This window comes from Theropithecus gelada, chromosome 1 (assembly GCF_003255815.1).
Source record: "Theropithecus gelada isolate Dixy chromosome 1, Tgel_1.0, whole genome shotgun sequence".
NCBI lineage: Eukaryota > Metazoa > Chordata > Mammalia > Primates > Cercopithecidae > Theropithecus > Theropithecus gelada.
In genome coordinates this window covers 158,652,193-158,792,690 of record NC_037668.1, presented here as the reverse complement: position 1 = coordinate 158,792,690, position 140,498 = coordinate 158,652,193, and the positions used below count along the sequence as shown (strand labels likewise).

The 140,498-nt window shown below is 45.4% G+C and overlaps 6 protein-coding genes and 1 pseudogene across 16 annotated transcripts in view; 4 read left to right on the top strand and 3 right to left on the bottom strand.

Annotated features, from left to right (window-relative positions):
• IL19 (interleukin 19) overlaps positions 1 to 2,735 on the top strand; it is a 14,143-nt gene extending 11,408 nt beyond the window's left edge. The window contains exons 6-7 of one of the 2 annotated variants that reach the window (XM_025355557.1): positions 764 to 838; positions 2,280 to 2,735. In XM_025355557.1, the coding sequence (XP_025211342.1) occupies positions 764 to 838; positions 2,280 to 2,375 (171 nt within the window). In that variant the 3' untranslated portion in view covers positions 2,376 to 2,735. Of the gene's footprint in view, positions 382 to 763; positions 839 to 2,279 lie in introns of those variants that run through there. The other variant, XM_025355547.1, reaches the window with a different exon arrangement.
• A 22,573-nt stretch (positions 2,736 to 25,308) lies between these two features.
• IL20 (interleukin 20) lies at positions 25,309 to 29,213 on the top strand. 3 transcript variants are annotated; one of them, XM_025355345.1, is made up of 6 exons: positions 25,309 to 25,640; positions 25,772 to 25,960; positions 26,285 to 26,350; positions 26,475 to 26,627; positions 27,382 to 27,456; positions 28,485 to 29,210. In XM_025355345.1, the coding sequence occupies exons 2-6, from the start codon at positions 25,802 to 25,804 to the stop codon at positions 28,560 to 28,562; spliced, it is 531 nt and encodes a 176-aa protein (XP_025211130.1). In that variant the 5' UTR covers positions 25,309 to 25,640; positions 25,772 to 25,801; the 3' UTR covers positions 28,563 to 29,210. The 3 variants fall into 3 exon arrangements, with proteins under 3 accessions (XP_025211130.1, XP_025211121.1, XP_025211139.1); XM_025355336.1 differs by lacking the exon at positions 25,309 to 25,640 and having other exon boundaries at positions 25,758 to 25,960; positions 28,485 to 29,213; XM_025355354.1 differs by lacking the exons at positions 25,309 to 25,640; positions 27,382 to 27,456 and having other exon boundaries at positions 25,802 to 25,960; positions 28,485 to 28,562.
• A 27,797-nt stretch (positions 29,214 to 57,010) lies between these two features.
• On the top strand, positions 57,011 to 63,491 carry IL24 (interleukin 24). Of its 4 annotated transcripts, none has more exons than XM_025399363.1 (7): positions 57,011 to 57,188; positions 57,302 to 57,447; positions 58,911 to 59,106; positions 59,900 to 59,962; positions 61,120 to 61,278; positions 61,616 to 61,690; positions 62,605 to 63,491. In XM_025399363.1, exons 2-7 carry the CDS (start codon positions 57,404 to 57,406, stop codon positions 62,686 to 62,688), a joined length of 621 nt encoding a protein of 206 aa, XP_025255148.1. In that variant the 5' UTR covers positions 57,011 to 57,188; positions 57,302 to 57,403; the 3' UTR covers positions 62,689 to 63,491. The 4 variants fall into 4 exon arrangements, with proteins under 4 accessions (XP_025255148.1, XP_025255138.1, XP_025255159.1 ...); XM_025399353.1 differs by having other exon boundaries at positions 58,908 to 59,106; XM_025399374.1 differs by lacking the exon at positions 61,120 to 61,278 and having other exon boundaries at positions 58,908 to 59,106.
• FCMR (Fc fragment of IgM receptor) lies at positions 62,207 to 81,890 on the bottom strand. Of its 3 annotated transcripts, XM_025399321.1 has the most exons (8): positions 81,592 to 81,890; positions 73,377 to 73,712; positions 72,542 to 72,655; positions 71,341 to 71,563; positions 69,792 to 69,922; positions 69,307 to 69,450; positions 69,068 to 69,126; positions 62,911 to 64,758 (listed from the first exon to the last, which is right to left on the bottom strand). In XM_025399321.1, the coding sequence occupies exons 1-8, from the start codon at positions 81,626 to 81,628 to the stop codon at positions 64,630 to 64,632; spliced, it is 1,173 nt and encodes a 390-aa protein (XP_025255106.1). In that variant the 5' UTR covers positions 81,629 to 81,890; the 3' UTR covers positions 62,911 to 64,629. The 3 variants fall into 3 exon arrangements, with proteins under 3 accessions (XP_025255115.1, XP_025255106.1, XP_025255125.1); XM_025399330.1 differs by lacking the exon at positions 69,792 to 69,922 and having other exon boundaries at positions 62,207 to 64,758; XM_025399340.1 differs by lacking the exon at positions 73,377 to 73,712 and having other exon boundaries at positions 81,592 to 81,807.
• Positions 67,235 to 67,836, top strand: LOC112633035 (annotated as a pseudogene).
• Positions 81,891 to 89,460: 7,570 nt separating the features above from the next.
• On the bottom strand, positions 89,461 to 107,372 carry PIGR (polymeric immunoglobulin receptor). 2 transcript variants are annotated; one of them, XM_025400959.1, is made up of 12 exons: positions 107,245 to 107,280; positions 103,739 to 103,903; positions 101,436 to 101,531; positions 100,095 to 100,439; positions 98,055 to 98,711; positions 96,454 to 96,786; positions 95,375 to 95,701; positions 93,911 to 94,091; positions 93,377 to 93,498; positions 92,588 to 92,719; positions 92,414 to 92,472; positions 89,461 to 91,331 (listed from the first exon to the last, which is right to left on the bottom strand). In XM_025400959.1, exons 3-12 carry the CDS (start codon positions 101,476 to 101,478, stop codon positions 91,236 to 91,238), a joined length of 2,295 nt encoding a protein of 764 aa, XP_025256744.1. In that variant the 5' UTR covers positions 101,479 to 101,531; positions 103,739 to 103,903; positions 107,245 to 107,280; the 3' UTR covers positions 89,461 to 91,235. The 2 variants fall into 2 exon arrangements, with proteins under 2 accessions (XP_025256744.1, XP_025256733.1); XM_025400948.1 differs by lacking the exon at positions 103,739 to 103,903 and having other exon boundaries at positions 107,245 to 107,372.
• An 11,824-nt stretch (positions 107,373 to 119,196) lies between these two features.
• Positions 119,197 to 131,925, bottom strand: FCAMR (Fc fragment of IgA and IgM receptor). Of its 2 annotated transcripts, XM_025355813.1 has the most exons (8): positions 131,386 to 131,925; positions 128,920 to 128,992; positions 128,393 to 128,449; positions 127,018 to 127,161; positions 123,534 to 123,872; positions 121,770 to 122,541; positions 121,033 to 121,151; positions 119,197 to 119,902 (listed from the first exon to the last, which is right to left on the bottom strand). In XM_025355813.1, exons 1-8 carry the CDS (start codon positions 131,422 to 131,424, stop codon positions 119,742 to 119,744), a joined length of 1,704 nt encoding a protein of 567 aa, XP_025211598.1. In that variant the 5' UTR covers positions 131,425 to 131,925; the 3' UTR covers positions 119,197 to 119,741. The 2 variants fall into 2 exon arrangements, with proteins under 2 accessions (XP_025211598.1, XP_025211601.1); XM_025355816.1 differs by lacking the exon at positions 121,770 to 122,541 and having other exon boundaries at positions 119,876 to 119,902.
• Between the last annotated feature and the right edge of the window lie 8,573 nt (positions 131,926 to 140,498).

Here is a 140,498-nt window from a genome sequence, read left to right as displayed (position 1 = left end):
TGATGACCAACTTATGTCAACATATTCCTTAGTAAGAGGCATGGCAGGGACACCAGTTCTACTATAAGCATACCCCTGATTTCTTTATTTCTGGCCCTTTGGTGTCTTTACATCAATAAACTTCTGGGTAGGTCCTTGGTATGGCCTATCCCTAAAGGTCACCTAGAAATTCATTGCAATCTATTCAAATCCAACATCAGAAACAAAACCAACACAAAGCAACAAAAACTTAGACCAGGAGAGAATCTGGGCTCTAGCCCCATTCCTGCTAATGATTTCCTGTGAGACTTTGTGTCAAGTGACTTCACCTCTCTGTGCCTCAGATTCTGAAATTGTTAGAAGGGTTGACGGTCCCTGCCCTACTTGCATTAATATGATAATAGACTCAAACGAATTCATCTAACCAGTTATTTAATTAATAATTGGTTAAATATTATCTAATTAGTATTTAACAAATGTTCATTGAGTGCCTACCCTGTGGGAGGCAGCACTCAGAGTGGTGATAAGACAGATATGGTGCCTGCTTTCCTAGTGCTGACAGTCCGATGGGCTCTAAATGCAGAAAAAACAAAAGGCGTGGGCAGATGCAGGTGATTCTACAAACAAGCTCTGTTCTTCCATGGCTGTTCCCACCTGAGTTTACTCATCTGCCTCTCACTGTGGGAGGGAGGAGAAATGTCACTTCTCATGCGGGCAGGTAGGAATAAGAGAGGGCCCGAGTAGAAAATGTCCTCTGATAGGAGCTTCCTCCACTTTATCACAGCAGGAACAGAGGCAGTGTCACTGCAGGCAGGAAGCTACCAATGTCACCAGAGTCATCCACGACAACTATGATCAGGTAAGATCTGGGAAGAGGATGGGGAAGATGGAAGATGAGAGGTAGATCAGGAGGGTGCCAGTCCTTCAGCCTCCTCTCCACTTAAATTCATACATTCACTCTATAAGCAGTCATTGTGGGCAGGCCTCAATTCTCTGTGTCTGTAAAGAGAGTTTTGATCTTATCTCATTTGCTAACCTCCTGGGCTCCCCATCTCCATCATTCCTCCACCATTTTCTCATACCCTCGTATATCAAGCCTGACCTGTATGATTTGGGGAAAGCGCCCACTGCTTAAGATCAGATGACACAGAGGGAGCAAAGATCCCCCATGAAATGTGAGCTATTATGCATAAAACGTGTTACCTGCATGCTGTCACTGCGATCACTACCTGCCCCCCCCACCCATATTGTGTGTAGTGATGAAGACACGGCACTTCTCATGTTAATGTTGGTGTAAAATGTACATCTCACGTGGATGTAGAGGGAGAAGCAGTGCTTTTCCTGAGCATCAGCAGAAGATCTTGTTAAAATGCAGATTCTGGCTCAGCAGGGCTGGGGTGAGCCTGAGTTTCTGCATTTAGATCTTACTGTCAAATGATGCCAATGCTTTGAATAGCAAGGAGTTGGGGAGCCTATTATGGGCTCTGCTTCTTTGTGGAGAGGCTCTGTAAGATAATGTTATAGAAATAGTTAAGGATTACATGGTTCTTACTATAAGCCAGGTATTGTTCTAGGCACACAACAAGTATTACACGTTTGTCCTTCGGAACAATGCTATGAGGCATTATTTGCATTGGATACATTAAGAAACTGAGGCTCGAGCAGGTGCAGTAACTAAACTAAGTTCACACTGCAATTGCATGGCAGAGGGAGGATTCAATCCCACGCTGGCTGGCTCTGCAGGACATGCTAAAAGCATGAACTCAGTCTGCTGGGGAAGGAGGTGGAATAAGGCAGGATACTTGGGTTTCAGTTCCAACTCTGTTACTAACTGGCTGTGTGACATTGGGTAGGACACTTGCTCTTAGGGGCTTTAGTGCTCTAATATGTCAAATGGGGACAACATGCTCTCCCTACCCGCTGTCCAGCACCACAGGGATGAAGACGTTCTGGGATAACAGAAACACTAAAGCAAGCTGATGTGGAGAAGAAAATCAGCAGAACTGGCCAGTAAGGCAGATTTTTTTCCTGTGAAAAACAGAGGAAAAAAAAAAAAACCTGAGGGAAAAGAATGAAGAATTTTAAAGTTTTGTTTATAAGGAGCTAACATGATTTAATTGCTTGTTTGTGGGGAACAAAACTGGTTGCCTGTGAGGAAAATAATACTGAGTCTGCATGTTATGCAAATATATTTCGCTACAAAAAACAAAACCTTGTGGGGACCAGCATGTGAAGAAAGTGACTTGAAAACCATTACACGGTCTAAAAAGGTGGGTTCTTACAATGATCTCTGATTTCAGCTGGAGGTCCGCTCTGCTGCCGTCAAATCCCTAGGAGAGCTCGACATCTTTCTAGCCTGGATTGCTAAGAATCATGAAGTAACGTCCTCGGCCTGATGACAAGGAACCTGTATAGCGATCCAGTGATGAACATCCCCTGTGCAGTTTACTGTGGGAGACGGCCCACCTTGAAGGGGAAGGAGATGGGGAAGGCCCCTTGCAGCTGACAGTCCCACTGGCTGGCCTCAGGCTGTCTGATTCCACTTGAAAATAGTCAAAAAGTCTACTGTCGTATCGATACTGAACTCTATCTGCTGAAAGGGCCTGCAGGACCTCCTGGGAGTAAACGGCTGCCTCCCCTCTAATTTATTGTGAAGTCATATAGTCCATGTCTGTGATGTGAGCCGAGTGTGATATCCTGTAGTACACATTGTACTGACTGGTTTTTCTGAATAAATTCTGTATTTTACGTATGAATGGAAGGATCTTTTCATTCAGGGAGAGTCAGTCAAGACTGAGGACAGGGCGTTTCTGACAGAGGAATGGTTGTCATGGTGACAAAGCTGAACAAGCGCAGCCACAAGTAAGTAGAGAGGCCACTGGGTAGAGGGGCCAAAAAGGGCACCAACATCCAGATGGACACCGCATAGATGATTCAGGGCACAAATGCCTGTCTTTCAGATTTTATATCACATGCTTTAATGGAAAGAACAAGACCTCTAAAGTCCAACAGATCTGGTTCCAATCCTATGTGACTTCGAACAAAGCACTTAACGTTTCTAAGACTCAGTGTCCTCTATTGTAAAGTGAAGATATTAACACCAGTCCTGTAGCGTTGCTGTGAGCATCAAGTGAGGAAAAGGTCTCTCATGACCTCAGCAGGGTGGGAGACAGCACAGTGCAGTATAAAGACTGCCGATTCAGGGGCCACCTTCTGGTTCTAAGGCGTCTCCTGCCATGAATTTCCCAGGGCAGGTCAGTACATTTCTTTGGTCGTTAGTTTTTGGTAGTGTGGATACTGACCCTTCTGTACTACCTGCTCCATATGATTATTTATTTATGGAGACAGGGTCTCACTCTGTCACCCAGGCTGGAGCACAGCGGCATGATCATAGCTCACTAGTCTCAAACTCCTAGATCAATCAATCCTCCCTCCTCGGCCTCCCAAAGTGCTGGCATTACAGACGTGAGCCACCACACCTGCCTCTATATAATCATTTAAAAGACAGAGTCATTATGAGGGCTTTGACAATCCTAATATCTGCACACACACCCCTCCTGGCTATTTCCCTCGACTGTGCCCCTGCTGCTTCCCCGGACTCACTCTGACCCAACCATAGTGTTTGGCTCTGTATTTCTCAAACACACCAGGCATGTTCTCACCATACAGCCTTTGCACTTTGTGTACATGCACAGTCATAAACTGAGGTAGGGTTAAAAAATAAAAGAAACCCTCCACACATTATGCGTTAATGGGATTCATAGGCTATTAGGGAGCAGGGTTGTTTGCTGAGCACCTAACCTTTCCAAAGTGACCTTGGATGGGCACCCACCCTGAGCAGGCTGGGTGATGGCAGGATGATGGTAGTTATAGCATTTTTGATCTTTTATCACTGCCCTGGGATGTGCTTCCCCAGACACCTGCATGGCTTGCACCTCCACATCTTTCAGACCTTCACTCCAAAGGTCTCCTGTTGGAGGATAACCCGCCATTTCCACCTTCAGCACACCTCATACCACTTTTCTGTTTATCTAGCATCCTATTTTGTTTATTAGCTCTTTCTCCATATGAATGTAAGCTTCATGAGTGTAGGGATGGTTTAGTTTGTTCACTGCCTGGCACTTAGTAGGTGTTAAATTCACAATTCACCCAGATTATTTATTCAAGAAATGTGAATAACCACAAACACATATATAGTGCTTGCTATAGGCAAGCTGACAGTCTAAGAAATATACTTCTTGTAATATAATATAAGTGTATATGATATATATATATATTGTTTACTTCTCACAACGATCCTATTTTAGGGTTTTTAGAATGAAATAAAATGAAAAAGGCCACCTCGTTGATTGCTAGCAGTACAGATAATTAAACCCTAAGAAGGAAACTAGGCACAGAGAGGTTAAGTAACTTACCCTAGGCCACACGTTGCATAAGTAGAAGAGCTGAGCTTCCAATCCAGGCAGCCACATTCCAGAATGAACTATAATGTCCACAATAATGTCCTTATGGTGAGTTCATCATGTGCCAGGCACCAAGGTGAGAACTTAACTTATGGCTCCTCCTTTACTCCTCATGATAGTTCTCTAAGGTAAGATTATAATTATAAGGTGAAGAAGTCTGCACTTTGGGAGGCCGAGGTGAGCAGATCACTAGGTCAGGAGTTTGAGACCAGCCTGATCAACACGGTGAAACTCCGTCTCTACTGAAAATAGAAAAACTAGCTGGGCGTGGTGGCAGGCGCCTGTAATCCCAGCTACTAGGGAGGCTGAGGCAGGAGAATCACTTGAACACGGGAGGCAGGTGTTGCAGTGAGCTGAGATTGTTCCACTGCACTCCAGCCTGGGCGACAGAGCCAGAGTCCATCTCAAAAACAAAACAAAACAAAACAAAAACGTCTGGAGATTAGTGAGTTTGACAATATACCAACTCCGGGTGTCCTACTCCAAAGCCTGAGTCCTCCATCATGATGGTTTGTTGTGGCTTGCACATCTTGCTCATGTGGCAAGAAGCCCACAAGAGAAGGTGATTTACTGGCAATAATGACCTGCACCTGCAGGAAATATTGTTATTATCAATGGTGATAGAAGTACTAGTAGAAGAGGAGGAGGAGCAGGAGGAAGATAATTGAAGAAGAGCTCACTCATGCTCTCTGAAATGGCTGGTATCTTGCTCGAAACTCTCCTACATCTCTTGTTTGCTTGCTTTCCTTATCTACCTTTCCTTTCTCTTTTTTCAGACTTGAAGAATATGTCCCAATGCTTTTTGAGTTCACAGTAGTTCTGGCATAGTGGTGTGTGTGTGTTTCTTCACAGAGCTGGTGCTTAAGAAATACATGCTAGGAAACCAAGAGTAATATTATCTCCCAAACCACGCTGAGTCCTCTGTCAGTCCCTAGTAGGTACCCTTGAAAAATGTGGAGCTCACTTCCACTGCTAAGGTGCAAGGGAAGGGAACCCATGTCATGCACCAGGGCCATGACAGGCACTTTACACATAGGACCTCATTCAAGCCTCAGAGGAAGCCAAGGGGGTTGGAGTTCTTATCCTGACATGGTCAGTGAAGGCATCTTAGGCTCAGGGAGGTGGGGGAGCTTGCCCAAGTCCACATAGCTTTGGGATGGCAGATCCAGAAAATGAATCCAGGCCCCATCTTCCTGGCTTTGGTGCCTTCTCCTCTTGCTGCTAGGGGAGTTCATTTCATCCTGGACAAGACTGTATAACCTACGACCCAGGTTACTATGCTGAATGCCAGGAATGCAGATAACTAAACCCAGATGCACCAAAAGGGGCTTGGACTAACTAGCCACAAACTTCTGAAGTTACCCACGAATTTATGGACCAACACAGAGCAAAGGAGCAGAGGCCAACTTCTGAGTATGTCACGCGATGTTCCCGGCCCAGCTGAGGCCTGGGCTCCTCCTGGGGATGCTCTATCCTCCTTCCATCTTCCAGAGCAAATTGTTAACAGCCACACATGTTCATACTACCGAAACTTCATACTGCTGAAAGAGGCACTGAAGAGGTAGGAAAAACAGTCTTGAATCACTGATGTCACCCTGTCCCCAATCCCCCAGCGGTGGCAGTGTGGTGCAGAGAGCAGTTTTGTGTGCTGGGGAGAGGGAGAGCACAGCAATTGTGAGGCATTGAAATCAGTACTGTCCTTGTTATAGAAGAAAGCAAAACTGGAACACATTCACCTGATGCCCACCCGTGGAGGGAGATTTAAACCAGCCCTACCCAGAGGGGAGTCACTGACCCCAACAGTCAGAACTCGAGTTTCTGCAAGACTTACCACTGTGGGCTGAAGTGCTCTGGGGTTCTCAGTAAACTTGAAATTCAGTCTAGGCCACAAGGACTGCAACTCCTAGGCAAGTACTAGTGTTGAACTGGGCCCAGAGCCAGCAGACTAGGGTGTGAGGGCACACAATATACTGAGTCACCAACCAAGGCAGCTAAAGTGGTACCAGCATTACCCCTCCTCTAACCCCACGCTGCACAACTGATGGTTCAAAATAACGAGACTCCTTCCATCCACTTGAGGAGTGGAGACAAAAGAGTAGGGAGGACTTTGACTTATATCTTGGATACCAGCTCAGCCACATCAGGATAGGGCAATGGTCAGTCATGAGGCCCCCTTTCCAGGTCCTAGCTCTCACTTGACATTTCTAGGCACCCCGTGGGTCAGAAGGGAACTGGTTGCCTTGAAGGGAAGAACCCAGTTTTGGCAGGATTCATCACCGGCTAACTGAACAGCCCTTGGGCCTGAATAACCAGCAATGATATCCAGGTAATATGTCAAGGGCCTTGGGTGAGACTGTGAGACTTGCTGGCTTCAGATGAGACTCAGCACATTCCCGACTATGGTAGCTATGGGGTGAGACTTCTTCTGCTTGAGAAAAGTGGAGGGAAACGTAAAGGGGACATTGTTTTTCACCTTAGGCACCAGCTTGGACACAACGGGGTACAGCACCAACTGGGCTCCTGGGGTCCCTGATTCTAGGACTTGGCTCTTGGATGACATTTCTAAACCTGCCCTGGGGCACAATGGAGGCCATGGCCCTGAAGGGTGAGTCCCAGGCCTAGAAGCATTCACTGTAAGTTGACTGAAGAGCCCTTGGGAACATTGGCAGTAGTGTGGCAGTACTCTCTGTGGGCTTGGGGTGGTGGTAGCCATCCGATGAGGCTCTCCTGCCTTTGGAAAGGGGAGGGAAGAGTGGGAAAGTCTACATCTTGTGATTTGAGTGCCAGCTCAGGTGCAGTACAATAGAACACAGAACACAGGATAGACTCCTGAGATTTTTGACTCTAGTCTCTGACTCCCAGATAGCACCTCTGGGGACCTGGGGGAACTTGTCACCCTGATAAGAATGACGGAGGCCTGGCTTGCTTTGTTACCTGCTGATTGTAGAGCCCCAGGGCCTTAAGCAAACATAGGCGGTAGCTAGGGAATGGTTACAGAAAGGGTGAGACCCAGTGCTGTGCTGGCGTCAGATCTGACCCAGCACAGTCCTTGGTGGCCACAGGGGTGCTTGTGTCACTCCACCCGGAACTCCACGTGTCTCAAAACAGAGAGAAGAGACTGTTTGGGAGAAAGTAAGGGAAGAAAACAGGAATCTTTGCCTGGTAATCCAGAGAATTCTTCTGGATCTTGTCCAAGACTGTCAAGGTGGTACCTCTACAAGTCTGCAAGAATCACACTGTTACAGGGCTTGAGGTGCCCCCCAAAGCAGATAGAGCTTAGATCACAATGCTCAAGTCCTTTTGAACATGTAGAAAGCCTTTCTAAGAAGGACAGGTACAAACAAGCCCAGACTGTGAAGATTACAATACCTAACTCTTACAATTAATAGCTAAATGCCTAGACACAGACAAACATCTACAAGTATCAAGATAATCTAGGAAAATATTACCTCACCTAGTGAACTAAACAAGGCACCAGGGACCAACCAATCCTGGAGCAACAGAGATATGTGACCTTTCAGAAAAAGAATTCAAAATAGCTGTGTTGAGAAAACCCAAAGAAATTCAAGATCACACAGAGAAGGAATTCAGAATTCTCTCAGATAAATTTAACAAAGAGATTGAAATAATGAGAAAAATAAAGCAGAAATTCTGGAGCTGAAAAATACACTTGGCACACTGAAGAATACATCAGAGTTTTTTTTTTGAGATGGAGTCTTGCTCTGTCACCCAGGCTGGAGTGCAGTGGCGTGATCTCAGCTCTCTGCGAGCTCTACCTCCCGGGTTCACACCATTCTCCTGCCTCAGCCTCCAGAGTAGCTGTGACTACAGGCGCCCACGACCATGCCCAGCTAATTTTGTTTTTGTAATTTTTGTAGAGATGGGGTTTCACCGTGTTAGCCAGGATGGTCTTGATCTTCTGATCTCGTGATCTGCCTGCCTCGTCCTCCCAAAGTGCTGGGATTACAGGCGTGAGCCACTGCGCCTGGCCACGTCAGAGTTTTTTAATAGCAGAATTGATCAAGCAGAAGTGAGGCTATTTGAAAATATACAGTAAGAGGAGACAAAAGAAAAAGTAATAAAAAACAATGAAGCATGCCTACAGGATCTAGAAAATAGCTTCAAAAGGGCAAATCTAAGAGTTATTGGCCTTAAAGAGGAAGTAGAGGGGTAGGGGTGGAAAGTTTATTGAAAGGAATAATAACAGAGAACTTCTCAAGTCCAGAGAAAGATATTAATATTGAAGTGCAAGAAGTTTATAGAATACCAAGCAAATTTAACTCAAAGAAGACTACCTCAAAGCATTTAATAATCAAACTCCCAAAGGTCAAAGACAAAGAAAGGATCCTAAAAGCAGGAAGAAAAAAGAAGCAAATAACGTACACCATAGCTTCAATACATCTGGCAGCAGATGTTTCAGTGGAAACCTTGTAGGCCAAGAGAGAGTGGCATCATGACCTATTTAAAGTGCTGAAGGAAAAAAACTTTTACTCTAGAATATCATATCCAGTGAAAATAGCCTTCAAACATGAAAAAGAAAGAAAGACTTTCCAAGACGATCAAAAGCTGACCTGTCCTTCAGGTCATCACCACCAGACCTGTCCTGTAAGTAATGTTCAAGGGAGTGCTTTAATCAGAAAGAAAAGGATATTAATGAGCAGTAAGGAATCATTTGAAAGTACAAAACTCACTGATAACAGTAAGTGCATAGAAAAATACAGAATATTATAACACTGTAACTGTGGTGTATAAACTACTTTTATCTTAAAATGAAAAATTATGAAAAATAATAACTTCCACTCGAGGAGTGGAACAAGTTTTCAAGACAGCAAGTGTTAGAGACACAGACAGTGCAATAAGATATAAAGAGTAACAACAAAAAGTTAAAAAGTTTGGGGACAAAGTTAAGGCTTAGAATCTTCATTAGTTTTTTTTTTTTTTCTTGCTTGATTTTTGTTTCCTTGTTTATACAAGCAGTGTTAAGTTGTTATCAAGTTAAATCAATGGATTATAAAATCGTATTTGCAATCCTCATGGTAACCTCAAACCAAAAAACATACAATGGATACACAAACATACACAAAAATAAAAAACAAGAAACTAAATTATATCACCAGAGAAAATCACTTTCACTAAAAGGAAGACAGGAAGGAAAGAAAGAAGAAAGGGAAGATCACAAACCAGCCAGAAAACAAATCACAAAATGGCAGAAGTAAGTCCTTACTTATCAATAATAACATTGAATGTAAATGGACTAAATGATCCCATCAAAATACATAGAGTGGCTGAATGGATTTTTTAAAAAAGACCCAATGATCTACTGCCTACAAGAAACGTACTTCGTTTATTAAGACACACAGAGTGAAAATAAAGGGATGGAAAAACATATTCCACACAAATGGAAACCTACACTTAAATCAGACAAAATAGATTTCAAGACAAAAACTATAAGAAGAGACAAAGAAGGTCACTACATAATGAAAATGGGTCAATTCAGCAACAGGATATAACAATTTTAAATACGTATGCACTTGATACTGGAGCACCCAGATATACAAAGCAAATATTAGAACAAAAGAGAGATAGACCCTGATACAATAAAAGCTGGAGACTTCAACATCCCATTTTCAGCATTGAAAAGATCTTCCAGACAGAAAATCCACAAAAAAACTTAATCTGCACTATAGACCAAAAGAATCTAATAGATATTTACAGAATATTTCATCCAACTGCTGCAGAACACACATTCTTTTCCCAGCACATGGCTCATTCTCAAGGATAGACCATATGTTAGGTCACAAAACAAGTCAAAACATTTAAAATAATTGAGATACCAAGCATCTTCTCTGACCACAATGGAATAAAACTAGAAACTAATAGCAAGAGGAATTTCGGAAATTATACAAATACATGGAAATTAAACGATATGCTCCTTAATAACCAGCGGGTAAATGAAGAAGGAAATTGAAAAATTTCTTGAAGCAAATGATCACAGAAACACAAGATGCCAAAACCTATGGGATACAGCAAAAACAGTACTAAGAGGTAAGTTTATAGCTATAAATGCCTACATGAAAAAAGAAGAGAGATGTCAACTAAATAACCGAACAATGCATTTTAAAGAACTTGAGAAGTAAGAGCAAACCGAATCCAAAATTAGTAGAAGAAAAGAAATAATAAAATCAGAGCAGAAATACATGAAATTGAAATGAAGAAAACAATACAAAAGATCAATGAAACAAAAAGTCGGTTTTTTGAAAAGTTAAACAAAATGGACAAACCTTTAGCCAGACTAACTAGGAAAAAAGATTCAAATAAATAAAATTGGAGATGAAAAAGGAGACATTACAACTGATACCACAGAAATTCAAAGGATCATTAGTGGGTTACTATGAGCAATTATATGCCAACAAATTGGAAAATCTAGAAGAAATGAAAAAATGAAAAGATTTCTAGACACATACAAACTATCAAGCTTTTGAAGAAATCTAAAACCTGAACAGACCAATAACGAGTAACATGATTAAAGCTGTAATAAAAAGTCTCCAGTGGAAAAAAAAAAGCCCAGGACCCAATGGCTTCACTGCTGAATTCTACAAGCATTTAAAGAAGAACTAGTACCAACCCTACTCAAACTATTCTGAAAAATAGAGCAGGAGGTAATATTTCCAAACTCATTCTATGAGGCCAGTATTATCCTTGGCTCATTCTCAAGGATAGACCATAATGTTAGGTCACAAAACCAGTCAAAACATTAAAGAAAAAAAAAGAAAATATCAAGCATCTTCTCTGACCACAATGGAATAAAACTAGAAACTAATAGCAAGAGGAATTTTGGAAATTATACAGACACATGGAAATTAAACAATACACTCCTGAAGCACAGAAATTCAAAGGATCATTTAGTGGCTACTAAAGACAAAACCAGACAAAGACCCCTCAAAAAAGGAAAACTACAGGCCAATACCTCTGATAACTATTGATGCAAAAATCCTCAACAAAATACTGACAAACCGAATTTCACAATACATTAAGATCATTCATCATGACCAAGTGGGGTTTATCCCTGGCAGGCAAGGATGTTTCAACATATGCAAATGAATCCATGTGATACATCATATCAACAGAATGAAGGATAAAAACCATATGATTATTTCAATTGATGCTGAAAAAGCATTTGGTAAAATTTAACATCCCTTCATAAAAATCCCCAAAAAACTGGGTACAGAAGGAAAACACTTCAGCATAATAAAAGCCATATAGGACATACTCACAGCGAGTATCATACTGAATGAGGAAAAACTAAAAGCGTTTCCCCTAAGATCTGGAACACCACGAGGATGTCCACTTTCACCACTGTTATTAAATGTAGTACTTGAAGTCCTAGCTAGAGCAATCAGGCAAGAGAAAGAAATAAAGGGTATCCAAATTGGAAAATAAAAAGTCAAATTATTCTTGTTTACAGATGATATAATCTTATACTTGTAAAAACCTAAAGACTCAACCAAAAATTATTAGAACTGATAAACACATTCAGTTAAGTGGCAGGATACAAAATCAGCATACAGAAATCAGTAGCATTTCTCTGTGCCAATAGTGAACAATCTGAAAAAGACATCAAGAAAGTAATCTCATTTACACTAGCCACAAATAAAATTAAATACCTAGGGATTAACAAAAGAGGTGAAAGTTCTCTATAATGACGACGATAAAACACTGCTAAAAGAAATTGATGAGGACACCAAAAAATGGAAAGATATTCCATGTTCATGGATTGGAAGAACCAATATTGTTAAAATGTCCTTACTACCCAAAGCAATCTACAGATCCAATGGAATCCCTATCAAAATATAAACATTCTTCATAGAAACAGAAAAACGATTCTAAAATTTATATGGAACCACAAAAGACCCTGAATAGTCAAAGCTATCCTAAGCAAAAAGAACAAAACTGGAGAAATCATATTATCTGACTTTAAATTATATTTCAGAGCTATAGTAACCAAAACAGCATGATACTGGCATAAAAACAGACATCTAGACCAATGGAACAGAATAGAGACCCCATAAACAAATCCACACACTTACAGTGAACTCATTTTTGCCAAAGGTGCCAAGAACATACACTGGGAAAAAGACAGTCTCTTCAATAAGTGATGCTTGGAAAACTGGATATCCATATGCAGAAGAATGAAATGAGACCCCTATCTCTCACCATATACAAAGTTCAAATAAAAATGGATTAAAGACTTAAATCTAAGACCCCAAACCGTGAAACTACTACAAGGAAACATTAGGGAAACTCTGCAGGACATTGGCCTGGGCAAAAATTTCTTGAGCAATATTTCACAAGCCCAGGTAACCAAAGCAAACATGGACAAATGGGATCACATCAAGTTTTTGTGCACAGCAAAGAATACAATCAACAATATGAAAAGGCAATTAACAGAATGAGAGAAAATATTTTAAAACTACCCATATGACAAGGGATTAATAACCAGAATATATAAGGAACTCAAATAACTCTCTAGGAAAACATCTAATAACCCAATCAAAACATGGGCAAAAAATTTGAATAGACATTTCTCTAAAGAAGGCATACAAATGACAAACAAGCATATGAAAAGGTGCTGAACATCACTGATCATCAGAGAAATGCAAATCAAAACTACAATGAGATATCATGTCACCCCAGTGAAAATGCCTTATATCCAAAAGACAGGCAATAATAAATGCTGGCAACGATGTGGAGAAAAGTGAACCCTCGTACATTGTTGGTGGGAATGTAAATTAGTAACCACTATGGAGAACAGTTTGGAGGTTCCTCACAAAACTAAAAATAGAGCTGCCATACAATTCAGCAATCCCACTGCTGGGTATGTACTCAAAAGAATGGAAACATTATATTGAAGAGATATCTGCACTCCCATGTTTGCTGTAGCTCTGTTCACAATAGCCAAGATTTGGAAAATAACCTAAGTGTCTGTGAACAGATGAATGGATAAAGAAAATGTGGTACATATACACAGTGGAGTACTATTCAGCTGTAAAAAAGAATGAGGTTCAGTCATTTACAACAACCTGAATGCAACTGGAGGTTATTATGTTAAGTGAAATAAGTCAGACACAGAAAGACAAATATCACATGTTGTCACTTATTTGTGTGACTAAAAATCAAAACAATTGAACCCATGGAGATAGAGAGTAGAAGTATGGTTACCGGAGGCTGAGAAGAGTAGTAGGGGATTTGGGGGGAGGGGAGGATGGTTAATTGGTAAAAACAACAAAAAAAAATTGAATGAATGGGACCTGGTGTTTGATGGCACAACAAGGTGACTACAGTTAATAGTAATTTGTCTGTGCATTTTAGAATAACTAGAAGAGTATAACTGGACTGTGTTTGTAACATGGGAGATAAGTGCTCGAGGGGATGGATGCCCCATTTTTTATGATATGGGTGTCACACATTGTATGCCTGTATCACAGCATCTCATGTGCCCCATAAATATATACACCTGCTGTGTACTCACAAAAAATAAACATTTTAATAAAAGATGATTTTCGTATTTAATGATTCCCAACTTTACGATTTTATTTCCCACATAATAATGTTGTTTTAGGAGAGTTTTACTTGTACATTTATTTACTTATTTATTTATTTGTAACTAGCAAGTATGAAGGCAAGAGACTCTGGCCCAGGGCAGCTGTACTTTCCTCGAGGTCTGCATCTCCAGATGGCTCTCTGCTGCATCCTGGCAATGGCTCTTGCAGTTTCCGCATGGCCAGCCAGGCTCCAGGTAGCCTTCCTGGTTCTCCCTGCTACTCAGGTACCCCTTCTGCAGGCTGACCCAGTGCTCTGTTCTTCCTCTGTCACAGTACTCATCAGTGTAGGACTCTTCCCTTGACTCCATACGGATCCCTGCTTTGTTCAGCACTGATTGTCATGCCTAGAATAACCCTTGGCACATAAGATGCACTCAATACCTCCCATGCAGCTATGAGCAATGCCTGACTGTGGGTAGCAGGGCAAAGCAATTATTCCTGGATGTAGGTCTATAGTAGGGGTCAGCATATCACATTTGGCCAAGGCCTTTGGGAGAGGATAAATTCTTTAAAAGTTGCTATGAGCTCAAGTTGCATGGGGTTTTTTGTTTGTTTTTGTTTCTTAAGTAGCGAGACAAGGCATTCCAGAGATAGAGCGTTCTTTTTGTTTTTTTTTTTTTTTGGAAATGGAGTCTCACTCTCTCTACCAGCCTGGAGTACAGTGGTGTGATCTTGGCTCACTGCAAGCTCCACCTCCCAGGTTCAAGTGATTCTCCTGCCTTAGCCTCCCGAGTAGCTGGGATTACAGGTGTGTGCCACCATACCTGGCTAATTTTTGTATATTTTTAGTAGAGACGGCGTTTCACCATGTTGGCCAGGCTGGTCTTGAACTCCTGACCTCAGGTGATCTCCCTGCCTTGGCCCCTCAGAGTGCTGGGATTACAGGTGTGAGCCACAGCACTCGGCCCGAGAGAGAGCATTCTCTAGAGCAGCAGTCTCCAACCTTTTTGGCACCAGCGACTGGTTTTGTGGAAGACAATTTTTCCACCAGGTCAAGGGTGGGGAGGGCGGATGGTTTTGGGATGAAACTGTTCCACCTCAGATCATCAGGCATTAGTTAGACTCTCATAAGGAGTGCAACCTAGATCCCTCACATGCACAGTTCACTGGGGTTCACATTCCTATCAGAATCTAATGCCATCACTGATGTGACAGGAGGCATAGCTCAGGTGGTAATGCTCGCTGGCCTGCAGCTCACCTCCTGCTATGGCCTCATTCCTAACAGACCACCAACCAGTACTGGTCCATGGCCTGGGAGTTGGGGACCCCTGCTCTAGAGCATTCTACAGATGTCTATATACTTCACATTCTGTTACTGAAAGATATTCAATTAGTTCAGTTTCAGAGCTCTGCCACAGAACCACCTTCAGTGAAGATTCAAGTGCTGTAAATGAGGCTGGATCCAGCACTAGGGAGTGGGAGTGGGTTCAGAATCTAGCTTTCATATCAGGAGATAAGTATGACTCAGCACACTCTGGTCTGGATGCCTCTGCTGATCACTTCCCTAGACATTCTAACAGCACTCTGAGCCTCAATTTCCTTATTTGGAAAATGAAGAGAATAAGCACATATACTTCATGGGGTTGCATGAGAATTAAAGGAACTAGTATTTCATGAAGTACATAGTGCCTGGCACACAGTAAGTGCTACAAACAAACCACAAAAGAGCCTGTGGTCACCTTCTAGTGCATCTTAACTCTACCCCCATCACAGGCTTAACTTCCCAAGAACTGCAGCCCTTCCCCCAGGGCAGAAAGCAATCTTCCTCTTGCTCCTTCCTCTCTACCTCCACTCCTAGTTGTGTTCCTTGGGACCTGGAATGGTTTTCCAGTTCTTGACAAGTCAGAGATATCTCAGTATCCATTTCCTATCTCCATATTCTGAGCTTCTGAGGGCACAGCTACTTTGTAAATGGCTGCACTCAGTATATAAATGTTCATTGAATGAATGAATGCATGCATGAAGCAAAGGCAGAGCCCACTTAAAGGAAGCCTGTGACTTTGTCGTTGGTTTTGGAACCTCTCAGCCTTCCTTTTATCCTCCACTCGCATCCTTTACCTCTGTTCCACGTCCTTTGTTTCTAGCTCCATGGCAAAGGAGTCAATTTTCTGTCTGTCCTTCTTGCCTTTCATTTCTCTTTCACCCCTGATTATTGTCCTATGGTCCTTAACTTCACATCCTGAAGCCTGAAGATTAATGTCTCCACTCAACTCCTCGGCTGGCCAGGGCTCTGCGTGTCTTGCTAACCGGGGCCCTTCTCACCTAGGAGTGGTGCAGTCCCAAGTCTGCAGGCTAGAGGGCATCATCTGCTCCAACAAGGTCAGCAGCAGCAGAAGCAGCACCTTCTCACTTGGGCCAGAGGTTCTCAGCTTTTTCAGACCAGCCACCCTATGAGTGAGGAGAAAGAACTCAAGACTTCACCTCTTCTTCCTCACCTCCTCAATGGCTCCAAAATGTCCCTCACACCTGGCTCAAGAAGAGCAAGGTGTAAGTCTAGATAAGATACCCCTTAGGCAGAGTGCAGGCAGGGTCCTTCCAGTACCACTAGGTGGCTAGAAATGGTGTCTAATGTGAAAGTTGTTGGATAGTAGAGAGCTCAGTCTCTGCAGGAAACCAGTGAACGAAAAAGTACTTTGAAGGCCAGAGTTTGAGACCAGCCTGGGCAACATAGCGAGACACCATGGCTACAAAAATAAAAAATTAGCCAGGCATGGTGGTGAATGCCTGTAGTCTTAATTACTAAGGAGGTTAAGATGTGAGGGTTGCTTAAACCCAGGAGTTTGAGGTTACATTGAGCTATGACTACACCACTGCACTCCAGCCTGGATGACAAAGCAAGACCCTGTCTCTGTATGTCTCTCCCTCTAAAAAAAAAAAACAAGGGGTGCTTTGAATTTGAAATTAGGGACACATATCAGTAAGCAAGTCAGTTGACCTATTGTGATGTATGATGTTGGCCTAGATTCTGAGTGGGTTACCAAAGGAAAACAGTCACTGATTCTTAGAACGTCTCAGAGTGTAGTTTCTCAAGTTCATGCTCACAGTTCATTGCAATTCCACCATTTTTTTCAACTTTCTTCAATACCTGCTCCTGAACCCCACCCAACATCCACGAGTCGCCATCCCTCAGGTACGGGAGGTAGAAGGGCTCTCTGGCCTCAGGAATTTTGTGCCATCTTTTCTTGCTGGAAGGAGTAAGGGTTCTTCTGACCCTGCCACATTCTCCATCCTCAAAGCTCACAAACCCATTAGTCTGTCAAGGCCTTGCTCAAACCAAACTTTCTCTAAGAAATCTCAGATACCCTCCTTGTCCCTCAGAAGGAATCTCAGTGCCTTTCTCCTCTCCTCACCCAAATGCCTATTATGAACATAGACTCTGAATTTTTTAGGAATGTCCTGATAACAAATTCCTTCCCATCATCCCCTTAATATCATCTCATTTTTTTCAGACTGTGTGTCACAACTGGGGAGTTGTGGTCACCATGCCCACAGGTATTACAGCAAGGCCTCTTAACATTTTGTGTGCCACGGATTCCTTTGGCATGCCAGTGAAGCTTATGAACTCAGAATAATATTTCTAAATGCATAAAATAAAAGAAGTAGGGTTATAAAGGAAACTAGTAGTAGTAAAATATAGCTATCAAAATATGGAAATGACAAATAGGTAATATATATGTGCTTCTTTACTAATGCATTAATGCATGATCTAGCAGTAGGCCTACGAACTGCTGACATTTCTAAGTAGTAATGACTATAAGTGATATTTTGAGAACCTGAAACCACTGTAATGTGATACAAAAATATTTGTGATTTCCATCAGTGACAAAGTCATTGGTACTGTTAATACTATTGTGGTTTGTATTTGTTGCCTATGCTTATAATTGAAGAAAATGCTGAATTTCAATTAGGGGTTAGCAAAAAGAAAAGATGTAGTGTCTTCCCATCTACCTTCTCCCAAGTTAAGAACTCCTGCCTTAGAGGGTCTGTTGCCTTCATGACGCTATGAGGTCCCATGGAAGGGGATCCCAAGAGACCATGTCTTTTCCACTTTGGTAGCCCTTCGGTCAATCCAGCTTAGTGCTCACACATGGGAGACTCTCTGTGCTTGTTTGTGAAATTGAAAGGAAAAGAACTGGCCTGGCATGGTGGCTCACGTCTGTAATCCCAGGACTTTGGGAGACTGAGGCGGGTGGATTCCTTGAGCCTAGGAGTTTGAGACCAGCTTGGGCAACAGGGTCAAACCTTGTCTCTACTAAAGACACAAAAATTAGCCAGGCATAGTGGCATGCACCTGCAATCCCAGCTACTTGGGAGGCTGAGGCATGAGAATTACTTAAACCCAGGAGGCGGAGGTTGCAGTGAACAGAGATCACACCACTGTACTCCAGCCTGGGTGACAGAGTGAGACTCATTCTCAAAAAAATAAATTAATAAAATAAAAGGAAAGTAACTGGTACATCCTTACTCTCTCAGGTGAAGAAACTGTTAAATCAAGTCCTTCTCTGGATTTTTGTTCCCAACTCCAATCCCAACTCTGGATTTTTGTTCTATTCCAGAGGAGGAAATAAATGCCCAGTGTCTCTTGCTCTGCAGGCAGGGGGCGGGAGGAATTAACCAACTTTGGGGATCCGGCTCTGCCAGAGGAAGTCTCAGGAGAAAGCCTGGAAACAAGTTGAGCTGGTTAAACAGAGCATGATGAAAAAACGCAGGAAAGGGAAATGACGTCACTCATGCTGGCAGCTTTGAGGACAAGGAACCGAAAATGTACGCTTTTGATAGTCAGCTACCCCGCCCATCCCACCCTGCTGTCTCCCAGGAAGGTAGCTGGAATTGCAGGCGGGGCAAAACTCCCAGCACTACCAGCCTGGGAGTGGCAAGGGCCTTCACCTGCCCACCTTGTGAACTGAGGTTTTTTTCCCTCCAGCAGAACTGAAGGCCCATGTACTTCCCTGCAAAGTGATGCAACTGGGCAGGAAGCTCAGATGTCAGCAACTGTGACGTCCTAGACAGGGAAAACCCTGCACTGCAAACTCAGGTCTTGCTTTGGAAAAAAAAGGAGCGGCTGGATTTCCTCCTTGCTGTCTAGAAAATTGTTTCCTGCCCAAAAATGGCTTGGTTAGGAAGCTAAGTTTGTTTCCTAGGAAGGGATTCTCCTTCTCTTCCTTCTGCCCGGCTTACCTTTACAATGCCACTGGCACTGATTATAGCCTGACTCCCAGCTTTGGAACCTCACTTTCTCAAGTTGGCTTGAAGTGCCCATGAAATGTACCCCTGGCTTCTCTAACACAGCTGCATCCCCCATCTGTTCCATTTGAGCACTAGCAAGGTGCCAAGCACTTGCTGCCCTTGAAGACCCCATGGTTCATGCACAGCTATTCCCACATCTCTCCCCCACTGTAAGAGTCTTTAGTGGCCCTATGGCCTTAAGGGGGAAAAGTCAAGAATTACAGAATTAAGAAAGCCAAGTAGAAAGGGGTTTAATAAATCATTTAATTTATTTTCCCATAATTTACAGATAAGGAAAGGAAGTGATTTTACCAAGATCACACAATGAGGTGAAGGTAAAGCTAGAGCTAGAACTTGAACTTAAGTTTCTAGACTCCCAGATCAAATTCATATTCCTTGGTATGGTATTCTTTGTCGTTAATATTACAGCCATATTTCCAACTTTATTCTCCATGGCTTCTCCCCATGAAACTGAGCTCCAGCCTAACCAATCTATTTGCCAGTCCTCAAATACCTTGTGGGTCTTTCTGTCCTCTCATTTCTATTCTGAATGTCCTTTGTTCAACGTCAACCTCCTCTCTACCCCTCCCCAGCATCTCTGCTCATTTAAATTCTGTCCACCCCTCAAGGCTCATCTCAAGCTCTCTTATGTGATAGTGCCCTCCTCTGTGCCCCTTGGCACTTAACTTTCTGTGCGCTCAGCAGTATTGATCTTGGTTCTGCAAGCATACCACTTATCCTCCAAGGCTGTAGGCAGGCAGTGGCCAGAGACCTGCCTGGGGCATCTCTGCAATCCTCACAGCATTCAGCACAGTGTCTTGCACATAGTAGGCATTTAATAAATATTTATTGAAAAGATGGCTTTTAAGATCTATCAGACACAAGGATGATAAAAATGATCTTTTGTGTTTATAGGTTTATATAAATATGCATATATATATATATATATATATATATATATATATATAAAAACTCCTGCCAACTGGATGAGCCAGACAGATGATGTAGGTGTTATCTCCATTTTATTAATGAAACTCTGAATTCCTGAAAGGTGTAAAAACTAGACTTGGGTCACCCAAGTTCACCCTGAAAATTGGTGAGAAAGTGAGTATTAGGACTGGGTCTTCTGGCTCTCGGTCCCATGTGATCTTCAGTGCTAATACCCACTACCCTGTTTCCACTGAAGCCTCATTTCTTCTACCAGAATTATGAGATGGGAAAAGCTTCCTTCTCAGTCTCATTTTAAGAAAAGCTATTTACTATAGGAGTTTCTCATGCATTAAGAGTGTCATGTAGTGGAATGAACACTTGCTGAATACAACTTTGGGGTCTGCCTTTTACCAGCTGAATGACCTTGGGCAAGTTACTTCACCTCTTTGAACTATAGTTTCCCCATTTATACAATGAAGGAATTAGACTTGTTGTTCTTAAAACTCACTTCTTGCTCTAACAGTCCAGGAGGAACAGTCTATCATTAGATAAGGGAATTCTAGCCATTGAGGTAGAATTCCTTAATTGAAAAAATCTGTGGACCTTCCAGGACTTACTGGAGAAGATGTGTGTCAGGGGAGCCCCAGGGTCCCCTCATAAGTTAAATCATAGAGCTCATGCTTTAGAACAAAGCAGAAAGAAGGAAGAGTGAGAAATCAATATATTCATTCCATAGTCATCAAATGTTCACTGAGCACCTACCAGGAGCGTTTGGGTGCTGGGACCAAGAAGATGAACAAGGAGCTCTCTATTTGTGAGAGATAGAGACACGCAACTAAAAAATTGTAATTGACTGTGATAAATACAAAAGCAATATACAAGGTAAAGTTAAGGTGAAACGGTGTGAGGAATCAGTTTCGCCTTGGGAAATGGGGGTGAAGAGAGAGATTAGGGTGAGGCAGGGGAAGTTTTGCAGAGGAGATGAGGTAAGTTGGTATCTGTACAGAATGTGATATGGAATGTGTGCAGTGAATTTTAAAAGAATGAAGTATTTTGAACTGGGTGTGGGATCACACCTGTAATCCCAACAATTTGGGAGGCTGAGGAGGGTAGATTGTTTGAGCCCAAGAGTTTGAGACCAGCCTGAGCAACATGGTGAAACCCCCATCACTACAAAATATAAAAAAAACTTAGCCAAGTATGGTGGCACACACCGTAGTCCCAGCTACTCCGGAGGATGAGACGGGGGACCACTTGAGCCCAGGAAATTGCAGTGAGCTGTGATTGTGCCACTGCGCTCCAGTCTGGGAGACAGAGAGGAACCCTGTCTTAAAAACAACTCAAGGCCGGGCGCGGTGGCTCAAGCCTGTAATCCCAGCACTTTGGGAGGCCGAGACGGGCGGATCACGAGGTCAGGAGATCGAGACCATCCTGGCTAACACGTGAAACCCCCTCTCTACTAAAAAACACAAAAACTAGCTGGGCGAGGTGGCGGGCGCCTGTAGTCCCAGCTACGCAGGGGGCTGAGGCAAGAGAATGGCGTAAACCTGGGAGGCGGAGCTTGTAGTGAGCTGAGATCCCACCACTGCACTCCAGCCCAGGCGACAGAGCAAGACTCCGTCTCAAAAAAAAAAAAAAAAAAAACTCAAAAAAAAAAAAGTATTTTGAGATAGGAAAAGGGGAGACTTGATGATTAAAATAGAATTGGGAAGCCAAGACGGGCAGATCACAAGGTCAGGAGATCGAGACCATCCTGGTTAACATGGTGAAACCCCGTCTCTACTAAAAATATAAAAAAAATTAGCTGGGCGTGGTTGTGGGTGCCTGTAGTCCCAGCTACTCAGGAGGCTGAGGCAGGAGAATGGCATGAACACGGGAGGTGGAGCTTGCAGTCAGCCGAGATCGCGCCACGGCACTCTGGCCTGGGTGACAGAGCGAGACTCTGTCTCAAAAAAAAAAAAAAAAAAGAATTGGGATTTTGTGTGAATACTAAGTTTAATTAATCATTACAGGTAATTTAAAACAATGCAATTGGGTTCTTCTCAGGTAATGAAAAGGAATTGACTGACATGACTGGCTTATACAAACCTAGATTTACTGAAAATCTTGATTTCAACTATTCTCATCAGACCACATCTCCCAATTTTACTTTAATCACACTTAAGAATGATCATAAGAAATGGTTGACTTGGCACCAATGATGGAAAAAATAGGCATGAGCTTAAGTAGCTTAAGAGATATTTAGATTAGCTATTTGTACATATTTTCAACATTTATCAAGCATTACAATAAAAAGCCATGGTCTTTATTTTCAGGAAACTTTAAGAAGATATCAAAAGATGCTGAAAAGAACATTCTGATCCAAAAGGTAGAAACACAAAGAGTCACTGAATGTCAGAACAGGAAAAGACATTACATACTGTTTAGTCTGTTTCTCTCATTTTACAGATTTGTAAACTGAGATCCAGAAAGACACAATCATTTGTCAAAGTCATCCTTTAAACTGTGGAATCTTTGGACTCAAATAGAAGACTTCAGAGTTTTAGATATTTAATTTTTAAAAAGTTGATAAAGAACATATGATGGTCTCTACCACTTTTATGATTTCCAAAGTGTTGTCTGTAATTCATCCCAGGTTCTTTGAATTTAATTTTGTCCGGGAGCATGGTCCTACATGATGGACTAGTCCCAACCTAAAAAAATTTTCCATTGTCACTTGGGAGAAAAGACCAAGTTCCATGAAACAGAGGACAACATTAGATGCTTTCACTGCCAAAGAAAAAATGTGCTATTGAAAGTCAGAGAAGGGAGGGATTGGTGTATCCCAGAGTTGTTCAGGAATAAAGATTTGGGTCTCCTCTTTAATGATGACTAGAGGGAAGGGTGGCCATGTTGGAGAGCAATGGTGGGGATAGCAAGGGCTGAGGAAAAACAGCAGGAATGAGCCCAAAGTGTCTGGAGTTGCGGAGAAACTTTGTTAAGGGGAACTGGGTTTAGAGGAGAGGGCAAGAGAATCCCCCGAATTCTTTTTGGTTCAGTAACTCAGATCTTCTCTATCCTATCATTTTACCAAGCAGAAAGGTGGAGCCAGAAGGAGGCACATACTTTATCCACAGTACAACCAGTAATCCCCTCAGGCAGTGCTTCTTCCAGGAGGAAGGTGTTAGGGTAATCTGTCCTGCAATTAAGCTGCTGCAGCGCTTAAGGAAGAGTAATGCCACCAGAGAAATTCCAAGGGAGTTCCAGCCCTCACCTGCCTGAGCTCACTTCCTTCATGTGACATATATATATATAGATACAAACAATTGGAAGCCTTTTAACTTGAAACAGGGTTCTAGGAGACCAGAAGCAGCAGCCCTTCCTGAGCTCAGGTAAGAGACCTTACCCTCTACTGACACTGCTCACATTGTTCTGGGGATCACCTACTTCTCCCAATCATTTACCCAGGTTTGTTCAAGGTTACATCTAAAGGACCATTTTCCATGAGGACAAAATCTCTTTGAGGACAAATAATCATCATGTTTATCTTTGTACTTCAGTACCTAGCACAACATTCAAGACAGTGGGTGCTCATTAAATGCTCATCAAATTGTTAGTTCAAGACAACTAATATCGATCTCTACTTAAAATGAATTGATCACTTACTCTGTACTAAGTGTATAAATCATAGATTATTTTATTTAAATGTCAAAACAATTTCTGGGTTAAGTTTAATTATCACCATTTTGGGGTTAAGAAAATGAAACTCAGAGGTGAGCTGACTTGTCCAAGATCACATCGAGGTAGGGTGGCCAACTCATTCAGTTTACCTGTGGCTTTTCCAGTTTTAAAACTGAAATTTCTGTATCTCAGGAACCACTCCCCACCCCCCAACCTCAGTCCTGGGTAAACTGGAATGGCCCACATCAATGGGAACTAGTAAAGCAAGGATTTATTTGGACCCAGCTCTCTTGTCTCCAAACACAGAGTTCTCTCTGATTCTTTTGGGTTTGGTTTGCTTTTTTCCTTTTCCTACATTTGACAGTATCTCGAGTGGTCACAAATGTAAAAAATGTCTAGCACATTGCCTGGCACATAGGAAAAATTCAGTAAGTGATAATGATTATCAGTTCTGTGCCAAGCTATGGAGCCAGTCATATATATATGGATGTGTACATACATATATATATAATGTGTATGTATATATATATGTCTTTATACATTTTATGTATGTTATTTCTTTCAAAAATATTAAAGTAGTTGAGAAAATTGAAAAATTAAAAAGTAGGTTTATTACAACTCATGACTTTAAGTTTAAATATTTTATTTATGCCCCAAACAAAATTTATTATAATTTTACTGTCCTGGTTTTAAGGGAAAGAAACTCATCAATAATATTTTCATTATATACTTTTGAGAAACAAAGTTAACCATTAAGAATGAAACATGAAAACATGTGAATAGCGGTACATATTTTTCCTTTTGCTTCAATATTGCTCAGCATGGCACAGTCGAATTTTGTCTTTATTTAAAATTTTGATATTTTGTTCCTCATAAACTTTTAAATTCATTTTGATATTGCATTAAAATATTTTTACCTTGATTACTGAGGTTTTTTAGTGCTGCCTTAAATTTTGCACCCAAAATGAGTGCCTCAATTGTTTTACCCTAACCCCAGCCCATTATCATTTTATCTTAAAATTCAGCAAACACCCTAACCTGCTCTCTTACTGAGGAGCCTCACACAAGAATAGAGTTCGGTCATTGCCTTTCTTCTCTGACTTTTGGGACCATTTGCTTGGTCTAGGACCTGAGCTGCAGGGCCAGGAAAGGATGTACTCTCGAATCCACCCAGAAGTGCCTGACTACAGTCCTCCTGCAGAGGACGCTGTAGAGTCCCAGACACTTGAGGGTCAGGTGGAATCGGGCTGATTGCCCATCCACGTCTTGCCTTTCCCTGGCAGTAGGCTTGTTATGAAATCATTGACTTTCTATTTGCCTCTGGGGCTTAAGCGAATCTGTTATTCTCAAATAACCTATCTGATATCAGACAAATGCCAAAGAGAGCTCAGTTTATTTGCCCTGTGGGTGGCCATAAAATCCAGACAATTTCCCCCCAGGTGTTTTCCATGGCGCAGCCACAGCTTCAGTGAGATTCCGTTTCTCCCCAGTTCCCCTGTAGGTCTGAGGGGACCAGAAGGGTGAGCTACGTTGGCATTCCGGAAGGGGAGGCTATATGCGTCAATCCCCTAAAACAAGTTTTGACATTTTCCCTGAAATGTCATCCTCTGTCTAGTCACTGCAAGTGCTTGTTGTTCCAGGCCTTACCTGCTGGGCACTAACGGCGGAGCCAGGATGGGGACAGAATAAAGGAGCCACGACCTGTGGCACCAACTTGCACTCAGACTCTGAACTCAGATCTGAAAGCTTCTCTTCACGGGAGGCTCGGCAGTTTTTCTTAGTAAGTTACGTGGATGGGCCACACTGCCTGAGGCCAGATAAGGCTGTTCTGTTCCCCGGCCCCCCACCCCCGACCCCGTGGACACTTGGAGGAGGGGAAATCAGTAAGTCATGCTCTCTTTGAATTCCTAGCTCCTGTGGTCTCCAGAATTCAAGCATAAGATGAAAGCCTCTAGTCTTGCCTTCAGCCTTCTCTCTGCTGCGTTTTATCTCCTATGGACTCCTTCCACTGGACTGAAGACACTCAATTTGGGAAGCTGTGTGATCGCCACAGACCTTCAGGAAATACAAAATGGATTTTCTGAGATACGGGGCAGTGTGGTACGTAAGTGGGTATCTACCTCTCCTGGAAGCCTCTTCTTTCCTTGTCCGTTTCTCTTTCCTGGCAGTCCTGACAGTGTAATCATGAAAAGAGGCAGGCTGGGGACTCCTTACCCGGCGGGGGGGGGGGGGGGGGGGGGGGGGGGGGGGTGGCGGGGGTGGGGTGTATTCCCAAGAAATAACTGTAGTTCAAGTATGTAAAATGTTTTGGGAAAGGACACCTCCCACTTGTTCTTGGCAGGCAGTGGATGAGAAGTCTTGATATTGAAGACCCTGGCAGCAGTCACTGACTCATCCTTGTTCACTTTGTCTTCTTCTGTTTAGCAAGCCAAAGATGGAAACATTGACATCAGAATCTTAAGGAGGACTGAGTCTTTGCAAGACACAAAGGTATGCGCTTGGCCCAGACCAACTCTGGGAGGAGGTGTGGAGTGGGAGCATCTCCATCACCCTGGTCTTGTCTCTGCTCTCCCCTTTCCCCTCACCAGCACACCTGTGTTTTTTTTTTTTGCAGCCTGCGGATCGGTGCTGCCTTCTACGCCATTTGCTACGACTCTATCTGGACAGAGTATTTAAAAACTACCAGACCCCTGACCATTATACTCTCCGGAAAATCAGCAGCCTCGCCAATTCCTTTCTTACCATCAAGAAGGACCTCCGGCTCTGTGTGAGTGTGGATCTTGGGTAACAGGATGCCTCTCAGCACACAGCTTCAATGGCTTAGCAACTAAACTCTCTTTCCTGCCTCCATTTAATGGATGGAGAAACTGAGTTCAAAAGTTCTAATAATCTGTGGTGAGACATGTGACTAGGTTATAATAACTCAGTTTTATTGACTTTTGGGTATAAGCTCTGGGCAAAAAGTACTCTTTGCAAAGTCTAAAGAACTATAAGGTGCTACTTGATATTAATGATAACTCTATTATCTTTGAAATTATACTTTTCCTGTAGGTGAGGTTTTCTACAGTATATTAGTGCATCCTCTGTCTAGGCAGTCAATTAATAGACCATTGAACTTGACCTCAGAATATAGTCTGAATAGGACCTAGGAATTCAAATGTTTTTTTTTTTTTTTCCTTCATGGGGACTCAAAGAGCTCTGGGATAGAGCTCCTAGAGTACAGCTGGGGGTTGTGGGGAGGCCAGATGGGGTACGGGAATGGCAAATGCCTTCAGCACTGCCTGCCTGTTTCTAAAAAAGAAGCAATGAGTTCCATGTTTGAGCCTAAAAGGTAGCTTCCTCTCCTAGCTGATGATGAACTTAATGATTCCAAATGTGAGGTCTGAAAGAGCTTTTCTATAGGAATAAGCATCCTCAGGGTTGTGGGTGAGAGAGTATAATTTCTACCTGCTTCATGTCAATGGCAAGGGCAAAAAATCAGAATCTGTAATATAATCTATTATTCTTTGGGTCCTTTCCAGCATGCCCACATGACATGCCATTGTGGGGAGGAAGCAATGAAGAAATACGGCCAGATTCTGAGTCACTTTGAAGAGGTATATGCAATTTTGGCATTGATTGGGATGGGTGTGTTTTAAGAACTGAGATCATAGGTGGGTGGGATGGATATTGCAGACACCTCTTAGACATCCTGTAGCCTTCAGGTTCATAGCCCTCTGAAATCATGATGACCAGCCCTTGCTTTAACCCAGGGGACACCCATCCAGGCTCTAGAAGAGTATCCTCTCTGGGTGATGCTCTGGAAATGGAAAGGGAATGGCCATGATTCCAGAAGTCACTACAGTGACATTTGGATCTTTTAGCTGCACAAACCAGAGGCAATAGTTTTTCGATGTTCACACACTTGTACGTACCTTTGAAACCTCACAATTTCACACACACCCATGCCATTCAATTTCTCACCTTCACACCTTCTCATGTCTGCCAGGAAGGCCTGGAATTCACTCCTCACTGACTAAATCCTACTCATCCTTAAAGACTCAGCCTGGGCATCACTTTCAGGAAGGTGTTGGCTCCTTCTCTCAGAGTTAGAGGCCTCCCACATCATCTCGTGGGAATTTCATCCCTTTATTCACCACACTACATTTTAGTTGCCTGTTTTTGCCAGTCTCACTCAACTGTGGATAGGGATTGTGCCATTCACCTTTTCATCCCTAACTATCAGCCAGGTGATTGGCATAATCAATATCAGTTCAACTGATGTATGCACAGTAGGTAACCCCTACACACACACACACAAACACAAAGGCACACACACACACACATTTCTTAAAGAAAATAGCTTGATTACTTTGATCTCTGTGATACAAGAGTCTTAGGTAGCAGTTTTGCTTCTGCTACCCCCTTGCACCTCAGTTTCTGTACATAAGACCAGGGTGATGAACTCAATGATCTCCCTTCCTTGTGTGAGATCTTGAGATTCTATAACTTCTTCAAGGGCTTCATCTTGAAAAGAATGCTCTGCTCACAATTGTCAGCAGACCTATACATAAAAGAGAGAATTAACTATGGAGCAAATGTTGTCTCATGAGTTGCTAACAACATGGGTGTGTATCTCTTTCAGCTGGAGCCTCAGGCAGCAGTTGTGAAGGCTTTGGGGGAACTAGACATTCTTCTGCAATGGATAGAGGAGACAGAATAGGAGGAAAGTGATGATGCTGCTAAGAGTATTTGAGGTCAAGAGCTCCAGTCTTCAATACCTACAGAGGCATGACCCCAAACCACCATCTCTTTACTGTATTAGTCTAGTACTGGTCACAGTGTATCTTATTTATGTATTGTTTCCTTTCATGATTATCTTTATGCATCCCCCATCTTAATTGAGACCATACTTGTATAAGATTTTTGTAATATCTTTCTACTATTGGATATATTTATTAGTTAATATATTTATTTATTTTTTTGCTATTTAATGGATTTATTTTTGTACTTGGGCATGAGACTTTAAAAAAATTCACAGATTATATTTATAACCTGACTAGAGCAGGTGATGTATTTTTATACAGTGAAACAAAACCTTGTAAATTCTAGAAGAGTGGCTAGGAGGGTTATTCATTTGTATTCAGTTAAGGACATATTTACTTATTGCTGATGCTGTGTGAGATATTTGAAATAGAACCAATGACTTCTCAGGATGGGTCGTGGAATAAGTTTTGATGTGGAATTGCACATCTACCTTACAATTACTGACCATCCCCAATAGACTCCCCAGTCCCATAATTGTGTATCTTCCAGCCAGGAATCCTGCATGGCCAGCATGTATTTCTACAAATAAAGTTTTCTTTGCATAACATCTGCTTGGAGTTTGCAAATGTTTCAAGAGCAGAGACCATGTTGAGGATAAGTTTGAATCTCATTTCACCCCAGGTCCTCTTGCTCCTTTGAGGAAGAAGATGTAGGAACCTTCCCTCTCCTGCAGATTTCGTCCTCAGCTCTGTCTCCTAATTCACACTGCTCTGACCCCATGACTGCCCTCCTCTCAAAAGGACTGTGACAGAGTGAGGGGCTTCAGCCATCTCTGCTTTCACCTCATTGGCTTGGAGCACTGACCTCTCTATACCTCTGTTTTCTTTCTCACCCCATACTCTTGCAACATAAATTACAACGGGCATGAGGCTCTATTATAAAGGTTAAAAACACACAGGTGCAAAGTGTAGGTCTAGAGTCTTGCCCAGGGTGTATGAGCCCCCTTTTGGGGCCCTCCCATTTTGGATTCTGTCGAGCCTCAGAGTTTAGGTTGTTACCAGATCAAGTCCTTATCTTTGTGTCCAACTACTATGTCAGTGTTTTCTTTCCAGGCCCACTTCCGGTTGAGTGTCCCTGGACATTGAGAAGCCAGAGTTCTGGCCTGGCCTGGTTCCTTCCTTCTCCCCCACCTCACTCTGAAGTGCACCCCCAGTTTAGGTGCTTAGTTTTCTCAGTCTCAGAAACAACAATCTCTGGCTGATTCCCTGGGTCCTAAAGATAACTCTCTTTACTGCTTTAATTTCTACTCCCTGTTCTTAGTCCAGGCCCTGATATAGATTCAATGACTTTAACTTTTAATAACTCTCATTATACAAGTAACAACTGCCCAACAGAAAAAAATTTTGGAAGAAAACAGAAATATAAAGAAGAAAATTAAGATCACCATAATCTCACCACCCGCAGACAACCACCTTTTAACATTTACACTTATTTTTTCCAGATCTTTTTTGATGGGTTCAAATCATGACTCAGCTCTCATTACCTGAGCAATTTGTGGGGGCAAAACTGAACTTTATTTGGACTTAGTTTCTTCCTTTGGGAAACAGAATGGTAATATCTACTTTACAGGGTGATGGAAGAGATGGTCTTTTATGTTCCTTTGATTTACTCCCTTGCTTTTGTAGGTTTTTACTCCCCACTATTGTTGCCCATTTTCCAACAGTTTTTTACCCTTTTCACTTGTTATCTATCAGATTTTTCAGTTGCATGTTTCCTGATTCTCTCTGACCAATCTGATAAACAACTTGGCTTCAACTCTGAAGAAACAGAATTGAGAGGTCAACTGCATGGAACTCAGCACTAAAATTAGAACAATCACCTCCAAGGGATGCTACTTGGCAAGGAGGAAGCTGCTTTCATCTGCTAAGGATGTGGTATCTCCCAGATGGCCATGTCTGAGTTTGACCACAGAGCTAAAGACACAGCTACTCTATTTGCTTTGTAGGAAACCTGCTTTTGTTTGTTTGTTTGTTTTTGAGACAGGTCTTGCTCTGTTGCTCATGCTGGTCTTGAACTCCTAAGCTCAACAAATCTTCCCACCTCAGCCTCTCGAGTAGCTGGGATTAGAAGTGCATACCACCACACCCAGCCAATTTTTGTATTTTTTGTGGAGACAGTCTGTTGCTTTGGCTGGTCTTGAACTCCTGAACTCAAGCGATCCATCTGCCTCGGCCTCCTCAAAATGCTGAGATTACAGGACTGAAGCCACCATGCCCAGCCTTAGGAAGCATGTTTGACTCTCTGAAAGTCTGGAGGATAGGAAGCCTTGGTCTTTGGGGACTCCATGTCAGTATGTTGCCACTGACTTGTTACCTCTTTGCCTGTCCATTCCTCTTCCCTGCAGAACCCATCTTCTCCTCTGAGTCATTTGTCTCTTTTCTCTTTGACTTACTGTAGCACTACATAAGGGAACTCAGTAATGTTGAATAATGAGGAATTCAACAATGAAGACATCAAACTAGACTGGAGGTTAAGGGAAAACTGCACGAAGATGGGACCATTGAGGACAAACGCTAAAGAATGGTTTATGGTAGTCACTTCTGATTACAATAACCAAAATGATTATTGTCAAGTATTAAGCACTTAGCATGTGCCAGGCATTGTAATGGAAACTTCACATATAGTACATTATTTAATCCTTAAAACAACCCTAGTCTTATTAAAACAACCAATCTTATTACCAGTTTGCAAATGACAGCGTGCTCACAAGTGGTAAGTAATTTGTGCAAGGTTTTACAGCTAATAGAAGTCAGAACCAAGATATGAATGTGGGTGGTCTGATATTACAGCCCTACATACTTTTGGACTTTCTTGTCCTTTTTCCCAGCAATGGCATCTTGTATTCAGAAGCACAGCAGAAAGGAATAATGAGCTTTGGTTTCTTAGAGACATGAGTAAACATTCTGACTCTGACTCTTACTATCTGCAAGGTGGGGATATTACTTGCCAGACTGAATGGATATGAGGACTAAATGAGATTGCAATAGCTAATTTGTACCAGTACTTATAATGTAAGTATTCTAAGTGTGTTACAAATATCCACCCATCTAATTTGCACAAGAGCATGATGAGATATTTCCATTATTATTCCCATTTTACAGATGAGGAAATTGAAGATCAGAGGTAAAATATCATGTTCAGGTTCACTAACTACCAATGGTGGAGATAAAATACGAATGCAGGTGGGAAGAATGGAGAGCTATGCTTTTAATCCCTTGACTTTGCTGGATGGGTAGAATGCCCAGTACATAGAAAGTCCCTGACCAGTAGCAGCTCTGGCCATTATCAGAGGAAAATGACGAGGCTTCCTACCAAGCTATAGCACTAACAATTAACTTCCTGGTGCAACTTACCTCTGTGACATCTGTGCTGAATTTTGTTTCTCTATGGGTTCAAATCTTGTTTCTTCAACAAGCAGAGCATAAGTTCCTTTGGAGATGACAAGATAAACATGTTAAATCTCAGGTTGACCTGTCAGCTCTGATTAATATTAGCGGTTAGACCTTAGATAGGCCACTCCCCTTCTCTGGAAGGAGTATATATTCTGCTGAGAGACTGAATATACAAGCAGACAGTGGCCAGGCCGTATCAAAAAATAGAACTCTGACGCACAATCTGCAACAATCAGCCCAGGAAACCAATCCATTATCTACAGTAACCAGTCTAGGAAGCCAGCCTGCTCTCACTATGTCAGACTCGCAGGAAGTAAGATCACTGTCACCAGCAATGAGCCCTGGAAGCAATAACACCTTTAACAATTGCCCCCAAATGGGCAGGACTTGATTAATAATTGACGGCTTCCCTAATTTTTGTCCCTGCTTTCAACTTAGGATCGGCCAGAGAAAGTAAAAAATATAAACCCCAATCACATAGGATGTTCACTTCTAGTCAGCATGCCTACAACTTCTCCATGCAAACAGGCTCCAGTCAGGGGATACCTGAAGCTTTTCTTCATCCAGCTCTGAAGCTTTCCTACTCCTCTGTCTGCCTTGACATCTCTACTAAAATGCAGGTGATGATAGCTGACTCCCTCGCTAGAGGAAGCTCTGAATAAACAGACTTTGCTTGTTCTCATTTGGATGGTTTACAATTATTTCCACACTGCCTTTGTAAAATGACAGGGTTGGGACAGATGATTCTGGGTTCTAGAAACTAGATATGTTACCACTGTCTCAGGGAACCAGATGTAGCTGCTGCCACCACTGCCTTCCATTGGTGAAAAGGAACCTGCGTGGTTTCTGTATCACAGCTTTGGATTCAGAGTTCGATGAATGCATCTGATTGCATAGGCTGAGGTGAGGTCATGTGCTCTGGATGACAAGAAGGCTGGACAAGCTTCCTCTGATGGGAGACAGGCTCTTTCTCAAAAGGAGAGACATCCCAAACTTAGGAATGAGGTCCATGCCCAGATGACCAAAAAGACTTAAAAAATTCTACTGTATCCCTCATTTGCACCATAGCTTGGGGTTGCTCAGATTCCCTATTTGCAAAGATTCAGGTCTTTTCTAACATACTCCACTGTAACTTTGTCTGCCTGTCCCTCTCCATATGGATGGAGAACAATGAACCATTCCCTCCCTGGACTCTTAAGTTCCTGGTGATAGAGCTATGTTGTCTTTTTAGCTTATTAGCCTGCCACACCCTACCCCATCTCAGCACAGTATAATACTACATTATTAATAAAGACTGAATCTGAAAGCAAGATAATGGAAAGTGTTTTTAAAAAATATATCAAATGTAATTGCTTTTTATTTGTAAATGGCTGTTAGCTAATTTTTTCATGAGTTAAAGGTCTTTGGCCTTTGTTAGAAAACAGATAATCCACCCTGCTCTGCAAACTGGGCCTTGCTCACGGGAGGCAGTACAATAAATGGCAAAAGAATGACTGAATATAGCCACTCCCTTATTTCACTGGGAGATTGGGAACAAAAAAGGTGACTTTGCCAGTTCAATTCAGCTGTCAGGAGCACAGTGAGTCAATCACTTAACGGGAAGAGAGTAGGACTCAGAGGCCTGGAGGCAGGAAGCCATGAATTGTAAGAGCGCTCACACCTTTCTGTGTACACTCTTAGTCTTATAGAATGTTAGAAGTGGGAGAGAACGGTCATAGAGAATATGCAGATCTACATGGAGAATACGCAGATCATTTTTGAGGGTCCAGAGAGGAAAAGTGATTTGCCAAAGGTTATACAGTGAGTTATGGCCGAGTTAGCAATAAAATTCCGTTCCTGGCTGGGCATGGTGGCGCATGCCTGTAATCCCAGCACTTTGGGAGGATGAAGGGGGTGGATTGCTTGAGCCAGGAGTTTGAGACCAGTCTGGGCAACATAGTGAGACTTTGCCTCTACAAAAGAAAAAAATATATAAATAAATAAAATATAAATAAATAAAATTAGGCGAGAGGATCTCTTGAGCCTGGGAGATTAAGGCTGTACTTAACCTTGATCCTGCACTATACTCCTGACTGGGTGACAGAGTAAGCCTCAGGAAAAAAAAAAAAATTCAAGTCCCTGTACTTCCAGGTCCAGTAAACCTCAGTTCAATTCAATAAGAACTAAATGTTATCCAGATTACAAATGAAGAACGTATTTATTCATAGATGACATAATTATCTAGGTAGAAATATCCAGTGGAATTTACAAAAAGCAGCAAACTATGTGCAATGGCTCATGCTTGTAATCCCAGGACTTTGAGAGGTCAAGGCAGGAGGATCACTTGAGCTCAGGAGTTCGAGGCCAGCCTGGGCAGCAGGGTAAGGCCCCGTCTCTACAAAAAATTAGCTAGGTGTGGTGTCAAGCATCTGTGGTCCCAGTTACACAGGAGGCTGAGGTGGGAGGATTGCTTGGGCCCAGGAGGCCGAGGATGCAGTGTGCCGTGTTCCCACCACTGCACTCCAGCTTTGGTGACAAAGGGAGACCCAGTCTCAACAACAACAATAAAAGCAACTAGAACAAATAAGAAAGTTTAGTGAAGTTGCAGAATACAAGATCAATATACCAAAAGAAATTGTATTTCCATACACCAACAATACACTATTGGAACTTGAAATTTTTAAAGATTACTAATTATAATAGCATAAAAAAATGAAAATACTTGGGGATAAATTAGGGACAGAAGATTTAAAAGATCTCTACTGGAAACTGCAAACCATTGCTGGGAGAAATTAAAGATGATCTAAATAATAAATATATACCATATTAATGGGTTAAAAGATTCAACATTATTAAGATGTTCTCCCCAACTTGATATATAAACTTAAGGCATTCACAATAAAAATTCCACAAGCTTTGTTTTAGGTAAAATTTATAAACCAGTTTTAAAATGAATATAAAATGAAACAGATTAAAAATGGCCAGAACAACTTTTAAAAAGAAAAAAGTTGGAGGATTAATATTACCTGATTTCAGATTTATATAAAGCTATGGCAATTCAGACAGTATAGTATTGATGTAAAGATAGAAGATAGACAAATAGATCAATGAAACAGAATAGAATGTCTTGAAAAGACCTATGTATATATGGACAATCGATTTTCAACAGAGTACAATGGCAATTTGGTTAAGATAAAATAGTCTTTTAAAGAGATGGTGCTATAGTAGTTGGGTAGCCAAACAGCAACAAAACAAAACAAAACAAAAACCAACAAACAAAAACAAAAAAAAAACCCCCAAACCAAAACCAAAACCAAACAACAACAACAACAAAAACCCTTGGATTCATATCTCGCTTCATAATTAAAACTTAACTAAAAGTGGACCCTGGATCTAAATGTACAACTATACAACTTCTCAAAGAAAACCCTTGTGACTTTGGATTAGTCAAAAATTATTTAGATATGACAGCAAAAGCATAATCTATAAAAGAACAAATTGATAAGCTGTACTTCATCAAAGTTAAAAATTTATGTTATTCAAAAGACATCTAAGAAAATGAAAAGATAATCCATAGTCAGGGAGAAAACATTTATAAATCCTGTATATGATAAACAACTTGTGTCCAGAAAATGTAAAGAATACTCAGAACTCAATCACAAGAAAACAATGCAATTTTCTAAATGAGTAAAAAGTTTGGACATCAAAAAAGATAAACAAATGCCTGCCTCCACCTCCCCCCTCCCCCAAAAAACACATGAAAGGATGCTCAACATCATTTGTCAGTATGTAAGTGCAAAGTAAAGCCACAATAAGATAGCACACCTATTAGAATGGCTACGATTATAAAGAATGACCACACTAAGTGTTGGAGAGGTTGTGGAAGAACTAAATGTTGGGGTCCGTGTGTTTCCTAAACAAAGGAATGAACACACAAGACAACACAAGACAAGACAAACATGGCGGCCGCCTCGAATGGCATGCTCTGCTTTATTTTATACAGTCGTTTGTGGAATGTTGCCAAGTCACAAGACACATTGTTGTTTTTTCTGACCTTTCCCTGACTTTCTGGATTTTCAAGATGTTTACACATAAACAAGCCCCCAATGCCCTGCTTCGTTTGCAAGAGCAGGACTTATCGGGAATGCCTCGTTTGTGAGCACGTAGTCCTCTACAACTAAAATTGTCTTATAGTGCTGATGATAAGAATGTAAAATAACACAACCACTTTGGAAAACAGTTTGGTGGTTTCTTAAATAACTGTATGACCCAACCATTCCACTTCTACATATTCATCCAAGAGAAAAGGCAGAATATGTCCATACAAACACTTATACATGAATGTTCATGTCAGCTTTATTTTTAAAAGTCAGCAATTTGAAACAATCTTAATGTCATTAACAAGTGAATTAACTAATTGCCTTAGATATGTGCATTATCTTGATGGTGGTGAAGGTTTTATAGGTGTATACATATGTTGAAACTTATCAAACTGTATACTTTAAATATGTGCAGTTTATTGCATGCTAATTATTGCCCAGTAAAGCTATGAAAAATTCAATTCAAGATAATTTCTTTTCTAGGTATTGCAGACGTTACAAATGCATAAAGAGAGTATGTGGTAGGGCAGTCACTGTCTAGCAATACAAGGCCCAATGTGATTAAGGCAAGACGTTCATGCAGGGAGGTCAGGGAAGGCTTTCTGAAAAATGGCTCCTTAGATTGGACTTTTAAGGTCCAATTTGATGTCAGCGAGTGGCATGGGAAAACAGAGACTTTGAAGTCCTGCTAGCCCAGGGAAGTGGCTCAATCCTGAACTAATATCAATATTCCCTATCACATTTATAGCATATAGTAGTTCAAAATACTTTTATTTAAATCATTTAATTTGCTTCTTTATGTACCACCTCCTATGAAAGTGATTGAAAGAGACTTATATGAACACATGCAATACAAAAAGAGTTAAGGCAAATAGATGAAACACTTGGAATACAGACAATATAATGAAATTGTGCTAAGATCATTCCACAAAGGATATATGATAAGGTTCTGAATCATAAGTTGGTAGAAGGATTAAAATTTGGCTCTGAACTTTCTAAAGGATGGAACAAAGAGAGAAGCATGATCATTACAAGTACCAAGTATTCTTTCCAACAACTTGGAAAAGGAAAAGAAAAAAGGAACAACTTACCAAGCACTTTGTCTAGGTTCTCTCATTCAAACCTCCCATACTCTGAACAGTGGGCCTATCTTTACAACCGATGGCAGAGACCAGTGATTTCTGGAGCTGTTATGGAGATGGTTAATATATGGAAGTAGCTGCCTCTTTGTCTTACATAAAGGAGGGAACCGCTGCTGGTCTTTAAATGAATCTTCTCACTGAGAAGCATGCAGAAATAATCTGAAAAATTCTTTTCGGAGACAGAAAACCAGCTTTGGGGCCGGATGCAGTGGCTTACACCTGTGATTCCGGCACTTTGGGAGGCCAAGGTGGGCAGATCACTGGAGACCAGGAGTTTGAGACCCGCATGATCAACATGGCAAAACCCCATCTCTACTAAAAATACAAAACTTAGCCAGGTGTGCTGGTGGACAACTGAAATCCCAGCTACTTGGGATGATGAGGCAGGAGAGTCTCTTGAACTGGGAGGTGGAGTTTGCCGTGAGCAAACATTGTGCCACTGCACTCCAGCCTGGGCAACAAAGCAAGACTCTATCTCAAAAGAAAAAGAAAAAGAAAAGAAAAGAAAACCAGCTTTGGATCATCTCAATCTATGATTAGATCAAGGTGATATGGAATTACTAATCCCCTAGCTTTCTTCTAGAAGCAAATGTAAATCCACCTCAGAGGAAGATACTATTACAATATGAAAAAAATCTGAAAGTATTAGAGAGGTAACAAGACAGGCATAACTATAGGGCTAAGGTTTGGGAGATGAAAACCCACAGAAGTGAGCCCAGTGTTGGGGGATGCTTTTCCCCTAGGGATGTAATCTAAATTCACAAAAATTCATGTAAGTTTGGAAGACTGAGAGGCTGTGAATAAAGGTATTTTTCTCACAGCCTGCTAAAGAAGGCTCTGGTAACCTCCTTTCCAGGTTTTGAGTTGGGATCTCAAAGTGCTACAACGTAGGAGTGAAACTGCCTTTGCAAAAATTATGACAGCAAGAGAAATCTGATAGAAAAATTATGACAGTGAAATAAATCTGACATAACTAATTCCATCTTTCTTGTAATCTTCAAGCTGCCCTTGTCCATTTCTGGGCATAAGCCAAGCTAACTATGGGAGGAATTTAGTTTGCAGTTTAACTTTAAAACAAAGGTGATAATACCCTCTTCCTGAAACTAACTCACTCCTTGCTCAGGGACTGAAATTACCTGTGCAAAACTAAAATTAGCAATAAGGTTAGAATTATAGTTCAGGAGTCATGTAGCCAGAGGTCACAAAATTTGTAACCTCCCCGATTGCTCCTATAGATAACATTACGGTTGTCAAACCTAAGATTGGTATTTGAGGTATTATCCAGACCCTGCATTTTGATGGACCAGCTGATGGTCCACCCGAACCAGTAACCCATACCAAGAAACTTGCCCATTTGGCCTTGTGACCCCCACCCAGAAACTGACTCAGCATAAGAAGACGGCTTTGATCCCCTATGATTTCATCCCTGACCCAACCAATCAGCATTCTCCATTCCCTAGACCCCTGCCTGCCAAATATCCTTGAAAAGCCCTAGCCTCTGAGTTTTTGAGGAGGCTGATTTGAGCAATAATTCCTCCTATCCATTTGCTTGGCTATCTAGCCCTATGATTGTTAAACTCTTTCTCTGCTGCAACATCACTGTCTTGGTGAATTGGCTTTATCTGTGCAGTAGACAAGAAAAACCCACCTGGTGGTAACAGGAGAAATGGTAATTCATAAATAGGCTAGTTATACCAGGAACAGAAAACCAGCTTTAAATCATCTCAGTCTATGATTAGATCAAGGTAATATGGGATTACTAAACCCCTAGCTTCCTTCCAGAAGCAAATGTAAATCCATCTCAGAGGAAGATAATGTTAATCCAAGTTTAACATTATTTTCATAATTTTTAATATGCAATATCTGGAATTCAAAGACAAATAACATATAAGGAGACAAAATAATGTGATACAAAATAATGGAAAAAAATGTTATTTTTCAAAGAAAAACACAATAGAAATAGGTATACAGGGAGTGTGGATAATAGAGTTATCAAATATAGGCTTTATAGTAGCTATGAAAAATGTATGTAAGGGAATAAAAAGCAAGACCATTTCAACAGAGAACTGGGAACTATAAAAAAACTTATTTGAAATTCTAGAACTGAAAAGATAATACAAATTTAGAATTCAATGGATGAAACTTGACAGAGATTAGATATAGATAAAGACAGAAAATATCCAGAAAAAAAATAGAGAGGCAAAGAAATGGAAAATATAGAAAATTGTACAAAAAATAGGGAACACAGTGAAGAAGTCTATATACATATAATTGAATTCCCTGAAAAAGAGGCAAAGAAAGTGGGGCAAAAACAATATTTCTAGAGATAATAACTGGAAAATTTAAAAAGCTGATAAAAGGTATAAGATCACAGATTTAAAAAATTCTACAACCCCAGCCAATCAAAATACAAAGAAAACACATCTAATCACATTATAGTAAAACTACTGAAAATTAAAGACAAAAATATAATTTCAGAAACAATCAGAAGAAAAGAAAAACTAATTTCAAATGACTAAGATTAGCAACTGTCTTCTCAACAAAAACAGGAAAAGCCATAAAATAAGGAAATGATATCTTTGAATTGCTGGGAGGAAAAACAACTAAAAAGAAAAACATGTACTGTCAACCTAAAGTTCTATAACCAGAGGAGATATGCTTCATAAATGATGGTGAATACAGATATAATATACTCTATCAAAATCTCAACTGGCATAGTTTTTTGTTGTTGTTACAGAAATTAACAAATTAATCTGTCTTAGTCAGAGTTCTCGAGAGAAACAGAACAAATAGTATATATGGATTGTAGAAGCTGAGATGTCTTGAGATCTGCAGCTGGAAACCTGGAGACCCAGGAAAGCCAATGGCATAGTTCTAGTTCCAATATAAAGTCCTGATAACCAGGAGGGCCAATTTTATAAGTTCCAGTGTGAGTACAAGTCTGAAGGCAGGAGAAAACCGATACCTCAGCTTGAAGACAGTCAGGCAGAGAGTGAATTCTCCATTGCTCAGGGTTGTTTTGTTGTTTTTGTTTTTGTTCTGGAGACAAGGTCTCACTCCATGGTGGAATGCAGTGGCGCAATCACAGCTCACTGCAGCTTTGACCTCCTAGCAGTTCAGGTGATTCTCCCACCTCAGCCTCCTGGGTAGCTGAGACTATAGGTTCACACCACCACACCTGGCTTATTTTTTATATTTATTATAGAGATAGAGTTTCACCATGTTGCCCAGACTGGTCTTGAACTCCTGAGTGCAAGTGATCCTCCCATCTCAGCCTCCCAGAGTGCAGGGATTACAAGCATGAGTCAATGTGCCCAGCCTCAGAGCTTTTATTCTATTCAGGCTTTCAGCAAATTGGATGAGGCCCACCTACACTGGGGAGGAAAATCTGCTTTACTCATTCTACTGATTCAAATGTTAACCTCATCCAGAAACACCTTATAGACATACCCAGAATAATGTTTAACAACATTTCTGCATATCCTGTGACCCAGTCAGGTTGACACATAAAATTAACATCACATGATCTTAAATTCATGTGAAATTAAGGGAACCCAGAACAGCCAAAATTATCTTGAAAAAGATAAACAACGTTGGAAGAGTCACATTTCCCAGTTTCAAACTTATTACAAAGCTGCGGTAATTAAGACAGGGTCGTACTGGTAAAAGACTAGACATGCAGATCAATGAAATAGTGTTAAGAGCCCAGAAATAAATCTTTACATTTATGGTCACTTGATTTTTCAACAAGGGTGACATTACTATTCAATGGGGAAAATAATAGTCTTTCCAACAAATGGTGCTGGGACAATTGGATATCCACAAGTAAAAGAATGATGCTGGACCCCTATTCACAACATACACAAAAATTGACTCAAAATGGCCGGGTCTGGTGGCTCATTCTTGCAATCTCAGCACTTTGGGAAGCTGAGGCAGGCAGATTGCTTGAGCCCAGGAGTTGAGATCAGCCTTGGCAACATGGTGAAACTCCATCTCTACAAAAAATATAAAATACTAGCCAGAGGTGCCAGCACGTGCCTGTAGTCTCAGCTACCCAGGAGGCTGAAGTGATAGGATCACCCGAGCCCGGGAGAGTAAGATTGCAGTGAGCTGTGATCACGCCACTGCACTCCAGCCTGGGTAACAGGAGTGAGACCCTATCTCAAAAAAAAAAAAAAAAAAAAAAAAAAAGTAAGAACCCAAAGTATAAAACTTATATAAGAAAGCAGTAATTCTTTATGACCTTGGATTAAGCAAAGGTTTCTTAGATATGACACTAAAAGCACAAGCAACTTGAGAAAAAAATAGATAAATTGGAGTTCATGAAAATTTTAAACTGTTGTACTTTAAAGGACACCATTGGCTGGGCATGGTGGCTCATGCCTGTGATCCCAACTCTTTGGAAAGCTGAGGCGGGCAGATCACCTGAGGTCAGGAGTTCAAGACCAGCCTGGCTAATATGGTGAAACCCCATCTCCACTTTTTAGTTGAATTTTTTGTACAAAAATTAGCCAGGCATGGTGGCCTATGCCTGTAATCCCAGCTACTTTAGAGGCTGAGGCAGGAGAATTGCTTGAACTCGGGAGGCGGAGGTTGCAATGAGCTGAAATCATGTCACTGTGCTCCAGCCTGGGTGACAGAGTGAGACTCCATCTCACACACATAAATAAAGGACAACAACAAGAAAGTAAAAGACATTGACAGAATGAAAGAACGTATTTGCAAATTATATTAGATGAGGAACTGACGTAGTTTAGATATTTGTCTCCTCCCAAATCTCGCGTTGAATTGTAATGCCCAATGCTGGAAGTATGGCCTGGTGGGAGGTGTTTGGATTATGGGAGCATTCTCTCATGGCTTGGTGCTGTCTTCATGACTGTGAGTGACTTCTTGCGAGATCTGGTTGTTTATAAGTGTGTGACACCTCCCCATCAACTCTCTATCTCTTGCTCCTGCTTTTGCCAAGTGAAGTGCCTGCTCCTGCTTCACCTGCTCTGGATAAAAGCTTCCTGAGGCCTCCCCAGAAGCCAAGCAGATGTCAGCATGATACTTGTACAGCCTGCAGAACTGTGAACCAATTAAACCTCTTTTCTTTATAAATTACCCAGTTTCTGGTATTTCTTAATAGCAGCACAAGAATAGCCTGATACAGGAACTTAGCCTACAGAAAATATAAGGAACATTTAAAACTCAATGATAAAAAGACAATTCAGATTGAATAGACATCTCACACACACAAAAAAAAAGATATATGAATGGCCAATAAGCACATGAAAAGATGCTCAACATCATTAGTCATTAAGGAGAGTCAAATCAAACCTACAATGCAGTAACACTACACACCCACTAGGATGGCTCAAATATAAAAACATAGACAATAATTAGTGTTAATAAGGATGTAGGGAAGTTGGAACCCTCATACATTGCTTTACAATCCCCATGCTTGTGGGATTGTAAAATGGTGCAGAAACTTTAGAAAACAGTCTGGCAGTTTCTCAAAGTGTGAAACATGGAGTTACCATATGACTTAGCAATTCCACTCCCAGGTATTGAAAGGGAATTGAAGAGATGCCCACACAAAAACATGGACACAACTGTTCATAGCAGTATTATTCATGATGGTCAAAAAGTGGAAACAATGCAAAATCCTTTAATTGATGAATGTATAATGAAACGTGATACATACATACAATAGAATATTATTCAGCAATAAAAAGAAATGAAGAACTGATACATGCTACGACATGGATACACTTGGAAAACATTAAGCTAAGTGAAGGAAACCAGTCACAAAAGCTACATAGTGTATGATTCCATTTATATGAAATGTTTGTAACATGATTCCAATTATATGAAATATGTATTGTAGGATTCTATTTACATGAAACATTCAGAACAGGCAAAACATTCAGAACAGGACAAAAGGTGAACCAGACTCCCAGCGACTAAGGAATGGGAAGAGTCGGGAATGATTGCTGATGGGTATGAGGCTTCTTTCTGGAGTGATGAAAATGTTCTGAAATTAGTGATGCTGATTGCACAACTCCGTGAAACTACTAAAAACTGCTCCATTGTATACTTTGAAAGGATGAATTTTATGGTATGTGAATTATGGCCCAATAAAGCTATTATTAAAAAATGAAGATGAAATAAAAACATCTTCAGATCATCAAACATTAGGGGAAAGTAGAAATAGTTATTTAATTTGCAATGATTTTAGAACAAAATGATTTGGCTTGTTAGAAAATGATTGCATTCACATCTACTTTCATTACTCTTGTTAATCAAAAAAGAGCTTGCTCAATGAATTTGGTCCTGAAGTTTTCATGTCATATTCTCTTATGACTTGTTTTGGTATTAGACTCCTGTTACCATTTTAAAGCAACTTTACAGTCTGCTGAAACAGACTGGAAAGAACTGGGATTAACCACAGTATATTTTGTTGTTTCTATCTGGGTTACTATTATGAACACTTTATCGGGTAGTTATCTTTTAAAAATCATACAGTTACAGGGTGAAAAGTTGCTTGTTATTGTCTAGCCTCTCTGATCTAGGTTCTTTTTGTTAGGGAAAGGCATTGAATGTGGCACAGGAATACATAAAAATAAAATTAGCAATTGTCAATAATAGCTAATTTTAATTTTTTTCTTAAGTATTAAAAAAATAGAGACAGGGTCTCTCTATGTTGCCCAGGCTAGTGTCAAACTCTTAGACTCAAAGGGATCTGCTAACCTTGGTCTGCCCAAAGTGCAGGTATGAGCCACCGCTCCCAGACAATAATAGCTTACTCTTTCTAGTGCTTACTAATGTGTCCAGCTCTCTTCTCTGTGCTTTGCCTGTATTTTCTCATTTAACTCTTATAAATACTTATGAAGTGGGTGATATTGTTATTCCCACTTCACAGATGAGGAAACCGAATCAAAGAAGAATCAAGTAATTTATTCAATTATTTGAATAATTGTTCAAAGTCACATAGCTAGTAAGTTGCAGAGCCAGGAATACAAACACACAGAGTGACTCCGTAGTCTGCATGTTTTCCAGAACACTGTACTGCCTCCCAAGTATTTAAACTTGGAGTCAGAGACCTGGAATGAATTCTAGGTAGTTTCATTTTCTAGTTCTATGGGCTTAGGCAAACCACCAAATTTCCCTTTGCGTTGGTTTTATAATCATAAAACAGAGATAATGATATCTGCGAAATCTTATAGGGTTTTTATGGGTATCAAATTGTAGAAGTACTTTGTAAAGCTCACTGGACTAGAGCTGAAACTCGCCTGCTCCCTGCCTCAAAGAAACCCAGCCAGTAGAGCTAGCTCCCCTTCCCCTACAAGTATTCATTTGCCTCCACTGAATTACAGAGGGGCTGAAGAACTTTCTGGGGAAAAGGCTTGAACTCTATTCATACTTGGGATTCAACACTCAGAGACATGGCTGATAGATCAGAGAATACAGAATCCAGATTACAGGGGGTTAATGGCAACCCCTACCCCTTAAATAGGATACACCTTGAGAAACAAAGGAGTGTGACGTGGTGAACTGTGCTCAGTAACAGGAACCAATGTCACTGATATTGATGAATTCCGGTCCCATGTTACCAGAAACTACTCCAAACCAACCACTATGGAGGTATGTGAGCATCCTGAGGCCAAGAACGGCTCAGAGTGTACATTGAGAAAGCTGCTTCACTGAACTCTGCAACACTTTGAACTCAATCTCCTTATTGGGGTGAATGTGACCTCACAAAATTTTTTGGCAGGAGCAAATTAGCAGTGAGAAGCTGCTGAAGAGAATCCACTTCTCACCACCAGTGGGGTCACACATGGAGCTTGCAATAGCTCGCTCAGCCAGCCCTGAAAGCACAGACTGCATCATGGGCTTGGAAGAAACATCCCTTTGAGAATTCTCAAAACACTCTAGGGAGAGACTCTGCAAGAACCTGCTATGTTTATATGAGCAGATGGAACCACAGAATTTCAAGATTTTTCATTTCTAATTTTTAATCACAAGCTGTGGAAATATGAACATTCAGGTTATGCTATTCCAAATTATTTTTATTATTTTATTGTGGGAAAACAGAATTCAGTCAACCGGGATTAAGCAACAAAATCCACTTCCTTGTGGGATCATCTCTCTGGGCTGGGAAGAGGGATGAAGGCGTTTCAAGGCAGAGATTACTCCATGGAGGAAAACACCCTCTCTTCATTTTCATGAGTAATACGTTTTCCAAGAGGATATTTTTTGGAAGTTGAAGGCAGAGTTTAAATGGAAAGCCCCACCCACTGCTGCTGGAAGCAACTTCTCTTCATCCTTTCTTCGACTTTTGATGCTTCCCTGGATCTGATTATTTAGCGGCGGGCAAAGGCTGGAGATGAGAAGCCAAAAGATGAGATTTCAATGTAAGAACCCAAGTCATTTTGCATTTCAAGTACCATATGTAAGCTTTTTCAGGACACAAACTCTAGTTGCTCTTATTCTGGGGCAAGCTCGGACCTGCCAGGCCTTAGCCTGCCTTTCTTTGCCAGTTTTAAAATCCATGTAGTAAGTGAGTGTGTGCTGTGAGTCTTCGTGTGTATGAGTGTGTGTGTTTGTGGCTGCTGGCTCATCCTAAAGCTTTTACTGGCATCTTAGGCTTCTGCAAGTAGAAGGCCCTCTACATTAGGGGGTCCTCAACTCCTGGGCCACAGACCAGCATCCATCTGTGGCCTCTTAGAAACCAGGCTGCACAAGAGGTGAGTGGTGGCTGAGTGAGTGGAGCTTTATCTGCATTTACAGCCACTGCCCACCCCTTGCATTCCCACCTAAGCTCTGCCTCTTACCATATCAGTGGCAGCATTAGATTCTCATAGGAGCACAAACGCTATTGTGAACTGTGCATGTGAGGGATCTAGGTTGTGCTCTCCTTATAAGAACCTAATGCCTGGTGATCTGTCACTGCCTCCCATCACCCCCAGATGAGGCTCGTTGCAGAAAAACAAGCTCAGGGCTCCTAGTGATTCTACATTATGGTGAGTTGTATAATTAGTTCACTGTATGTGACAATGTAATAATAATAATAGAAATAAAGTGCACAATAAATGTTATGCTTGAATCATCCTGAAACCTAATCCCCCAACTCCTATTTGTGGAAAAAAATTGTCTTCCATGAAACTGGTCCTCGGAGCTAAAAAGGTTGCAGACTGCTGCTCTCCATCACCCCTACCAGGAGCATAAGACCCTTTTCCGCAGGTCAGCTTTCAGTTTTCCATCCATCATCCCTTCCAGAGCTTTCTTCTCATTATGTGACCCCTAAGTGAACTGAGCAGCCCATTACTAAGTCCTAAAGTGGTCAGCATCATGCTATAACCTAACCTCACCCAGCTGAATGCATCACTAACTCTGTGTTCAAGGAGAAAGCAATGCTTTCCATTAAAGAAGGAATTTGAGAATCTCTGTGACTTATAATGAGTTGACTAAATAACATATAGAATCAAAGTTTTACCTATAGCAGAGTCTAAATTCATTGAGCTTTCTAGAACTTTATCCAGAGCAGTCTAAATTCATTTGCTCATAGCAAAGTCTAAATTCATTCTAAACACGTAAAGTATTTAGAATCCTTCTCCCTTCTAACATCCCTTCTGCATTAGTCAGGTTAGGCTAAGTTATGCTGTAGTAGCAAACAACTCCTTAAGGTCTCTCAGCAGCATATTACAACAAAAATTATTTCTCACTTATTTTATATATGGAATAGATGTTAGCATGGGGACTCTCCTCATCATAGGTACTCAGGGACAGGCTGCAGGAAATGCTACCATCCTGTAATAATGCTGCCATCTCAACATGGCAGGGGATGAGAGAGTGTGGACAATTGTGTGCTGGCTCTTAAATGCTTCCTCCAGGCATGACACGTGTTTCTTTCACTTATATTTCATTGGTCTAAACAGCCACATGGCCATGTCTAACTTCAACGGAACAGTGTAGTGCAATGTTCCTGTGTTCCAGGAAGTGGAAGACTATAAATGTGAGGGAACAACTGCAATGTCTATCATACCTTTAAGTGGATATCCAGTCTTGAATACCTTAAAAGTCTTTATTCCTGCGGTGATATTAACCTGCCAAATGCAGATTTCAAGTCATCCCAAACACTTCTCACATGGAGCATCTTACTCACGATTTGTTTATTTAACAAGCTGCTACACGGTGCTGAGCAGTGTGGGCAAAAGAGAAGAACATCAGATCTGTTCCTTTGCCCTCCCATGATCTTAGCCCAGGAGAGAAAGAGAGAGAGAAGACTAAGTGCCACAGAAAAGAAGTTCAAATTCTACATTGTTTAGAGGTGACAGAAATTCCTTGCAGCTTTTGGGAATGGCTTCAAGGAATCAGCCTTGAAGTACTGCTAAAAAAATTTTTAATGTAAGTCTCAACCTCTCTTTCTAAACTGGTGTTTGTAGAATTCTTTTATTCTTTTTTTTTTGCAAATACAAAACAGCTTAAAGATGAAAATAAAAGCCCGCCAAGCCTGCAATCTTATTCCTTCAAAATAAGCATCCTTAAAAAGGTGTGTGTGTGTGCATTACACATATGTACACACATATATGCTTATATATTCATATATACACATATACATACATATACATGTAATCTGCCTTTGACAGTCAGCAACATATGCCATGTTTCTATGTTGAAATAATAAAGGGGTGGCTAGTGTTTGGCTGGTGGCAAGATCATTACAGATCCAGTTGAACAAAGGCATAGAAGCACGAGGTGAAGATGAACTGCTCAGTTTGGCTGACATCATGGTGTGTGGAAGTGTGGAAGAGAGAAAGCTGGGAAGGTGAATGGATTGGGTCTCAGAGAATGTGCAGCCCCAGGTAGCGGAATTTCAACAATTTTCAGTGGGCAATAGTGAAACTAAAGGTTTATTTAAATTTACAATAACTTTTCTAAAAGCCTCGCATTTTGTATAACTTGGAAACTGCAGTTAAGCTATAGAGAAGGAAAACTCCCATGATCTCACCACTCAAAGATAATCTTGTTAACATCTCAGCATTTTTATTTCTAGATCATTTTCAACACTTGTGCCCATTTTATCTTTTACAAAAGTGGGATCCTACTGCATATGCCATCTGTAACCTGATTTTTTTAAACCTAAAATTTTATAAAAGTTTTTTTAAGAATATAAATATAAATTATTTTGAGTGGTGGAATAGCATCCTATTACATGGACTTTTGCCCATAGAAATAACTGATTAAGGATCACACAAAAGGAAAAGCAATTGAATTATCCTCTTCCTTAAATACACTTCATTTACCTGGTTTTGAAATTAAAAATTGATTCATGAACATTTAATGAACATGAATTTCATGAACATATACATTCTATAAACCCCTCCCACCCACCCAGTGTGCTGTGTGTGGGGAGGGTTTGCAAAAGTAGGACAAAAGAGCAATGGGTGGTGGAGAGAGGAGGAAGAAACTTTCCTTATCAGAAACCAAAAATGATTTAGGAGTTGAGGAATAATATGATCAGACTTGCGCATTTAGAAGAATCTCCTAAATGAGGGAGAGGGATTTTAAAGGGGAATGAAACTGGAAGAGAGTCTATAAGATAGATGGGATAGGGATCATTTTCCTTCTTGGACAGAATGAGGCAGGTGGCACAGAGAAAGTAAGTGACTTGTTCAAGGTAGCAGGATATGGCTGCTCTAGGGATAAGACTATGATATCCTCATCCACAGACCCAGAACTCTGTCCTGTGCTGGCCTACTCGCAGATTCTGTTTCCCTGGCTTTTTATGTCCAGATGGGTGGTCATGGCATCACTTTTGGATTTTTACTCTTACATTGGGAGCACGTGCAAAGTGGATCAGTGTTTAATATGTATGTATGCCATTGGATGCAGGCCACATCTCAGCCTGTAGCCATTGCCTGAGCAAATATGAGAAATATTTGGCAAAGATCTCTGGGCAAACAGCCTGGGAGATAATTTGACCTTGTACATAATTAGATTTGTGAACCGGTCTAATTTCATAGTAGTAATTATACTACTAGACTCACACCAATACTTTCCACCACCAAATGTGTGAGCTTTTTTCTCACACTAACCAATTCTCCAGTTCTCGGTGGACACCAAATGGATGGCTACAACTCAATTAAAGTCTGACACTGTTTACTCGGAGATAGCATCAGATCCCACGGGTGAAGGGTTCAGTCTCACAAGACTGCTCCCATTTCAGAGACCAACCACAATTCCCAGTTATCACCTGTGCTTCTGACCAAACAGCTATAAATTGGAGGTTCCCATGACACTGTCTTCTGGTTTGATCATATGCTAAAATGGCTCACAGAAATCAGGAAAATAATTTACTTATCAGATTACCAGTTTATTATAAAAGGATACAACTTAAGAACAGCTAGATGGAAGAGATACATTGGGCAAGGTATGGGGAAAGGGGCACCGAGTGCCCGTGCACTCTCTGGGGCACCCCCCTCCCAGTAGCTTCACATGTTCACCAACCCAGAAGCTCTCCAAACCTCTTCCTTTATGGTTTTTGTGGAGGTTTCATTACAGAGACATGACTGATTAAATCACGGGCCATTGATCACTGACTCAGCCTTCAGTCTCTCTCCTCTTCCTGGAGGTGGGGTGGGGTGGGGTGGGATGGAGTGAGTGGGGCTGAAAGCTACAACCCTCTCATCTCATGGTTGATTCTCTGGCAAACAGCCCCCATCCCTAGGCTATCCAGGAACCCCCAGCCGTCAGTCACGAATTAGCATAAAAAAGACACTCTCATTGGTAAGATTCCAAGGGTTTTAAAAGCTGCCAAGAAAGGGAGAGGGTTATGTCACACCAGCCAAATAAAATTAACTATTTCAACAGATGCTTACTAAGCTCCTGTCCTGTGCCAGGTTCTGAGGGGAATTCTGAGATGGACAAAACTCAGTTCTGGTGCCCAGGGAGTTCACAGCTTGGCAAAGGAGACACAACCAGGGTGCAGGGAAGGATCGCCTGGGTGCCATCAAAGGAGAACCTAGGAGCACAGGAGAGGGGAGATTAACACTGTCCAGGAATCTGAAAATCTCTTTGTAGGTGTGGAGAATGGACTTGGATAGGAGGAAAGAGAGGGTGCGATGTTAAGAGTACAGTAGTCCCCCCTTTATCTGTGGTTTTACTTCCTGTGATTTCTGTTACTGACGTCGACAGTGGTTTGAAAATATTTATTACATGGAAAATTCCGGAAATAAACAATTCATAAGTTTAAATCACGTGCTGCTCTAAGTAGCGTGATAAAGTCTCGGGCCATCCCGCTCCGTCCTGCCTGGAACGTGAGTCCTCCCGTTGTCCAGCGCATCCGACTGTCACAGTACGGCAGTGCTTGTGTTCAAGTCACTCTTATTTTACTTAGTAACGACCCCACAGCACAAGAGTAGTGATGCTGGCATATTGTTATAATTGTTCTATTTTACTATTTGTTATTCTTGTTAATCTCTTTCTGTGTTTAAACTTCATCATAGATATTTATGTATAGGAAAAGATATCAGATACGTGGGGTTTGGTACTATTTGCAGTTTCAGGCATCTACTGGGCATGATCCGCTGATCTATGGTCTTGGAACGTGTCTCTCATGGTTAAGGGAGGTCTACTGTATTGATTCTGATTAATGCCTGAGAATGGGATGTTATTTCATTCACATCAAAGCCTTTTTTCTTTCTTCCATTCTTTCTTCCTTTTTAAAAAATTTTCCTTCAGGAAAAAAAAAAAGCAACCCTGGATATGAGACAGGGGGACAGGGTGACGCAGGGGAAATGAACCACAATCCTTTACCTGGATCTACTCAGAAGACTCTGTAGCTACCATTTCCCCAACATGTACCATGCCATGTATTTATTTGAATACTCATGTCCTTGTGACTCAAAGTTGATGTTCTACAGGTCGTGGAAGGTACAGGATCCTGACTCTTGGGAGGCAGCTGCAGTTCAGAACTTGCCTTCTCTTGTGGTTCTTTTTTCCGGCAATTGTACAGGAGGCTTGGCTTAGAAAGTTGATACCCTGGCTCTTCTTCTCCCCTCCCCATTCCTGTCTGCAGCCCTGTGGGGTCAGTAGCACCCTAGGTCTCCTTGGGACCCCTGAAGTTGTATTTACATAGCTTGTTGCCATTGATTTCCACAAGTTATAACACGAAAGAACAATCAGTGGTCCTCTCTCTTCTAGCAGCTTCCAGAACCGCCTTCTCTTTGGTCCTGTCCAGTAACTATGTGGATGCTGAATGTGAAAGCTGCCGGGGTCTCCAGCAAGCACCTCTCCTGGCTTTATTTTTGCTGGTGAACACCTAGTCAGGCTTCAGACTTCAGATTGAATGTCAGTTCTATTAGAAAGCCTTTCCACACCTTCCAGCACTGTGCCAGCACTGAGGGAGATTCTGCCTCACCTTGCTGTTGCTACAGGCTCCATCCTTCTGTTAATGGCACCTGTCTTAGTTTGCATCTGGTTGCTTATAACAGAATACCTGAAATTCGATAATTTATAAAGAAAAGGAATTCATTTCTTATAGTTATGGAGGCTGGGAAGTGCAAGGTCAAGGAGCCACATCTGGTGAGGGCTTCCTTGTTGGTGGAGACTCTGCAGAGTCCCAAGGTGGCACAGGGCATCATATGGAAAGGGGGCTGAATGTGATAGCTCAGCTTTTCTTCTTCTTATAAAGCCACCGGTTCCATTCCCATGATAACCCATTAATCCGTGAATAGAGAAGTCAGTTTGTAAGAGTAGAACCCTCATGACCCAACTGCCTTTCAAAGACCCCACCTCTCAATACTGCCACACTGAGGATTAAGTTTCAACATGAGTTTTGGAGGGAATGTTCAAACCATAGGGGTACCCATGACACAGCATTGCCATTTATCTGTTTGCAAGTGTATCTCCACTCTACTGAGTCATTAAAGCACAAGGACTGTGTCTTAATTTATTTTAAAATAGCTTTTTAAAGATACAGTTTACATACCATAGGTTATCTGTTTAAAGTGTACAGTTCATTTTTTTTTTTAATATAGACACAGAGTGGTGCAACCATCACCATATCTCATTTTAAAACATTCTGTTACTCTCCAAAGAAGCATTGTATTCCTTAGTAGTGACTCCCTTTCCTCCCACCTACCCTATCCTTAACTCTCAGCCCTGGGCAACCATTCATCTATATTCTGTCTCTATAAATTTGCCTTTTCTGGATATTTTACATACATGTTTTCATAGTAATTTATTTTTTATACACTCTATTCTGCCATTCAGTAGGTGCTTAAGAAATGTTTGTTCAATGAATGAATGAATGTACTAAAGATTGAGAGACTGCTAGGAAGCGTGGCAAGGGGGAAAGAATACTGGACCAAAAGCCAGAAGACCTGCACTCCAGGCCTGGTTATGTGACCTAGCAAAAATCACTCGACCTTTCTGACTCTCAGCTTTCTAGTCTGTAAAGGAGGGATAATAATATCTACCCTTCTTATTTCAAAAGTTCACAGTAAGTGTCAAGTGAAAAAAATCACTTGGAAATATTTTATATAGCTCTAAGCAGGCTGTATAGATGTAAGAATAATTTATGTTTGTGTTTACTCTCATCCCTTGAAATGCCTATAAAAATAAATCACTTATTACACGAATGACACAGGGAGAAGGAAGAACGACAGAATGCCAGTCTGAGGGAATCAACCGGTGGGATATCGGCTCCTGGAATGACTGCAGTTAAATCAGGGAAAAGAGCTAACAAATGCCCTGGTTATCCTATATCCATTACCACAAACATTTCCCAGCTGAATGGGGAGATAAAAATCTGTTTTCAAGTGAAAATTAAACTCAATTCACTGGAAGAAAAATGATGATATAATTTCCTCTTATCTTTTTGCTCTCAGGAAATTCTAATTAATATGCTAATTACTTCTGTTTTGCAGGGCCTTTGCATCCATCAGAAAGGGGAGATTCAGGTTTAAGAGTGAGCTCTTTATTGCCTCACAGAGAAGTGGTAGTGGAGGAGGAACTCCATGGTGGCTCAGTCCCTTTCTCTCCCTTTAGGTTTAGAAGACTTTGTAGTCTTCTAAATGTGAGTATATTTATTTAGAATATACTCTAATTCTAAATAATTATATTTATTTCTCAAATGTGAAATTCAGGCTCTACAGAGAGATATACAGGACAGAGATGGGATGAGATTATTAGAATAAAACCTCTGAATCTAATAAGGAATATTTTGGAGGAAAAAAAAACGGTCTTGCATGTGAAGATTTATCTTTAGATAAACTTTTCTTCCACCCAATATTTTTGTAAAACTCCCCAAGTTCCATCCTTTCGTAGAGGTTAGTAGAGCCCCAGAGCTTGGTCTGGTACAGGAGAGAGTTTGGATAAAAATATATGAATCTGGACAAAAGGGCCAGCCCCACTTCCTTCAACCTCTTAAAGTCTGAGACTTGGGGCTTCCCTAGAGGTGGACCAGTGAGCCAGGCCTCCCCACCGTTTCCGCCTGGTGGCCTTTGGGCACTACCTTCCAACTTGCCACCTTGTTTTTCCCACTCCCCTGATCATCTGATCAGCCTACTGCCTTCCTTCCCAATAAAGGTCATGTTCTTCTCTTCCTCTGTCCCTATTCCTGCAATTTCCCCCATAGCCACTGCTTCCTTCTTATCCAGGGTTTCTTACCGTCAGCACTATTGACCTTAGGTCATATTGTTCTTTGTGGTGAGGGGCTGTCCTGTGCCCCATAGGATGTTTAGCAGCATTCCCAGGCCATTTCACTAGATACCAATAGCAACTCCAAGTTATGACAACCAAAAATGTCTCCAGACGTTGCCCAGTGTCCCCTGAGTATGAAGTCACCTCATTGAGATCCCCTAAACCAGTCCTTTCTCCCTTCATCTGAGGCTCTTGTTTATTAAGCATTCCACAGAGAAGACACTGAATTAAATCTTTCATGTGTTTTATGCTGATGGTTCTCAAAATGTAATGAACATAAGCATCACCTTGGAAGGTTCTTAAACTGCATATTCTAATTCAGTCATTTTTTTTTTTTTGGAAGGGCTTGAGATTCTACTTTACTTTTATTTCTTTTTTTTTAAGACAGGGTCTTGCGCTGTCACCCAGGCTATAATGCAGTGGCAAGATCATGGCTCGCTGCAGCCTTGACCTCCCGGGCTCAAATGATCCTCCTGCTTCAGCCTCCCAAGTAGCTGGGACCACAGGCATGTGACATCACAACCAACTAATTTCTATTTATTTTTGTAGACAGGGTCTTGCCATGTTGCCTAGGCTGACCTCAAACTCCTGGGCTCAAGCAATCCTGCCACCTTGGCCTCCCAAAGTGCTGGGATTACAGACGTGAGCCACTATACCCAGCCCAAGATTCTACATGTCCAACAAGGTCCCAGATAATGCTATTACTGCTGGCTTATGGGCCACACTCGGTGAGCAAAGCTGCAGGTCATCACATCCTCATGGTCATATGAAGACTCTATTTCACAGATGAGGAAGCTGAGGCTCAGAGGGCTCATATGTGGCTCGATCACATTTTGAACCCAGGTCTGCCTGCCTCCAAAGCTGGTGCTCATAACTAGATTCTCAGTTGATGTTGGGCCAAGGTGCCTAGGTTCTCTCCTTGACCTTCCTTCTCAAGTAATGATGCTATGATAAGCTCATCGGAGGCTAAGGCCCAGGCACGTGTTTACCTGAACTATCTATGTTATATGATTCCTTCCTCAGACAGAGTGAGCTACTCACGATCCCAGGTGTATCCTGAGGCCAGCCAAGGTGTATCCATGACCTCATGCCTCTGTTCCAGCCTGCCCTTTGACAGCTCATCCCACCTGCCTGCCCTCCCTGCCTATCTGCAGACGGTAGTCTAGGATTGCAGCTGCCCCGGGGGCTCATTTTCCCTCTCAGCTTCCTGCCTTAGCCGTCTCCTGCCTCCCACTCACCTATTATTCCAGCACTCTCACCTAGTCTTTTCTGTCTCATCACTGCCTCTTGACATCTTTATCTCATAGTAGTTAGTTAGGGGTTCTTGGTAATGCCCTAAATCCTTATGGCAGGCGGAGGGGAGTGGGGAAAGAGAGTGTGCTGTGCGGCTGTGCCTACTTCTGGAGGGTAAGACTCGGGCCCTCCAGGAACAAAGGATTCCGGGTGGTGGCAGCTATAGCCGAGCAGGATGCTGGCCAGGGATTACACAGGAGTATTTTGTTTGCTTAAGAAAATAAACAACACTGAGTATGAGATGGAGGGAGGGGGTGTTGGTGCCAGAGAGATTGGGAAGAATCTGCCAAGAGAGTGTTCTACTCACTCTCCTCTTTTCTTTAATCTCCACTGAGCTGGAGGCAGTTATCCTGTCCCCCACATCACATTGCTACTCCTGTTTCCCATGCCTGGACCCAGGTTGGGCAAACTCTTCCTGTAAAGAACCAGATAGGAACTATTTTAGGCTCTGTGTGCCACATGGTCTCAGTCACAACTACTCATCTCTGCCTCTGTAGCACGAAAGCAATTAGCGACAATATGTCAACAAACATATGTGACCCGTGAAAACTTTATTTATGGATACAGAAACCTGCAAATAATGTCTTTCTTTTGATTTTTTCCCCAATCATTAAAAAATGTAAAAAGTACTCTTAGGTCGCAAGGTTAAGCCATTCTCAGCTTAGCAGTGGCAGGCTGGATTTGGCTTGTGACCTACAGTTGGCCAATCCCTGATTCCCAAAATGTATTCCTCAGGGATGTGGGCAAATACTTATGGGAAATGCTGGATTAAACAGAGTTAAGAAGCATCAGACATTTCCAGGACGGGCTAGCACATGCCAGGGCTCTCTAACTGACTTCATTAGGATTCATCTGTTTCATGGAGGATCTTGCAAGACCAGAATTCCTCAAGCCTAGAGTCTGAGGACTGTGCTTTGGGAAACAGTGCTCTGCTTGATGCTCTCACTGGGCACATGGTAGAATCTAGAGCTGAGTGCCTTGCTAGCTGGAGATAGGGTCAGAGCTCTTGACTGCACTGGCACTCTTGACACATCACACTCTCGGTGTCCCCTGAGTGGTTCAGAGCCACACAGGCCAAGACTAGCCCACCAGAACACCAGGCCTTCCAGCTTTCTGGGCTTGTCCATGCATACACTTCCTTATTCTTCCAGGTTTCCAGAACCTAAGGAGAGGCACATTTTGATTGAGTGATTATAACCCTAAGGACCAAGGGTAGCTGCATGTCAGGAAACACTCCTCAACTTCCTGGCCCTGACGGATTAAAGGAGAGGTACTTACAGGTGATTCCTTCTCTGTGGACTACTGTCCCAGCATGAATAAGGCATCATTATTGAATTATTTTGACAGGAAGGAGACTGGTGCATGCTGCACAGTAATAATGTATTAACATGTGTACAGTTTACCTAGGACCTCTGTGTTGTTTTTGCATTTGTTTATTACACTTGCCCTTGGGGGGAGGTGGGACAGATTTTTAAAAAATTTATACATGCAGAGACTGCAGCTCAGAGAAGCTAAGAGACTTGTCCCTGCCCACACAGCCTGTGGTAGAGCCTGAACTCAGATCCAGGTCTCATCTCACCTCAGGGGCTGCTTTCCCCATCACCCTATTGTCTTAAAGTGATGGGTGACTAGGCAATGAAGTAATTCGCTAGGAAAGCATGACCAATTTCCCTTTCTCCACCTCCCTCTTTTTCCTCCACCCCTCCCCCCTCAGCCCCCATATATATGCCCAAATCTCCACAAAGCCTTGCTTGCCTGCAAACATTTACTTCCGAAACGACTTCCACGGCTGGGACGGGAACCTTCCACCCACAGCTACGCCTCTGATTGGTGAATGGTGAGGGTGCCTGTCCAACTTTTCTTTTCTGCAAAGAGAACCAGCCCCCTCCAGGCAGCCAGCCCTCAAGCATCACTTACAGGACCAGAGGTGAGCATGGGGATTCTTGTGTACTTTTCTTTGAAGGACTAGACCTCTGCTTTATTTGTGAAAGGGGGTCAAGGTGGGGACAGCAGAAGTCAATTTTTTGAGTGTTGATGTAGGGACAAGACATGACTGTGATGAGGAGCTGCTTTTGCCAATTTAACACCAAGAAGAATTGAGGCTGCTTGGGAGGAAGGCCGGGAGGAACACGAGACTGAGAGATGAATTTTCAACAGAGGCTGCAAAGCCTGTGGAGTTTAGCCAGGTGCGGTGGCTCATGCCTGTAATCCCAACACTTTGGGAGGCTGAGGTGGGCAGATAATTTAAGGTCAAGAGCTCGAGACCATCCTGGACAGCATGGTGAAACTCTGTCTCTACTAAAAATAAAAAAAAAAATTAGCTGGGCATGTGTTTTCGATATTTTCAGATACAAAAATCCCAGCTACTTGGGAGACTGAGGCATGAGCATCACTTGAACCTGGTAGGCAGAGGTTGCAGTGAGCCGAGATCATGCCACTTGACTCCAGCCTGGGTGACAGAGTGAAATCCTGTCAAAAAGAGAGAGAGAGAAAAAAAGCCTGTGGACTTTGAAAGAACAGAATGAAAAGACATTGTGAGAGATGCTGAAGCATAGCCCCTGTGCCCCGTGACCCATAACCCAGGGGTCGCTGCCTCCCTAGCCCAGGTGCCAGCAGAACCGGGTCTTCTCTGGTCTTCCTCCCGGTGTAGGGGTGGGAGGCAGTTTCTTTAGGTGTCAGACCAGTGCCTGGAGTAAGAAAGGTTCTTAAATGATTGTGTAAAGAAGCACAAAAGAAAGGGAGAAAGTGAGAAAGGGAGGGAGCCAGAAAGCAAGGTAGGAAGGAAGAAAGAAAGGTAAGGAGGGAGGGAGGGAGAGAGGGAGGGAAAGAGCAAAGGGCAAAGAAGGCAGGTGGAAAGACATTCTCTGCATCGGTTATAATAAATACATAATGGCGTTAGGTACCCCAGCTTGGAGGTTCTGCACACAGTCCTTCCCAACCGGCACTTCAGAGGAAGGCTTTAGAGATGATTCATTGGGAAATCTGATGCCTCTCTCTTATTTGGTAAAAAAAAAAAAAAAAAAAAAAAAAAAATGAATTCTTAGACTCAAGAATGAGTGGTTAGTGGAGGTGGCAGAGTCTGTGTATGACCCTGACCTGCCCTCTGTGTCCCTCCCTGGGACCAGGATTAACCCCTTGCTCCCTTGTGATGAGGAGTGAGGGACAGCCGTCTCCTGGGGAGGAGAAAAAGACCTGCTGTCTATGTGTGCCTAGTGACTTTAGGGCAGAACTTGGACAAGCACATGTCTAGTTCAGCTCTTTGTTTTCCTAGGTTTAGGCTCCCCAGACGAGGCACATTAGAACCTCCCATTTCTCCACTCTTCTGGGTCAAATTCTGACTTGTAGGTTGGAGGCTAGAGAGAACTGCGATGGAGGAGGAGGTGGTGCAGGGCGTGCGGGTGTGGATGGGCAAGGTGGGGAAGAGCAGGTGGACTGATGGTAAGACCAGCAGCTTTAAGTCTGAGGGGCAGGAAGACCCCTGCTTCACCCTCAGTGCACCCTAGCAAGGCTGCCGGTTTGCAATAGTCTCAACTTTCCCATTGGAGAGCCCCCAGGATTGGCCTGGGGACACTCTCAAAGCATTTTCCCAGGGTATGTCACTCTGGGTCACAGGGCCAGCCTCATAGGCTGCCTCCCTTTCTTTCAGCAGACCCTTCTGCCCTCCTTTGCTGGCGACGGTCTCCCAAATGCAGATGGCTGTGCTCCCTTGCCTGGGTCTTATCCTGCTTCTCTGGAGCCAGGTGCCAGGGGTCCAGGGCCAAGAATTCCAATTTGGGCCCTGCCAAGTGAAGGGGGTTGTTCCCCAGAAACTGTGGGAAGCCTTCTGGGCTGTGAAAGACACTGTGGTGAGTAAAGAGCTGTTCTGGACTCAGCTGTGGGGGTTCCTAGGGGCAGTGGGCCGGTGGGGTGAGGGGGGAAGCTATTTTATGATTCTTGAGTCCTTCGCAGCTTCCTAATCAGTTTCCAGTTTCCCATGTGATAACTCTGTGAGGTCAGAAGGCACCACAAGCCCCATTTACACATGAGGAAATTGGGGCTCAGAAAAAATGTGAGCAGAAAAAATTGGGGCTCTGTGAAATAAACAGAGCCCAAAGGAAACCATGAAGAGAGCTAGATTCATCCAGGCTTCATCCCGAATGGAGTCTTCGGCTCTAAATCTGAGAACTGGAATGAGTGGCTGGGCTGTGGAGGAAGCTCCAAGGGCAAGAGAGGCAGTTCTGGCATACAGGCTGTCCTCCCCCACATCCTGCTTCCTCGCCATGTGCAATATGGAGCCCAAATCCTGCCCGTAGTGGTTCTCAAAGCAGAAAGGCTTATTTCCTCCCATGTCAAATGACCAGAGGCATCAAACCGCTTCCTTATCAAATCTGTGTTCAGGCTCTAAGAATAAGAAGAACTCCTGGGACTCCATTTGCTCCTGGGGGGCCAAGCTTAGTTATTTTCATGGCTGCAACCTTGTCTCCCCTCCCCATGGGCCAGTTCAGCCCAGCCCTTCCTGGGTCCTCCTTTGGTCCCTCTGGCCTTGGAGATCTCACAGACTGGATAGATTTAGGGGTCTAGGGAAGCAGCACATATTTGCAGAGTTGGTTTCTATGCTGATCCCTAACATGGAGACGTCTTTTCTTTCTGTTTGCAAAGCAATCTCAGGATAACATCAGGAGTGTCCGGCTGCTGCAGCAAGAGGTTCTGCAGAATGTCTCGGTAATCAGACCTCGGGGACACCACCCTCTGTGCGTCTGGTCTACTGTGTGTGGGTGGGAGTGCAAGGTTTTCTTAGGGGAGGTTGATGAAAGCCCTTCACTTCTTCCCTGGACTGACCTTACACAGGACAGGGCTAGGCTGTGAGCCAGGGAAGTCAGTGTCTGGGGTTACTGCTATGTGGTATGTGTGTGCAGTGGTACTGGGAGATGGAGAGGGTGGAGGCTTGTAAACATCTTTCTCCATTTAGCCAGAGAATTATATATTTCTCTTTTACTTCTGTAGGCCCAATGGGCATCTACTCAGGTTCATATCCCCTCTTCCATTTTCATGCTTTTCTCTGTGTCCATTTTCTTGGGTCCTCCTTTGGTCCATCTGGCTTTTGGTATCTCACAGACTGGATAGATTTAGGGGTCTAGGGAAGCAGCACATATTTGCAGAGATGGTTTCTATGCTGACCCCTAACCCAGAGATAACTTTTCTTTCTCTTTGCGAAGTGAGCTCATGACTTAAAATAATACCTAACAAAAGGATTCATCCTTTCTTTCATCACGATCAGGTAGAGTATGTTATCAAGGATGGGTCACCATCTTCTCATCACCCATCTAGTGAGCACAAACCTGCTGAGCCCTGAGCCCTGAGCCCTGAGCCCTGAGCCCTGAGCCCTGAAAGATGTGGCACTTCAGGAGCTTGAGGGGGTTAAAGTACAATTGCTGTGTCCAAAGATATTAGTTTCTCCTCATTTCTTCTGTTCTCAGTCATTTTCCAGCCAACTCTCTATCACCAAGTCCAAGTTCAAGCCCTTTTCAGGGCCCATCACATCCCCATAGCTGTTAAAGAGACCATGTGGCATAGAAGAAAGAGAATATTAACCAGATGGGCAGTCAGGAATCCTGAGAGCTAGGCTGTGTCTGCCACTGACTGACTGTGTGACCTGGGGCAGGTCATTTATCTCCCTGGGTCTTGGTTCCTCCTGTCAAACAAAGATGCTGCTCTCCATGGCCCCTGAAGGCTCCTACAGATCTTAGGTTCATCATCACCTCCTAGAAGATCCCTATCTCTGCTGTGCTTATCTTGCCTTGGGTGGCATGTGGGTTGTTCCTTCAGGGGGTCAGGGTGGCCAGAGGCCTTGGCTCAGCAGTGACCCCGACCTTCCCCAGGATGCTGAGAGCTGTTACCTTGTCCACACCCTGCTGGAGTTCTACTTGAAAACTGTTTTCAAAAACTACCACAATAGAACAGTTGAAGTCAGGACTCTGAAGTCATTCTCTACTCTGGCCAACAACTTTGTTCTCATCGCGTCACAGCTGCAACCCAGTGTGAGTAGCACAGGCTCTGGATACTGGCAACTCTGGGTTCAAGTCTAGGTCTGCTTCCAGTCTGCTGGGCGGCCCTCTGCAAAGTCCTCCACTTTCCTGGGCTTCAGTTTGTTATCTGTAAAATGGGGATGACCACTCCTGCCTGGCAGGATTGCTGCGAGAATTAAAGGAGGCAGCCCCTTTCACAAGGTGGGAGTTTGGAATTGGCTACCTTGAAGGTGCAGGATTCAGCCTTGGGCTCTCAGGCTTTTGGGAAAAGTGAGAGGGAAAAGTGAGAGGGAGCTTGCATCTGCTCCTACCTAAAACTTGGCACAACTTCTTTTCCCATGTTATGCAGCAGGAAAATGAGATGTTTTCCATCAGAGACAGTGCACACAGGCGGTTTCTGCTATTCCGGAGAGCATTCAAACAGGTAAGGCCAAGAGCTGAGAGCTTGCCCATCCAGTAGAATAGACTATTCTGAACCATCACATGAGGGCGCCTCAGAGACCCAATGCAGAATGTAATGCAGGGGACGCATCAGCTTTGCCCCAAAGCCCCCTGACTTAGCACGAGCACAGGTATATTTGCAGAAGCATCATAAACTAAGTGGTCTTTTTTCTTTCAGTTTTCAAGTTAAAGTGCTTTTATATTTTCCTACAAGATGATTTTGCTAGAGGAAATTTCCCTGTGTTTTGCGGGTACTTGAGCTGGGCAACTGAAGTCAGAAGAGAGGGAGACACCCCACCCCTACCCCATATTTTCCATGTATTTTCCATGATGCTCAACTGGTCTAGTTGTGAAAAACAATTACGGGAAATTATTTTTGCTTTTCCAAAAATATGACAACAAAGAAAAATAATTGCTTTTCCAAAATTATGACAACAAAGAAAACCCAAATATCATTCCCAGCTCCCCTCAGAACATAAATGATTTTGATCACTTTTTATTTGAGGAAGAGATGCATCAGCCTATAAATAAATGGTGAAGAGCAATAACATCTGATGGAGACTGGCCACCTGGGCTCATTTCACCTGTGCAGTGGATTCAGGTGGTGGGACACATCCACCTTATACTGGAGTTTGTGGTTCCTGTTATTAGGCGTGCCATGTGCCTTTTCCTTGTTCCTTGCCCACTGATACTCACTAGCCTGTTTGTCCTCACCCCTGAAGCAGATAAACACATGTAGATGGAGGAAAAGTGACAAGCAGGTGAGCTCATCAGAGGCCATCCCAAAGGTGACCCATCCCATGGATTGGAGTCAGGTCTATTTTAGCCATGGCGGGTTAGAAGAAAGACTATTCTCATAGCTAACATGGTTGACCTTCAACCCTCTTTTCCCTTTAGTTGGACATAGAAGCAGCTCTGACCAAAGCCCTTGGGGAAGTGGACATTCTTCTGACCTGGATGCAGCAATTCTACAAGCTCTGAATGTCTAGATCAGGACTCCCCTTCCCCCACTGGTTCATTCCCTGTGTCATTTCAAACAGTCTCCCTTCCTATGCTGTTCACTGGACACTTCATACCCTTGGCCATGGGTCCCATTTTTGGCCCAGGATTATTGTCAAAGAAGTCATTCTTTAAGCAGCCCCAGTGACAGTCAGGAAAGGTGCCTCTGGATGCTGTGAAGAGTCTACAAAGAAGATTCCTGTATTTATTACAACTCTATTTAATTAATGTCAGTATTTCAACTGAAGTTCTATTTATTTGTGAGACTGTAAGTTACATGAAGGCAGCAGAATATTGTGCCCCATGCTTCTTTACCCCTCACAATCCTTGCCACAATGTGGGGCAGTGGATGGGTGCTCAGTAAGTACTTAATAAACTGTGGTGGTTTTTTTGGTCTGTCTTTGGATTGTTAAAAAACAGAGAGGGATGATGGCATGTAAAACTGAACTTTAGAGTGTGAAAATCACACTGTCTTCTGATATCTGCAGGGACAGAGCATTGGGGTGGGGGTAAGGTGCATCGGTTTGAAAAGCAAATGATAAAATGTGGATTAAAGTGCCCAGCACAAAGCAGATCCTCACTAAACATTTCATTTCCCACCCACACTCACCAACCCACCCCATCATCCCTTTCGCTTGGTGCCCTCCTTTTTTTTTTGTCCTAGTCATTCTTCCCTAATGTGCCACTTGAGTGTCAAGCTGACCTTGCTGATGGTGACATTGCACTTGGATGTACCATCCAATCTGTGATGACATTCCCTGCTAATAAAAGACAACACAACTCAAGTCTGGCAGACTTTCTTCTCTATTTCTGGATGAATGCCCAGTGAGACTGTGCAGTATAGCCAGAAGAGGCCTTCTTCCCAGCAGCAAAGCTCGGCATCTAGCCTCAAGTTCTGGCTGAACTTTGTGGTCGACATCAATCTAAAGATATAATGTCTGACTATGACCTTGTTCCAAAAACTTAGACAAATAGTATATGTAGGAGGTGGGATATCTCTTCTTCCATGACATAAGTGCTACCCAGGAATTTCTTATTGCTTTCCTTCCCCACATTGTCTGGAACTGCCTAAGAAATGGGCAACATTTGTGAAAGCCAAGAAATGTAATAGCTTTGGATGACTAAAATAGATAAAAGTTAAGGTAAGTGCACAAACATCAGTGTCAGGCTATGGAAGAAAGATAAAGAGATGACAAATACCTTTTTTTTTGAGGAAAGATGCTGAGGTCAGGGCACTTACGTGCATCAAGTGATGGAGACAAAGTAAAGAGAGTTTATGGATATATATGCATATCTCGCTAACAAGCTTGGTTCTGAAATTTAGAATACCTCATCACATCAAGATAAATTGCCTTTAGCATAGAACTTGAGATAAGTAGAGGTTCACTAGAAGTGCTAACTTTTGGATCAGGGCAAAGGCGTTTCTGGGAGTGTTTTTATACTAGACCCCTGCCTAGTCCATGGGGCTGAGGCATGTCCACATAACTCAGAGCAACAGCCTTCTACTTGTGTAAGACCCAAGCATGGGAAGGATGCCCAAGACAATAGCTATGCCTCTGCCCCAGCCTGATGCCATGTGGTCTAGAGTCTGGGCAGCAACAACCCTGTGGTCAAAGACATGGAAGAAATGCTCTGCAAATCTCACAGCCTGTTAGATTGGAAAAGAAGCAAGTGGCATTGGGACAATTGCTCTGGATGCCTACAGCTTACCTGTCAACTACAGGAGGCTGCCAAGGTGTGCAAGAGGACCTGAGGGCAGAGCCATGCTCAGGGCACAGATAGACGGGGATGGGAGTCAAGATGGGGCATGGGAAGTGATGAGGGCTCTAAGAACACACGAAGCAGGTATTGGATATCAGCAGACAGATGAGACTCCTTGGCACCACAGTCTGAGCCTGGGGTCGGGGGACAGCTGGGGAGTTGTCAGGCAGGAACATTGATGTAGTCATCTGAATTACTGTCCTCCATCTTGGCGGCAGGCTGGTGGTAGAGACTCACATATTCACAGCTGCTCTTCAGAGATGGGACATGGAACCAGGGAGATTCAGACACCTGGGGACAATGAAAGAAGCATCACTGGATCTGGGTAGGGTGATTTTAATATCTCCCCAGGTGGATTTTCATAGCAGGCAATGGAGCATGGGCATGGCTGCTGAGTTCCAGAAGGCAAAGACACAGAGATGGCTCAGCTCCATCAAGCGGAGCAGCCCTGGGGATTTTCAGGGTAGTGCCTCACCCGAGATAACTGGAAAACACTGAGACCTAACGTGGTCAGGAAATGCCTTAAATAGGGCTCAGAGTAAAATCATGTGGCTAAGCATGGGCCTGAAAGAGATCCAGCTGCCAGAGAAGTATCCCCTCGGGGATAAGATGCTGTGACTTATGGAATAAATATGCATCTTCTTAGGGAGTTATTCAGAAATAGAGTGAGTCACCCTTGGCACCTCTGTAAGGGCTCAGAGATGCTGTGATGTGGGGTCGTGACAGTGCATTCAGGAAGGGGATGGGTGGTGAAGGGGATAAGATGGCAGCCCACAGGGCACTCTGGCGCTCCTTTTCCCCAGAGGGAAACTTCAGGATCATCCACCTTGAGGATGGTCAGTTCTTAGAGGTCAGGACTGTGCCAATGACCCCCACATGGCATAGTTACTATTGCATCCACTGAAGAAGGCCACAAGGGGGACGGTAGTGTATTTAAACACAAGCTCTGAGAATTAGACTTCCAGCAGCCTGAATATAGTAGGCATTCAGGAAGCACTCATTGAAAGAAACTTTTATATATTTTGTACTTTACTAAAGAGGGAAGCAGCAGCAGCAGCTTGCTTTGAAAATACGTCTTCCATCGGTCAAGGAAGTAGGAAGTCACAAAACAGAAAAGAAGAAAAAAGAGAAGGTTGAAAAGAAAAATAACAGTGAGAGCAAAGAAAACTAAGAAACAAAATTAGATGGTCCTGGTGTAAATGTCAGTGAGGATGAAACTCAGTCAAGTAATCAATGAAAGAGCTAAAAAGCACACATGGGTAGCACTCCTAAAACTTAGATGATGTAAGACCGGTCAAGAAAGGCCTGGATCCCAGAACAGCTCAAGATGTCAACCTGAAGCAAATTAACCAGCACATAACAATAGGAGAAATGATACATGAAGTTGGAGGTGACACAGAGAAAAAAGACAGATGATCAAGATGAAGTTTCCAGGGTGAGAAGGAAGGCAGTAATATCCGAGCTTCCTTTAGAGGCCAAAGAAGAGGCTGAGGATGGGGAAGAAGATGAGGCTGAGGATGGGGAAGAGGATGAGGCAGAGGGAATCCTCGATGTATGACGTGGTTTTTTGTTTTTGTTAAATTAAATGAACTTTGAAAAAAGTGAGCAAACCCTTTGTTAGTTTCTCACACTATCTCTTCTATTATGTTTTAACTAACTTTCTTTGTCTGATAATAGAGATGGTTTTAGATTTGCTTAAAAAAACCCCAAAAATTTATCTTTCACTGCCTGTTATAGTTCATAATTTGAGATTAACTTATTTGGCTTAAGAAATGGAAACGATCCCCATTATTAAAGGCTATAATAATGAGTCACTAAGCATAGGCACCTTGTTGTAAATTTGTTCCATCAAGTTTTTTGCCCCTAATAGCGGGAATGAGAGTTTCAAGTAAAAAGGCAGGGTCAGCTTGGAACAAAGTGCAGGCTCAGGTGAGGGTCTGTGTGGTCATAGGGCAGTTTTAGAGAAAAGAGCTGCTGGAAAGATGGAGTAGACAGACAGTGTCGCGCCTGTCTGTCCCTCGGACTGGTTGCTGCACCATCCTCTGGAGTCTTGCCTGCTCAACGGTCAGTACATAGGTACTAGGACCGTGTGCACATATTTCTGAAGCAAGCTGCTGCTGCTTCCCTCTTTAGTAAAGTACAAAATATACCGAAGTTCCTTTCAATGAGTACTTACTGAATGCCTACTACGTTCAGGCTGCTGAACACTGCCATGCAGGTGTGAACCTTCTCTAGCGGGAGTGGGGAAGGGCAAGTTGGAGAAGCCGGAGGGGACTGCACAGAACTGCCTCTTGTTGCTGGGTACTACTGTTCCCTTTGTAGCCAGGCCCACGATTGACCAGCTGGGGATTAAATTTCTCAGCCTGCCTGAAGGGAGGGTCACTACATGGTTAAATTTCAGCCTGTAGGATGCAAGTCGAAATGGTGGGAAACGTCAGGGTCATGGGCCTAAGAAGCAGCATTCTCTTCCTCTCTCCTGTAAGCTGGGACGTGCACACGGTCCTGGTGCCTAAGTACTGACCATGGAGCTGGTAAGACTCCAGAGGATGGTGCAGCAACCAGACGGAGGGAATTTCAGTCCCGAGACGACCTCTTGGCTCACTGGCTCAGGCCACCTCTTCCTGTCCCTTTGTCTCTGAGCCTTTACTTGGGGAGGGGGAAGTAGGCTTCCACCGTGTGGGCCCTATCTTTTGGAGTCTGTGCTGCATTAGCTTAGTCTACGCTCGAATTCAAACAGGGATTTTCTTTTCCCAGGCGGCTGCCGAAGATGGCGGAAGTGCAGGTCTTGGTGCCTGATGGTCGAGGCCATCTCCTGGAACCCCTGGCGGCCATCATGGCTAACTAGGTACTGCTGGGCCGGAAAGTGGTGGTCGTACGCTGCGAGGGCATCAACATTTCTGGCAATTTCTACAGAAACAAGTTGAAGTACTTGGCTTTCCCCTGCAAGTGGATGAACACCAACCCTTCCCGAGGCCCCTTCCACTTTCCGGCCCCCAGTCGCATCTTCTGGCAGACCGTGCAAGGCTTGCTGCCCCAGGAGACCAAGTGAGGCCAGGCCGCTCCGGACCGCCTCAAGGTGTTTGACGGCGTCCCACCACCCCACGACAAGAAAAAGCGGATGGTGGTTCCTGCTGCCCTCAAGGTCGTGTGTCTGAAGCTCACAAGAAAGTTTGCCTATCTGGGGCGCCTGGCTCACGAGGTTGGCTGGAAGTACCAGGCAATGACAGCCACGCTGGAGGAGAAGAGGAAGGAGAAGGTCAAGATTCACTACCGGAAGAAGAAACAGCTCATGAAGCTGCGGAAACAGGCCGAGAACGTGGAGAAGAAAACTGACACACAGTGGTCAAGACCCACGGACTCCTGGTCTGAGCCCAATAAAGACAGTTAATTCTTCATGCTTGGCCTGGCCTGCCCTTCCTCCATCGTGGCCCTGGAATGTGCGGGACCCAGGGGCAGCAGCAGTCCAGGTGCCACAGGCAGCCTGGGACATAGGAAGCTGGAAGCAAGGAAAGGGGGCTTAGTCACTGCTTTCTGAGGTTACTTGAAAGCACGCGGAGAACTGTGCAGGTGTCATCTATCTATGACCAATAGGAAGAGCAACCAGTTACTATTAGCAAAAGGGAGCCGGAAGACTAATTGGAGGGGCCCTACCTTGTGAGTGGAGCATCTGTTTAACTTTCCACCTGGTCATATAACTCTGCAGCTGTTAGAATGTGCAAGCGCTTGGGGACAACACGAGCTTGCTGTTGTACGATGGGTATTTACAGCAGCATAGACTGGGAAGATGTGCGACCAAGGGGTTACAGGCATTGCCCGTGCTCCTCACCTGTATTTTGTAATCAGAATCAAATAAATTATTTTTAAAGAAAAAAAAAAAAACAGGGATTTTACCACACCCTTTTTAAAAAAACTTTATTCTGGGTTCTGCGTGTTTTGGACACTGTAGGCTGCTTTAGAGAATAAAAAGCTTTCTCATCTCAATTCTTAAACAAAGATGAATGGACAAAGGCTTTCCACCCAACCATCAGTGGCCACGCATGGAAACGCGAGTTTCCGTCCAGTCTAGATTTAAAGATGAATCCTCCTTACTCAATGTGTTGAACCTTGTCTACATCTCTCCCAAGTCTCCTCTAGACCAGGCCTAACCGCCTCCAGTGAAGGGTAAATTACTTCCTCTCACCTTCGAAAGTTTACTAGAAAGTTCTCGCGCACAGGAAGGTGAAACTGTCTAGGTAGCTTCCACCTCCCTAGGACCTCCTAGAAATCTAATCTCCTCCACTAGAAAGCCTTTCACAGAACTGTGGAGCTGCCACCTATCATTCTCTGCTAAGCCAGCGGCATCCAGCACGCACGTATCCCATGACAACTGCTTGGCTAGAAGCCACGGAACCAGGTCTTCCACAGTTCCCGGTATTCAACCTCCTGACACCAAAGAAAGACGAAACTAAAACAACTTGTTGGGCTCAGGGCCCAGGAGCTGCTGGGAAACCCGCTCTCCGGATCGCGGGGGCGGCGCGGGAAGCCGCACTCGGGTCCCACCCCAGGGCTGGGGCCGCCCAGTCGGGCCGCGGCTGCCAATCCCAGAAGGAGCAGAGCTTACCTGCAGCGGGGCGGGGGGCAACGGCGCTCCGGGGCCTGGAACGGGGGCCTCTCCCTTGCCTAGGGAACAGCGAGGGCGGGGTGAGGCGGTGGCCGAGGCTCCCGCCCCACTCTCGTGCTACCGCCCCCAGCTCCACCCTGCGGGAAGCCCTGACACTAGGAGCGCGCCCCGAGGCGCCCGGCCTTCCCGGTGCCAGCGCACTCTTTCCGCTTCTCCCCGTGGCCCGCCCGGCCGCTCACCTGCAGCGTCCGCCCCACGAGCGCGCCGCGGGCAGGCGCTGTAGATGTTGTTTTGGGAGCGCGGTCGCGGCGACCCGCGGGTCCTCTGGGAGCTCTCCAGGACGCGCATCATCACGGCCAGTCGGCGGGCCCGCCTGGAGAGGGCTTCCCCGCAAAGTCACAGGAAGAGGGAGGAAAATGGCATCAGAAGCCCGTGCCACCTTCCCCAAACGAAAGGCTGCCTCCTCCCTCGGGCTTGGCAGTGTCTGACCTGGAGATGCTCCAAGCGTGGGGAATGTACGAGGCACCGCCTCGCCCTGCCCTGAAGACCAAAGGGCCCAGGGCGCTGTCCTCTTCAGACCAGTGGCCTCCACTTCCCTACACCCCAGGCTGCTCATCAAAAGCTCTCTGAGTTTCCCATGGAAGTTCAAAAGAGGGTTCCGAACGCTCTGGGCTCTTTGGGCAGCTCAGCTCTCGCTCCCCAAGCCCCCAGCCCAGCCACTCACCTTTCCTCCTTTCAACAGCGCTTTTCACCACCAGCCCCAGAAGTGCCAGCAGGAAAAGGCCCAGGATTGTCGAGATCAGAATGTGAAATCCTTGGCCTTCCCTCCCAGACCGTGAGCCATAGTCCAATGTTCTGGGGAGGGAAGGAAAGGTAGAGAGGGAGGAAGAGATTATTAAAGGAGGTAGGTTCAGGGCGTGCTTCTGTGTGGCCAACGTTTTTGGAGATGACTTACAGATTTGTCCTTTTGTTAACAGAATTCACTCCACTCCCCGCTCAAAAAGACTTGCCTATGGAGTCACGAAACTTGAATTCAAATTCATATTGTGCCTTTTACTGGTTGTGTGATCTTGAATGAGTCTCCTAATCTCTCTGAGCCTTATCTCTTCGTAAATAGGTATAGTAAAACCTATTTCGCAGAAATGTTATGAGGATGAAATAAGAGTGGATATAAGGAATTTAACGCACCTTCCAATGTTCAGCACGTCAGTTTCTTCACGAGATTATTGCAGATATTGACTGGGCTAGTTCCTTATAATGGTGGGGGAAAGGATGTTTTTCTCATAGTGCTCCTTCTGCCTAGAAGTTCTCCCCTCAATTTTCTCTACATATTGAAATCTTACTTTTCTTAAAAGACGTTGTGTAAGTCCTCTTTTCTTCCTAATTGTGGTAAGCCAGACTGTGTGTGTGTGTGCGTGTGTGTGTGTGTGTGCGCTTTGGGTTTCCAATTCTGTGGTCATGGCTGTTTCAGGCTTTATCACAGTCAGACTTATGTTAGTAAGATCTGGATATTGCATACTGTCATCTTCTTGTATCTTCAGGACATAGCACAATGCCCGTCACATAGTAGAGAGTAAGAAAATGCTGGTTGGACTTGATGTTTTCCCTGCTAATAGGTTAGGAATCAGGAGTCCTGGTTCTATTTGAAACCACTTGGTTCTCATGACCCCAGTTTCTCATACCTATAGAACCCAAATGATTTTGGAGGTCCTGTTTCTCACTAACACCTTTGTCTTTGCTTATGCAAAACCAGTTTTGATTATTGTAGGGGTTTTTTTTTTTTTTTTTTTTTTTTGAGTCTGCTATAATGCTTCCCCCTAGTGGTATATTGCAGTACTTCCCTGGACTGCATCCCAGCCTTTAGACCAGTGCTGTCCAGGAGACATGTGAGTCACATATGTAATTTTAAATTTCCTAGTAGCCACATTAAAACAGTAAAAGGAAATGACTGAAAGTAATTTTATATTACTAGCTTAATAGTTAAGTTTATTTTTATTCTCATTTAGTTCTTCCCCATCAAAATAGATTTGAATGAATCTGAGTGACAGGAAGAGCTGGGTCTCACTAGTTGCTACAGGATCAATGCTGGGGCATTGACAAGTGTGTTTTTGTTAAAAGAGCTAATGAGTTAATGAGCTATATTCATAGGTGGTATATTTCACAGTGGCCTAGAGACAAAGCCAAGGAGGGTGTCTAATAATGGGCATTGCAGTGGGTTTCAGTGGATCTCCTAATTCCAGCCTACATCTAGATCCTGGACAGTGTTCTCTTACCTCTGCCTGTGCAGCCTGGTGTGGTGGTTGTAGCTGGCTGTCCGAGGCTTGAGCAGCTTCTCCAGAGCTGAGATCTTTGAGGCTGTAGTGGATGGCAGGAAGGTTGGGGGCTCGTCACCTACTACTGAAGATGCTCTGGACACTCGAGGGTGGTGGGTGATTTGGGTGGTGGGGGAGGAGTGGTGGACTGGAGGAACCTTGGTCCTTGGAGCTGGTGTGGTAACTGCAGGAGGTAGCAGGAAAAAAATGATGTTTCTTTTATATACTCTATTCTCCAACAGGATTAGGTCACCACTTCTTTCCACAACATACCCTTCCCTTTTATGCAGACTACTTTTGTTCTTGCAGTCCTCGTGGCCTAAAATCCTTCTTAACATGCTATCCAGGCCTAGTCAATTCCAAGTATATTTGCTTCAAATACCATTTCTTCCAGGAAGCCTTCCCTGACTTCCGAGGTAGAAGAGCTTGCCCCCCTCTGAGCAGAGGGAGAAGCTTTTTTGTAGTTCTATTCCCACTCTGCCTTGTGCTGTATTTGTGTGCTAATCTGTTCTCCCCCATCTCACACCTATCAGTCACAACCTTGGCTACACGATCTGTTCAATTACACTATCCCTCTTGGCTCTCAGTGGGGTTACCTAGTGTAATGTTGTTCAATTAATGTATCCACTTCATCGGCATATGGGATAATATGATGGAAATATTGCATGTCAAAATGCATTTAAAACTGGACAATGATATCAAAATGTAAAGGTATCATTAGTAGGAACATCCTTAATCTTTTAGTTGCAAAATAGAGTTAAAAATCATTAGATGCCAGCAGGTAGAAGACAGCCCTACGGGGAGCACGAGACATGATGATCTCCAGCTGGGAAATGTCTGCCCAGTCTTGGTTTCCGCAGTCATTCATAAAAGAGCTGGATTTTGTGAGTGGAGCACAAACGTCATTGCTTGTGGTGCCACCTGGTGGTAGTACGTAAGTTCTGCAGCTAGGACCAGGTGACCTGACTGTCGGACAGGCTTGAAGGATATGGACAGCAGATCTCAGGGAGGTATGTACCCTCTCTAAAGGCAGGGAATACACACCTAAGACTCAGCTCAGCTCTGCCAGCCACTCTATGAACTGAGCATAGACCCCCTCCTCCATTTTCACACTGCCACAGCATCTCACCCACCTCTCCTACCTTCGCTATGATGAACTGACCTCTGGTTACGACTTTGGAAGAACTGGCATATGGAGGCATCTGGAACAAATAGGGCAGATGAAACCATTTTGGAGTCTCAGGCATTGGCTGCTCTTCCCATGATGGCTCGTATTCTATTGGAGGGAAGCAGAATGTGTTGGTGATCTCTAGGAGGAGACTGAGGCTTGGGGAAGGGTCTGTTGGTGTAAACTGAAACTAATTCAGCCAAAGTGGATGACAGTGAGGGGATGAGGGCAGGGTCCACTGAAAGAAGCAGAACAGGAGCTGGGTTGGGGGCTTCCCTGGAGGAAATACTGGTTCCCCTAGTCCAGTCAACATTCCCTGCAAAATCAGCAGAGGTCATTGGGATTCTAGGCTGTTAAATTACTGTTGCATATGTGTGGGGAACTCGGTGGAGGAAAGGAGAAAGGCAGGATTCCAGAGAAATAAAGGATCAGGTCATAGAGTAATAAGATTGGCCTATAAGTGTGGCTGGGTAAATTAGTGTCTTTCCTTTATTTCTCATGGGACAATTACATAGGATAGTTATGTCGCTTTGCTTCCAATTTCCTCCATCTCAGAGCGTCTCCTCAATCTCAAGCCCCTACTCCCCTCATGCCCTGGGTAGGATGGACAATACAAAGAGAGTGCCTATCTTGTTCCTTACGTCCATGTTGGGTAGAAAATTCTGTGGACCATGAAGTTAATTGACTACGAGGTTTCATATGGATCTCAATCATTATGTGGCTTATATGGCAACAGTGTCAGAGTCTAGGGGACTGTTACAGTTAGATGACTGTCCCAGTCTTCCCATTTTCTGGGTAGTCTGAGCCTCCAATCAGCAGAGGAACCTACCACTGTGGACATTCAGGGTGACTTTCTGGGTCTTCCCCCTGTCTGTGTTCCTGCCCGCTCCACAGGCATAGACTCCGCTGTCACTTTCGGTCAGCTGTGTTACCTCCACTAGGAACAGATTCTTGCGTGGGTATTGCTTCAGAGTGACTCGACCCTTGTATTCCACCTTGATGAAGTTGGTGGTAGATACCACAGTACCACATGTTCCAGATCCAACCATCTCCCGGCACAGATACATCCTCACATGCATTTCAGGAAGTGGGCACTTGATGGTAACTGATCCGCCCAGCTCTCCCTCTACCTTTACTTCTGGGAGGATCCTCAGGGCCCCTGATACTGCAGGGAGAAGAGATTAATGCAGAGGGAGCCTCATCTCTAGCTATATCCCAGCCCCATCCATTTCCCAGCTCCAGCTCTCTCGCCAACCATAGCCCAAGACCCAGCCCAATCTCACATTCATCCCCAGATCTAGCCCTGTCCCCATTATTAGCCTTGCCTCAGCCTATCCTTAGCCACAGCCTTATCCTCATTTCTTTTTTCTTTTTCTTTTCTTTTCTTTTCTTCTTTCCTTCTTTCTCTCTCTCTTTCTTTCTTTCCCTCCCTTCCTTCCTTCCTTCCTTCCTTCCTTCCTTCCTTCCTTCCTTCCTTCCTTCCTTCCTTCCTTCCTTCCTTCCTCTCTTTCTTTTCTTTTCCCCTCCCTTCCTCCCTCCTTCCCTCTCTCTCTCTCTCTTTCTTCTCTCTCTCTCTCTCTCTCCCTCCCTCCCTCTTATAGGATCTCACTCTGTCACCCAGGCTGGAGAGCAGTGGTGTGATCATGACTCACTACAGCCTCAACCTCCTGGGCTCAAGCAATCCTCCCAACTCAGCCTCCCAAGTAGCAGGGACTACAGGTGCATGCTGCCATGCCTGGCTAATTTTCGTCTTTTTTGTAGAGATGGGGTTTTCATTATGTTGCCCAAGCTGGTCTCGAACTCATGGCCTCAAGTGATCTGCCTGCCTCGGCCTCCCAAAATGCTGGGATTGAGCCACTGTGCCCGACCCTTATTCTCATTTCTACCCTTAGTCTCAACTTCAGCCTCGTCCCATCTCCAACCCTACCCACAACCTCAGGCCAGCTCTATGTTCACCCCCAATCCTATGCCCTAGTGTTACCTTAATTTAACCCTCAACTTTGGCCTCACCACCGAACCCAAACCCATAAGGAGCCAGACACGAAACCCTTGAGATGATAATCAAAAGTATATCTCCCACTCCAAGGAGACATAATATGCCTCAGGTGACCCCAAACAGCATACAGCCCCCATGTGACCTCAGCGTGGTGCTGGCAGCATGGTGCGGTTGTGTTGCAACAGGTTTTCCTTTCCAGTTTGGTTTCGCTCAGCCGCATCCATCCAGCCATTCGTTTGCAGTTCTATTTATTAAATCATTCAACAAGCGTTTATTGAATGTCTTTCCTGTGACAGTAAACCAGCCGGCATCCCTCCCTCAGGAACAAATCATTTAGTGAGTGATACCAATCAATGGCCAGTGAGCAGTGTAATACATCCCATGAGAGAGATCGCACGGGGTTCCCTGGAAGGAGCGAACCAGGGCACCTGATGTAGGCTGTTGCAGGGGGTGGCGTGGTTGGAGGAAGACTTTCTGGAATAAGCAATGTCTGAGTTGTGACCTGAAGGAATGGGTATGGAGGGCAACTAAGAGTGACGATGCTCATCACAGAGGCGGAGGACATAGGAGGGGAATTGAGGGTGTGTGTGCATGTGTGCATAGGTGTGCACACACTGTATGTGTGATGGGGAGGGATAAAAGATATGGTTCATGAGTCCCTGACATCATAAAGCTTATGCTTTGAGTGAGAGAGGTCAGGTCTAATGCACTTGAGTCAGCTGCAGAAGAGGGTAAGGCCATGCCTGAGTAATTGCCAACTAAGTGGATCCCGTAAGTGTCTGCATATTTCTGGGAAGAAAGTTCATAGGGTAAAGCGTGTGCGTGTGTGGTGAGGTGGGGCTGGAAGGCTGAAGTGGAAGAGAAGAGAGTCTTCCAAACAGCCAGAACAGTCCCCTAAAAGACCAGGATATGAGAGAGAACATAGCATGTCCATGGGCGGAGAGAAGTTTGCAAACGTACTGAGATTTATCCACAGGGCATGCATTAAGAAGAGCACTAGGGAGTTTAGTCAAATGAGAGTCAGGGGAAGCTTAGGAAACAGGTGGGGATTGAGACTTTGGGATAAAGACATGCTGGGCAAAGGGAAGAATTCTGACAATGGTAAAGAGGTAAAAACAATTGTGGGAGCAGAAAAGGGGGTTGGGGAGGGTGGGGAGGGTTAGAGAGGGAGGATGTATGGGAGCATGTTGAGATCTAAAAGTGTAGCTGACATAAACGTGGTAAAGACTACAGAAGAGGGTAAGGCCATGTCTGATTAATAGCCAACTAAGGCAGATGGACCAGCCAAAAACATGAACTCTGACATGGAAACCCTCACATGAAAAACCCAGCACAGCTTTAAACCCACTGGAAATCGAGTCATGAGGTAGCCTCACGACTAGACATTGCAATGGAAAGGTGACCTGTCACAAAGTGTCAATCAACAGACAAAGATACAATCAAAGGGAGGTCTGGAGGAATCACCTTTTGCATCCAGACAGCCCCCACCTATGTGGGAAGCTGAACGCCGAGGGTGGAAGCACATGGAAGTGTTTGAATGAGACTAACCCAGCCAGGAAGGAGGTGTGAATGCCACTTTCCCAAGAGCAAGATGGTACAAAATGGGCAGGGGGAGGATAGCAGAAATGGGGTCATCACTTATGTAGCAACCTCCAGCAGCCTCAGGCTACCCAGGGTTGAGCTTTCGGTAAATCCCTGGCTTGCCTGTTCAGCTCCTTGTGCAGACCCTGGATGGATGAAGTGCAAGAAAAGCTACTGGCTAGGCTGAGCTCTGGTCCACAAGGAAGCAGTAGCTGGTGATGTGAAAATGACCAGACCCCAAGAAAAAGAAACTAGTTCTCCTCAAGTTCATGGTAGCTTCTAACCTATTCCCAAGACTTAGTAAAGCAGATTTTGAAAACAGAGAAAAGACAGATATAAGCTACTGGTTTAGGCATCTAAAGTAGCACAGTGTGCATGAGACTCATCTGAGGAGAATGGCTACAATGCAGACGACCTGATCCTGTGCTTGGGAATGGTGATTACATGTATCTGTGGCATGGTCTAGAAATATGTGTTTTTCAACAAGTGTCCCAGGTGCCCTTGCATTTCTGCAATCCTGGGCTATATAACATTTACAAATGATTCCGGGGAAGAAAAGGAGGAATTGGAGAAGGCTTCGAAAGGAACCAACCTGTTCAATAGTAATGTTTTTGAGAGGCTGCTAAGTGACATTAATCTCTAAATTGGTGACTTGATTTTCAGTGGTTATGATAGGGAAGAGGGAGAAATGTGGCTTAAGAATCACTCTCAATATATAAGTGGATGTAAATACATGATTGGAAAATGGGAAAACATTCTCACCATACAAAATAAGGTCAAGGTTCATAGGTCCTTGGTGGCTGGGGAGCTCTGGAGAGGGACTCTGGCACCCACTTAGGGGTGATTTTCCAATGGAAGTGCAAATGAGGACCTAGTCAACTCAAATCAGAGCAGATCTCAGGAAGAGGAGAGTTGGCCTGTGATTTTTATGTTTATCAAAAGGGGCATGGATTTTTTTTAAAAGGATGAGAAACATCCCACTCAGCTTCTTATTTCCAAATACAGTGGCCTGGGTGTGTCCAGGCCTGCAGCCTGTCACAACGAATGAAGTGTCCATCTCCTTTCAAAGGCCAGCCCCTCCACCTGTATCCTGAGTCCATCATTCGCATCTGTTTTAGTTCTTCTTGTCTGCAATGATCCTGTTTCTTTCTCTGGCTATTGGAGAAAAATGGCCTTCTCATCTAGCATTGCCATAGCTTACACACATGTCCTGCTATTGCCCATCTTTTCTTCTTCTTCTTTTTTTAAGACAGGGTCTTTCTCTGTCGCCCAGGCTGGAGTGCAGTGGTGCAATCTTGGCTCACTGCAGTCTCCACTTCCTGGGCTCAATTGAGGCTCCCACTTCAGCCTCCTGAGTAGATGGATGGGATTACAGCACCTGCCACCACACGTGGCTAAATTTTTGGTAGAGATGGGCTTTCACCATGTTGCCCAGGCTGGTCTTGAATCCCAGCTCAAATGATCCATCCACCTTGGCCTCCCAAAGTGTTGGGATTGCAGGCATGAGCCTCCGTGCCTGGCTTTGCCCATCTTTAAAAACTCCCCAGTTGACCTTTGCCTCCCCTTCACCTGCCAACACACCTCTTTATTCTCTTTATCAAACCAGTCATCAAATTTGCTAAATCAGATTCACTTCCATACCTCCCAATTTCTCTTCAATCCACTCCTATCAGAATTTCGTGTCCAGTGTTCCACTGAAACTGCTCTTGTCAAGTCACTGAAATTCTCCTGTCGCCTCTTTGTCTTCATTTCCCCTCATCCTGTCAGCAGCGGTTGACAGAATGGAGCCGGCCCATCTTGAAACACACCCTTGGTGTGGCTTCCCCAGTGCACACCCTCAGTGGTGGCTCCCTGTCAGCCTGCGTTCTTCCTTTCCTTCTCTCCCACCTCTCCGTGCTGGGCTAGCTCAGGGCCTGTGCCTTGCACCTGTTCTTTTCTCTGTCCTCCCTCCCTCTCTGCCCTCACTCGCTCATTGACTCCCATGGCTTTTATGGCTAATGCTATAGATTCCATCAAAACATGATCTCCAGTTTTACCTCTGAGCTCCAGACTTGCCTCTGACGTCTCCACTCGGACCCTACTTGAATGTGTAAGATATATACCAAACTTAGGACAGCCAAGAAAGAACTGATTTCTCTTCCAAAACCCTCACATACTCTTCCAATGATCCCATCATCCACCCAACTGCTGAAGCCTAGAACTCATCTTCATGTCAAAGAATAAAGAATAAATTTTAAGTGTGTGTGTGTGTGTGTGTGTGTGTGTGTGTGCTGGGTCCCAGCATCAAATGTATATATGTATATATGTTTGTATGTATGTATGTGTGTATGTATGTATTATTGGTCAAGGTAAAAAGGTTTGAAAGCTCACACTGCATGACACTGCCTTGCTTTATTAAAGAGCTCTAGAGAGGGCTCCAGGCAAAGTGGCCTACAGTTTGTGCCTCATGTACTAGGCCCTAGGGAGGCCCACCCCAGCATTTGCAGGACCTGGGGTAGGAGTACAAATTAAGGCCCAAATACCGTATATCTGAATATTTTTAAGTTATAAATCAAGTTAATGAACTGTTAAATAAAATTCGCTTTACTTACCTAACTTGACAAATGCACCCTCTTTGGATGTTCACTCTACTCCGTGGCCATGCAGGGAAAACAACCCCAAGCTTCCTGCCCCCAGCCTCTGCCCACCTTCCTTCTCATCCCTTCCTCCTGCCCACAGCACAGGGGTCCTGGTATATACATAGTAGATACCTCAGCTTGCAAGTACAGTCTTTGTCCACCCCCCACCTTCTTCCCAAATAGCCACCTGTGGCCACATTTTATAGGCCAGGGGTCAATCTCAAGAGGAAGACCCAGGATAGAAGCTTGCACCATCATTGAAAGGGGGCCCACAGTCATGTGGACGGGGAATTCTAGTTCTAAAAGAGAGAGTTTGGGTAGGGCATGCTGGCTGTGGCCTGTAATCCCAGCACTTTGGGAGGCTGAGGCAGGCTGATCACTTGAGTCCAGGAGTTTGAGACCAACCTGGGCAACAAGGTGAGACCCTATCTCTATTAAAAATACAAAAATTAGCCAAGAGTGGTGGCATGTGCCTGTAGTCCCAGCTACTCAGGAGGCTGAGGTGGGAGGATCACTTGAGTCTGGGAAGTTGAGGTTACAGTGAGCCGTGATTGCACCACTGCATTCCAGCCTGGGTGACAGGAGTGAGATCCTGTCTCAAAAAAGTGGGGTTGGGTGTGGGCTTGGGGCGTATGCATCTCCCTGGCCTGTGAACTCCACACCCTGTGGGCATGGGCATGACTGGAGGAGGGTGGGGCCCATAGTGAGATCCCTTTTGGCCCACCTAGAATGGGGGTACTTCTCAGGACAGACTGAAGTCGTGCAATTTGAGGATCCTTCATGCCTTTAGGTCTTCCACTCCCCACCAAATCCCCTCTTCCTCCTCAGGCCTAAGTTTAGTTAACCATCCACCATACCCTCCTATGTCCTACGGCCTCTCACAGTGTTTGATGTTTCATGTAAACTCCATTCCACTGGACTTTTAGAGATTTTCAATCTTCAGCTCAACAAATACCTGCGTTTCTTTCATACTCAAGACATCGCAAAGAAAGCAAACATCAATAGGAAGCCATTTCAACCCACAAGGAACTTGTCACTGAATAAACCAAATTAAGATGGACACACATTAAACATAATACAAGGCAGCTATTGGGCTCAGAAGAGGGGCCTCAGGAATGTCTACAAGAAGGAGGTGAAGTTTGAGATGAACTTTGAAGAACCCATAAAAAGTGAAGGTGGCCAGGTGTGGTGGCTCAAGCCTATAATCCCAGCACACTGGGAGGTCAAGATGGGTGGATCATCTGAGGTCAGGAGTTCAAGACCAGCCTGGCCAACATGGTGAAACCCCGTCTCTACTAAAAATACAAAATTTAGCCAGGCACGATGGCGCACACCTGTAATCCAGCTACTTGGGAAGCTGAGGCAGGAGAATCGCTTGAACCCAGGAGGCGGAGGTTGCAGTGTGACAAGATCATGCCACTGCACTCCAGCTGGGGCGACAGAGAGAGACTCTGTCTCAAAAAAAAAAAAAAAAAAAAAAGAATGGTGAAGGTGAGAGGAAGGGTGTTCCTGGTCCTGGCAGAAGGCACAGCATGGGCAAGGGCATGGTGGCAGGAGTGTATGGCTTGTGTTCAAGGAGAAGTCCTATTGGCCGGAGGTTAAGAAAGTGTTGGGGAGTGTGGTAGGCTCAGAGTATGAAAGGGGGGTACAGGGAGGAGTGTACATTGACTTCAGTAGGCAGTAGAAGTCATTAGAGGTTCTTGGGAGAGGTAATCCTGTGATTAGAAGTCAAGTTTAGGAAAATTAATCTGGTGCTGCAGGCATCCTGAGTTAGAAGAAGTGGGAAAGATAGTTAAGAGGGGATTGTGTGTTCTTTTCCTGTTCATTTCCTCTGTTACCTTCCTAATGTCAATTGCTGCTGCTTCTTATCCCGGTAGATACGGATCTAGAAACTGCACGATTTGGCCATTGATTGGATCAAGGTCTGAATGAGGATAAATCGGAAGAGGTGGTAATTAGCCATTCTGGCATTTTGTGGCTGATGATCAGAGATACTTCAGACAGGTGAAATAGCTGGTTCGGATGGTGATCAATGAGGAGTTTGAGGTAAGGTTAGGTGGGCTACATTTCAAATCTCAGTGGAATATTGAAGTAGGGGTTGCCCAGGAGACAGCTGTAAATTGAGATATGGAATTCAGGAAATAGATTAGAGCTACTGAATGGATTACAGAGTTTTCATTTAGGGTTGAAAGCTGGAAATTCAGGACTGAAAAAGATCTATAGAAAGAGCATAGAGGTAAGAAGAAAGAAGTATGGAGACACTTGCTTCAAGATCCCATAATAATACGCAATACGTTTAGGAGAGATGACATCTTCAACTCTTAAGAGTTAACACCTGGCTGGGCACAGTGGCTCACACCTGTAATCCCAGAGCTTTGTGAAGCTGAGCCAGGAGGATCACTTAAGGCCAGAAGTTCAAGACCATCCTGGACAACATAGCAAGACCCCAACTCTACAAAAAAAATTAAAAATTAGCTGGGCATGGTGGCATGCACTTGTAGTCCTAGCTACTAGAGAGTCTGGGGTGACAGGATCACTCGAGCCCAGGAGTATGAGACTGCAGTTAGCTGTGATCACACCACTGCACTCCAGCCTGGGTGACAGAGTTAACACCCGAATGAAACAGGAGAGTGTCTGGAGTGGAGAATGGAGCATTAGCAGAGCCCTGGGAATGAGTGAGGAGGGCATCCAACACCTCACGTGGCCTCCATTCTTGTCCTACCCTAGGTGTTGGTTTGCAACTGAATCCATCCAGAAACATCAGAGCTAGAGCTACCAGGCAACTCTTCTACTTGTGGCCAATTCAAACCTCATTCAGAGGTCTGAAGTGTTTCCCCTGTAGTACTTACCTGGCAGGAAGTAAAGTGACCAAAGCCAGAGGTCCATTGTTCCTTCTAGAGTGCAAGATCCACCCAAGAGCCCCTAGAGAGGGGGATGGAGACACGCTGCTTACTCAGGAAGCCTTCACAATCTGGAGCTAGAAAGAGATTTCTAGCCCCCACGAGGAACAAAGCTTCACGATGAGGAAATGACAACCTCCCTTGTTTGCTAACTAGTCTTAGGCTAAAAAGAGAGTGCTGACAAACCGCAGAGGAAGTCAGGAGCTGAGAAAACATGTTATGTGGAGTAAGAAAGGGTCACCCCGCTCAAAAGGCATCTAGGAAGTTCCTCCAGACTATTAGCAGCGACCAGGCCTGATATTCCTTTGTCTTGGTGCTTTTTCTTAGCAGGGCCTCCCGTGCTTTCCTTATACTCATTGGTTTCTGAGCTGGGGTCATTTGCTTTCATTTGGCCTTCAGGATAAAAGAGCCTTATCACCAATTTTCCCCACCTGAGAAAGGCTGTATGGGCAGATGCTTGGGCCTGAAGTCAGAAGATGCTGACTGTAGTCCTTACCAGTCACCAGTTAACTCATCTTTACAAACGTTTTTGAGCACCTACTATGTGGGGATACTAACTATGGACTTTGAGCAATCCATTACTTTTCTCTGAGCCTCAATTTCTTCAATCTAGGAAATAAATGAAGCTGGGACTAGATGGTCCCTGGCATTCCCTCCTGCAGAACATAGTTCCTGGGGACTTTACCATAGCTCCGCAGCACCTCAGCCATCCCTCACCCTTCATCTCCCCCAACTGTCCCCACAAGGTGCTGCCCTGTGGCAAGGGCTCAGGCCTCTGTCCAGTGACCACCAGGGCAATACAAGAACTGGGCTGTGACAGGTCATCCAGCCACTTTGCCTGAAGTCACGGCAGCCTGGTAGAGCCCTCCTTCAGGACCCCAAGGGCCCAAGGGTAAGGCCCATGACTGATGGAGAGAGATGCTGAGGCCACAGGGCATCTTGGGAAGAGTTTTGGATGCAAGTCAGAAGACCTCAGGTCTTGTCCTGCCTTGGCACTTTCTAGCTTTGGGCAAATTTTCCTGGGCCTCGGTTTTTTCCTTGATAAAGTAGGGATTGCCCCTGCCCTGCCCACCTCACATGACTTTTCTGAGGCCCAGCAGAACCCACAGGCATGGAAGTGGTTTAAGCAGCCTTCACTGTGAGCTGCGCAGGGGTGTTACTTATAAGGGCATTCCCAGGGCTCTGTTTCTGGAAGTTTCATCCCTGGAGGTCAGTTCCCAGGGCCCAAACTCAGGTTCAAGGACCTCTTGTGCCCCTGGAGGATCCAGGTTATTCTCATACTGTTTCTGGGGAGGGTGTGACTGACAGAGCTGATTCCACAGTGGTCATGTAAGCCACTCCCTGCTCGCCCCCACACAGCAGACTTGTCACATGTTCTCCAAAACAACAACATCCGCAGTGGAAGTTGAATGTGAGGCTCAGAGCAGGTGCAGAGGAAGTGTGTGTGGGGGTGGGCAGCATGCCCTGCCCCATCCCTATCTGAGTCTCCCCTGGCCCAGAGCAGCTGTGGTTGTGATGTCCTCCAGCCCCGAAATGGGCCAAGATGGCAGAGGGCAGCCTCGGGCCTCTGCTTAGTGAGTGCCAGAGCTCCGAGCTGGGATCAGCCCCACTCTGCCCTACTTAGTGGGCTCTTCCCAATGCCCCAGAGCTGTCACACAGCTGGGCTTCACCCTGCACTGGGCTCGAGGCCTGGGGCTGTCTTGGAGAGACAGAGAAGGAGAATATGAGTGAATGGACGTGATGTGTGTGGGGGCAAGAGTGTGTGAGTATGAATATATGTGTGAATGTGTGAGTGTGTGGTGTGTGTTGTATGACTGATGTTTGAGCGTGTGAAGTATGGGTGGTGTGTGACTGAGGTGTGGTGTGTGAGGGTGCAATGTGTGTTGTGTGGTGTGTGTGTGGTGTGTCTATAGTGTGTGTGTAGTGAGAGTGTGAACATGTAGTGGGTGGCTAAGAGTGTGTGAGTGTATTATGTGTAGCGTGTGTGAATGTTTGATGTGTGGCAGTAAGTGTGTGATGTGTGTAGTGTGTGATGTGTGTAGTGTGTGAGTGTGCAAATGTATGATGTGTGGCTATGAGTGTGTATGTGCTGTGTAGTGTGTGTGAATGTAGGATGTGTGGCTGTGAGTGTGTGATGTGTGTAGTGTGTGTGTGTGAAGATGTGGTGTGTGGCTCTATGTGAGTGTGTCCTGTGGAGTGTGTGAGTGTACAGTATGTGAGTCTGTGAATGTGTGGTATGTGGCTGTGAGTGTGTGATGTGTGTAGTGTGTGTGAATGTGTGGTGTGTGGCTATGAGTGTGTGAATGTGTTATGTGTAGTGTGTCTGTGTGAATGTATGATGTGTGGCGGTGAGTGTGTGATGTGTGGTGTGTGAGTGTGTGAATGTATGATGTGTGGCTTAGTGTGTATGTGTTGTGTAATGTGTGTGAATGTAGGATGTGTGGCTGTGAGTGTGTGATGTGTGTAGTGTGTGTGTGAATGTGTGGTGTGTGGCTGTGAGTGTGTGAGTGTGCCCTGTGCATAGTATGTGCGTGTGTGAATGTGTGGAATGTGGCTATGAGTGTGCGCTGTTTGTAGTGTGTGTGAATGTGTGATGTGTAGCTATCAGTGTGCTGTGTGGAGTGTGTGAGTGTGAATGTGTGGTGTGTGGCTATGAGTGTGTGTGTGTGGTGTGTGGCTAAGTATATGAGTGTGAGTGTGTGGTGTGTGGCTATGAGTATGTGAGTGTTAGTGCTGTGTGCTGTGTGTGAGTGTGAATGTGGTGTGTGGCTGAGTGTGTGAGTGTGTGCCATGTGGAGTGTGTGTGTGTGAATGTGATACATCAGCAAAAACTTACTAATGTCCCCGTATTTAGGACAAAGATTTTTGGCTCTAGTGTGGCTATGAGTACGAGTGTGCACTGTGTGTTGTAAGTTTGAATGTGTGGTGTGTGGCTATGAGTGTGTGTGAATGTGTGGTGTGTGGCTGTGTGTGTGCTCTGTGGAGTGTGTGTGGTGTGTGACTATGAGTGTGTATGAATGTGTGGTGTGTGGCTATAAGTGTGTGTGTGTTCTGTGGAGTGAGTGTGTGGTGTGTGGTTATGAGTGTGTGTAAATGTGTGGTATGTGGCTATGAGTGTGTGTGTGTTCTGTGGAGTGTGTGTGTGTATGTGCTCTGTGGAGCATGTGAGTGTGTGGTGTGTGGTTATGTGTATGTAAATGTGTGGTGTGTGGCTGTGTGTGTGTGCTCTGTGTTGTGTGTGTGGTATGTGGTTATGAGTGTGTGTCAGTGTGTGGTGTGTGGCTATGAGTGTGTGTGTGCACTGTCTAGTGTGTGAGTGTGTGGTGTGTGGTTATGTGTGTGTGTGGTGTCTGGTTGAATGTATGTGGTGTGTGGCTATGAGTGTGTGTGTGCTCTGTCTAGTGTGTGTGTGTGTGTGTGGTGTGTGGTTATGTGTGTGTGGTGTCTGGTTGAATGTGGTGTGTGGCTATGAGTGTGTGTGTGCTCTGTCTAGTGTGTGAGTGTGTGGTGCGTGGTTATGTGTGTGTGTGTGTGGTGTCTGGTTGTATGTGGTGTGCGGCTATGAGTGTGTGTGTGCTCTGTCTAGTGTGTGTGTGTGGTGTGTGGCTATGAGTATGTGTGTGCTGTTTAGTGTGTGTGTGGTGTGTGGTTATGCGTGTGTGTGGTGTATGTCCATGAGTGTGTGTGTGCTCTGTGTAGTGTGTGTGTGGTGTCTGGTTGAGTGTCTGTGTGGTGTGTATGAGTGTGTGTGTCCTCTGTGGAGTGTGTGTGGTGTGTGGCTATGAGTGTGTGTGTGTGCACTGCCTAGAGTGTGAGTGTGTGGTGTGTGGTTATGTGTGTGTGTGTGTGCTATGTGTCCATGAGTGTGTGTGTGCTCTGTGGAGTGTGTGTGGTGTCTGGTTGAGTGTGTGTGGTGTGTGGCTATGAGTGTGTGTGCTCTGTGGAGCGTGTGAGTGTGTGGTATGTGGCTATGAGTGTGTGTGTGCACTGTCTAGTGTGTGGTGTCTGGTTATGTGTGTGTGGTGTGTGTCCATGAGTGTGCTCTGTGGAGTGTGTGAGTGTGTGGTGTGTGATTATGAGTGTGTGAGTGTGTGGTGTGTGGCTGTGCTGAGGCTGGGGCCTGCCAGACACGGCGGAAGGTGTGTGGGATGGGAGTGGGGAGGAGCTTTTGCATCATGTGTGGCGGAAGTGAAACCTTGAAAACATCCCGTTAGGTTGTTAAGACTAAGAGTTAGGGTCTGAGGACTGCTGGGCAGGAGCTGAATGTTTGGAGTTTGAGGGGATCAAAACCCCCAGAACCGGGCCTGTTCCATCTACCTACCGCTGTTGCCCTTGGGTCATGGGGGTTGGGGCCCAAGGGAAGACTGACTGCTGGTGAAATTGTGAAGTTTACATTTCTTACATCCTTATTTTCTCCTCTTTTTTTCTCGTCTAAACTCAATTTCTCCTTTCTGACTCACAGGGCTGCCATGGTGCCCTGGCACTCCTACTCCCAGGGGAGCGTCTGCCAGGCTGGAGCACACCATGGGGCAAGGGAGTCAATGGCCCAACACCCTCTAGAGGCCAGAAGGGGTGAACCTGATGGAAAACATTCACAGCCCCCCAACAGCGGGTGGAGGGAATAAATAATGCCTCATTGGAAAGTGTAAGTCCTTGAGGTGTGTTCATTCACTCTCTATGATGACCTTTTAGCTTGGGCTCTGCCATCCTCCCTGTGTTACAGATGGGCTAAGAAGAACATTTCTCGTAAGGCCGTTGTGAGGATCACATGAGGTAAGTGTTACAACGGACTCAACACACAGCCTGCAATGTGGTCAGAGTGCAGTGGAGATCAGCCGCCGCCACTGCGGGGAGGTTGTTGTCATGGGTTCTACTTGGTTATTGCATTTCTCTGCTTTCATCTCCACATGGCTAGGTTAGAAGGGCCATTTCCAGGGCCTTCCCAAACTGAGGGTCTCCATCCTCAGGTGGTCCTCTCCCTGACCCAATGCTGTTCTCTGCAATGACAGATCACAAAAATCTCCTTGTCTGGTGGACTCACCAAGAACAAGCCCCCGCCCCAGGTAGAGGTACCTGACTCAGGCACCCTGTAGTCCCGTCCTTCCAAGCACCAAAGGATCCCAGGCTTGCCTGTCCCAGAGTGAGCCACTCCACAGCAGTAGGGCCTTGGAGGATTTACCTTTACAACAATAAGCCCATTTGTGACTTTTTTTTTTTTTTTGGACAGAGTCTCATTTTGTCCCCAGGCTGGAGTGCAGTGGCGCGATCTAGGCTCACTGCAACCTCTGCCTCCCAGGTTCAGGTGATTCTCGTGCCCCAGACTCCCAAGTAGCTCGGATTACAGGCGCCCACCACCACGCCCAGCTAATTTTTGTATTTTTAGTAGAGACAGGGTTTCACCATGTTGGCCAGGATGGTCTTGATCTCCCGACCTTGTGATCTGCCTGCCTCGGCCTCCTAAAGTGCTAGTGCTGGGATTGCAGGTGTGAGCCACCGCACCCAGCCATGTGACTTTTTGAAGATCATAAATGGTAGGATTTCGGTGACTAAGATTTCTTTCCTGACTAGGGCCATATTCCTATTGGAGTTCTGAGGTTAAAACCCCAAACATGCTGGACTTTTGGTTCAACTTCAATGTGACATAACAGCAACCACCTGGATTTTAGAATATTCATGTTCCTGTATCTAGACCAAAGATTTTTGGTTCTAGGGAGAGTGGCTTGGCTGCCCTTTTGAGAATCAGCCTTGGAAGAGAAACTCCAGAGCTGCTTGGCTCCTATACCGATGATCCTCTCTCCGTGCCTGCCTTGCTCCACAGCCTGCTGGGACCTTTGGTCTCAGTCTCACAGCCTGCCTCTCAGCGTGTCCACTGTCCACTTAGACAGGTAGCCTTTTTGAGATGATCTCTTATTTTTTGTTGTGCAGACTCCTTAGGAGAGATAATTATTTTAGGAAAGCTGGGAGGGATGGGGTGGGAAACTACTTGTTTCTCTGCCTGGGGGGCCAGTTTCATAGACCATAGCACAGTCAGTTCCTCTCGCTGCTGTTTAATGTTCTTAGGAGAGATGTTCTGTCTTGAGTTTTGGGAAAGTCTAAATCAGAGATCTATTTTTTAGCTTTACAAACAAAATCAGTTGCTAGAAACGAATTCCTGGCTAGGTGCACTGGCTCATGCCTGTAGTTCCCGTGCTTTGGGAGGCAGAGGCAGAAGGATTGCTTGAGGCCAGGAGTTCCAGACCAGCCTGGGCAACAAACAAGACCCTGTCTCTACAAAAACAAAACAAAACAAAACAAAACAATTCCTAACCACTCTTGGGCCTTAATAATGCCCAGCAGTGGTTGAGCATTAATAATAGTTGGGCCTTAATAATAGTCCTATCTTTACATATTGGACTTTAAAAAATAATAAACATGAAGATAATTCAAGAACTTGGGGAAGATTTCCTTGTCATCAAATGTTTAAATAGTTCCTTGAATGCTCGGGGCCACTGACCATTGCTAATTGGTTTATCATCATCAATCTTGCAGTTTATTGTCACTCCCCTGTACTAAGATGAATCATATCTTCTCCAAACTCATGTCCACCAGAACCTATGAACCAGCTTCCTTATTTAAAAGGGTTTCTCATGCTACACGAGGAGCAGATGGACTTTGGGCTGTATTGACAATATCACTTAGGAATAATATAAGATCGCCTTTGGCTATAGTGACATTTCTTGACCTTTGCTTCAAAGGACTGGGATAGGCTACACAAGCTCAGGACTGGGATAGGCTACACGAGCTCAGGACTGGGATAGGCTACACGAGCTCAGGACTGGCTCGCTAGTTATTGGCATTCATACAGAAGTTGCACCTTAATCCTCTACCATAAACATGGCCCTTTGGTGAGTCAGAGAACAGCTTCCTGAAAGGGTAAGACAGTGGTAGGTTCTGACACATCTTGTCATTTTGATCCTCCTGGAACGATTTGCTGTCATTCCAGAAGCTATGCATCCCCATCACAGAAGAGAGAAATAAACATTTCTGATGCCCCCTCTTCTGGCTGGATAGAAGCCCAAGGCTCTGACCCAGGTCAGGGCCTGGGAACTGAGACTGAGTACTGCAGTTAGTGGGGCTGGAGGGGAGACCAAAAGAGGACTGAAGTCTGAGTCCAGGAAAGTGTAGACTTGGGAAGCTCATAGCATCCACAGCATTATGTTTAAGGCCTGGGTGGAGGCAAAGGTTCACATCAGGCAGGATGGCAGACTGGGGAGAACTTTCTTGCAGAGAGAACTCTCCACACACAGAAGCCCTGTGGAAGAGTCTAGGGATGAGATGGGGGGGCTAGCTGCCAACAGACAGCTTGGGCAGTCCTTATAGGATATGACATGGTTTAGCACCAGAACTTAGGAATGATCTTGACAGACAAGGGGGTCCCGGGGTGCCTAAAAGCGGGACCAAAGCAAAAGGCAGCCAGATGCAGTGGCTCATGTATGTGATCCCAGAACTTTGGGAGGCAGAGGTGGGAGGATCAATTGAGCTCATGAATTCAAGACCTGCATTGGCAACATAGCGAAATTCTGTCTCTACAAAAAAAATACAAAAAGTTAGCCAGTGTGGTGGTGGATGCCTGCAGTCCCAGCTACTCTGGAGGCTGAGGTGGGAGGATCACTTGAAACCAGGAGGTAGAGGCTGCAGTGAGCCGTGATTGCACCACTGCACTCCAGCCTGGGCAACAGAGTGCCCTGTCTTAAAAAAGAAAAAGAAAAAGAAAAGAAAGCCATGAAAGGGCTATCTGGGAGACAGAAGGTATTGGGGACAAATACAGTCTGAGCCTCATTGGTGGCAATCACAGTCTTTAATTATTAATTGTCATATTTCTGATTTGTTAGCAGGTGCCAGCTTGTAGGCTGGTTGAAGTACAGAACTCAGAGGGAAAAAGAAATTAATGTTAGTTTTCTGGAGAGCAGCCCCTCTCTGACACCATCAAACACTTCTTTGTTTCCCTTCAACTTGGAACTCTTCAAACACCAGGGGTTGTGAGGGTTTGGCCATTCTTTTATCTTAGGTCCATGTGAGTGACAGAAATGGTGGGGCCTGGGAAAGATCTCCCTCCTTTACATTTTCTCTTCTCCCTCCTCCTCCTCACAGAGGGGCAGGGGCTCTTGTAGAGAGATCCCTGGCCCAGGAGAGAAGACGCCAAATCTAGTTTATCTCACTGGCGGCCTTTGAGAAAAATGCTTCCGGGCCGGGCGCAGTGGTTCATGCCTGTAATCACAGCCCTTTGAGAGGCTAAAGTGGGCGGATCACTTGAGGCCAGGAGTTTGAGACCAGTCTGGTCAACATGGTGAAACCCTGTCTCTAAAAAAAAAAAAAAAAAAAAAAGCCAGGCGTGGTGGCCCACATCTGTAGTCCCAGCTACTTGGGAGACTGAGGCACGAGAATCGCTTGAACCTGGAAGGCAGAGGTTTCAGTGAGCCGAGATTGTGTCACTGCATTCCAGTCTGGGTGACACAGTGAGGCTATGTCTTAAAAAAAAAAGAAAAGAAAAAAAGAGGCCAGGCATGGTGGCTCACGGCTGTAATCCCAGCACTCTGGGAGACCGAGGCGGGCAGATCACGAGGTCAGGAGATCGAGACCATCCTGGCTAACACAGTGAAACGCTGTCTCTACTAAAAATATAAAAAATTAGCCAGGCGTGGTGGTGGGTGCCTGTAGTCCCAACTACTTGGGAGGCTGAGGCAGGAGAATGGTGTCAACCCGAGAGGCGGAGGTTGCAGTGAGCTGAGACCGTGCCACTGCACTCTAGCCTGGGCGACAGAGCGAAACTACATCTCAAAAAAAAAGAAAGAAAGAAAGAAAGAAAAATGCTTCACTCTTCCAAACCCTAATTTTCTCATGTGTGAAATGGTAAGAATGTGGGTTTATAATTACCTGTATGTGCGCTCATCATACATGACCCCTGAGGCTTTAGGACTCGAGAAATTTTATGACCTCTCCCAACAGGGGCAGAGGTGAGCACACCTGGTGAAAAGTTAAGACTCAGTGAGTATAAATACGCCAAGAGGAGCTGTGGCTTCTTTCACTGGTGTCCTCAGAAAGGCTGTGAGCGGTGTTGGTGGCATACCTGTCACAGCATCTAGCAGAGCACCTGAATTCTAGTATGTATTCAAATACGTCTTTTGATGGAAGGAAAGAAGAAGAGAGAGAGGACGGGAGGGAGGGATGGAGTGGAGGGAAACTTCTGTTGACATCCCATGATAAGGGTGCAGAGGGGCATTACACGTCTGTCCTTTCTGCAATCAGCTCTCCCACCCCTGTCCCTCTTCCTTCAAGGGACCCGTGAGGACTTCTATTCTTCTCCATACCTGAGGTTCTCTCAACAGAAAGAAGTTGCAAGTGGGACCTCCTCATGCCACCCTCATCCCCAATAGGAACAATTAGGCCAGGCTTCGATGTCACTGAGTAGGGGACCAGCACACCTCTGAGGACAGTAAGAAAAACCTAGGCAGGTGTTAGAGCAGGCAATGGGGTCCCCAGGAGCTGAGGGCCCCAGGATCGACATGATTCTGAAGGTGATTGTCATGGGTGCAGGAGGCAGGTGGCGACACCATCTAGGCTTCCTGAGGGCCTTCCTGAGCCTCGGTGGCCATAGTGCTGGACTGGAGCAGGAAGTCTTTGTAGGCCATCTCGGCTTCCTCCTTGGATGACTAAGGCACAAGAGGAGAAGCGTCAGTGTGGGGGGCACTGGCTCAGTGGGTGGAGTCGGGGGAGGGGAAGTACTCAATGTCCTGAATTCATGATCTTGGTCCAAGCAACACAAGCCTGTGGGGCCCACTGTTCTCATCCCAGCCCCCATGTTCACCAAACAGGACGCATTTTGAGAAATGGAAAGTTGCAGCCTCTAAAAATATCTCCTTCTGTCTCACTACCTCCTTCTGACACGTGGAGTGGAACCGCCTCTGTTGCCCGGGCCTGTCCCCGGAAGCTGCCCACACAGTCCACGGGCAAGGTGGCCTAGGCTGGGGTCAACCACGGTGGTGTATGTTTTTCTTTCTCTACCAGCCCAGAGAGGTAGCTTTTTGGCACCACAGAGTTAAAGGGGAAGGCTGTCTCCAGGAATAACTTGTTCTAACTTTGCTAAATGCCAGAGATGTTTCAAGAAAAAGTAGACATGATAAAAACAACCACAACAACAAAAACTATCACCTCGGGATTAGAGGCACGAGATGTTATTTTTCTGGGTCCCCTGAGTCCTAGGGAAGATTGCGGGCATGGTATATGGCACCCAAAGGCAGGAGTTGCCTCTACTGGGGCTTCAAGAGAAGTGAGCAGGGGCTTCTAGCCTCAAACTGCCCACAGCGAGCAAATGTCTCCTAGGACCAGGCAAAAAGCTGGTCCTGAGCAAACCCTTAAGGGAGGATGGGTGGCCTAAGGTCTTTGGATCCCCCAACCCAGGAAGAGCATCCATTTAATCACCAGGATTTGGCATTGGAGCTTCCCATCTTTTATGTACCTGCTTTTCTCATCTCCCGGCCTGCCTCCCTCTTGCCATTTTACAGCCTAATCATATAGCTCACCTCCTTCCTGGGTCTTATCCACATCAGCATTCCACAGCCAGTAAGATACAGTTCTTCCTCAAAAAGTCCTGAGGACTCCTAAGGACTATTTATACCATCCTCCCTAATTTGGGATCAGCCCCCATATTAAGGTAGTTCTTCCTGAAGTCTAACTGCAGCCCCTCATGCTGCATTTCCTTGGCACATAGTGGGGCTTCCTTCTTCCTCCTCACCCTTTTTGCCTTCTTGGGTTCTTTGGTCTCCGAGGTGCTCTCAGGGGTGGCAACAAACTCTGTGTGAAGAAAGAGGGTAGGTGAGCCCTTACTAGCCTCCTTTTCCCAACCCAGATGTGGGGCCAATTCTTGCTCTCCCTAGGGGCTGTGCATTCCCTTGAGTGAGGGTCATACCATCTTTTCCTCCGAGGGATGTCTCCTGAGTGATCGAAGAGGCTCCCATGTTGTCATTGGCTCCAAATTCCCTGGAGTTCTCGAAGTCTGACATGCTAATGTCTGTCCTGTAGCTTCTGATTGAAACTCGATCTGTCCAGGAGGAAGAGGAGTTGGTGTAGGGACAGGGGCTGGGACCTAGAAGGCCAGTCTGGGCTGCTTGTCTCTAGGCAGATCCACTGTAGCCCTGCAGGACAGCTGAGGTGGTGCACCTCTGACTATGACCCAGGGGGATGGAAATGATCCGAGTCTCCTCCCCAGTCCCTTTTCCTGGGTAATCAGGATTTGGTAATCCCTGATCTTTGTTTGTCACTCTGGGATCTTTCAATGAACAATATCTCCTTTGGTCCTCACATCAGCTCTGTGAGGTAGTGATTATCATCCTTGTCTTGAGCCATGAGGAAACTGAGGCATAGCATAAGGATGGCCCAATGTCACACAGCTCATTAGTTATCCAATTAGTCCAAGCCCAGGGTCTCCTGAAACCCAGTCTTCTCTTCCTGGCAGCCCTGCCTCTGAACCTAGACCCTGGGTAATTGCAGATGATTTTCCAGAGTTAGTATTTGGACAGCAGCTCCGAATTTAAGTTTCGAGTATGTGTGGGTTTATCCTTCCCCATCCTGCTTTCTCAGGATCCTTTGTTTCAGCCCGTGAAAAAGGAGAGACAATGGCAGCTTCCTCTATGGGTAGATGATTCAGGACTGAGGGCTCGGGTTGGAGGTGGAGGCAGGGAGTATCCCAGGGACTCACCGACGTTCTTCCTGTGCCGGGCTCTGGCCACCCCCACAACCACGGCTCCCAGTGCCAGCACCAGGCCCAGGGGCACCAGAGTGGAGACCAGCGCTTTGGAGCTCCCACCTTGTTCCTCAGAGCTGGAAGAAGGCTTAAGTTAGTTCATCCCTGGAAAGGAGATCTGGGGGCCCAAGGATGTGCTGCCAGGGTTGACTCGGCTACTTTGTCCTCCCAGGTTAGCCACCCCATCCTGCTGATGCAGCTCCCTAGCTCTGTTCTTCTAAGAAGCCTTCCCAGACTGGCAAAGGCAAGCACTGGGCCTTGTTGCATCCCAGGCCCGGAAGACTGAACTGACTTGTAAACACCTCCCCAGCCGTGGAAGAAGGGCAGAGGGTACCATGGGACCCTCCCACTTATTGTATAAGCAAGGTAGTAAGGGCTGCCCCAGTGCTCAAGAGACAGACAGGCTTTCCTCCTTGGACCTGGTGGCCCAGCCTCAGGTGCTCAGCTCTGGGGTGTTCTCCGAGTGGGGAGCCTTGAATCCTTCCTCACCTGCTGGAATCCACAGATGCTCTGCTCCCACCAGCTTGATCTCCCGTATCTGCCACGACCTTTTCCTCTGCAAAAAGCCTGGGATTCTGAATGGCTTTGTTCTCAATCTCCCGGACACCAGAGTCTAGCACCTTCTCATCAGGAGCAGCGTCTGCCTTCGCTGGGCTGACATCGCGGGACCCTGCCGCAGGGAAGAGTGGGGCCTGGGTTGTGGTTTTTTCTCTATGCTCTTACTCCTCGAGGTGAAGGAGTCTGGGGAGACTTCATGAGGAATCACAGGGTCAGGGTTCAAGCTCAAGGCTGTTGGGGTAGGACCCAGGATGGCATTAGAAACAGAGCTGTGATGGCCTTCTTCAGCTGTCACAGATGATCTCTGCCCCATTACTACCAAACGTATGGTGGGGACCTTCAAGCCTTCGTGTCATAGATCAGCTGTGCATAAAGGCTGACCTATCATTAAGGCTGACCCATCACTTAGGCTGGGGAGATTTTCAAGGCTCTGAGACGCTGGCCCCAGGCTTCCCGACTGCCCAACTGGGTGCGATAGTGCTGCCCCCTGGAGGTAGCCTGGCAAAGGGCCCCTCAGTGAGTCCCAACGGCAGGGTCCAGACACAATAGGATTTCTTGAGGGACTACGAAATACCCTTATTAGGGCTGAAACATTTCATGTGAAATTTTAAAAGAGGACTTGAAATGCAAATTTACTAGATGTTTCCTAATTTTCTTGATCAGACCTTGTAAACGAAGGTACCCGGCCCTCTTTTGAGGGCAAGCTTTGGCAGGGGGAAGGGAGATGAACATATTGTATATGACAGTGATGTATGCATATTATTCTTCTATACAGAGAAGAATATTTCCAGATAGAGAAGAGACTTCAATCTGGGTTGAGGTGGCAACTATGGGACTTGTCTTTTTTTTTTTTTTTTTTTTTTTGAAATGGAATCTAGCTCTGTTGTCCAGGCTAGAGTGCGGTGGCACCATCTCATTCACTGCAACCCCTACTTCCTGGGTTCAAGCAATTCTCATGCCTCAGCTACCCAGATAGCTGGGATTACACCACCATGCTCAGCTAATTTTTGTATTTTTAGTTGAGACGAGTTTTCTCCATGTCGGCCAGGCTGGTGTTGAACTCCTGGCCTCAAGTGATCTGCCTACCTTGGCCTCCCAAAGTGCTGGGATTACAGGTGTGAGCCACCACATTCAGCTGGGAGTTGTCTTAATGCCGAGGTTAAATTGCAAACCCACTATTTTTATTTAGTTGGTATGTTTATTTGAGATGTCCCTTTTGAAAGGCTTAATGAGGCTATACAGGACCTAAATGTCCCCTCCCTTCCCCCGCTCCACTTTCAGCCTTTTACAGCCAAACATACGGGCCAGCACTGATTGAGAAGCTCTTAGGCAGGGGCCTTCAGGAAGTCCTGCCTCTGGGTCTGAGGGGTGCAGGCCCTGCCCTTGGAGACTCACCTGCTACCTTCTTCTCTTCAACTGCCACATAGACAGCTGCAGTCTCTCCATAGAAGTGGCCCTGCTTCACTCCACACCAGTACCAGCCCTCGTCTGCCCTGGTCACTGCGTTCAGGGTCAGGGAGACAAGCCGGCTGTTCTCGTCACAGTTCACGAAGGCCTCGCTGGGGCCTTCGTCTTGGCTGGGCAGGGTCTGGCAGCCTGTGTTACTCCACTTGCACCAGTATTTCTCATACGAGGAGAATTTGCATGGGAAGTGGCAGGGGATGTTGAGAGTCTCTCCCAGCACAGCCGTGACATTCCCTGGTACCTTGAGGTTTGGTTCTCCTGGAGGAGGGAGGGAGGTAGAAATAAGCACAGAAGTTGGTACTTGGAGATGCTGCAGGAAAGTGACTCTGGTGTCACTGTCCACATGTCATATATATGTATGTATGTATGTATCTCAACCTTTTTCCTTTTTTTTTTTTTTGAGACAGGGTCTCTTTCTGTCACCCAGGCTGGAGGGTAGTGGTGCAATCATAGCTCACTGCAGCCTCCGTCTCCTGGGCTCAAGCGATCTTCCTGTCTTGGCCTTCCAAGGTGCTGGGATTACAGGCATGTACCACCATGCTCAGTCTACATTTCCTCTTCGTATAGCATTAGAAATAAGTATGTTATTCTGACTACGTAAGAAATGTAATTGTGTGCCTAGGTAATAATTATTATTGATGAGCACCATGATCAATCCAGAGTCTACCATAACCCATAGATCTTTGCACATGGACTTCAGTTTGCTTTCCTCACTCTTCCTTCTCTTCTAGACTCCATACAAAGAGGTATCTGCAATCCTCAACTTCAGCTGACGCCTGCACACTGCGAAAGAGGCCCATGTTCTTGTTAGTAGGAGGTACCATGTATGGTAATTCAGAGTGTAGGGTGGGTGTTACAGATATGAAAATGTGACCTCTGAATAGGTGGGCTCCCTCCTGAGGTCTGGCCCATCAGGGTGTAGGTGGGTGAAAAAGGAGGAAGAGTGGCTGGGGATGCTGCTGCTGGCTGGAGAGGTCTTAGAGCTTTCTCCCTTCCTGTTCAACTCTTACCTTCGATAATCTTGAGCTCCACGGTGGTCCTCCAGCGAGTATCGCCGTTGGTCAGACACCAGTAGAAGCCGGCGTCCTGTGTGGTGAGCTGGTTGAGGATGACAGTGAAGGTGCCATTGCCTGGCTCCTGGAGCAGGGAGAGGCGGCCCTCATACTGCTCCTGAACCAGCCCCTGGCTCTCCACCAGCAGGGGGCAGCGGCCATTCTGGGCCCCTTCCCAGAGACACCAGTACTTGAGGCTTTTGCTTTCCTTAGGGTTGTAGGGGCAGAGCACTGCCACAGAGCCTCCTGCCACCCCCTTCACCACAGTAGGGCTGCGGGGAATCGTGGACTCTGAAAGCACAGACAGAGATGGGATGGGAGGATGGCCACGCAGGAAGAATCTTGCGTGGCCTGAGAAGCCTTCTTCCTGGGGTCTCAGCCAGGATAGGGAGTGAAGTTTACATGCATCACCTTACCCTCCTCAGAAAATGAAAAGGAACTTTCCTAATGTCACAGAGCCTGCAGCTGGAGCCACCAGGGCCAGACTCCGGGGACATGGAGTCTCCCCGTCAACCTGGGCATGTTGTTCTTTTCCTCCACATTATTCTGAGCAGAGAATGGAAGGAGTTGAAGGAGAGAATATCAGCTCTTCTTCTTTGGCTTCTTACAAACTCTCCCTCTGTATAAGGTTTTGTCTGTTTTATACACTAACAAGGGTATTCCACAAAAGTGGCCAAATGGGATTATGTCCAAATCAAGAAAATATATTTAGAAAGGTATTATGTAAAATATAAAGTATGAGCTTAATTGTTGGGGCCCCAAGGGGCATCTCAAAGACGATAGCCATTGTCCAGGCAGCTAAAGCCGAGGTCCAGAGAGAACCAGGTGACCAAAGATGCAGGGGGTCCTGGTGAGGACCCTAAGCTGGACATGAACATGGCGTGCAGGGAACATAAGCCCCTTTAAAAAAAAAAGTCACAAGCACAGATACTTGGAACTGCAAGTACGGGTTTGCTGCTTCTCGCGAGGGCAACTCTATGCAGGGTGCTCTGGGGTGAGACGGAGCTGGGATTTAATTCTTTCACTATGCTGATGGCTCACTAGAGTAGGGCTGAGTGGGCCAGATGGTGCTGAAATTCACAAATAACCCTACAAAATGTGGGAGTGAAACATTTAGAAGCTGGGGCACTCCTGGGAACGCATTGATACCAAGATTAGCCAATCCTTTTTCCATCTGAATGTGAGGGATGAGGCACCCCTCTTGTTCAGGGGTCAGGGGAGGGGACAGAGGACCCCTGCAGAGCCTGCCACAGCCCTGAAACACAGTCTGTAAGTCCTGCCTCAATCAAGAGCTTTACTCACCTCTTACTTGTTAAGCAGGGACAGCCATCAAAAGGACTTTAATAACAGAAGAGTAATTAGGAGCTGCCACCAGGCAGAGGCTGCTTTTTCTGGCTGTCCTGTGCAGCAGCCCACACAGCCTCCACTTTGGGGCTGGTCAGTGAGTGGATGCTATTGGCTGATTGATGACTATTGATAAATAGACTCAGAGGGAGCTGAGCTTGGCTCTCACCTGCAAGACTGCCCCACCTCCTCCCTCTCCTTGTCTAGGGTCTTACCCTCATTGACGAAGAGTTGCCAGGCCTGGATGGGCCAGCCTTCCTGTAGCTGACCATCCGAGTGAGCTCCACACAGGTAGCGCCCTTCATCCTCCTTCCTCAGGCCCGTGATCACCACACTGAATGAGCCATCCTTGTCCTGGGGGTTGAGCAGGATCCTGCCCTCAAAGGCTGAGTCCCTCTTGCCCAGTGTGTTGATGACCACGTCACAGGTTTCCCTACTGTTCACTCGGCACAGAAATTTGGCCACATTTGCCACCTCAAGGCCCAGGGCACAGTGGAAGGTCACTGAGCCCCTCAGGTCTTCATAAACCAGTTCGGGCTCGGGCTCTAGCACTTGGAGGTCAGCATTCTTCTCATCATGATTGGAACCATCCCCGGCCTGGCAGAGATACAGTCCATGATCGCTGAGCCTGAGTCGGTCGATGACAACGGTGAAAATTAACTGGCCAGTACCTGGAATACGAAGGCGTATTCTGTCCTTATAGTTGGGATTCACATAATTTCTGGAGTCAATGACCAGCACAGAGGTCTGGCCTATCTTCTTGTACAAGGCCTTCGTCTTCGGAGCATTCTCAGTCTTGAAAGGGCATTTGATGGTCACCGTTCTGCCCACGTCCACTGTGTAGACTTCAGTGTCATTTGGGAGCTCAGGACCTGCAGGATGAGGGGTGCAGGGTAGGGGGTGGGCAAACTGTGATTCTACTTTCTTGCAACATAGGACTATTTGCTATTCCTAATTAGGGTGTGGGTGGACTTATAACCTGGAATGCCCTCCTTCCCAGAGGAACTCTGTCAGAATATGTCTTCCAAGGCCCAGCTTGACGGCCGTCTCTTCCATGAAACCTTCCCCAAGCTGACACTAATCTCTCCCTGCCCTATGCTTTCTTGATACATCTGCATCGCTTATTACATCCAATCTGGTGTATGGTTAATTATGTTCTCCATGGACTGGAAGTACCTTGAAGGCAGGAGCATGTTTTTCTCATGTTTGACCCCTCTGCTGTGACAAGCACAACGCCTCTGCATAGTAGGTGGCCAAATTAATGTGTGTTGAAATGAACAGAACGAATGTAAACGCAGGGTGATGGATTTCAATGCATACAGTAGAAGTTTCTAAAAACTACAACAGTGTAAATGTGAAATGGGCTGTCTTGAGGAGCAGTGAGTTTCTGCTAAAGTGCTTAATCAGAGGCTGCATACCCACCATCGGCAAGTTCTTCTAAGCATCTGGACAGGGTAAACTCTAAGCCCTCTTCACCTCTTAAGATTCTGTGGTTTCGAATCTCCATCCCCACCTGAATGACCTCCTCATTTAGTCCACAGACAATAGTATGCATATTCCAAAGGAGCAGAACATGTCTTTGGGAGTCCCCCTGAATTTCTTTCCTCTGTAAGACCTCTCTTTTGAGTTGTCCTTGACTATCTAAAATGGCCTCATTGTTAAACCCTTGTCAGAAAGAGCTTTTCTTTTTTTCTCTTTCTCCAACTAGAATAGGCTTGTTAGCAACCCATCCTTTCAGGATCTTGGTCTTTGGTCAAGAACTAATAATCTAGTTTATCCTGATAATACTGAAAGACTAAGGGTTCCTGGGTTAAAAAAAATATATATACATTTTACAAGAAGCCTTTTGGCAGCCCAAACCTTGATGGAAAGGTGCATTAATGATAGGAATTTAAGGATCCCTGTAAATCCCTCCCTGCCTTTTCTATCTCCTTAGCCTGATGTCAGATTTCCCTTTCTACCTGTAGCAAACACGAGAAAACTTGTCCTCCTGATACCCTTCTAAGCTGGGGTCTCCAGAAAGTCTAAAATGTTATAGGCCACCAAGTCCTAGAAGGGTTCACTTATCACCCCCAAGTAGGCCCTATCTGTCTCCTCCTCCTGTTCTAAGAAGTCTTTGCCTGGGGAGAGGGGAGCCTTCTGACCCCCGGCCGGGCTACGCATCCTTGTCAGGAAGTTCCTCCTCCAGCCCTCCATGCACCTTAGAGAATTCCCTCTAACATTCCCCCAGAAACCCAAGGAGCCTGGATCCTTACCCTGGCTGACCTCCAGGCTGACATCAAACGACAGGCCTCGGCTGTTGATGCCCAGGCCACACTTGTAGTGCCCGGAGTCATCCCGGCTCAGCTGGGCAATGTTCACCACAAATGTGCCGTTCTCCGGGAAGTTGGTCAGGTTAGCCCTGCCTGCATAGTTGCTGGAGACGTAGCCCTCTGAGGAGACGAGGGTTATGCAGCGGCCACTGGCTCCCTTCCGGCACCAGTACTTCCGGGTGTGCCGGTTGACAGAGGTGGGTGGGTAGTAGCACTTGATGGACACTGAGTTGCCTTCCACACTACTCACCTCCTGGGGACCAAATATGGGACTCTTCGTGGAGATGGCTGTGGGTACAGAAGAGAGAGGTTTTCTGAGGCCCTTGGGAGGTACAGCCTGTTCCAGATAATCCACTATGAGGAGATGTGGTTTTCTACCTGACACATAGGTCCTCTGTTGATAATTTATCGTGTATTACAGCTGGAAAATTGCTGAGATTAAATAAAGTGACTGTTTTAATCATGATTAAATTCTAATTGTAATTCATTAATGATAACCATTTCAAGGACAAGAGAATGACAAATTTATGATATTCCTTGTTTTTTATTTTATATATATATATTTTTTGAGACAAAGTCTCACTCTGTTGCCCAAGCTGGTATGCAGTGGCACGATCTTGGCTCAGTGCAACCTCCACTTCCCAGGTTCAAGTGATTCTCATGCCTCAGCCTCCCGAGTAGCTGGGACTACAGGGACATGCTGGCAAATTTTGATTTCTATTTAGTAGAGACAAGGTTTCTCCATGTTGGCCAGGCTGGTCTTGAACTACTGACCTCAAGCAGTCCACCCGCTTCAGCCTGCCAAAGTGCTGGCATTACAGCGGTGAGCCAGCATCCAGCCATCCTTTGTTTTTTCAAACAATAACACCACTTTCGTAAGGTGTTACAAGTTTGCACTTGCCATGTGTTATTTCCTTATATTTCTAAAAACACTTTGTAGATGATTTTCTTGCCTTTTTTTTCCCCAGATAAAAATATTGAGAGCCAGGAAGGATAAGTGATTTCCCTCAGATTTCACAGCGGGTTATAGAGATGCTTGGTTGAAGTTAAGGTCTTTGTTATTCTCAAATAAGATCTTTCACAGACCCCTGGCCTTGAGATTAGGAAGTGCCATTCCTGTCCCTGATTTCCAACGCTCACAGACATGGTCTCTGTATGACTCTTCCTCAAGGGAGTGCCAACTTTGAGAGGGACATCCCTGGGGATGAGTCTGATTTTAGTGTCCCCAGGGAGGTGAACCCTGGAGTCGGGCAGGCTGGAGGGGTAGGGACCTGGCAGACATACCTGGGAAGACCGCCAGCAGGCAGGTGAGCACGAAGAGCAGCATTGCTGGTGTGTCCTGAGCGCCGCACCACTCAGGCCGACTTCTCGTGTGCAATGCTGAAAACAATAATCACAAGGAGATGAAGCTCCCCTTGTCTTCCAAGACTGTTGACCTTAGAGTTTCTGTGACATCTGTTTGACTTTGTATCTCCAGCAATTGACATAAATCCTGTTGAATGAATCAGTGCCTCCACCTTTTCTATAACAACTCGAAGTCTTATCATCCTTCAACACTTACATTTCCTTAATAGCTATAAGTAGCTTTTGTCGTCTCAACTAAGCTGCAAGCTCCTTTGGGATAGAGATATTGTGTCATTTGTTCTGTTTCCCTGCCCATGAGACACAGTCCCAGGCACGCTGTAAGATCTCAGGAACAGCTTGCTGGGTGATTGGTTCCTACCAATACGTGGCCCCATCTTTCTGTTTCAGCTGCCCTCCCTACATTCCTGACATTCCTGGGAGGTGAAGCAGGCTGACATATTTCACGGTGTGTTCAGATGAGGAAACTGAGACCCACAGAGGAGGTGTCATGGTTATGAAGGCTGTAAATGTAATTATGATGGTCCTAACCCCACTGATTGCTCCCTTATTCTGTCTCAGGCACTGTGTTGAATAATTTATGTGTATTATCTCATATGGACTTAATATCAACCCTATAAGGTTAGTATTCTTATTCACATTCACATGGGAGGAAATGAAGGCTTAAAGGTTAAGTAGCTTGCTCAAGGGCACACAGGGGTTAAGTGTGTGGGGGTACACAGAATGGGGGTGGGGAATATTTAGGTCCATCTTTGTCTGACTGCAAAGTCCATGTGCTTAACCTCTCCACTGCTGTATGGCACCCCAAATACAAGAGCATGCTTTTACCTTATGCTTATCTGTGTTATTTGTAGAGACCCTGTTGCTTATGAAAGCACTATCATTTACATTATTTCATTTGAGCTTTGTATGTTCCCTTGAAATAAGACAGAGAGGTATAATCACAACCTTTTTATGGATAAAACATTGAGATCTTGAGATGTTGAATGATAGGCTTACGTTTTCCCAGCAACTTGGTTATGGAATTGGGGTTTAAAAACTTAGGTGGTAGGGTCTTTGTAATCCTGCCTGGTAAGACCTGGCAGCCAAAGATGAAGAATCAAAGATAAGACCACTCAGATGGAGCAGCCCATGTGGACTTTGTCACCACCGTGGACAAAGCCCAGGGCTGAGGAGAGCTGAGGAGAGCTGAGGGTCCCAGGGGCCTGCCTGACAGCAGCTGTCATCAAGGCCCCAACTACAGCGTAGAGGAGGAGAGAGGAGTTCCCACTTTCCCAGAGTTTGACAGACTTTAAACTTTGGAGTTATCTTGACAAAGAGAGTGTTAAATGATCGTAAGTTTGGGCAGTAATGAGTGCCATAAAGATAAGGATGCTGTAAGCAGGAGGAAGCTGGGCATTATCTCCCAGACCTCCCTCACCACCCTGGCCCCTGCTCCTGCTCCCAGACTCCCTTCAGCTTGAGCCAAAGGCAATAGAGTTGTTTATCTTGGTTATTTCTTTGTTGCAGGGGAATTTCCCAGCAAGGAACCTTTTATTTCCTTGTGAATATAAAGGTATTTTGTTTCTACAGTTCTTTGGAAGAGTAAGGGGAGGGAGTGGGAACAGATATGGGTGTCAGATGGCAACGTCGAGGCTCTCTTGAGTCCGGTTAATTGCCCCAGACCTTTCTTACTAGGTCAATGATTAATCCCTGGAGTGGGGCCTTAGCCAAACACCAGTCAGCTCCAACGTGAAAGCAATCAGGGGACATTGGCTGGGGTGTCATCACCTGCGTAAGCACTGCAAGCTGCCATGGGAGATGCTCCCAGGTGGGAGCAGCTTTCAGGAGGCCAGGAAGTCTCGGCAACAGTTGGGATGGGCTGGCTGCAAAGACCTGAGAGATCTACCATTTGCTACTTGTGCTGGCACGGGGTGGGTGCTGGCATAGGTGGAAGGACAAAATGCTGCCTGCTTTTAAGAACCCACACCAGCAGCAGTTGTCCTTGCTTCTTGTTCCTGTCCTCACCTCTAGATAAGCAACTGCCTAATATTTGTGGGAGACAGGAGCGGTCTTCCTACAAGCTGAGCAGCCCTCTTCTGGACTTGGCCTGGGTTGCAGAGAGTCAGATGCCAGCTTCTCCAAGGTGAAGACCCTGACCGCTGTCCCAGACTTCTCATTTTGTGACATGTTTGGGTGACTGTGCATGTTCGTGTGGAGAGGGGACATGTGCGTGCACCCATTACCCTCTGCATGGTCTCAAGCCAGGGATGAGAGCATCAGGCATGCACAGGCAGGTCAGGCAGATGGCAACATCGGCGGGATGCACACAGTCCAGTCCTAGACGGGATGATTGGCAGGAGAGGATACCCCTGCTCGGAACAGGAGCTCTTCTTTGCCCAAAGCTAAAACTTGAAGCACAATTTCTCTAGTAACAGTTGGAAGGATCCCAAGCTTTCAGAATCATTAGAGACCCCTTCCTCTCAAAACCAGAGACTTTCTTCCAAACCTGGGGGATTCAAATCTCAGGGAGACCCACCCCACTGGGTGGCTGGGGCTGGATTTAAAGGATTTGCTTAAGGAAGGAAGAAAAAGAACATAATGTTGGGCGCTCGCTATGTACCAAATGCTTTGCTAGGTTCTTTTCTTGTATGACTTCATCCATCAGCACAACAACCCAAGAAGCAGATGTTGTTATCCTCATGACACAGGTCAGAAATCTAAGGGTTGTAGGGATTCTTGACCCCAAGACTCACAGCAGAATCCGAATTTGAGGTCACTACCCCCATTATCACGCTTTAAATGAGCAGAGGGGCCTTCTTTATTGAGTTTTATGTATATGACATTATATCATGCATGAGGGCACGTTTTCTGGTCCTTAAACTAGCAGTTGTTTTTTCACTGCTGAGGCTAGGATGTGCTAGATCATTTTCAGTTTACTAAGTTAGTGTCCCAACATATTTGTAATATGTGGCCCCACAATTGTGGATTGGGGCAGGAGTGTAAGCTGTGCTGAAGAATAGTTTTTCTTTTTATAAAATGTATTTAACAAGCTCCTATTCGGTTAAAGTGACTGCACGTCAGCTCTCATTGTGTGGAGTCCAAACCTTTGTCCATCTAATCTCAGGTTTCCCTCTTTTTCAGAGGAAGAAAGGTCTCCTGGACTTGATATGAGGGTAGAAGTCTGCTTGCTGGGCATCGTTTGAAGATAGAGAGTGAGCTACTTAGGTTGGACCCATGTGGATAAGAGAGGAGACAAGCACTATGGGCTAGGCTAGAAGAACGTACACTGAGTCCTTTCCAGGTGCTTTACATGTGTTAATGTGTTTCATTTTTACAGCCACCCTAGGAGATAGGACAAAATGGGCAACCCCATTTCATGAGTGAGATAATTGAGGTACAGAGAGGTGAGATATTTGCCCAAGTTTGTACAGTTGGTAAGTGACTTAGATGGGATTCTGGATCAAGAGCATAGGCCCTTAGCCACTCTGCTCTACCTCTGAGGGTCTGGCTGTTGAGAGGAAGCAGTGGGAGAGGAAGGAGCAGGATATCCAATCTTAGAGAAGAGAATTTGTTCAGTTCTTTCCTCTCTGCCTTTCACAGAAAAGGCAGTGCTTATAAAGAGATACCTGGGGCCAGGCGTGGTGGCTCACGCCTGTAATCCCAGCACTTTGGGAGGCCGAGGTAGGTGGATCACGAGGTCAGGAGTTCAAGACCAGCCTGGCCAACACGGTAAAACCCTGTCTCTACTAAAAGTGTAAAAATTAGCTGGGTGTGGTGGCACGGGTCTGTAATCCCAGCTACTCAGGAGACTGAGGCAGGAGAATCGCTTGAACCCGGGAAGTGGAGGCTGCAGTGAGCTGAGATCATGCCGCTGCATTCCAGCCTGGGTGACAGAGCAAGACTCCAAAAAATTAAAAAATGAAGAGACACCTGGACCCAGGGGTAGGTGCCAACAGAGAAATTTCTTCCTGGAAAATATTAGCTGCTATTTATTTAGCACCTGCCACGTGTAGGATATGTTACATAACCATGTGTATAACCAGGCATGTTGACGCCAAAGCCTCTTTCCACTCCACCATACCGTGTCGATGCCAGTGGCATTGGGACCCCAGCCCCAGCCCCTCCAGAGAAAGGGAAGACATAGACGAAGGTCTCTGCTGGGCACAGTGCATAGGTATTTTTTTTTTTAAGTTGGATAGTTTGCTTTGTAGGTGACATCAAAATGTCCTCATGACCGTATCAAAATGGCTGTACCAAAACCTCACTGTTCAAACTTGCTGGTGACTTTACACCACTCGCATAGACTCATGCTGTCTTGGTTTCCTCAACTAGGGCATGGTATCACAAAACCAGCCCTGCCTACCTCCTCGTTTGTATCAGGGGAGAATGAGATGAAGCTGTGAAAGCCCAGGGCAAGTGGGTTTACTAAATGGAAGCCTGTGTGACCCCACTTTTTATCACCTAAAGCCACAGAGGTCTAGAGGCGCTAGGAGATAGGCAGAGAGAGTTGCTTTCCTGACTCCTGGCTCAGTCAGTGTTCTTTCTGTTACATTAGCACATCCAGGGGCAGAGAGAAGGATGGAGAGAGAATTCCAGATCTGGCTCTGGGAAGACCTACATCCAGCCACCAGACCCCTAAACCCCTGAAAGTGGCATCTCCTCTCCAGATGTTAAGGGATCTATAATTCTCCTAGTGAAGGGGGAAAGTGATGGCACAAAATAGGAGCAGCTTCAATGGCCCCAGGCACCGTGGCAGTTGCACAAAGGGAACTGGGGGTCGGGGACAGAGCTTAACCAGCTGCTGCCCTTGTGCCGGACGGTCTCACTGCTGGCTTGGGATGCTGTCAGGATGGGCAAAGGGAGGGGAGCCCATGTCTGAGATCTGCTGGCTGCAGAGCCAGGAGGAGCAGCAGGAGTTGAGTATGCTGCCTGTGGGGCTCAGCTCTACCTCACTCAGTGACCCCGTGAGGACCTCATTTTTTCTACCTCTAGGAAGGGCAGGATGATGCGATGACATACACTTATGTCTCCCATGGCAGGAATCTGCTAGAGCAAAGCGAGGTGGAATTGGAAAGGATTTCAGGGGTTCTTGGAAGCCCAGTAAAAGGAGCTGAACATGCCTTTGCCAGAAAGCCACAAGCGGGAAACCTCAAAGACTGGAAGAGGACTTGCTAGGTGCCATACTTTATGCGCATTATCTAATCCTAGGTCTGTCTGGTGTTCAATACATCCTTGATTAATTAAACTAATCTGAAAAATATGAAACAATTCCTATTTCATTCTAGAGGTGACAAAGCTGTTTCACACGTATTTTCTCATTTGAACCCACATTGACCCTGAATGATAGGTGTTATTTCTGTCTTTGTTTTATAGATTAAGAAATTGAGGATCAGAGAGGTTAGGTGGCTTGCCTAAGGCCACACAGTTAATCAACTGTGAGGAGTTAGGAAATCCAGGTGCAGACCAAGCTGAAAGAGTGCAGCTACATATGCTGACCACAGCGGTCCCTTCCCACTTGCTGATATTTATCAGAAAAGAATGGGGGGCTTCCACACACTTGTATCCCTACTCATCCCACTGGGATATGCATGCTTACTTCCCAACCACACATAGTCACAGTCTGCCTCCTTGTCCTCACCCCACTATCTGGGAGACTGGGAGTTGGGAATGGAGGGGGTTGCCTGAGCCATCGTCCCGAGCCCTTTCCAGATAGCATCCCATCTGGGGATCCCAGAGGAGTAACACTTACTTTTAGCCACTTCCTTCTCTCCCGTTGATCTGATTTCAGGGACACAGCCTGCTGGCCAGTTGGTAACCCCTGCCTCTCTAGGAGCTACTGGCAGGGCACTGGACGCTGCTGCCAAAACTGAAACTCTGCTCAGTGTTTGACCCACACCTGGGCTCTTAAAGGGCCACTCTCCCACAGGCACCGTGGCCAGCCAGGGTCACGTGACTTTCACAGATCCCTTGCTTTCCTTTCATTTTAGCTTCCCTGGCTGGCTCCATTTGGTTTCCTTTGACCTTGGGGAGACTCTATTACTTGGGAATCCTCCATCATTGCAGCTTCAGGATGAGGGACAGAATGTCAAGTGTGAAGATGCTGTTCTGTCACTTTCTAGCTGCAAGACCTTAGGCAAGTCACCTTCCTATTTCTTTTCATCTGGAAAAGAGGGATAGTAATACCAAATCTACAGGTAGAGGGTATAGCCAGATATTAGCTGCAAAAACTCGGCCCAATACTTGATTTGAAGTTGACATCATCTGATGGGGCACAGGTGGCAGGAGTGGCTGTCGTAATCCTTGGTCTCATATCCCCAGTTGCTCGGGAACCCCCTCCGACTCCCTAGGTTACTTAGCCTGGACTAAAAATGCCCTTTACACACCTCCTGCCGAGCCCCTTTTACCAGTCCCAGAGCTCCAGGAACTGGCAGGACTGTCGCCCTTCCTGTTTCTCTCCCCGGAGTCATGAAAGACTCTCGCTGCTTCTGGGCTCCCCTGAACATGGCTGACCTCAGAGTCTTGTTAGGACCCGGGCTTGGCTCCATAGCAAGGAGGGTGCCGACCTGCTGAGTTGAAGTAGCACCTCCTTCCCTATCTCAGTCAGTCCATGGGGGTTGCCAAGACATGACCTGGTTGGGACTCCCAGGTGTTCCCCAAATGATCGTGGCAGTCCTGTGACAAAAGTGAAGCCCACTCCCCAACACACACACGTATGCCCCCCAACCCCTCACTGTAAACCCCCACTGAAATGCTGCCCCATCCTACCTGTGCAGGGCTGACCTAGGCTTTCACTACAGAGTCCTACAGGCCAAACACCAGAAGGGGAAGGAAAAATAGAGAAATAGAGCGCTGGAGAAACACAAGGCAGCCAGAGCCCTGGGTCTTATTTTAGCTAACCACTGGCTCACTTGTGGGTATTAACACACAATCACAGATTTCAATGGCAAGCAAAACAACCCATAATTTCTTTATGTAGCTTAATTTCTTTCTTTTTTTGTAGTTTGCACATTTGGATTTTCTTTTTTTATTTTAGGTTCCGGGATACGTGTGCAGAACATGCAGGTTTGTTACACAGGTAAACGTGTGCCGTGGTGGTTTGCTGCACCCATCAACCCATTGCCTAGGTATTAAGCCCCACATGCATTAGCTATTAGTCTCGATATTCTCCCTCCCCCCACCCCTACCACAAGCCCCGGTGTGTGATGTTTCCCTCCCTGTGTCCCTGTGTTCTCATTGTTCAGCTCCCACTTATGAGTGAGAACATGTGGTGTTTGGTTTTCTGTTCTGTGTTAGTTTGCTGAGGATGATGGCTTCCAGATGTGGCTTAATTTCAAACCCTAAACCCATAATCCGATAAAAGAAAACAAGTTACCTAGTCACTTCTAGGCAAGCTCAGCCCAATTCAATGATCTCTCAGTCACTTCACTCCAGATTTAAAATTTAGCCTCATTATGGAGTTCCCTTCCTTTTTGTCTCCCTTCTCTCCTCTGGGGTCCAGTCTGGGGAGAATGGTCTTGGGCGAGGGGGTGATCAATGTTACTGCTGAGGCAGTGAAAGGGGGTGGCCCATTATTTTGGTCTTGCCTTGTCACGATGCTTTGCTGGCCTTGGGCTCCAGAAGGAAATAGTTTCGTCTACTGAGATGTGACTTGCCCTGCTTGGTCAGTGGGCTTTGTCCCTGCTCATCCTGAGGGCTCTGTGGTCCACACTGTGCCCTCCTAGTGCATGCTCTGAGCTCTCTGGGGTGGGTCTTCCAGGCCCTCAGCCTCTCCTTGCTCTCCTTGTGGGTGCAGGGTGAGCTTGGCGGACCGCAGGCTCCTGAGGCCTTTGGAAGATACTGTGCAGCAGAGGTGCATTTTCCTCAACACTCTTGTGGCCTCCCATGTGCCAGTGTTCCCGTACAATTGGGGGTGCAATGGATATTAGCAAGATTGTGGACCACCAAAGTTCTACACAGGATGGGCAAAGGTGAAGGCCCCTCAATCTGGAATTTCCAAGGCCACCTGGATAACTCTATCATTGTTTTTTTGTTTTTTTTTTTTTTTTTTTTAGACGGAGTCTTGCTGTGTCGCCCAGGCTGGAGTGCAGTGGCCGGATCTCAGCTCATTGCAAGCTCCGCCTCCTGGGTTTTTACGCCATTCTCCTGCCTCAGCCTCCCGAGTAGCTGGGACTACAGGCGCCCACCACCTCGCCCGGCTAGTTTTTTGTATTTTTTTTAGTAGAGACGGGGTTTCACCGTGTTAGCCAGGATGGTCTTGAACTCCTGACCTCGTGATCCGCCCGTCTCGGCCTCCCAAAGTGCTGGGATTACAGGCTTGAGCTACCGCGCCCGGCCAACTCTATCATTGTTAATCCCCTCTCCCCTACTGTAGCCTGGACTCTGCCCCATGGTGGTGTCTGGGAGGGCACCAAGACACATCAGTAACTAAGCTCTCCTTCTTACTCGTCAGCAGTCTTTCTCCTCCCCAGTTCTGGGGTTAATGTCTAGGGGGAGGATGTGAGGGGAGATAAGATGTACAGGTCCAGCGATGAGACAAGCCTAGTTCTGTCAGATTATAACTCCCTTCAAAGGGTTCCTGGTTTATACCTCTCTCCATTTGAACTCAGTAGTCAAAATATTTGTAGGGTTTGTTTCTTCCTTCCCAAAGCAAGAAATAAGTTGCATCCAGTTGTCCTGGCTGGAGTAAAAGTCAAGGCAGGTTCAGAGAACACTAGTGTAGAAATTTGACGAGTGAAGGCTTGCAGGGAGGAAGGGGAGAACACTCATTAAATCATTGCTTCTCATGCTGCCTTGGTGGGCGTGGAGGGCAGGCTGCAGATTTCCTTCCCTGCTTTGCTATTTCATGATGGTGGGTAATTTACTAGATCGTGTACTGCTACATGTTTTCATTAGTCTCCAAAACTGTCTTAGCTGACCCATGTCAGACACACACATACACACACACACACACACATACACACACACACCCCCCCCCCATACCTGGAGCCCACTGATCCTACTGATCCAGTTTACAGAAAGGGGAAAATGAGAAGTAGAGCCCCGAGAAAAGGCAGGGAGTCAAAATCCTATGTCCTATTTTGGGCTCAGCCACACGCCGGTGGTGTGATTGGACTCACTCGCTTCCCCTCTCACACTGTGGTTTCCCCATCTGGAACCCAGTGGCCCTAAAATAGTGCTATTTCCCAGCTCTGTGGGAGAAGGAACAGGCCAAGAGAGTCTATTGCCCAAATCAATAATAATGATGATAACAGCAGTGACTATGCTTTCCAAACTTACAACACTTCATCTGCTCAACCCTCCCCATTTCTTTTAAAGTAATCATACAAGAAAATACACCAGCAGAAGGATAGCTTCTCATTGGACTTTCCTGACTCTGAGACTCAGCATAAGTCACTGTGGAACACTTTTGTTTTGTTCCCGATTCTGCCTGTAATTGCTGAGTGACCTTTGCCAGATCACTTCATCCTGTAGGTCTGCAGGATTGTTTGTTTCATCAGAGGACAGTGCCAAATGCTTCCCCAGGCTCTTTCAGTTCTAGGATTCTGTGTCTTGGTTGAGCACTGTATTAGTTTCCAACAGCTGCTATAACAAATTAACACAACTGTAGTGGCTTAAGACAACAGAAATGTGTGCTCTTTCTGTTCTGGAGACCAGAAGCCTGAAATCAAGGTGCCAGTAGGGCCACCCTCCAGGCTCCAAAGGATAATCCGTTGCTTGGCTCTTCTAGCTTCTGGTTGCGGCTGACATCCTTAGTGTTCTTTGGCACGTAGCTGCATCACTCCAACCTCTGCCTTCATAGTCACATTGGCTTCTGTGTACATCTCAAATATCTCTCTGTTTCTCTGTTATATGGATAGCATTTAGGGTCCACCCAGCTAATCCAGGGTGATGTCCTCATCTCAAAATCCTAAACTTAATCACATCTTCAAAGGCTCTTTCCCAAATGTTACATTTCTAGGCTCCACAGATTGAGACACAGACAAACCTTGGGGAGTGGGGGGTGGGGGTTATTTCTCAGCCTATTGACCATGACCAGCTCAAGGTCCAGGGAGATTTGAGACATGCAGGAGCGTGCACCCCTGTTCCCCAAGGGCAAGTAGTACAATTGAGGAGTCACCACTCACATGCAACACTGTCAAGGAACAACACAAGCCAGGAGGTAGCAAGCATGGAGAACCTGTGTAGCCTTGGGGAAACAGCAGGGGCTCTGGAACTCAACTGCCCTGGGTTTACATCCAAGTCTTACCACCTGCCAGCCAAGGGACCTTGAACAAATTATTTCATGTCTCTGGGGAAAATTATACATACTGTATAAGTATGTAATAAAGATTAAGTATAGGCCAGGCTCAGTGGTTCACACCTCTAGTCCCAGCACTTTGGGAGGCCAAGGTGGGAGGATCACTTGAGGTCAAGAGTTAGAGACTAGCCTGGGTCAGATAGCAAGACCTTATCTCTACAAAAACAAAAAAATTAGCCAGGTGTGGTGGCACTCCCCTGTGGTCCCAGCTACTTGGGAGGCTGAGATGGGAGGATTGCTTGAACCCAGGAGTTGCAGTCTGAAATGAGCTATGATTGCACCATTGCACTCCACCCTGGGTGACAGAGCAAGACTCTATCTCCCCAAAATACAAATCTAAAAAAAGATTAGCTATAATATGTTCAGTGACTAGCATCTAATAGGTGCTTATGATTCAGCATCAAATAAATGGGACAGCAAAAGGCAAGTGTGTGTGTGTGTGTGTGTGTGTGTGTGTGTACATGCATACATGTCTGACACCGTCTGCTAAGACAGTTTTGGAGACTACTGGGAGCATGTACCAGTACATGGTGGAGTAACTAGAGTGATTATCCACTGAATGATGAAGGACCAAAACAGAAAAGTGAAAATGACTTGCCCCAGTTTGCACAGGAGGTCATTGCATAGATGGGTCTAGAACCAAGGTTTTCCAGAAAGCATTTTCCTCCACTTCTCAAAACTTTTGCTGTCAGGATGATATTTCTACAGACAGCAAGGGATGTCCATTTATACCCTTGGTTTAGCCAGAGAATAGTGGAGATGATCAAGCCCACAGGCTCACACAAATCCAACTCTTCAGACTGTCATTAGCTTCATGCTCCATGACCATGGGTTGACACAATCACCAACAGAGAAAGGGAGGCTAGATAGCCCTTCTTCACTCTCCACTGATCAGCGGGCATCCCTCTGCATGGATGGTTCCTCTGAGTGTGGCTTTTGCCATAAAAATGAGATAAGAGGAACAGAGGAAATGCTGTTTACTGCCAACTCTCTGCTCCTGTGTACAGATCTTCAGCTGAGTCAATGTTTAACCCCTGTCTGGAGTCAATGTTTAATCCCAGGCCAGCCAGCCCTGCAATCCAGCATTCCTCATCAAGCCTAAAATATCGAGTTATTTTAGAATCAACCACTGAAGAATAAAATTGTGACTGAATCTGCCAAAGCTAAACAGACTCTCCCCACTTTTAAAGGATACTGGCTGTTTGGAATTATTCATGCCATCTGTTCCCATTAGCAGATAGTGATATGGAGTTTGCTGACCCTAGCTGTCATTCAGTGGCATGAGCACAGTGTTTATTCTTCCTGTTCCAGTTCTTCCTTTTGGGCTGGGGGAGAAGAGCACTGGGTGGGGACCACTGCCCTTGTTACCCAGTTGGCAATGCTGCTGGCTGGTAACATGCTTCCTTGTGAGGCTGCTACTTGGAATCCCACTAGGGGAGCTGGAACTTGAATGCACTGGTTGGCTGCATTTAGGCATGTTTTCTGGGAGTTTCTGAGCCCAGATTTAGGTCTAAAGGCCTAAACCTTTCCCCAGGTGAGTCTCCCTGTTAAGGAGCAGGTGGGAGAGGGAAGAGTTCATTAGAAAGACCCTGACTATTGGTGATTCTCTAGGGGCTTCCTAGGGTCCTTCCTAAGGAGCTCAGGGCACATGGCATCTACAAATGGGCAGCATTATGTCAATTCTAAGAACAACCTTAGTCAGGGAAGTCAAAGGATGGCAAGCTGGGTGGTGGGGTGCAGGGACGTGAAGAGGGAAGGAAGGCTGCTGTCAGATTAGCAGCTCTAGTCTTCAGTTGGTGTTGGAGAGGTGACTCACTGGCCAAACGTATGCATGCAATGCTCAAATCTTTTCACTTTCCTCTGTGAACACACTGAAGTGCCTCCTTCTCCTTGACCACCTGCCTCCCTGTGTCACTGCCCTGATGTCCCATCCTTCACCTGTTTTCCTAGCTCAGGTGCCTCCCAGTCAGAGAGTGAAAACAACATTTCTTCTGGGGCTCCCGGCGTGGGGAGGTTGTTGGTGCCCTTTCTTGTTTTGGCTGGTGAAGGAGTGAAGGTGGAAACTGTGGTAAGAGCCCCCTGAGATTGCCTGTGTCCAGCCCTGAGGAGCCTGCCCTGGGGAGTGGGGAGTGAAGTGGAACATAAAAGGCCCTGGAGGCTGGGCGTGGTGGCCCGCACCTGTAATCCCAGCACTTCAGAAGGCCAAGGGAGGCGGATCACTTGAGGCAGGGAGTTAGAGACCAGCCTGGCCAACATGGTGAAAAATACTCTACTAAAAATACAAAAGTTAGCCAGCCACACTGGCGTGCACCTGTAATCCCAGCTACTCGGGTGGCTGAGGTAGGAGGACTGCTTGAACCCTGGAGGTGGAGGTTGCAGTGAGCCAAGATTGTGCCACTGCACTCCAGCCTGGGTGAGGGAGCGAGAGTCTGTCTCAAAATTAAATAAATAAATAAAAATAATTAAAAAAAAAAAAAAAAGAAAAAGGCCCTGGAAATGGAAAGTCAGCCATGGTCCAAAAGCTCTCTCAATTCTTCTTTGGGCCTAGTCCCTACACTCCAAAGAGCTTTGATTCTCTGTTTCTGAGAGGCAGGGACGTATGAGCAAACATTTTTTGAGGTGACCGAACCATTGTCCTGTGCGCTCTTACCTCCACACCCTGGCTAGGGAGGAGCGGAAGGAGGAAGATTTTTGGAGTAGGCATCCAAAGTCAATAGGTGGAGTGTCAGGTGACAGGGCCCAGCCCCTCTCATAAGCCACTGGGGTCCTCCTGAAGACTTGGCTGTTTCCTTGTTCCTGGTCTGAGCCTGGCTCTCAGCCCAAGGCTTGCCTGGCAGGCAGCGATCGGAAAAATAGCCCCTGTAATCCCCTGCAGCCTGTGTTCATCTGAGCCTCAATGTCCCCATCTGTAGAATGGGAGTCTGTTTCTTTTTGGTGACGTATATTGTAATTAATTTGTAGTTGTCTGTACTCCACTGGCAGAGGTAGGGAAGGGAAGTGCTGGCCCCATAAAATGTTTAGATCAGTTGCATTTACTGATCAGTTTCATTTACTAATCAGTCTGATCTTTCCATGCCAGGCCCTAAAGAAGCCACATTCTGAATTTTTTTTCTTGAACTCTTGTCTGAAATGAAATGCAGTATCTTCAGACAAATTAGAGCATTCTGAAAACACCTTTGGATACAATAGTCCTAGCTTTCTTCCTCTTCTCTAAGTACTCAAGGTTGGGAAGCCAGAAGTTTGCCACTCAGGGAAAGAAGTGGCCTTTGTTTGACCCTCTATGCTCACAGCAGAACTGGTAGATCTGGATAGAGGTAGCAAATAAGTGAGGAGTGGGAATAAGGCCAGAGGTTGGCAGAGGCAGAACATAGAAGAGTTCAGATCCTATTCAGTAAATGTGTGTCTTTTTGTTGTTGCTGTTTGTAGAGATGAGGTCTCACTATGTTGTCCAGGCTGGTTTCTAACTCCTGGCATCAAGTGATCCTCCTGCTTCGGGGTCCCACACTGCTGGGATTACAGGCATGAGCCACGGTGCCTGGCTTCAATCAATGTCTTTGATGCAATGCATCCAGGAGGCAAACAGTCCTTGATGCAATGCATCCAGGAGGCCTGCAGGCTGGGGGCATTGGCACCGGTGATCTCCACATGCCTCTAGAGGTGCAGCATGGGGTTCTCTCCCGAGGCTGCCGCTTCTCTGCTGCCCACATGACTTTCATCTGGCCCATCAGAGAGTAAGCAGTAGGATGACAGCTCATCCTCCTGCTGACAGTGGAGGAAGCAGGCAGGCTCGGAAAGGCCAGCACCTGTAAACCAAGCTGTGTCACCGTATGAAAAATGAAGAGCTTGGTGGCACTGGACCCTATGCAGAGTTCGTTTCTTTCTGAGTAGAATCTCCATTCTCCATTCCTCATTAGTCATGCTTTCAGCTCTGGGGTATCTGTACCAGGGGAGCACAATCAAATAACCTGTGTCTACTTGGCTGAAGTGTGCTGTGGGTCTCTCTGTGGAGGTATCTTCCTCTAGGGTCTGACTGAGGCTGTTACTAAACTGACTTTTTTTGTGTCAGACCACAGTGGGCTACTGGAGGAGAGGAAGAAATCTCCAACATGTTAGCAGAGAGCTCTGAGAAGTTGGCTGAGAGTCAGGCATCTGCCCCAAGTAACCTGAGACAGATGGACATCCCCGCAAAGAAAGATCTGAGCTCCTTTTATACATATGCCAACAAGGACCTCAGGGCTGGTGCCTGAAGTTTTAGCTCTAGTTCCGGCTCTCTGAACTTTTTTTAGTGCCTCATTAGGCCGGGATTGTAATAAACTAGTTAGGTGACTAAAGAGAACCAATTCCTGGAAATGATTATGAAACCTTCCATGCACGAGCTTAAAAAAGAGAGAGAGAGGGAGAGAGAAAGAAATAAGCAAGCCTTTAGAGCTTTACACAGGAAAGGACCTGACCAGATACTCAGACTATACATCCAAGCAAGGGGGAAGGCAGGGGACACCGCAGAGATCGAGAATGAAGCGCTGGAGATGGGCTGCTTTGCATGAAGTCCCAGTGTGCCCTTTCCCGAGTAGTGTAACTTAATTTATCTGGTCCTCAGTTTTCCCATCTGGGAAATGGGAATGATCACACCTCCCTTACAGAAATGTTGCCGTAACTGTGATACACAATGTGAAAACACCTAAGATAGTGCCTGCTGTGCAGAAACACATTAACAAGCAGTAGCAGCGTTCGTAAGTAACAGGTTAAGGAGAACTGCAGAATTGCTCCCTAACCTGAGAATCTGCTTGATCTTGTGAATATCAATGGCCTCCCTGCATCCTCGATTGGGGTCTAGGTTAGAAATCCCCAGGGAGACTTCTCTGATTCTTGATGTTTGCCTGCCCCTCATCTCAGCGGTATAGGCGTCGTGCTAGCCGGAGGTATAAGATAAAAAAGAAAAGCCCTGATAATACTCTCCTCTACCAGTTGGGCCTCTGGCCCTTTAAATCAACACTCCTGCCTACTCCATGGATCAGTTAGCCCATAAAGGAGAGCTGTAAACACTTGGGGCTTCCCCGCTTCTTTCCCTGAAAGTTCTTACTCAGATCTTATCTCTGCCCCCTACAAACTCTTGGCCCTGGGAATCTAATCTGGCTCTGCTCTGGCCTTTTGAACTCCTACCAGCTCCACCACTGGTGGGGCTTGACTTTCCCTGTAACGGCCTCCCTGCTAGAAACGCTCCTGGCTCTAGCCACGTGGCCGACACTCTTGCTGGGCTGATGGTCTCCTCTTTCCTCTTCTTCCCCCAAGATGGGGTAGTCAGACAGAACATTCTAGCTGCTGAATTCCACAGTGGAAGTATTAGAGCCATTCGGAGGAAGGAGAGGTCCTAGAGAAAGGTGGTCAGGGAAGCCCTTGAGGAAGAATAGGATCTGATCTCCAGATCCCAGCAGGAACAAGAGAGTCCTGTGCAATTTCATGGCTTAGTGCAGGGATTGGCAGATTCTGGCTCAAGGGCCAAATCCAGCCTCCCTCCTGTTTTGGGAAATATAGTTTTGTTGGAACACAGCTGCGGTCATTTGTTTCTGGATTGCCTGGCTGCTTTTGTGCTGCAATGGCAGAACCGAGTAGTTGCCACAGAGACTGTACGGCCTGCAAAGCCTAAAATATTTACCATGTGGCCCTTTACTGAAGAGATGGCCAACCCCTGGTTTAGGGCATCAGGCTTCCCCAAACAGTGATGTGAGGAACTCCAGCCCCATGAGACTGCTTCAATGAACCACAATAATCCAACACATCTGGGAAACACACATAATGTCCCCACCCCGAGGTGTGAAAACTCAAGGTGTTTCACAATACACCTTCATGTAGCAAAGGTTCCAAAAGATCCTGCATAGAAGAATGTTTGTGATTTCCCAGCATTTCCAAAACTTCATTAATCTACCAAACCTCCTTTTCCTCAGAACACCTTTTCACATCCTGAGAATCTAGCATTAGAAACAGTCTGGGTGCTGGGCCCATCCCTGCCACAAATGAGAACCAATTCCTGGAAATGATCATGAAACCTTCCATGCACGAGCCTAAGAGAGAGAGAGAGAAAGAAGCAAGCCTTTTGAGCTTTACACAGGAAAGGACCTGGCCAGATGCCTAGACCATAAATCCAAGCAAGGGGCACAGTGATCCAGAACATAGCTGTGAAGGTGGGCTGCTCTGAGTGGCCTTGGCTGAAGTACACACCTTGCAGAGCCTGCTCCCTCATTGATTGAATGGGATCCATGATGTCTGTACTATCTCTGTTACAGGATTTTTTGGGGCAGGTCATCGAGAAAGTGAACAGGAAAATAGTCTTGAGGGATGACTGTGCTATCCTTGATTTCTGACAATGAGTTTTGCTTTGGTACAATGCTCAGCAATGGTGAAGTGAAAAAGGCCCTGAACCACGGTCACGAGTTCTCTTTGCTAGTCCTCACGGTGCTATAACTAACTGGGTTAACTGGGTGACTTTAAACAAGCGCCCCCCACCTGTACTTAACCCTGCTGGGCCTCATGTCCCTCTCTTCTGGAATGAGGGCTTTAAACTAGTTAATCTCTAAAGATCTGTTAGCTTTGAAATTCTGTGATTCCATGTGGTTAGATGTGTGCAACTTCCCTACTTATCCAAAACAACAGGTTTCTCTTACAAGCCATGAAACCTGCATCTCCTTGATTTTCTTGGTACAATGTCCGTTTTCAGAACCAGATATGAAGAGGTATTACTGAAGGATTTCTGTGCTGCTGACAGCTTAGAAGGGAGGGCCAAGCCTTCTGGAAATGTCTACCTGGCAATTCTCAGCTTGATATTGGAGCCTATCTTTCCTTTCTGCCTCCACTGCTCAGGCTGTTCCATCCAACAATGGAGCCCAGACAGTTTGCCAGCGGATCTGGCAAAAGAAAAGAGTGGATGTGATTCCTGGAAAGGCAGTGGGGCCAAGGGTGGAGCGAAAGTTCCCTGACAGGCATGAGGTGATGTAGTTACAGGGCAGGATACACATAAAATTCCTCTCTTTTGTCTCCCACCTCACCCCCAAAAACCATCTTCCAGCTTCACCAACAGTCCTCCATATCGAGGATTTATAAGCAACTGAACAAGAGGGGCTTTATGAAGAAGGCAAGAATCTACTGAAAATACCCTGCTCCTCCATGAATGTAGGAAAATCCCAGAAAATCTTGGCCAGGTCAAAAGGTCTACGTCACAATGAGCCTGGGTCCAAATGGGGGGGATGATGTGAAGAATGGGTGTTTGCCCTTTTGGTCTCAGTGTAGAAACCAGCTGCCTGTGGGGTCATCTAAGGGACCCCGAAAAGGAGGGACAGAAGCCCAGGGGGATCCAGAGCTCTTGCAGAGGCAGGGTGCCCAGGGGCCACTGAGCCCCCAAGTCAGTCAATCAGCCACAGGTATTTATTGGGGTCCTACTGAGTTGGAAGTTCTCTGGGGCACATCATGAGACAGATAAAACGCAATTACTGCCCTAAAGGAGCTTAGAATCTACTTGAGAAGGCAAGGTTGGTACACTTAAATACAATTAAATGTGAGTGGGAGGCTGAGTGCTAACAATAGTCAGAAAAGGGGCCCCCAGCAAGGGCTGGGAGTGATGATAGAGGATTTGTCACTTTCCACACTTATTGGAAGCCTCTTCTATTTTCAAACATTCAGGAATGGAAATTTCACGCTTTTCCTAGGTGACCTCTTCCAATGTTTCATACAACTTTCTTGAAGTCTCCTTTGAGTCATCTTGTAACCTTCGGACATGGATAATGCTTGACTTTCTTGGGCCCAAGGACAGCCAGCCTTTCTTCCGTGGGTGGAGCCCCGGCTTCATCAGCTTCTCTTCCCACAGGTGAAGGAAGGATGATGGAAAGAGGCTGGGGTCCTGGAGGCCTTTGATCTTGGTCCTCCTCCCATGGTAACTGAGCAGTTCATCTTTCTGTCCCTCAGGGTCCTGGATTCCTCTCTGGGGCAGTCAGGCTGGCCTCAGCAGGAAGAGAGTCATCCTGGAGCATCTTTCTTTCCACATGGGGCAGCTGGTCTGGTTGGAGGTTCACTTCCAGAAAATGTGTCATCTGAATTAGGGTGACCCTTTCTGCCTCTTGAGCTGCAGAGACACAGAGCAGACTGTGAGGGCTCTGGGTAAGGACAGCACTGACTCTGATTTCCTAAGAACCACTCCCACCCACTGCAAGTTTTCAAGAACTTTCTGACACAGAAGCAATGGAGCCCTAGTTGGTTAGGTTAAGCCAGCCTACCCCCTGATAGGACTTGGACTTCGGGACCTGGGTCTGAGAACCTTAGCCTCCTCCACTTGCTGACAGAAACTCTCACCCTTTCTTCACTAGGTCTACATATCACAGAGCCGTCACTTTAATAAGAGTACTTAAACCTGGGCACATTGCTCTCAGAGAATCTTAGCAGGGCCTTGCAGAAGGGGGAAAATACAAGGTTTGATCCCAGGTCTGGACCCTGCACTCCTGCTCTCTGCTGTGAGGGTTGCTTATGAGGCTTATGATTAACATAGGCATCACAGCCTTTGTAATCCTCCAGGAACTTCTCCTTATGCTCTGGGATGCCATTGATACATAAGTACAGAGAAAATTTCTGATTTTATTGATTAAAAACCAAGGCAGTTTGGGCAGGGTGGCTCATGCCTATAATCCCAGCAATTTGGGAGGCCGAGGATCACTTGATGTCAGGAGTTCAACACCATTCTGGCCAATACGGTGACACCCCATCTCTACTAAAAATACAAAAATTGGCCAGGCATGATGGTACACACCTGTAGTCCTAGCTACTTGGGAAGCTGAGGCAGGAGAATTGCTTGAATCTGGGAGACAGAGGATGTAGTGAGCCAAGATTGCACCATTGCGCTCCAGCCTGGATGACAGAACAAGACTCTGTCAAAAAAAAAAAAAAGAAAAGAAAAGAAAGGAAGGAAGGAAGGAAGGAAGGAAGGAAGGAAGGAAGGAAGGAAGGAAGGAAGGAAAGAAAGAAAGAGAAAGAAGAAAGGAAGGAAGAAAAAGAAAGAAGAAAGAAAGAAAGAGAAAAAGAAAAAGAAAAAAAGAAGAAAGAAAGAAAAGAAACGAAGGCCAAGAGTGGTTAAATGTCTTAGGCTAGAATTTAGCTTTTCTACACTGAAAAGTCCTGGCAGGACTCTACGCCTGCCCAGCCCTGAGGGTGTCAGGTGGGAACCAGAACTCTTCTGTTTAGCCTTGGGACTACTGAACTCACAGGTCCTCCTTCTCCGGAGCTTCCTTTGCAATAGAACCAGAGCCATAAGCATAAACAGGGCCAGCATGGTAGAGACAGGAGCCAGGGTCCGAGAGCTGCTTTCATCTTCTGGAAAAGCACTAGAGCGGGGATGGAAAGAGCACAGGAGAGAGGAGGTTGGAGCCGGGCAGAAGATTAAAGACCATTTGCCCACGTCCTCATTTTACAGGTTGGGGAGCTGACGCCAAAGCAAGTGGGCGACCCTGGTTCCCATGGCAGGTTAGTGGCAGAACTGGGACTAGAATCTCTGTCTTCAGGCTTCCAAGCCCAAATCCTTTTCCCTCTTCCATCCATCCGTGTGTGGGCCCTGCAATGCCTCCCAGTGAGAAAGAGGTAGTAGTCAGTGACTCCAGCCTCAGCAGTGGGCTCTGCCACAACCTTTCCTTGTGGCTTCAGTGCATCACCCACTCTCTCTGGAGTTTCTATTCTTCATCTTTAAAAACAGAAAATCCTAATGAAGGTTCCAGCCTAAATATTGTCTTTCTGTCATTTAGATATCACTTGAAAACCACATGGAAATACTCAGGGAGCGTTCTCACAGCAAGGCCCCTTGAGTGAGGGAGGGCATCTGATGTGTATGTCACTGTCTTGTGGGTACAAAGGGAGAGAAGTGAGCAGAGGGAGAGGGGCCTCCCTTGCATGCCGGGGATGAGACAGATGTGGGGCCCCCTGACTGGGAGAAGGTGCCTGGGGGTTACCTCTTCACAGAGGACTCCTTGCCAGGGGGCCTCCAGGGTCCTACTGCCGGGGCCTGGCTCAGCGTTGCTTGGGGACCTCTGTCTCCAGTGGCAGCATCTAGGTCCCCTGCAGCACTTCCTTCCCCAGATGCTGCCTCTATGCTGGTCCACACACCTGCAGCTGGAGTTCCCAAGGTACACACGCCTGCAGCTGGAGTTGTTTCTCCAACATAGCCCAGAGATTGTTGCTTAGAAACTGGCGTTGCTTGTGGGAGGATTTCCCAGGCCAGAGTTTCTGAGACCAGAGCTGGTGGCCTAATGGTTCCTAGGACATTTTTGGCCGCATCAAGAGTGATCCTGACCCCCTCTGTGTCCTCCTTTGGCCTATCAGCCTTGGTAGTTGTCATCTCCCTCCTGTCCTTGCTGGCTCTCGCCCCGTTTGTCACTGAGCTTCTGGTGCCCCCCCAAACACCTTCTGTTGTATTGGACATGCTTCTGCTTTTTGCAGCTGGACTCTCTGGAATGGGAGCTGGTACTTTGACGGAACCCTCCGCCCAGCTGCCTGTCCCTGGAGCTGCTAGCCTGGTTGCTCCTGGGGTTTGGCTTCCCTCAGCTGAAGCTGTGGTCATGCTGGTTCCTGGAGTTGAAGCAACTGTGTCCCATGCTGTCCCCTGTCCTGAGGTCTGGGTGGTTCCTGGGGTCCATCTATTGGCCACCGGAAATGCTGTTCCATAGGATCGCATGGTGAGCTCCCCAACAGCTGGAGTGGCTGTGGGGAGGGTGCTGGAGGGACCTGTGTGGACAGCAGAGGGAAGCCACATGGGAAGGCTGGCAGGCGGCCTACTGGTTTTGGCAAAGGACACCAGGTTTCACATGTCTGCTAAGTGGAATGCAACCTCACTAAGAGATGCAGTCTTTGACCAATAGGATGGATAAAATAAAAAATAGGAAAATTTTTCATTATCCATTATCTGTGGCAGGCATTCTCTAGTCTGTGGCAGACACTGACATGTTATATTCCTATTTCCTTTTCCCATGCCCACATATTTTCTATCCAGCTGTCTTGAACCCCCAAGCTGCTTTCTCCAGAGGCCCACCTTCCAGCAGGTATTGGTCTTCAAAGAAGACAAAAGAAACACTGCAGTTCTAGCAGAGCAGCCAGTTCCAGCAGGTGGCTGGAGAGCAGCATCTAATAGAATTAACCTGCTCTCAGGCTGCCTTCTGTCATGCTGTCTCCTCTGCCAAGTGGCCTTTCACAGCCTGGATGCCCTTCCTATGCTCTGGGTGCCTGACTTGGGATCAACAACCAGAACCTGCCACAGAGGGCCTAGGCCTGGGATCTGTCAGATGCCTGCTGAGGGGCTCAGCAAGAGTCTGTGTGAGGGACAGCCCAGTTGCAATTCTTCTGTCCTGCCTGTCACACCTCCTCTGCAGTCCTGCCGCTTCTCCGCATGTCTGAACATGTAGCTCTCAGGATCCTAAGAAGCCGCATTATCCCATTCTTGGAGCCATCTCCAAATATATATTTCATGACATTTGGGGGACTCGGGTGGAAGAGTGTACATGCATTCACTGGGGGAAGTTTTTCCTAAAATCTCCCTTTCTTTTGAAGGTAGCCTTCTTCTGAAATGAAAGCCTACTTCTTAAAGTGTTTGCCTTGCCCCAGCTTTTCATTGTCACTTCCCTAATGTTTCAAGCCCTTCTAGGTCTCTGAGCCTTCTCTCGCACTTCCTCCTTCCTAGAACGTGCTTCACCAAGCTTGACCCATCAGCCATCAGCTCGTACCTGCAGAGATGGTCAGATTCATGCTTAAGAACAGCATGGCATTTTCACTTCCAATGCCGCAGAGGTAGCATCCGATGTCATCCGGGGACAGTTGGGACAGCCTCACCACAAACAGGCCTCTCTGTGGAAAGTCTGTGAGGGCCACACGGTCACGATAGCGATGGTGAGTGTAGTGGCTGGTGGACACAATGGTCTGGCAGATCCATCTTGGGGGCCCCAGACGGCACCAGTACTTCCTTTGGTGCCTGTTGACAGATGAGGGGGCATAATGGCAGCGGATGGTGACAGCTCCTCCAGGCTCCCCAGACACCAGCCTTGAGCCCTTCAATGCATTTGGAGCTGTAGAAAGAGAAGGAAGTCAAAGGAGAGGGAGTGGTGAGCATAGTCACTGTTTGGGGAGTCACGAGCTCTGAACTCTGCCAGAATTAGAGGTCAGGTCAGAAAATGCCACTGTGAACATGGCACAGAATCAATATAGAAATGGCAGAACTCAGCCATTGGGAAAGCTGATGTTGCCCCGAGGTATGGAAGATGAAAATGTCATCATAATCTTACCCACTATTTAGCTAACACTTATCCTGTGCTATCCTGGTCCATCCAGAGCATGGTTCCCCTGTGCTCCAATGCAGATGTTTAAAATGATGCTATCTAAGCACATGAATGAGGGCTGAGGCAACATCTGACACTCACTCACTCAGTCACTCCTCACTGTAGGTTTAGACAACACCGTCCAAACAATGCCACCGACGATAACATTAAATGATAATTTATCATTAAAATACAAAAATATTCACAATTATAAACAAGGACCCTTTCAGGACATCAGTGATGATTCCCTGATAGAAGGACTCTGGTTTGCATGGAATGTAAAAGAGAGATGCTAAACAGTAAGAATATATCAGTGTATCTTTCATGTGCAAAAGACGAGGAGCCCTGAAACACGAAAATCCCGTTCTGCTTGCTGGGTACCTGTCTGGACCAGTGGTTGCAAAATTCTTCACACTAGTCACTTTTCCATAGAAACAGAAACAACCAAATGCCACCATATAAGCACAGAGGAGCAGTACTGTGAATATGTCTGCTTGGCAACAGGCATAAGGACAATTTGTAGTTGAACCACATATATGGCCAGCTTCCTGAATGACTTAAATGTGATGGGGTGCAAGCAGAAACAAAGTTTATTCTTTCTCTCACTGCCTCTTCATATCTTCTCCATGGACATCTCTGATCCTTGATGAAATCTCAGGCACAATCTCATGTGTAGTAGCTTTCATAATCTCTCCTGGATAACAAAAAGCCCCGCTTAGTCTAAACTTACACATCCAGTCCAGTCCAATGAAAGATTACAACTCCAATCTCTTGCCCAGTCAAAACCTTTTCCTTTCTCCCAGCTGGGCTTGGAGTCTGTCATGGAGGAGGGGGGCATGGTTGGGGTCTCTTGCTTTGCTCTACCCCTTCCCCTATTCAAAGCTTCTGTTTGGGGGTCCCTGCAGTGTTGGGTAGAGTGGGGAGAGGAGAGGTGAATGAGACAGTTGTGATCTGCCCTTGGTGCTTTCTGGGCATGGCAGATGACCAAGATTGCCTCTTTTTTGCCTACCAGATATATTTTTAACATATATGGCTGTCGTTCTCTCCTTATGAGAACTGCATGTTTTTCTGCTGGCCTTTGGTGGCCACCACCCACAAGCCTATGACTTCTGGCTATCTGCCCTGCTCTGTGGTCATAGTCCCCTCTGGGTGGCCCTCTAGGTGGAGGCCCTGCATTTAACACAGGAAGCACACCTGTGTCCTGTGGTCAGAAGAAATCTGGGACAAAGGGCAAGCTTGTTGAGTGACTTTCTGGAAGTTCCTTCTCTTACTTGGCTTAAAGTGAGGAAAAAGTGATGTCTCCTGTCCCCTGGGACAAGTGGAGGGGACCACAACACAGGGACCTCTCTCTGACACAGTGAGCTCTGCAGCCGCTGATGATTCTCTCCCTCCCTCATTTGGCCTGGACAGATTCCCTCGGGGCTGTTGCTGGGACTAGCTCTATGGTGTCTTTCTGCAGCCCTGGACATGTGGTTCAGCATCTTGCGGTAGGATGTGGATGCCTGGCACCTATCAGTTTGTTCTGTCTTTAGGACCTCTAAACCCCAGAAAGTGCAGTTTAATATCCTTGATTTGGTTTGGATGTTTGTCCCCTCCAAATCTCATGCTGAAATGTGTTTCCCAATGTTGAAGGTGGGCCTGGTGGGAGGTGATTGAGTCGTGGGGGCATCCATCATGAATGGTTTAGCACCATCCCCTTGATGCTAAATGAGTTATTTCTCAGTTCACATGAGATCTGGGGCCTCCCCTCACCCCTTCTCTTGCTCCCTCTCTCGCTATGTGCTGTGCTGCTCCTGTTTTGCCTCCCCTATGAGCAAACGCTCCCGAAAGCCTCACCAGAAGCCAAGCAGATACCGGCACCATGCTTCCTGTACAGCCTGCAGAACCATGAGCAAAAGTATGCTTCTTTTCTGTATAAATTACCCAGTGTCAGGTATTTCTTTATAGCACTGTAAAAATGGCCTAATATAATCCTATTACCAGGAATGGTTAAGCAGTTTGTGGGTGCCAGAGCAAAATGAAAATGCAGGACTTCTTGTTCAAAAGTTATTAGGAATTTCAACATGGCAACAGCAGAGCATTAAGCCAAGTACCTTCTGAGTATGGGGTCCTGTGTGAATGCACAAGCCCGGGAAACCTACCCTGCCTATTATGTGTGTACTCAGGTCTAATTACTGGAAGAGTAGAGGTCATAAATGTTATGGCTGTACTGATACTCACTGTAAGTTTAATTAAACAACACAACCCAAACCATGCCACTAATGGGAAAGTTAAATTACCATTTAAATGTACCGAGTTGTGAATATTTGCAATATTCACAATGACAAACAAGGACCATTTCAGGACAACAGTGATGATGCCCTGATAAAGTGTGCATACCCCGGATTTCAGGGATTCTCCTGATCTGCATGTGGCACATTTGAGAGGAGCATGGTTCCATTAATCAGCAGGACGGGGTGGTCTGACTTTACAGTAGAAAGCTGATTAAGAACCCTTAATTGACCCTTGCAATGCACATAATTTTTTATTAATACCAAAGTTAAGAACCAATACCTTAAGGATTTATTTGATAGATCACTGATCAGTAGCTCTTTGTTATAAATAATAATTAAGGTTTGGGAAATTTTATATTAACTACCGTAAGAATTCAAGACCAGGCCAGCATTTTAGGGTCAATGTGTACCCACCTGGGGGCCCTGATGCCAATTCTCTGCTCATCCGTGGAGGTGGGTGCCCTGGCTCTCATCTCATCATTGTTACTCAGCAATTGTCTATTGCTATGGCTTCCATTAGGAGAGGCTAGGGCTGCCTATAGCTGTAGGGAGCCTGACTTGGTCTGAGAGAGCCTGAGAGGTCTGAGGTCCATGGTTGAACAAAGGGAGGGTAGAGGTTGTACCTGCAAAGGAGCTCTCCTCCCTCCAGCAGAGGGGCGACGAAGGCCTGAGTGTTCCCATGGTCCGGAGATGGGTCCTGGAGGGGAGAGAGCCCTCCCACAGCCATCTCGGATGGGGTCTTTCTTGTGGAAGGGTGAAAGAAGAACCTGCAGCAAAGGAAGGAGGTGGGTCATCAGGGAGCCATCCATGTGTCCAGAAAGGCACCCACAGAGGAAGAAGCAAACAGCCAGCTCCAAACCCCTGCCAGGCCACATAGCTCCAGGCCATCCATCAAGTAAGAGCTGCCTGCCCTCCTGCAGCTTCTTCCTCCCACTGCTACCACCTTGCTGGGGTCTCAGGCAGCAACTGCCTAGGGGGGTGCTGCTAGGCAGCTGCGAAGGGGGTAGGGAAGTGGGAAGGCAGCAACCACACCCCCTTCCTGGACTGCAGGCCTTGTGGGGATGAGGGAGTATACCTTTAAATGAAGATTGAAGTGCTGACCAAAGCATTTAACTGGAAACTTTAAATGATCAAATTTAGAACGTTTGAGACTTAAAGCAATTAATTTAGGACTGTTACTTAGCAGAAAAATCATGGACCTGCCTGAGTTGTCATTTGGGGGCAGGGGAAGCCTGCTGTTACTGAAAATTTTAAAAGGGACAGCAGGAGGTTAAAAAGGTGGCGTGATTTTATCACACAGAGTGCTTACTCAAATATTGGCTGCTTTTTTTTGTTTTTATTTTTCTTTTGAGATGGAGTCTCGCTCTGTTGCCCAGGCTGGAGTACTGTGGCACAATCTCAGCTCACTGCAACCTCTGCCTCCCAGATTCAAGCGATTCTTCTGCCTCAGCCTCCCAAGTAGCTGGGACTACAGGTGCGTGCCACCACGCCCAGCTAATTTTTGTATTTTTAGTAGAGACAGGATTTCACCATGTTGGTCAGGCTGGTCTCGAACCCCTGACCTTGTGATCTGCCTGCCTTGGCCTGCCAAAGTGCTGGGAGTATAGGTGTGAGCCACTGCGCCCAGACTTACTGGCTACCTTTGATTTATTAAAACTCTGATTTGTTTTTAAGCCAGTTGTTAATCCTTTTTTTTGGTATTATCATAGAATTTTCATTCATTCATTAATTTATTCAGTCATTACTTATTAAGCATCTATTTGGAACTAGATTCTAGGTACTGGGTACTCTTGGCGCATACTCATTATATTCCTCAATGGTTCCTTATTACCATCAGAATAAAATCTACTACAGCGTGGAGATGGGGCCATTTGTCATCTAAGCATGGTTTATACCTGGACAGTTTTACCATACCAGCCTGTGAGGAACTTTAGGGCAGCCTGGAAGACTCAGGTCTGGTTTTGTAAGCCCTGAACCTGGGCTGGGTTTGGGACTCACCTTGTAGCAGGCACAGTATGAAGAAGAAAGGCATTTTCCATCCTGCCTTCCTGTTGGCAACCTGCAAAAAACACTGTAAATGAAAAGAGGCCTGAGAGAAGCTGGGTGAGGGCAGTGGGGACTTGAGAGAACAAACATCTTCTCGCTTTGGGATCTCGGTTTGCTTGGCGCAGGGGCTGGGTTGCAAATATCTGAGAGTAAGACAAGCACTTCCCTCCCTGAGAAAGCATGACTTTATCCTTAGCCTCCTAAGCATGCACATTTTGGTCACGTCCACGAGGCTAAAATGTCCCTTACCCTTAAGGGTTCTGTGTTCAGAAGAGGTGAAACTCCCTCTGTAGGATTCTAGCCTGGGCACCCACTTGCCAGCCTGGAGCTCTGAGTTTGTGGGAGCACCGTGTAATGGAAAGGCCACATTTGAAGTCTAAACTCTAGTTGGAATTGTGGGACCTTGGAAAGTTAGTCTCAGGGATTCGATTCCTTTTCAGGGGAATGAAGGAATCTGCATGGGGTGGTTGTTTCACAGCTTAAGTGAGATTGTGGTAAAGTGCCAGCAATGAGCCTGGAGTAGTCCACTTCTGTTCCTCTCCTCGCCACTTCCTGTTCACAGAAGGGGAATTGGTTTTTTCAAGGGAAGATTTCTGTTTCACTGTTAGTGTGCCTCTGGTCAGTAACAAGGAGTTAAAAATTAAATCTCAGACCAAGCAGCTCTCTGCACTGGGGTGCTATTCTGTTTCTTCTCCACAACTTCTAGAAAGCCCTCTCTGTCCCCCAATCCACACTGACCTTCACCCCTCTCTGGTCTCTCCCACTGGCCTGGGGAGCTTCCAGAGGGGACGGCTTTGTGTTTCATCCCTCTCCCATCATGCTTTGAAAGGGGATCTAGCACATTGTAGATGTGAAATGCACAGCTATTGTGAACAGTAACCCTCCTCTTTTAATGGACACCCTACTGATCACTACTCAAAGGTCTTTCACCACTTGCTGATGAAAAAGACAGATTGTGGCTGGGTGCGGTGGCTCACGCCTGAAATCCCAGCGCTTTGGGAGGCCGAGGTGGGTGGCTCATGAGGTTAGGAGTTCAAGACCAGCCTGACCAACATCTTTACTAAAAATACAAAAGTTAGCCCGACGTGGTGGCACACGCCTGTAATCCCAGCTACTCAGGAGACTAAGGCAGTAGAATTACTTGAACCCAGAAGGTGGAGGTTGCAGTGAGCCCATGCCACTGCACTCCCACTTGGGTGACAGAGCAAGACTCTGTCTCAAAAAAAAAAAAAAGACAGACATTGTACGTTATACTTCTTTTGTATTCCCTAGAGGGTATTCATGGATGCTTTTTGATTGATTAAAAATCTACTCTTTGAATCTATCTACTGCTTCTGTTTCTGGGACCTATAGATTTTTTAAAAAGCAAACTAAAGTTAGCCAGTGAGTTTTCTTCCTATTCTGTTATGTTCCTCACTACTGTTAAGGACAGGCGCTAACAGTCCATGGCTTGGCCCATGGGCAGAAACCCCCTCACTCCCCAAACAGTTTAAGCCATGCAAAGCCACTGGCCAGTTTGGGACACAGGCTGTGCAGGAGGGAATCACAAAGAGGAAAACAGGGAATAGGGGAAAAAAGGAGGCAAAGGAAGTAGGAGAATGGGGAGAGAAAAGGAGAGGTAGGAGGTGAAAGAAGGGAAAAGGGAAGAGAGGGGACAGAAGAGAAAAGTAGAGAGTCCATGGGGTGGCCCTGAGCTTGTTTTCCTGCAATGAGACTTGGCAAGTTGTCACCTCAGCTTGGCTCTGCCCAGCCCTCTCCACTGAGGCCTTTCCCTGTTCTATCCAGTTTGAGTCCCAAGGGTGGCCAGATCTTTAAAAGTCGATAGGCTCTTTATGCATGTTTCTGTGCCTTCCCTCTAGCAAGTCCCCTAGCTTGGGCACTGCGATGGCAGTCTCAGACCCTTCCCTGCCTTACAGAGCTTCCTGTCCCCACCCGGAGACTCTCCCAGGGTGTTCTTGCACCTAATTCATAATTTGATTAATATTCACCAAGTCCTGGCTGATTCTGGGGCTGGCACCTAGACACCCGCTGGGCAAATTTTTCTAAAGCACTAAGTGCTGATGCAGCATGTGTTGGGGCCAAAGTCTCTGCATCACACCATCCAGTTCCTCTGAAGCCACCGGTGCAGCAATCTCTGGGCTTCAGGAAGAAAAGCCGGTTCCATGGGGCAATGAGGAAGCAGGAGTATAAGATAAAATGTTTCCAGGGAATTATCAGCTTTGATTGGAAGCTGGAAGGATAATATTCAACGGAATGTCTCCAAGTCACCCTCTCTGCCAATGACCTTCAGAAATCCTTTCTCCAGGAGACAGGGGGCCATAATTCAGTAGCCTGGGGCCACAGGCTTCTGTTACTGCACACTGCATTTTAGGGGATGAGACCACATGAGGGTACTCTCTTGTCTTGCTGGGAAGGGCATGCACCTCACCTCAGCTTCAGCACAGGCTGCTGTGTGACTTCCCAGATGCCTACTGGCCCTCTGAGCCCCAGTTCATTCCTATCCCCTCTCCACATCCCCCGGGCAGCAGATAAGAAGGGAAGGAGTCAGTGTGGTATAGAGGAGAGAGCACAGAACCAGGACTCAGGAGGGGCTGCAGCAGCCTGAGGCTGCTGCAATAACTTGGCCAATGTTCTGTTCCTCTCCTCTATGAAAGAAGAGCTTTGCCCACATGTTCTCCATGTTTCTTCTCTTTGTAACGTTTTTTTGGTTCTAAATTATCCAGGACTTCTAAGGAACCATGCACTCTGGTGGGTGTGAGCAGAATAATAGGGAACTGAGAGGGAGCCCTTATGTTCTGGACCCTAGAACCCTTAACTGGCCTCCTGGGAAGAAGCCCACCTGCTCTGGGAAGGGCACTGAGGAGCATGTGTGACAGCTATGACTGCAGTTCACCCCCCACATTCAGAGGCAGGATCCCAACCTCCAGGAGAAAGCCTCATTTCACCTTTTGTTCTCTGAGCTTCAGTGTGGCCTCTCCATCCATCTCAGTCCAGAAACAAGATCCACGTGGACTTTTCTTCTCATGAGATGCAGGTGTTTGGACGTCTTCTAGTTGCTCTTCTTTAAACCTGGAGACTGAGAAGTCAAGGTGGTATGTTGGAAAGCAGCTGGAGCTAGTAAAAGAAGGTTGGGGTGTAAGGCATAGCTCTGTCACTCACCTCAAGTCACTTCTTTTTGGATTTTATTATTTATAAGAGGAAGCCAGTCCTAATCCCTTGTCTTTCTTACTGTCACTTATTCCTGAAGAACTTTTCCAAGGGTGGTAACAGTAGCTTCAAGAAAGAAAACAGTGATCCATGTCCTTCCTCCTCTTGTGTCCCCTCCAGTCCAGGGTCTCAGACTATTTAGGGTGCCCCAGCTTACCAGCCCATTCAGGCATCTCCCAGACAAGTGATGCAACAACTTGGGCAGGAGGGCAGGGAAAATTCAAAATTCAAGAGAGGAATTCCCCTGCCATTTGGCTGGCAGCTGGTGCCCTTCAGCTGACCTGGCCCCTCCAACTCTCATAGAGAAGCACTTTGGAAAGCTTGGATCACTGACTTCAGAGCTGCATGAGCTGGTGGTTACTAATTCATGTTCTGGACAAAGCATAATACAGTAAATGAGACGATCTTCATGGAAAGAAGACACTGAGAAGTGTGGCTTACCCAAATAGATGACATACTTGAAAAATACCCCAATATTTCCATTTGGAAAATAGTTTATGGGGTTTTTTTCCTTGTAAAAGATGTGATCTTCCAATCTCTGTTGGTCTGAAACTGACATTAAAATGGCTTGTACAGCTGAAGCACTCAACAATGAATGGGCACAAGGGGATGGGGGTGCTGCAAGCTGTAATTTGGGACCTTCACTAGGACCCCTGATAGATATGATAATACGGCACCTCTGAGCCATTTAGAAAGGGCAACTCTTTCTTAAGAATAAATTCAGTTGGTATATTGTTGTGCAATTTGCCATAGCCATAGATGGCAGCATGTATTCTCCGTGCGATTCCCCTTCCAAATTTGAAGGCAGATTGGGGGTAGAAACTGAGTCACTGAAAGCAATAGCAGAGGAAGAGAAACAACTCTATGGGTGCTTGGAGTTCGGCCGTGACAGGACAATTGTGCACTTGTGTGTGCTGGTAACTGCGTACACAGCAGTCTATGCTGCTCTCCCAGGACTTGGTCAGCAGCTTCCAGTGCTACAGCTCCAGATCTTCACCTCCATCTATAGCCTCTCATATTAGTTAAAATACATCTACAATGTGAGTGGTCTCTCCTTAGTAATGGCGCTGTCGAGCAGCTCACGACCCGAAGAACTGTATACAGTGGACTTGCCTTCCGAGACTCGTTTCCAGAAATGAATGATCTTCTTGTAGGTGGTAGAGAGGTAGCTATGCCTCTCTGGCTAGGTTCTCCCCTTCCACTCCTCATGGAGCAGTATAGTGTCATGTTTGATCACATAGACTCTGGAGTCAGACTCCCCCCTCCTCTCAGTTAAGATCTCAGTTCTACTTTTTACTGGGAAAATGGCATGGGAGGAGAAAATAGCACCTATCTCATAAAGTTATTATGTGGATCAAATGTGATAATCCATATAATTCAAAGTTCTTAGTATGCAGTTAATTTTCATTAAACATTAGCTGAGAATATTATTAGCTTGGCTTGTAGCAAAGCGAGCAGGTGTCTTATCATGATCGAACTCTCAAAAGAAAAAAAATTCCTTTGATGGTTTTCATCTATTCAAGGGTCCTCTCCCTCCCTCCTTCCCTTCCTTCCTTTATTCCTTTTCCTTTCCATTATTTTCGCATTTGAAAGATTAAAAATTCATCAATTTGTCTAAGGACACTTCTGAATTAAATTTATATTCTTAAGTAAACGTTTGTCAAATTTTCACCATTTTGTAAATGTTGCTGCCATTTGCATCCTTAAGGGCATATTTTTCTGTTTTATCTACTTTCGAACACTTTGAAGACTTTTTGATTACAGAAACCAAAAATTATAGTAAAGTACAATTAATTGTAATGCACTGGTCCAGTTTCCAGAGCACTTTCTCAGAGCCATGATGTCCCTTCTCTGAAGCTTTATGGAGGAGAAAACTCCATACTGGCTGCTTCTCTTGGGGATACAATTGAATTTTCTTATGCAGTACAAAGCCCCAGGGGTTCCTTTACATAGATATATGACACTATAACCTTCTGATTTTAGGCCCTAGACTCTGGAATCAGGCTTGACCAGATGTCAGATCTGGGAAGAGCTTTGTCCATTCCCTGTCCTCCAGTTCCCACCTCCAATCCCCCAGTTAGCAAATGACTTCGTTAAACATACACACATGAGAGTAAAAACCAGCAAACAGAAAACTAACCCAAGAAAGGAAAGCTACTTGTGCTGTAAAACAATCCATATGGATCTCTTCCCTCTCCAAAATGTGCTTTCTAGTGTGTAATGAGGAGCAGTGGACAGAGGTGCTTTAGGTTCCCACGTGGCTCACCCAATCCTGTCCCTTTCCTTGGTAGTCAATGCTTATCCTCCTCCTTATGTGTTATGGCAGCTTTCTGCCCGCTGTACCCACTTTGTAAGCTTTTTCTACCCTTGTTGTCTGCTGGAAAGACACATGGTCCCTCCTGGCTCAAGTAGAATACTAAGTATTGAAGAAAATGTCATTTAAAAACACCTGCATTCATACAAGTCCTTGGTTACTTACTTAGAAATTCACAAAGGAAGGTGAACTATGAGACTTGTCACTCCTCCAAATGACAACGGAAGAAAGTATTTGTATAGCACAAATAATCATTTTATAATGGCATTTAGCAAGCTTTTATAACCTCAACCACCACTTACCTGATAGCAAAGCTGGCAGTTCAACAATATTCAATGCCTAAACACAGGAGGCATTCCAAAGGCAGTTAGTTGAGTGCTGAGACAGTTTAAGTTCATGTACAGGCTGTTGGCAAAAGCACAGAGTAAAGAATCCCAGGAGATTATTTCATAGATGGGAGCATTTTAGCCTAAGACTTGAGCTGTAGCTCATTCTAGAATGTTGGTATGAATTGCTGTTGGAGAACATGATCAGCACCTCTTAGCATAATCTTTCTGGAGTGACTTGAGTCTGAGAATGGAAATGAATATGTTTCTTACTGATTAAGATTATTCAGTTAGGATGCTATTTTTAATACACATTCTCCTGTGATAATGAATCACTGGTCCTCGTAGGATGGAAAGGGCCCCCAAAAAGTTAACTTGCCACTAGGGAGGCTATTGGTCTCCGTCTTCTCAAAGAATGGTGCTATTTGTGGGGGCTTGGGGTTCATCTCTGTTGCTGGCAGGTTGAATGTTTGATAGCAATAGTAACTAACTCAGTGTTGATTAGTGGGAGCCTATACTGTTTGCTGGGCCCATGCATAGCCTTCATTCTTCTGATAGTGCACCTTCCTTAATGTGTACACTGTGTTAGCACCAGGGTGGCCAATGGCTGAAGCTGGCTGATGTCAGAAGACCAAGCCATCCTGTCTACTTGGCAGTTAGTGGTTCTTCCATGGTGGATTCTCTCTGGTGAGCATTAGCATGTGATACAAAGATCTTCACACTTCCTGCCCACTCCCTTGTCCCTCCATGTTCCATTACCCCCACCTTTCACTCTGTATGTATTCTAACATCAGGTCATTTCTCCTTTCACACAAAATAGATGACCAGGTGCACTGTCCAAGCTCTGTCCCTTGGATGGACTTTCTCCTGACTCTGTCTTTTAAGACCATTCCTTGTAGTACACCTACTATCCACTTTCGACTTGAACCAAACCAACTCATCTATAAACAAAGCTTGGGTTTTCCCCCTGTCTGCCATTAGCTATCAAGTATGCTCTTCTGTGGCCCCTTATGAGCCCTGGGTGGGGCACTTGTGTAACAGTGGTAGTTATTATGAGAGTCCGGGCTGCCTGCTTATGCAGCTTGCTGTGCTTTCAGGTCCTTGTGCTTGATCTCAGCTAAAGTGCTTATAAGTCATGATGAATTGCTGCTGGGTCTGCCTGACCTTATGACTTGGTGGGTGTAATAACTCTTAGCTCATGATGGGTAGTTCCAGACGTATACTCATTTGGTGTCCTGTGTTCAGTACTGTGTCTCAACTAGGACTCGGTGTTATACTAGGAGTTTTTTTTCAAAAGGCACGTGATGCTCCCCTGAAGATGCCATGGCCTTGCAAAAGAATCTTAGGGTTCACGTGACTAGGGAGTGATTCTTCCACTAGGGCTTGCCATAAGCTCCGCACAGCATCTTTTCGCACCACCTAGACCTCCCACACTAGTGAGTGCAGGGCTGCTTACAGCTAAGCCTGGACCCGCTGCAGAGGCTTTTCCTGCTCTGGGCCCCACTCAAAGGTAGAAGCCTTTCATGTCACTAGGTGTATGGGCCACAGCAGTATTTCCAGCTGTGGAGTATGCTGCCTCCAGAACCGAAGAGGCCTGTCAGATGTGCTGCTTCCTTCACTGTGGTAGGAGGCGCAAGGTGTAAGACAAGGTGTACTTCGTCTTTACTTCGGATGAGGTTTCTTGGCAGGCTCTTTATCACTGGACTCCTAAAAATATTACCATGTGACAGGTCCCTGAATTTTCATAGGTTCGCCTCCATCCTCTGATCCACATGTCTTACGAAGGCCTCCAAAATACAGCCACCTCTTGTTCATGTGGCCTGACTAGCATGAGAGCATCAAATAATGGGTCAATGTGACATTTTTAAGGGTATCTAGATGATGTTGATTCCTTTGGACTATATTATGGCAGAGGACAGGGGAGTTAACATAGCCCTGGGGCAAAAACATAAATATGTATTGTTACTCACCTGTGTAGATGCAGTTGGTTTCTCACTCTCTTCTCTGAAGGGAATAGCAAAGAATGCATTCACCAAATCAAGGCTGTATACCACGTACATGAGGCTTTGCCAATCTGCTTGTAGCAGGTAAACAGACACAGTGGCTGAAAATGGGGTTACTCTTTTGTCAAGTGTGTGGTCATTTACTGTCATCCTGCAGGGTCCACTTGGTTTCTGCAGGGGACAACTATTGAATTAAATTGAGATATCATGGGAACTGCCATTCTTGTATCCTTTTGACTTTTATGGGTGATATTAATATCCAGAATTACCCACAACACATGATATTGTTTTTATATCTTGGCTGGGGATGGGGCAGTTTCAGAGGCTTCACTTGGTCCTACTGTGATAGTTCTGAGCCCACAGTCCTAGGCTCCAATGATCCAAGTAGCAGGTATATGAATCCCAATTATACATTCAGAGACTGGAGAAATTACCACTGGGTGTAAGCTGGACCTTGACCAGGACTTTACTTATTATCTGGTTCCCACATGTCCCACTAGTTAGAACAGTAGCCATGAGGATGCTTTGATTCTCTGGGCAACATGCCAGTTTGGTACAGTTACCCAGGTAAATGACCCTGGGTCCCTTTGGGAAGGGCTTATGGAATCGTTACTCTGTATGTTTACCGGGGTGTTGCACGATTCTTTCTTCCAGAGACCTGACTGAGTCCAACTCTGAAAACTGGTTCAGATTCAGAAGAGGCCAAAGGATCATGACATTGTATTGGGGCTACTGCTTTGAGACTCCTTATTATCCATCCTTGACTTCTTCTAGTGGTCTAAGCTAAGAAACATTCTCGTTGGTCGAGTATCTATTTTGCCTCTATGGGCGCTGTGTTCCTTTAATCATCTCTGTAATTCTGTGGGTCAGATCTTCTTGGCTGCCAATCCAACCCCACTGCGCATTGTAATAACTTCATCCACCTGGCTTCTGCAGTTAAGTGCCACCACCTGGTTTCTTTGGCGCTGGGCCTATCGTCACCATTGGTATCACTGAGTCAAATTCTCTACCTGGTCGGTCGCAGTGGCTCAGATCCTATATTACAGTGCCTGTAATCCCAGAACTTTGGGAGGTCAAGAGGGGTGGATTGCCTGAGGTCAGGAATTCAAGACCAGTCTGGCCAACTGGCGAAACCCCATCTCTACTAAAAATACAAAAAAAATTAGCCAGGCATGGTGGTATGAGCCTGTAATCTCAGATACTCAGGAGGCTGAGGCAGGGGAATTGCTTGAACCAGGGAGGTGGAGGTTGCATTGAGCTGAGATTTCACCACTGCTCTCCAGCCTGGGCAACAGAGTAAGACTCTGTCTCAAAAAAAAAAAAAAAAAAAAATTCTCTACCTACTTTTCCAACCATCAATCCTGGCTTATCGAGGAGATTTCCAACTGATCTTTTCAGTCATGCTATTTTCCTTCTCACTAGATCATTTCTTTTGGGTTTTGTAAATGGTATAGTCTCTGGCCCTTCTTATAGAACAGAATCATCTGGTAGGCCTTCCAGCCTCATGGTGTATCCACTCTAGCATGCTGACTTCCCTGAGCTTTTTTATTTCTACCTCTACTGTCTGCTGGGGTAGTGCTGGCATTTCAATCACATCAAGCTTGGGCCATCACTTTCTCCCTGCTTTCAGGAGCCAATTTGAGCAACCAGGTCACATCACCTCCTGGGGTCCTTGCTAGAGTGTCAAATCCTGTATCTCTGGAGAGTGATCCCAAATCAGTACACTCTTCCTTGTCCTACCTGATGCTCCCAGCCCCTTGATCCGGCATCTTCAGGATCCAGTCCTGCATGAACTCATCTGACTTTTGCTGGTGTAGGCTAGCTAGGACTAGCAGCTCATTTGAGGTCTTTTCTTCCATTATCAGACCCAGCACATACCCAGTTGGGTTATGCTATAACATACCCCTAGTTATAAGCCTAGTTACAAGGAGCAGAGATGGTGGGGAGAGGCCTGTGTATTGTCTTCGAGTAAGGTGGGGGAGGGAGAATTGGGAAGGGAGAGAGTAGTTAGCTCTTAATAGGGACAGGTGGGCAAATCCTGCAGGATCAGAAGATTTAAAACAATGTGGGAGTACAACATTTGGGGTTCATCTACTCGAATGTTCCCACCCAAGTTCCAGAGTCCAAATGCCCTCCAAATGTCTCCATTGCCTTTAGACTTAAGCCTGTAAGTGTCCATGAAATAGAAAGGGCAGAGCAACCTTCCTTTGTAGAGAGATTGTTGTGTGCCTTGCCCAACTTGCCTCAAATCACACAGAAGCCGGTAACAAGGGGGTGCCCAAGGATCATTTTCCTACCAAATACTGAAAAAATCAAATCTCCAGATTTGCTGCAATGGGACAGGCTCCATAATGATGAAGAATTTCATCTTGATTTAAGTTTGCTAAGTTATAAATAAATGCTGTTTAAGCACTACATTGACAAAATTGCTTAATTTAAGAAGGCAAAATATCTTACTATCTTCAGAGATCACTACCCTTGATCTTTATTCACTTTTTAAAATGGATCCTACATAAGAATGCCCTAGGAAATGATGAAGTTCCACTCTGACACGTAGGATCCCCAGTGTTCCTGGAGTCATCTCCTTCCTAACTGTTCAATTCATGAAGCTGAGCTTCATTTTGAAAGACAGAAGAGAAAGGGATCTTGCAGTTCTACCTACTTTGGCATGGGAGTTTTCCTGTCTAAAAGGAAGCCCTTCCTTTCTCTTTAACAAATCTTTATCAGGCACCCACAGATCACAGTGCTAGGAATATTAGGGAGTATAGTAAGACATATATACACGGTTACTGTCCTCAAAAAATTTAGTACCTAATTGGGAAGGAATAGGAAAACTCAAATATCGAAGCAGGTCTCACATATTCAAAAAAATAAAACCTCCAAAGAGTGAGAGAAATTAATGGCCCATTTCCTAATGGCCCAAAGACATTAGGAAAGCATTCTCATGTAATCCTACATCGTCATAGAATCATAAAGTAGGAGACCTTAGAAGTGACCTAATTCAAGTCTCTACTCAATAAACTGTATTTTCAGAGACTTCTTTTAAAAGTAGGCATTCAGTCTTAGTTTGGTTATCTCAGGGACAGGGAACTCAAGTCAAGTCCATTTTCAAATATTTCTAATTTTTAGGAAATTCTAATTGAGAAAAATCTAATTTCTTTTAATTCCTACCTATTGGCACTACTTACATCTTCTGAAAGGAGAAACATAGGATTAAATCTACTCCCGCTTCTCTCAGTAGCCTTTGAAATAGTTCTCCAGAGTCTTCTGTTTGTTCACCTTGTTAAATGAAGTTTAGCCTAAAGCTGCCTCCTTACATATTTTAAATTGGGCCTAAGGGTTTCTCTATACATTGTGAACTCTAACAAGTGGAAGTGTAAACAGACCGTAGCCTACACTTGTGCCAATTACTGACTTTTGACCAATTAAATGTGGTCAACTGTTTGAACCGTGTTCAAATAAGGCAAACGCTGAGCGGTAACCAATCCAGTTGTTTCTGTAACTCACTTCCGTTTCCTTGTATGTCATTTTCCTTTTTCTGTCCGTAAATCTTCCACCACGTGGCTGTGCTGGAATCTCTGAGCCTATTCTGGCTCAGGAGGCTGCTTGATTCACAAATCGTTCATTGCTCAATGAAACTCCTTCAGATTTAATTCAGCTGAAGTTTTTATTTTATCAACCTAAACATTTCTCATTCCTTTGAACTAAAATCATAGAATATTATTGATGCAAATGGCCATCTTTTATTACAATGTCTATTTTCTGCCAGTGCCCATGCCTGCCACTATCGCATTTAAGTATTGCAATGACCCCATAAGTCAGATGGTATTACTACCCCTATCATATGGATAAGAATTCTGGAGCCTCAGGGAAGTTCAGCCTCTTCTCACCATCTGAGTTGTTCCTTCTAGATGAATTTGTTTGTCAATGTGTCTTGAAAGCTTCTGGGAATTAAGCCTGTAGGTAATGGTTTTTTTGAGCAGGGTAGTGGCGGTAGACAAAATGTACTAGAAGGAAAACATTCGGAAAAATGAAAACCTTTTAAGAAACTGTGACAACAGCCAAAGGTGATAAGGTTGGGATGGCAGTGATAAGTAGCACAAGGTCAGGTTGATTACTCTGGTGTTGAGGAGTGAGGGGATGGTGGGGTAGAGAATGGGAAAAGATAGGGGGATTAATTTAATGAGCCTTCAAGTATTTATCAAGAA

Bases quoted from the DNA above. Each gene is read 5' to 3' on its own strand.
- PIGR (XM_025400948.1), bottom strand. From the start codon at position 101,478: ATGCTGCTCTTCGTGCTCACCTGCCTGCTGGCGGTCTTCCCAG. The intron at 96,787-98,054 runs GTAAGACCCTAG...CTGTGCTTTCAG, and splicing joins GCAACTCTTCGTCAATGAGG to AGTCCACGATTCCCCGCAGC. The intron at 92,720-93,376 runs GTGAGTCCCTGG...CCTCCTGGACAG, and splicing joins CCGGCACAGGAAGAACGTCG to ATCGAGTTTCAATCAGAAGC.
- FCAMR (XM_025355813.1), bottom strand. From the start codon at position 131,424: ATGGATGGAGAGGCCACACTGAAGCTCAGAGAACAAAAG. The intron at 123,873-127,017 runs GTACAACCTCTA...CTCTTTCTACAG, and splicing joins GGAGGAGAGCTCCTTTGCAG to CTCCAAATGCATTGAAGGGC. The intron at 119,903-121,032 runs GTGAGTTCAGTA...GTGTCTCTGCAG, and splicing joins GCTCCGGAGAAGGAGGACCT to CTCAAGAGGCAGAAAGGGTC.
- IL20 (XM_025355336.1), top strand. From the start codon at position 25,802: ATGAAAGCCTCTAGTCTTGCCTTCAGCCTTCTCTCTGCTGCGTTTTAT. The intron at 25,961-26,284 runs GTACGTAAGTGG...TCTTCTGTTTAG, and splicing joins CTGAGATACGGGGCAGTGTG to CAAGCCAAAGATGGAAACAT. The intron at 26,628-27,381 runs GTGAGTGTGGAT...GGTCCTTTCCAG, and splicing joins AGAAGGACCTCCGGCTCTGT to CATGCCCACATGACATGCCA.
- FCMR (XM_025399321.1), bottom strand. From the start codon at position 81,628: ATGGACCTCTGGCTTTGGTCACTTTACTTCCTGCCAG. The intron at 73,713-81,591 runs GTAAGTACTACA...TTCTCCCTGCAG, and splicing joins GTCACTTTACTTCCTGCCAG to TATCAGGGGCCCTGAGGATC. The intron at 69,451-69,791 runs GTGAGTGGCTGG...TTTGCGGGGAAG, and splicing joins CGCTGTTGAAAGGAGGAAAG to CCCTCTCCAGGCGGGCCCGC.
- IL24 (XM_025399353.1), top strand. From the start codon at position 57,404: ATGAATTTTCAACAGAGGCTGCAAAGCCTGTGGAGTTTAGCCAG. The intron at 59,963-61,119 runs GTAATCAGACCT...GACCTTCCCCAG, and splicing joins AGGTTCTGCAGAATGTCTCG to GATGCTGAGAGCTGTTACCT. The intron at 61,691-62,604 runs GTAAGGCCAAGA...TTTTCCCTTTAG, and splicing joins TCCGGAGAGCATTCAAACAG to TTGGACATAGAAGCAGCTCT.